At 41.7% G+C, this 103,794-nt stretch overlaps 2 protein-coding genes across 5 annotated transcripts in view; one reads left to right on the top strand and one right to left on the bottom strand.

Moving 5' to 3' along the window:
• The window catches only part of Fbxl13 (F-box and leucine rich repeat protein 13), a 193,337-nt gene extending 152,192 nt beyond the window's left edge, over positions 1-41,145 (top strand). The window contains exons 18-21 of the mRNA XM_051152111.1: positions 19,484-19,567; positions 33,307-33,441; positions 38,620-38,783; positions 40,782-41,145. Of these exons, the coding sequence (XP_051008068.1) occupies positions 19,484-19,567; positions 33,307-33,441; positions 38,620-38,783; positions 40,782-40,983 (585 nt within the window). The 3' untranslated portion in view covers positions 40,984-41,145. The remainder of the gene's footprint in view (positions 1-19,483; positions 19,568-33,306; positions 33,442-38,619; positions 38,784-40,781) is intronic.
• A 4,005-nt stretch (positions 41,146-45,150) lies between these two features.
• On the bottom strand, positions 45,151-99,505 carry Fam185a (family with sequence similarity 185 member A). Of its 4 annotated transcripts, XM_051152105.1 has the most exons (8): positions 99,063-99,505; positions 96,269-96,378; positions 93,784-93,876; positions 88,478-88,616; positions 79,480-79,521; positions 71,568-71,663; positions 67,939-68,073; positions 45,151-45,597 (listed from the first exon to the last, which is right to left on the bottom strand). In XM_051152105.1, exons 1-8 carry the CDS (start codon positions 99,424-99,426, stop codon positions 45,485-45,487), a joined length of 1,092 nt encoding a protein of 363 aa, XP_051008062.1. In that variant the 5' UTR covers positions 99,427-99,505; the 3' UTR covers positions 45,151-45,484. The 4 variants fall into 4 exon arrangements, with proteins under 4 accessions (XP_051008062.1, XP_051008064.1, XP_051008063.1 ...); XM_051152107.1 differs by lacking the exon at positions 67,939-68,073; XM_051152106.1 differs by lacking the exon at positions 79,480-79,521.
• Positions 99,506-103,794: the final 4,289 nt, after the last annotated feature.

Genomic DNA, 103,794 nt, shown 5'->3' with positions numbered 1-103,794 from the left:
CCACAAAGTAGTCTAAATTATTTTCCAGGAATATTCTAATAGTGCCAAAAGACGTGTGGGCTACAGAAAAGTGCATTGAAATGGTTTGCGCCCTCCTGAGAGTTAATCTGTTTTAGTGGTGTTCCTGACTATACTGTGTTTATACACACACTGCATATACATATGCACAACTGCAACTTTCTACCTTGCTATTTAAACCAAAGCACATTGTGCAATATTATTTACACCAGTCCCTTTTGTTTTTGGCAGGGTATTTCAAATATACCACAGCCTCTGCTCTTCTCTTGAGAAATTCACTCATTAATTCTTTATTTTCTTACTCCTCTCTGGTTCCTGCCACAGCTAAGGTCTTCTGGGCTTGATGTGAAAGTGAAGTCAGAATTTCACCCTCAGTTTCCCCTTCTGTTGCGCAAAGCATTTTGTTGTGTTTTGGCTGCCTGTTTTCCAGTGGGTTCACCATGGTTTGAAGTGTTGGAAGCTGTCTAGTGTTGTGGCAGTGCTGAGGTGACTTAACCTGTAACTGTGGCACCTGGTGGGGAGCAGTTTGGTCCTGGGGTCCATCCTCATGAACACGCTAGTGCTGTGTCAGGAGAGGGGCTGCTGCAGAGCAAAACCTCTGCTGGCCCTGACTTCTTCCATGTGCAGGGATTTCTCTGTCTTCTCGCAGTGCCATGGTTCAGCCATGGAGAACGTTACAGGGTGGACCATCCAACCACCGGACTCCTGCAGTAAATGAACTTCTTTCCATATGAAGCCCTTATTTTCTCTCCTGATTTCCAGCTGTGGATGGGGGTCTTTGTTTTAGCATATTTATCTTAAAGTCTGTAGGCTCACTTACCCTGGGTAGAGACCGCTGAAAAATGAATTAAAAGCTGGGCAAATTAAAACCTTAAGTCATCTTATAGTTTTTAAAATCGTGTTATTGAAGTGTATTTTCCAGACAGGCATGGTATCAAACACCGTGGCCTAGCACGCAGGTGGCTGGAATAGGAGGGTCAGGGACTGAGGGCTCCCTGGGTTATATGGTGAGAGCTTGTTTCCAAACAAATAATGACTAAATAAACCTAAAGTGTGTTTCTAAGCTGAAACAAGTCATTAACAAGGATGACTTATAGCAGCGTGGGTGCCAGGGTAGTTACAACACTAGTATTTGCTCTAATAATCATACCCCATAATGCCTTGGCCAGTTTTCTAGGCTTTTTCTAAAAATTAAGTACCCCAGAGGAAAAGCCATACGAGCAGTGAAAAGATAAACTCCATTATTGTAGGGTTAACCTGTCTTGCTAGTGTCCATCCACCTCACTTCCACATGTAAGATGTGGGGTGCTTAGGAAATCACAGTCACGCCCTCATCTGAAAGATCAGCACAACATGAATGCTTTCCTCAAGGACCCGCTTTTATCATCATGGAGCACAATTCCCCCCAGTAAAGACTGGTTTTATTTCATAAATGCTTCTAACAAGAATTTGGGCAAGTTGAGCATGTACTTCTATGAGGCTGGGCGCATAGCTCAGTGGTAAAGCTGTATTCTCAGAATTCCCAAGGCCTAGTGGTCAATCCCCAGTCTATAAATCAATTACTAAGAAATACCAGAAATGACCCTGGACAGTTAGTAGGTGGGTCTGAAAGAGCCTTAATAACTTCAAAGCACCTCCCCCAAATTTTAGCAGAATTAAAGGAGCAGTTCAGTAAGAAAGCAAAAGTTTTAAATAAACAGCAGCTAATAAATCTAAAATCTGATATGCAGGACAGAATTTATTTTTTTAAAGTTATTTATTTTATTTATTGTATATGAGTGCTTTATCTGTAGAAGAGGGCACCAGATCTCATTATAGATGTTCGTGAGTCACCATGTGGTTACTGGGAATTGAACTCAGGACCTCTGGAAGAGCAGGCAGCGCTCTTAACCACTGAGCTATCTCTCCAGCCCTCAGGACAGAATTTAAAAAGCCAAGTTTAATAACTTATTTAGGCAAGGATCATCAAGAAATACTAAAATCATGGACTAGAAGGTTGTTGTCAAACTGTGTCCTGGCCCTCTGAAAGAATCACACCACAGACTTATTGATAAAGGAAAATGTGTCTCTAATGAAGTGATGTAACAGTGAGCCCTAAGTCAAGTGGCCCAGTGGCATCCCCAGGTGTGGAGCAAAAGGCCTGACATAAAGACTCCCCAGGGGACGCGGCAGCATTCAGGTAACATGTTAAAAAACAAAAACAAAAACAAACCAAGGCCAAATCATAAGCAGACAAATACAGATTATGAGACATTCTGCATAACAACTGACATGTGCTCTTCCAAAAGTGTCCTGGGCTGGGGAGAGAGGCCAGCTGTGAGAACCCAGGCTTAATCCTCAGAAGCCCAGGTGGAAAGCCAGGTGTAGTGGGGAGAATGTGTAAAACCCTAGAGGTGGAGAGAGGAGCAGATCCCTAGGAGGCTTGCAGGCCACAATCTTAAGTAATCAGACAGTGCCCTCCCCCAATCAAACAATGAGAACTGAAACACAGTGGATAGCACCTGAGGAAGACGACACCCCAGGTTGTCCTGTGGTCTACACACACACACACACACACACACACACACACACACACACACACACCTGAAGAATTTAAGTAAGGGATATAAAGATATTCCTTCTAATATTCTTTGAACCATTCGTCAGTTTGAATGTTTTCAATATAGACTTGGGAGAAGATGTTTTGTATTTATGTTGGTGGTGGTCCAAGGCAGGGGTAGGATGACTCAGCCGGAGCACCCCCATCCCAGCAGTCAGTAACCAGTTCATTGCTGATGCCTTTCTACATTAGCTAAACAAATCCAGATGTTAAAACTGGGGGAAATGTTCAAGAAATCTCCAACTCTCAAAGGTCTTGTGTGCACGAATCTGTTCCTGGCAGTGTTCTCTCTCCCCTCCCACTAAGCCCAGTGACCCCAAGCTACTTCCAAAGCAACTCACACTTTCCTAATGAAGTCTCTGGTCATACCATTTCCTTGGCCTGAAAGGCTGCCTTCACTCTATTTATTGCTTGTCAAAACAACCTTTAGGCTTAATTCAAAGCTGTCTTCTTTGGAAGCTCTGCCAGACCACCACCTTCGCCTTCTAACTGGACGCAGTCACACCTGCTGAGTCGTCATCACACTTCTCTTAAAACACAAACCCCATTTTTCCTGCAGTTTGGTCACCGTGTACCAGTGTGTTCCCCGCATCAAGAAAGCTCTGTTTATCTCTGTAACAGTGGGTGAGGTACAGATTTTTTTTTTTTTTTTTTTTTTTTTTTTTATGATGTGCAAGGGACTTATGACTTGATGCCTGCTTTCTTTTGAGCCCTGTGTCTTGAGACCACATCCCTCAGTGAGCCTGGCTCCATAACATAAGCCGCCTTTCACCTTGGATTCCTGGGCACCTCGGATCCATGTCCTCCAGTTCTGTGGGCTAAGGAGAAACAAGATGCTTGCCAGACTTGCCGGGAACCTGGAGCCTTGAATTCTCACAGCGCCTGCAGTTCTGCAGATGTTCACCAGGCTATCACTCCAGCTGTTTTCCTCTATGCGCCACCTGGTTAGGCAATTTAGCCTCTTAAATTTTTTTCCTCTTATTGAAAATAGATTCTTTTCTCACATAATATATCCTGATTTCGGTCTCCCTCTCTCTCCTCCTCCCAATCCCTCCCCCTCCTCTGCTCCGATGCAGATCCACTCCCTTTCTGTCTCTCATTAGAAAAACACAGGCAGGGCATGGTGGTGCACACCTTTAATCCCCCCACTCAGAAGGCAGAGGCAGGTGGATCGCTGTGAGTTGGAGGCCAGCCTGGACTACAAAGCAAGTCCAGGAAAGCAAAGGCTACATAGAGAAACCCTGTCTCGAAAAACCAAAATCCAAAAACCAAACCAAACCAAACAAACAAAAGACAAAAACAAACAAACAAACAAAAAACCCATGGACTTCTAAGGGATAAAAATAAAATTTAACAAAATAAAATATAATAAGATTAAACCAAAATTTCACATCAAAATAGGTAGGACAAACAAAAGGAAAAGAGGTCACAAGAAGGCACAGGAATCAGAGACCCTCCTGTTCATACACTCAGGAATCCCATAAAAACAGGAAACTGGAAGTCATATCATATACACAGAGGGCCCGGCGTACACCCGTGCTGGCCCTGTGCATGCTGCCTCAGTCTCTCTGAGTTCATATGAGCTTTGATCATGTTAACTTAGGGGCCTTATTTCCTTGGCGTCCTCCATCCCCTCTGGCTCTTACTCTCCTCCTGCCTCCTCTTCCACAGGGTCCCTGAGTCCTGAGGGCAGAGGTTTGATGGAGATAGCCCACTTCTGGCTGAGTGTTCCAAGGCCTCTTGCTCTGCGTGTTGTCTGCCTGTGGGTCTCTGCATTTGTTACCATCTGCTGCAGGAGGAAATTTCTCTGATGATGAATTTAGCCTCTTTTTATACTTTAGGAAAACAAACTCTGGCCTTTGGCCTGTGTTAGGACTCATGCATTTGGCTGATGTTGGGAGGACAAGGAAGACTTTCATAGCAAAACTCCAGGACTTCGTTACAAGGAGGCACTGAGGCCCAGCAACCCCATTTTACTGGCTTTTCTCCCCTTCCTCCTTATCTTCTCCCCTGCCCCAATCCGCCCCACAGTTAAACCTTGGACCAGCCAGCCCCTCTAGCACTTTTATTCCCTGATATTAAACCAAACCAAGCAGTAACACCAATGAGCCCAGTAGTTTCCTCCTTTGGAGCAATTTGATGCGCAGTGGTTCAGAAAATCTTGTAAACGCCCAGCAACAAATCATTCACTGTACTGCAGTTCTATACCTTGCTGGTCTGTTTCAAGCTGTCGTGGAATGCTGTCTTCTGAATATGGCAGCCACTACCATTCTAGTCAGGGCAGCTGCGCAGGAGACCCGTAAGAGACCTGTGGCATTCCTTCAGAGTAGGAGGTGGTAGAATCATTAGACCCGAGATTCCAGCCACTCGCTCCTTCTAGTGCCCATCTTAGCTGTATGTAACCTGCCCCAGCTATGCGTGGTCCTAGGAGATGCTGAAGGGCTTAGAGGGCGAAGGGCTAAGTGGAGAGAGTAGCAGGGGTTGGGGCCTGGGATTCTATTATGTGGCTATGGGAAAGTTGTCATCTACTATGGGATGGTTTTTTTTTGAGGTGACCAGTGTTCTATCCTACAAGTAACCCTTCACTGATGCTCCTGGAAGCCAAACTGACTTGGGTGGGATTGTTGCTTTAGTCTGTTCTTGGTGCCCTATCTGGGTAAATAGATGTTCATGCCTTCCCAGGAAACTTAATGCAACAAATGCCTTAGAACATTCTGGGTTTGTTTGTTTGTTTGTTTGTTTTTTGTTTGTTTTTGTCTTTGTTTTTTGTTTTTGTTATTTCTGTTAAGAATGACCATCCTTCGAGTTTTCTAGGTGACTCTCTTTATCCCTTTAACACTGTCCAGGTAGTGTTCTCACCTGTTTCTAATGGTCTTTCTTTCTTTCCTCTTTCTTATTCTTGCCACCATTATATCAGTGTCAGTTTTTCTGTTCCTCACTCACACTTTTCTCTCTCTTTTCTTTTTTAAATTAATTAATTTATTTATTCTTTTTACACCCTGATCATAGCCTCCTCCCTCCTCTGTTCCTGGTTCCACCCTTCCTCCCTCTTCCTCCATCCCTCCTCTGCTGGCCCTAGAAAAAAGGAGGAGACTTCCCTACCCATGCACCCCTGCCTGGCGAGGCAGTCCCACCATGGGGGAGTGGTCAAAAATCAGGCAACAGAGCTCATGTTGGAGATAGCCCCTGCTCCCCTCACTAAGGGACCCTTTTCTCTCTTCTTAAAGATAAACATCTTAGTGACTTAGTTGTGGCGTCTCATTATATACCTAAGCAACGGCTAATGGTCTTAATTCAATGTTGAGTGCATGTATTTTCATGAGAAATTATAGTATTAAATATAGCATTCCATTTCATATTTTTATTTCAAAATTATTATTACAATTGTTATTATTATCGGTGTATATGTTGGGGGGTGCATTGTCAAATCTCCTGTGTGGAGGACAACTTCGTGGAGTTTACTTCTCCTTCTCCCATCATATGGGGTCTAAGGACCGAACTCTGGTCATCAGGCTTGCCTGAGAAGCACTTTTACCTGCTGAACCATGGTTCCAGGCCCTGTATCTGAACTTTTAATGACATTTTTTGTGGGTGAAATGGTAAGGAGCACACAGACGGACAAGTGTCTCGTTAGCAAGTGAACCTCTGTAGCTAAGTTTAGAAATTTCTAGCATGGGTACAGAAGTAAAACCTAACTGCTTCAGAGATCCTCTCCTAGAAGAAATCGCAAAGATAACATAGATTTTCTATTTCCAAGTGTAGGGCACAGAAACGAACTCCGCATCTCTGGTACTTTTGTTCAAAGAACTTGGTTTCTATGGGGGGGGGGGATTGCTCAACTCCAGCGCTTCTAGTCTGGATAAAAGAACATCCACATCTGGAGTGCAGGCTGTATGTGACGGCTCCATGCCGCAGTCTTTGCTATGAAAGGAGGAGGCAGAAAAAATAACATTTCCCAGCCAAAGGCTGCATAGTCCCAATGAAACGAAGAGCAAAGTCCCTTCATTTGGGGACAGTACACAGGGCCGGGAGACCCCACAGTGGAACAGTGGCTTGTGGCTAATGCTCGATCCTTTGATCTGGATCTGAAAGTGAAATGAAATCTTTTCGCAATTGAAAGTTATTTAAGGGGGGAAAAACAAGACATAACGTTTGCATAAGCCATTTTCCATTATAGCTCAAACATTGCGCCTAAGAGCAATAGGATACAAATAGCCCTGCACATAAATGCAAAAGACCGGATCCCTAGCAGTTTCTCACACTTCTCTGTCAGGGGCACCGTGGGTGGGGGGCAGCGGTGGGGCGGGAGCTTTGGACTCATTGAATGGGATATAAATCCTGCTCCTGTCAACCCGACCGGAAGCATATCTTACAGAGTCCCCACATGCTCTTTAATACAAAACAAGAGCAATGAGGCTGAGGCTGTGTCTCAGAGCACCCGACATGGCCAAGGCCCTGGGTCCACCCTCAGCACCACCACACAAGCACTCACTCAGCAGGCTAGCAGCTGGAAGCCAGTTACCTTCGGTGCCCATCAGAGGGTCCTGCCAGTCAGTTCTTAGGGAAACTGCTGAGAAGCAGCATGGCCCAGCCGTCTGCCAGTCCAAACGTGGAAGGGCTAGGAGATGCAATCTACAATTTTCTGTTATCTTTAAACCTGAAAAGAAAGTGAGTGACAGGTGGTTGGTTGCTTGTGTCGCTAGATCTTTTAATAAACATCTGTTCCCTTTCTCTTTCAGAAGTTAGGCTTATGAAATGAGCTAAAGGTTTTAAGGTTAGGGATGAATGAGAACCTACCGGCAAGTTCATTAGCTGCATCAAGTGTTTTCAAGTAAGTCAAAACACTCGGTTCGGATAGCATTTATTGGACACAGCTAGAAACGGGTGCTTTATTTTTATTTTTATTTTTTATACTTTATTCACATTATATCCCAATTGTAACCCCCTCTCTCATCTCCTCCTTCTTTCCCCTATCCCCCTTCCATAGCCCTCAGAGATGGGGAGCCCTCCTCTGCTACCCTGTGACCCTAGCCTATCAGGTCTCATTAGGACTGCCTGCATCCTTTTCCTCTGAGGCCCAGCAAGGCCACCCGGCAGGGGAAAGTGATCAAATAGTGGGCACTAGAGTCTATATCAGAGATAGCCCCTGCTCCCCTTACTAGGGGGCCCTCATGGAGACTGAGCTGCCCATCAGCTACATCTGAACAGGGGCCTAGAATCTCACAATGCACCAGTCTCTGCAGGCCCCCAGTGGGTCCAGATTTGTTGGCTTTGTTGGTCTTCTTGTAGCGCTCCTGTCCCTTCTGGGTCCTTCTATCTCCCCATTCTTTCATAAGACCCCCGATGCTCTGCCCAAAGTTTGGCTGTAAATCTTAGTATCTGCTTTGATTCCCTGCTGGATGGAGTCTTCCAGAGGGCCTCTCTGTTAGGCTCCTGTCCTGTTCCTTCTCTTTAACTGTTTCTGGTGTCTATTCTGTTTGCCCTTCTGAATGAGAATTAAGCATCCTCCCTAGGGTCCTCCTTGTTATTTAGCTTTTTTAGGTTTGTGCATTGTAGTGTGGTTATCCTGTATTATATGGTTAATATCCACTTATAAGTGAGTTTATACCATGTGTGTCTGTGTCTGGGTTACCTCACTCAGGATGATCTTTTCCAGATCCATCCATTTGACTTCAAATTTCATGATTTCCTTTATTTTAATAGCAGAATGAAGTTTTTTCATACAAGTCTTTCACTTGTTTGGTTAGAGTTATGTTTTGTTTATTTGTGTGTGTGTGTGTGTGTGTGTGTGTGTGTGTGTGTGTGTGTGTCTATTGTGAAGGGTGTGTTTTCCCTAATTTCTTTCTTAGCCCATTCGTCTTTTGTATATAGGAGGGCTACTGATTTTTTTTAGTTGATTTTGTTTCCAGCCACTTTGCTGAAGGTGTTTATCAGCTGAAGGAGTTCCCTGGTACATTTTTGGGGTCACTTGTGTATATTGTCATATCATCTGTGAATAGTGATACTTCAATTTCTTCCCTTCTAATTTGTAACCCCTTGATCTCTTATTGTTCTGGCTAGGACAAGTACTATATTGAAGAGATATGGGGAGAGTGGGCAGTCTTGTCTTGTCCTTGATTTCGGTGGAATTGATTTAAGTTTCTCTCTGTTTACTTTGATGTTGGCTAAAGGCTTGCTGCATATAGCCTTCACTATGTTTAGGTATATTCCTTGTATCCCTGATCTCTCCAAGACTTAAAACACGAATGAGTGTTGGATTTTGTCAAATTCTGTTTCTGCATTTAAGGAGATGATTATGTAGCATTTTTCTTTGTTTGTTTATATGGTATATTACATTGATGGATTTCTATATATTGAACCAAGATTACATTGATGGATTTCTGTATATTGAACCATCCCTGCATGCCTGGGATGAAGCCTACTTAGTCATGGTGAATGATATCTTTGATATGTTCTAGGATTTTGTTTGTGAATATTTTATATATTTTTACATCAATATTCATAAGAAAAGTTGGTCTGAAATTCTCTTTATTTGTTGGGTCTTTGTGTGGTTTAGGTATCAAGGTTACTGTGGCCTTATAGAATGAGTTTGGTAATGTTCCATCCATTTCTACTCTGTGGAGTAGTTTGAAGAGTATTGGTATTAGCTCTTCTCTGAAGGTCTGGTAGAGTTCTGCACTGAAATCATCTGGCTCTGGGATTCTTTTGGTTGGGAAACTTTTGATGATTGTTTCTATTTCTTAAGGGATATAGGACTATTTAATTTGTTTACCTGATCTTGATTCAACTTTGGAATCTATCAACAAAATGGTCCATTTTATTTAGACTTTCAAAATTTGCGGCATATAGGCATTTGAAGTAAGACCTAATGATTCTTTGGATTTCCTCAATGTTTGTTGCTGTTTCCCTTTTTATTTCTGATTTTGTTGATTTGAATAGTGTCTCTCTACCTTTTAGTTTGTCTATCTTGTTGATTTTCTCAAAGAGCCAGCACTTGGTTTTCAGTCTATGAATTGTTCTCTTTGTTTCTAATTTGTTGATTTCAGCCCCAACTTTGATTATTTCCAGCTGTCTACTCCTCTTGGGGGTGTCTGCTTCTTTTTTTCTAGGACTTTCAGGTGTCCTGTTAAGTTGCTTGTATTAGATGTCTCCAATCTCTTTATGGAGGCATTTAGTGCTATGAACTTTCCTCTTAGCACTACTTTCATGTGTCTTATAAATTTGGGTATGTTGTACCTTCATTTTCATTGAATTTTAGGTAGTCCCTAATTTCTTTATTTCTTCCTTGACCCAGTTGTCATTGAGTAGAGCATTGCTCAGTTTCCATGTGTGTGTAGGCTTTTTGCTGTTTTTGTTGTTGTTGAGATTCAGCCTTAGTCTGATAGCATATAAGGTATTATTTCAAACTTTGTGTATCTGTTGAGGCTTGCTTTGTGACAGACCATATGGTCAATTTTGGAGAAGGTTCCATGAGGTGCTAAGATTTGTGTTTGGGTGAAAGTTTCTGTAAATGTCTGTTAGGTCAATTTGATTCATGACATCTGTTCATGTCATTATTTCTCAGTTTAGTTTCTGTTTTGTTGACCTGTCCTTAAATGAGAATGGGGTATTGAAGTTTCTCACTATTAAAGTGTGCAGATCAATGTGTGGTTTAAGCTTTATTAATGTCTCTTTTTACAAATGTAGGTGTCCTTGTATTTGGGGCATAGATGTTCAGAACTGAGATGTCATCTTGGTTGAATTTTTCTTTGATGAGTATGAGTATCCTTCCTCATTCTTTTGATTAATTTTGGTTCGAAGTCTATTTTATTAGATATTAGAATGGCTGCTCAAGCTTGTTTCTTGGGTCTGTTTGCTTGGAAAACCTCCTTCCTGCCATTTACTCTCAGGTAATGCCTATCCTTGTGGCTGAAGTGTGTTTCTTGTATGCAGCAGAATGTTGGGTCCTGTTTGCACATCTGTTCTGAGTCTTTGCCTTTTTATTGGAGAGTTGAGTCCATTGACGCTGAGAGAGATTAATGATTATTGAATGTTAGTTCCTTTTTTTTATTTTGATGTTGGTTGTGGTAGTGTGTTTGTATGTTTGCCTACTTTGGGTTTTGTTGTAATGATGTTATTTATCCTGTGTTTTCCTCGGTGTAGTTAGCTTCCTTGGAATGGGGTTTTCCTTCTAGTATCTTTTCTAGCGATGGATATCTTGCTCTCTCCATCTATGCTTATTGAAAGTTTTGCTGGCTATAGTAGTCTGGACTGGCATCTGTTGTCTCTTAGGGTTTGCAAGACGTCTGCCTAGGCCCTTCTGGCTGTTATGATCTCTGCTGAAAAGTCAGGTGTGATTCTGATAGGTTGGCCATTATACTTTACTTGCCCCCTTTCCCTTGTAGCTTTTAATATTTTTCTTGGTTATGTACATTTAATATTTTGATTCTTATGTTGTGGGAGGATTTTCTTTTCTGGTCTAATTTATTTGGTGTTGTGTAGGCCTCTTGTATGTTTATAGGCATCTCTTTCTTTAAATTGGGGGATTTTTCTTCTATGATTTTGTGGAGAATATTTTCTTGGAGCCTGGAATTTTCTCTTTCCTCTATTCTTATTTTCTTTAGGTTTCATCTTTTCATGTTGTCCTTGATTTTTTAGATGTTTTATATCAGGAAATTTTTAGATTTATCATTTTCTTTGATGGATGCATCGCGTTCTTCCATTGTATCTTCTACACCTGAGATTCTTTCTCCCATCTCTTGTATTTAGCTGGAGATGCTTACCTCTGAAGTTCCTGTTTTCTTCTCTAAATTCTCTCTTTCCAGGATTTCCTCAGTTTGGGCTTTCTTATTGTTTCCATTTCTATCTTCAGATCTTGAACCATTTTATTGATTTCCTTCATCTGTTTGTGTTTTACTGCATTTCTTTAGATGATTTGTTCAATTCTTTCACCTGTTTTTGTGCTTTCCTCTATTTCTTTGAGTGATTTATTCATTTCCTCTCTACAAGCCTCTCTCAAGGCCTTAATCTGTTTTACTGTATCTTCCTGTATTTCTTTACATATTTTATTCATTTTCCATGTTACCATCTTCTTTTTTATTATTATTAATTTATTCTTGTTACATCTCAATGTTTATCCCATCCCTTGTATCCTCCCATTCCTCAATGTTTATCCCATCCCTTGTATCCTCCCATTCCCCCCCCCCCCCATTTTCCCATTATTCCCCTCCCCTATGTCTGTTCCTGAGGGGGATTACCTCCCCCTGTATATTCTCATAGGGTATCAAGTCTCTTCTCGGCAACCTGCTGTCCTTCCTCTGAGTGCCACCAGGTCTCCCCCTCCGGGGGACATGGTCAAATGTGAGGCACCAGAGTACGTGAGAAAGTCATATCCCACTCTCCACTCAACTGTGGAGAATATTCTGACCATTGGCTAGATCTGGGAAGGGGTTTAAAGTTTACCTCCTGTATTGTCCTTGGCTGGTGCCTTAGTTTGAGTGGGACCCCTGGGCCCAAATCTGCCTATCATATTGTTCTACTTGTAGGTTTCTAGGACCCTCTGTATCCTTTTATTTTGCTATTCTCCCATGCGTCTCTCATTTAGAGTCTCAGTAGGATGCCCTCCCCTCTGTCCCAGTTTCCTGGTAAGTGAAGGCCTTTGTGGGACATGCCCCTTGGGCTAGTATGCAGATATAAGTGAGTATATACCATTTGATTCTTTCTGCTTCTGGGTTAACTCATTCATTATGATCATTTCTAGCTCAATCCATTTATCCACAAATTTCGGGAATTCCTTGTTTTTAATAGCTGAGTAGTATTCCATAGTGTATATGTACCACAGTTTCTTTATCCACTCTTCTACTGAGGGACACTTAGGCTGTTTGCATGTTCTGGCTATTATGAATAAGGCTGCTATGAACATGGTTGAGCAAATTTTCTTGTTGTGTGCTGGAGCATCTTCTGGGTATATTCCAAGGAGTGGAATAGCTGGGTCTTGAGGAAGCCCTATTCCCAGTTTTCTGAGATAGCACCAGATAGATTTCCAAAGTGGCTGTACTAGTTTGCATTCCCACCAGCAATGAAGGAGTGTTCCTCTCTCCCCACATCCTCGCCAGCATGTGGTGTCACTTGAATTTTTGATCTTAGCCATTCTGATGGGTGTAAGATGGAATCTCAGAGTTGTTTTGATTTGCATTTCCCTGATGACTAAGGAGGTTGAGCATTTCTTTAAGTGTTTCTCAGCCATTTGATACTCCTCTGTTGAGAATTCTCTGTTTAGTTCCAAGCCCCATTTCTCAATTGGGTTATTCGGTTTGGTGGTGTTTAATTTCTTGAGTTCTTTATATATTTTGGATATTAGACCTTTGTCAGATGTAGGGTTGGTGAAGATTTTTTCCCAGTCTGTAGGCTGTCGCTTTGTTCTCTTGACAGTGTCTCCTGCCTTACAGAAGCTTCTCAGCCTCATGAGGTCCCATTTATTAATGGTTGACATTAAGGCCTGGGCCGTTGGTGTTCTGTTCAGGAAGTTGTCTCCTGTGCCAATATGTTCCAGGCTCTTCCCCACTTTTTCCTCTAAGTGACTTAGTGTCTCTGGTTTTATGTTGAGGTCTTTAATCCACTTGGATTTGAGTTTTGTGCAAGGTGACAAATATGGGTCCAGTTTCATTTTTTTACACATAGACCTCCAGTTAGACCAGCACCATTTGTTGAAGATGCTATCCTTTTTCCATTGAATGGATTTGGCTTCTTTGTCAAAAATCAAGTGACCATATGTGTGTGGATTCATATCTGGGTCTTCGATTTTATTCCACTGATCAACCAGCCTGTTGCTGTGCCAGTACCATGCTGTTTTAATTACTATTGCTTTATAGTACAGTTTGAGATCAGGTATGGAGATTCCTCCGGAGCACCTTTTATTGTACAAGATTGTTTTAGCTATTCTGGGTTTTTTGTTTTTCCATATGAAGTTCAGAATTGAATTTTCAATGTCTTTAAAAAATTGTGTAGGTATTTTGATAGGGATTGCATTGAATCTGTAGATTACTTTTGGTAGGATGGCCATTTTTACTATGTTAATTCTCCCGATCCATGAGCAAGGAAGATCATTCCATCTTCTCAGGTCATCTTCAATCTCTTTCTTCAGAGTTTTGAAATTTTTTTCAAACAAGTCCTTCACTTGCTTAGTTAGGGTAACTCCTAGATATTTTATATTGCTTGTGGCTAATGTGAAGGGTGTGGTTTTCCTAATTTCTTCCTCTGCAAGCTTGTCATTTGTGTATAGGAAGGCTACAGACTTTTTTGAGTTAATTTTGTATCCAGCGAATTTGTTGAAGGTATTTATCAGCTTTAGGAGTTCTCTGGTGGAATTTTGAGGGTCACTTATGTACACTATCATATCATCTGCAAATAGGGATAATTTGACTTCCTCCTTTCCCATTTGGATACCCTTGATCTCCTTTTGTTGTCTTATTGCTCTGGCTAGAACTTCGAGTACTGTATTGAAGAGATATGGAAAGAGTGGGCAGCCTTGCCTTGTTCTCGATTTTAGAGGAATTTCCTTGAGTATCTCACCATTTACTTTGATTTTGGCTATTGGCTTGCTCTATATAGCCTTTATTATGTTGAGGAAAGTGCCTTGTATTCCCGATCTCTCTAAAACTTTAAACATGAATGGGTGTTGAATTTTATCAAATGCTTTCTCTGCATCCAAAGAGATGATCATGTGGTTTTTTATTTTCAGTTTGTTTATATGGTGGATTACATTGATGGATTTCCGTATATTAAACCATCCCTGCATGCCTGGAATGAAGCCTACTTGGTCATGATGAATGATATCTTTGATGTGTTCCTGTATTCGTTTTGCAAGTATTTTATTTAGTATTTTTGCATTTATGTTCATAAGAGAAATTGGTCTGAAATTCTCTTTCTTTGTTGAGTCTTTGTGAGGTTTAGGTATCAATGAGACTATGGCCTCATAGAATGAATTTGGTAATGTTCCATCCATTTCTATCTTTTGGAGTAGCTTGAAGAGTATCAGTATTAGCTCGCCCTTGAAGGTCTGGTAGAATTCTGCACTGAAACCATCTGGCCCTGGGCTTTTTTTGGTTGGGAGACCATCAATGATTGCTTCTATTTTTGTAGGGGAAATGGGACTATTTAGCTTGTTTATCTGTTCTTCATTCAACTTTGGCAAGTGAAATTGATCAAGAAAATCGTCCATTTCCCTTAGCGTTTCAAATTTTGTGGCATATATGCCTTCAAAGTAGGATCTTATGATTCTTTGAATTTCTTCAGTGTCTGTTGTTATGTCTCCCTTTTCATTTCTAATTTTGTTGATTTTAATACTGTCTCTCTGCCTTTTAGTTAGTTTGGCTAACGGTCTGTCTATCTTGTTGATTTTCTCAAAGAACCAGCTTTTGGTTTTGTTGATTCTTTGGACTGTTTTCTTAGTTTCTAATTTGTTAATTTCAGCCCTGAGTTTGATTATTTCCAGGCGTCTACTCCTCTTGGGTGTTTCTGCTTCTTTTTTTTTTTTTTTTCCCTAGGGCTTCCAGTTGTGTCATTAAGATACTTATGTGCGATGTTTCCAATTTCTTTTTAAAGGCACTTAGTGCTATGAATTTTCCTCTTAGCACTGCTTTCAATGTATCCCACAAATTTGGGTATGTTGTTTCTTCATTTTCATTGAATTTCAGAAACTCCTTGATTTCTTTCTTTATTTCTTCTCTGACCCAGGTGTCATTTAGCAGAGAGTTGTTTAGTTTCCATGTATGTGTAGGCTTTTTGTTATTTCTGTTGTTGTTGAATTGCAGCCTAAGAGCATGGTGATCTGATAGGATACAAGGTATTATTTCAATCCTCTTGTATCTATTGAGGCTTGCTTTGTGACCTACGATGTGATCAGTTTTGGAGAAGGTTCCATGGGGTGCAGAGAAGAAGGTATATTCTTTTTTGTTTGGGTGAAAGGTTCTATAGATATCTGTTAGATCCATTTGACCCATGGCATTGGTTAATGATGTTATTTCTCGGCTTAGTTTCTGTTTCAATGACTTATCCTTCAGTGAGAGTGGGGTGTTGAAGTCTCCCACTATTATTGTGTGGGGATCGATGTGTGGTTTAAGCTTTTTTAGGAGATCTTTTACAAATGTGGGTGCCCTTGTATTGGGAGCATAGATGTTCAGAATTGTGATGTCATCTTGGTTGACTTTACCTTTGATGAGTATGAAGTGTCCTTCCTCATCCCTTTTGATTAATTTTGGTTGAAAGTCTATTTTGTTCGATAATAAAATGGCTATGCCTGCTTGCTTCTTGTGACCATTTGCTTGGAATATTTTTTTCCAACCTTTTACCCTGAGGTAATGCCTTTCATTATGGGTGGGATGTGTTTCTTGAATGCAGAAGAATGTTGGATCTTGTTTATGCACCCATTCAGTTAGTCTGTGTCTTTTTATTGGAGAATTGAGGCCATTGATGTTGAGAGATATTAATGACCAGTGACTGTTAAGAGTCTTAATTTTGATGTTGTTTCCAGTCGAGCGTTTGTGTAGTTGTGTTTTTGCCATGGGATACTTATCTATTTCCTGGGTAGTTTGGTTGTTGCTTGACCCTTTGGGATGGAGTTTTCTTTCTAGTACCTTCTGTAAAGCTGGATTTGTGGATAGGTACTGTTTGAATTTATTTTTGTCCTGGAATATTTTGTTTTCTCCATTAATGGTTATTGATAATTTTGCTGGGTAAAGTAGTCTGGCCTGGCATCTGTGGTCTCTTAGGGTTTGCAGGATCTCTGTCCAGGCCCTTCTGGCTTTTATGGTCTCTTCTGAGAAGTCGGGTGTAATTCTGATAGGTTTACCATTAAATGTTATTTGTCCCTTTTCCCTTGCAGCTTTTAATATTTTTTCTTTGTTCTGCATGTTTTGTGTTTTGATTATTATGTGGCGGGCAGTTTTTCTTTTCTGGTCAATTCTATTTGGTGTTCTGTAGGCCTCTTGTATGTTTATAGGCATCTCTTTTTTTAGATTGGGGAAATTTTCTTCTATGATTTTGTTGAGAATAGTTTCTGGGCCCTGGAATCTGATATCTTCTCTTTCTTCAATGCCTATTATCCTCAAATTTCTTCTTTTCATGGTGTCCTTAATTTCTTGGATGTTTTGTGTCAGGAGTTTTCCAGATTTGGCATTTTTTTTTAATGGTTGATTCAAGATCTGTGATTGTATCTTCTAGACCTGAGATTCATTCTTCCATCTTTTGGATTCTGTTAGAAAAGCTCACCTCTGTGTTGCTCGCCTTCTTCTCTGAGGTCTCACATTCTTCTTCTGTCTGTGTGTTTAATCATTGAATCCATTTTCATTTTCAGATCTTGAACTGATTTTTTGATTTCTTTCATCTGATTTTTTTGTATATTCCTGAGTTTCTTCCATTGCCTCTTTATAGGTCTTCAGAGCTTGAACCGTTTTATTTATTTCTTTCATCTGGTTGTTTGCATTTTCCTGCAAATTTTCCAGTTCCACCCTATGTGCTTCTTTTATGTCTCTCACCTGTTTGTCTGCATCTTCCTGCATTTGATTACGAATTTTATTTGTTTCCTCCATTATCATCCTCATTACTAAGGATTTGAGGTCATTTTCTTGTATTTCCATTGTATTTGAGTTCTCTGGGTTGTTTTCTTTGGGATAGCTGGAAACTGGAGACGCCATGTTGTTTTGGGGTTTTTTTTGCGTTTGCTTTTTCGTTGTCCTTTAGACATCTTGCCGTCTTTGTTTTTGTTGGGTAGCTTCCAGAGTTGGATGGAGGGAGTCTAATGATAGATTCACTTGTTTTCTCACGATTTCCCTAGACTGGGAGCTCAAAGCTTCACTGGTGTGGATGTTAGGAGGTTAGCCCTGTTGTTCTGGTTTCTCATAGCCAGTGATCTTCAGCCCCCCTGTGCTGTGGATCCTGCAATTGTTCTGGGTTTCTGAATGAGTGTTGGGTCAGGCCAAGGTATCCACAGCCTTCTGTGTTCCCTGCCAAGTCCAGCCAGGAACACTGAGCCCGAACCACGGGCTGAACTCAGCTAGATTCTCAGGGCCTAAACCGTCTGCCGAGCTCAGCTAGGGATTCTGGGCCCAAAATGCTCACAGGGTCCAGCCAGAATTTTTGGGCTGGGACTACGCACCAAGGGCCTTTTGGCCCAAAGTGCGTGCTGTGGTCAGTTATTGACTCAGGGCCCGAACTGTCCACCAATCTCAGCCAGGAATTCTGGATTCAAACTGCACACTGTGTCCAACCAGAGTCTTAGAACTGGTGGAACCGAGCGCTCTGTCCAGCCTGCGTCACAGCAGGAGAACTGCGGCTGCACTGAGTCAGCGCCGGTGTTGGAACTGAGCGCTCCGCCCAGGCTGCGTCACAGCAAGAGAACTGCGGCTCCTCTGAGTTAGCGCCAGTGGTGGAACCGAGTGCTCCGCCCAGACTGTGTCACCGCAGGGGAGCTGCTGATGAGCTGAGGTGGTGCCTAGGATGGAACTGAGTGCTCCACCAAGCCTGCGCCACAGCAGAAGAACTGCGGCTGCTCTGAGTTAGCGCCAGTGGTGGACCAAGTGCTCCGCCCAGACTGTGTCACTGCAGGGGAGCTGCCGCTGAGCTGAGGTGGTGCCTAGTGTGGAACTGAGCACTCCACTAAGCCTGCGCCACAGCAGGAGAGCTGTGGCCAAAGCTGAGTTAGTGCCTCGGGCAGAATTGCTTGCTGGGCTGGGCCAGTACCCGGGACTCTGGGGCCGAACTGTCCTCCGAGTCCAGTCTGGGTCCGAAGGCTCCACGCGACCCAAATCCTGCCCTGAGTCCCCTCTCTCGCAGCAACTCCCACCAGCCACCACACCAATCGCCTCCACCGGAAGGCTATGAGCTGCAAACCTCAGCCGCCGCTGCTGGTGCCGCTGGTGCTGCTGCCTCTGCCGCTGCCGCTCCAATCAGAGAAAAATCCACACTCCTCCCGTGTACAGGGGCACGCAGGTCCTCCGCACCCTGGTCCCTCCGAACCGTGGAGCACTCCCGCTGCCGTGATGTTCGGACCTCGGTGTTCCTGGCTCAGAAATCTGTGCAATTCCCTGAGTTGTTCACTGGAGCCTCCAAATGCGGTCCACACTGCTCGCCGCCATCTTGGATCCCCGTTACCATCTTCTTAAGCATAGATTTCAGTGCATTTTCTTGTGATTCAGTTGTGTTGGTGTATACAGGGCTAATTGCCTTGGGATAACTGGGTTTTAGAGATACCATATTGCTTTGGCTTTTGTTGATTGTGTTTTAATGCTGGTCTTTAGCCATCTGGCTGTCTCTGGCACTGGCTGGTAGTTTCTGGTGCCCTTCACTGACCAGTGAGAACAGTGCACAGGCATGTGGCTATATGCTGAAACCGAGCACACCTGTGGAGACCTGGAAAATTTCTGAGGATTAGCTGGGTAACTTGAGGTTGGACCTGCTTGTGTCCCTTACCATGGGGGTCTCCTCTTACCTGGGAAATGAACACATGTGTTTTGGGGACCATATTTCTGTCTGTCAAGTGCTGTGTAGTCACTGCTGTTCTGCTGATCAGACACAATGTGTGATTGGTGCCACCATCTTGGATCAGCAGGAGATTTCTTGGAGTTTTCTAGCTCTGGGACTCTGTAGCAATTTTTCAAAGTATTAGAGACAACTTATTTTTTTAATTTAGTGGTTTAATAGTGTCTGATACTAATGATTTTCTTACAAAATTAAGCCCATGCTTCATTAGATATAAAGAGGTATGACTCAGAAGGCAGTTTTATTTAACCCTCATAAATGATTGTTATTTTATGCTATTAATTTGTACAAATGGCTCTTGGATACATCCCATATGAGATTATAATCATAAAATTATCTTTCTATTTTCAGAGCATGGTGATACTTTCTAGACACAGAAAACTGAGGGAGCTGTCTCTGTCCGAGTGTCCCAAGATCACCGACCTTGGGATTCGGGTAAGATGGTTAGGGGTTTTATTTCTAAATGGCTAAGATTAAAAATTAAGCTCCAGCCTGGTGCTCCAACCTTTCATCCAAGAATTCCGGAGGCAGAAGCAGGGGGATCTCTGTGCTTTTGAGGTCAGCCTGGTCTACAAAGTGAGTCCAGGACAGCCAGAGAAATCCTGTCTTGAAAAAAACAAAACGAAACAAAACAAAACAAAAAACAAAAAACAAAAAATAAGAACCGGGAGCCAACGTTCAAAGTCAACTCTGGGTGTCATGATTTGCAGCTAAAATGCTGCTCATGGCTCCTGTTTGACCATGTGGTCCTCAGCTTGAAGTGCTATTTTGAAGGCTGTGGAGCCTTGAGGAGGTGCTGATTGGGTGGTGGAGTAGACCACTTCACCAGCTCGTGAAGGTTAGATCCAGCCCTAGGTCTGGCCTCTCTTTACTCTATGTGAAGAATGGAGTCTCTGCCATGCCGGGGTCACAATGAACAGTGCCATCACTATGGACCAGTACCTACCACCTACTTCCCTTAAGCAGCTTTTTAAAGGTGTTTTTGTTCCCTGTAACACAAAGGAAAACTGATGTGATTTGAATAGGTGCGGCTCCTATGGATTCACGTGTTTAAATGTTTGACCATAGCAAGTAGCACTACTAGGAGGTGTGGCCTCATTGGAGGAGGTGTGGCCTCACTGGAGGAGGTGTGGCCTTGTTGGAGGAAGTGTGTCACTGCGGAAGTGGGGCTCTGAGGTCTTAACTGCTCAAGATATGCCTTGTGTGAAAGCATGTCCAGTTTCCTCCTGGCTGCCTTCAGGTCAAGATGTAGAGCTCTCAGCTCCTTTGCCAGCACCATGTCTGCCTGTACACTGCTATGCTTCCTGCACAAAGATAGTGGACTAAACCTCTGAAACCGTAAGCCGGCCCAACTAAATGCTCTTCTTTGTAAGAGTTGCCTTGTTCGTGGTGTCTCTTCCCAGCAATGAATCTCTAACTAAGACAGTAACTAACACACTACACTGAGACCTTTATGCAAGTCTCAGTGGCCTGAGGCAGCAAAGACACTTTGTGTTCTCATTCTTTTCCATCTATCTCTCCAGTCTTTGTGTCAGACTCATGGGATACACGGAGGCATTTACTTGGAGAGGGATAAACTTCTATGTGGCCCAAAGTCCTTGTCTATAGAGAACATATTCTATAGAATAGAAAATTAAGATAGTATATAAGCTAACCCAGAAAACTATGGGAGGTTATGTCGGATATTTAACATTATATCAGATATCTAATAGTTTGGAGTTTCTGCTATATAAACATAGTTGTGTACTTCAGTGGGATGGACAGCATGAGGTAAGTGACTGAATAGCCATGTACTAACTCTCTTGATATGATAATTCTTGAGAAGGGTAAGGGTTCAAAGACGTGGCCTGAGTAATATGCATGGGACTGTAAAGTGCATACTGCATGTTAGCCACAATGGACTCTTCTTAGCACCTTAAGCATCTAAATGAGAAAGCAAGAGAGGAGAGGGAGAGAGGGAGGGAGGGAGGAAGAGAGAGAGACAGACAGACAGACAGAGAGAGAGACAGACAGACTGAGACAGAGAGAGACAGACAGACAGAGACAGAGAAAGACAGAGACAGAGAGACAGAGACACACAAACAGAGAAACCACCACCAAAATTTGTGTATTGGTCATGCATTGAACAAGGAAGAAATGAGAATTAAACATGTGGAAACTGCTAACCCACTAGAAACATCACATAAAAAATGTGTTGGGAGTTAAAAGACCTCCAAAATGTAGGAAGACATTAGACTATGTAGAAAGGACAGCATCGAAGGGAAGGAAGGAGGGACACTGTCTCACAGGGATAAGAGTTAACTCCACAGGCGAGCGGATAATACCAACGACAGCTGAGAAGTCCATGGAACGTGAGGGTGTTTCTGAGCACAACACATTTGAAGATGACTTATTAAGCCATTTTAAATGACTAATCAAGCAGAGTTTGAACGATGTCCAGACTGAAGAGCTGCAGAGGCCTCCAGGTCAGCCTGTGCTTAGACCTCAGCCTAGAATTACAGACATGTGGGGCTGAAGGAAGCTCAGAAACAGCTAAACCAGCTTTCTGATTTCACAGACAAGAAAACTAAAGGGTGAGAGGTTCCAACCATTGAGGTTTTTTGTCTTCTCAGTTTAAGGGACAGGAAGGGCAGAAAAGGGGACCTACTCTTCTAAATGGTCGACTGGCAACACCATGATGCTCAGCTCTGCTTTTTTCTTTTTCTGTCTCATTGTGTTTTGACAATGCAGTAGTATAAGAGGAAAGTGTAAAAGTATTGAGAACCTTTAAAAGCTGTGGCGTGCTGGGCGTGGTGGCACATGCCTTTAATCCCAGCACTCCAGAGGCAGAGGCAGGCAGATTGCTGTGAGTTCAAGGCCAACCTGGTCTACACAGAGTCTAGGACAGCCAAGGCTACACAGAGAAACCCTGTCTCAAAAACAAACAAACAAACAAACAAAAAAAAAAGCCGTGGTACAAAGCAATCTTAATTCCTTCTCATTTTACTCCCTGACACCTATTCTGTCTATTATAGTGAGTTATTCAGAGAACCAAATACTGCTTTAAGACAAAGAACCCAGGAAGAATTAAAAACCTCCCTATGAGACAAGATTATAACTCTAAATAAAAGGAATTACAAATGCTTAGGTACACGTAACCTGCTATGAAAAGAAGCCAAAAGATTCCTATAAGTGTAAATTGTGGTTTAGTTGAAAGGTTAAACATATATTACACAAAGCCATATTCATTAGCATGATACAGTGAGACTTTCACAAAAATTTAAAAGGTGACAAATCAAAGATTTTAAGAACAAAACAGCTAACCATCATTGCAAATAAGTATGTCATTATGACTCAGTATTAATGCTACATTTTACCATTATGAATGTTGTCTTACGTTGTTCTTTACAAGTCTTGGTTCCAAATCAGTATACACATGCACACAAACATAAACACACACACACACCACTGTCTATTAATAATAATTTTGTATGTATTTATGAGATACAGTGTGATATTTTAGTATTATTTGTGCAGTGTGAAAACATCTACTTAACTACCCACCTGATCCCTCATTCATCCATTCATCCATGGGCCAGGAGGAAGATTTGTATCATCTAGTGCAGGGCAGAGCCCAAACAACAAAGGACAATTTGTCCTAAATGACAGGAATGCTCTAGCTGGGAAGCCAGACTCAGTGACATGACTCTAGTTTGCTTGAGAGAAAAGACTGTTTATGTGAACTAGTAGGCAGTAGTAGTACTAGTACTAGTGGCAGTAATAGTAGTAGCAGCAGCAGCAGCAGCAGAAGTAGTAGTAATAGCAATAATAGTAGTAATAGTAGTAGTAGTTGTTGTAGTAATAGTAGTGGCAGCAGTAGTGTAGTAGTGTAGTGGTTAGTAGTAGTAGTAGTTAGTAGTAGTAGTTAGTAGTGGTAGTTAGTAGTGGTAGTTAGTAGTGGTAGTTAGTAGTAGTAGTTAGTAGTAGTGGTTAGTAGTAGTAGTAGTTAGTAGTAGTAGTTAGTAGTGGTAGTTAGTAGTGGTAGTTAGTAGTAGTAGTTAGTAGTGGTAGTTAGTAGTGGTAGTTAGTAGTGGTAGTTAGTAGTGGTAGTTAGTAGTGGTAGTTAGTAGTAGTAGTTAGTAGTGGTAGTTAGTAGTGGTAGTTAGTAGTAGTAGTTAGTAGTGGTAGTTAGTAGTAGTAGTTAGTAGTAGTAGTTAGTAGTGGTAGCAGCAGTAGTAGCACCACCACCAGCAGCAGCACCAACACCAGCAGCTAGTAGTAGTGGTTAGTTCAGCTGTGAGTAATTATAAATGTTAAATAAGTATTTATTGAATGAATGACAGCCAAAAATAAAAGCTACAAATATTGACATTTCTAATGTTGAGTTACATTCCTCAGAGAGGAGGCAGTTGTATTTGACCAGTTGTTCCCGACCCGCGGGTTCAGTTATTCGTGGAGTGGCGAGGAGGGTCACGACCTGTGAATAAAGAATGGACGAAAGAAAGGCACGAGCCCAGGAAAACTTTGCTTATCGAGGGCCGTTTATTATAAGGGGGTATCCAAATTTATAATAAGCTTCTGAAAGGGCGGGGGTGAGAAGGAATGCAGTGGAAAGTTACAAAATCTTCTGGGCCAGGCCCAAGGACAACAGGTGTGGAGTGGGGCGACTATACAGAAGTCTCGATACACCGAATGTTCTCTTTCTCAAGGTCAGGCTGGATCTTTGTGGTAGCCAGGCAGAATAATTATCTCAAGTATGCAGACAGCTGTGGCTTTCAGCCAGCAGGGCCTCTCAGCCACTGGGGCAGGTCAGGCAAGGTCCTATGGCTCCTGACAACCAGTGACTGAATCTTTCAAAAGTATTCTAATGCATTGCTGTGATGTTAGCTTCTGAGTATCCATCACTTAAAAAAAAATGCTTGTAGGGATGAGACTGAGGCTGAGAATCAGGAAACCATCCCTTGCTGTCATTTGCTTTTGGTCCTTTGGGCTCCAGGCATCCCCCCAACTCTTCTACGTTACCTAAACTTATACTGTCTTTAGTGCTCGAGAGTCTAGGGGAAAGAGCATGCTCCCATGTTAATTATATGGTCATACAGTGAAATTCTGGCATGCCTTTTACAAAAGTTAAGACTTTCAAAATTGCTCTTTATTTTTCAGTGGTCTAAAGATATCTTTTTAAAGAGGCATGTAATACAGACTTATTTCATTATTAGTTTCACAAGATCAGATGTTCTTCTACTCAGGAAAAAATTATCTTCCTCATCATCTCTTTTTTTCCTTCTCCCTGTTTTTTTTTTGTTTGTTTGTTTTTTGTTTTTTGTTTTTGTAGTGTATGTATTGGCTTTTGAACAGTTCAAGCAACCACCTTGTTTAACAACTGTCCTCTGGCCAGCCTGTTGTAGACGTGTCTGTTTAGAGTTTAAGAAGAATTTAGTCATGGACCCTAACAGCAAAATTGTATCACTCTCCTGTGACTCTTCCCTCATCTTTTTTTTTATGGTTTTTTTGAGACAGGGTTTCTCTGTGTAGCCTTGACTGTCCCGGACTCACTTGTAGACCAGGCTGGCCTCGAACTCACAGCGATCTGCCTGCCTCTGCCTCCCGAGTACTGGGATTAAAGGCGTGCGCCACCTCTTCCCTCATCTTAAATACTCTGATTCTCTAACTTTTAACTAATTCCAAAATATTGTTTATACATTTCATCAATCATTTTTTTGTCCATTGGTAGTTCCACCTTCCAGTGGTAGCCTTTGGTATATCTTGAATTACAATGCCAAAGATGGGCTACGTGAGTCAGCTCCCCTTAGCAACAATTAAAAAAAAATCAACACTGATTTCTATTTAGTTTCCAGGATTAAGTCATGCAATAGTTATCAAAGTATGAGATATTGATAACTACACCTATTCTCCAGGGATGAAATTGTCTTCATGGGTTGAAAGGGAAACAACAGTCAAGATTCATGGTCAAGCTGTCTTTAATCATTGGCCTTTGGTACAGCAGAGGCTCTGAGCTGTCCTGGATAGGGAGGTAGAGAACACCTGCCTCTAGTGCCCAGGGAAGCCTTTGCTGCCATTTCACTCCAGAATGGTGTTGGGAAGTGTTAACTAAAAAGTCTAGGATAAAGAAGTGCCCAGAGGATCTCAGGGTGTTAGACTGTTTAAATGGTCTTAGGAGAGGAACTAAGAAATTTCTTGGTAGACTTAAAGGGGTGGTCATCTGGTACTTGTTAAAAAAAAAAACTGGGACAGTTAACAGCTTCATTTTGGAAATCCCTGGTGCATTGAGCATCCATGCTAAGGACAGTCTTCTGAGCTTTACAATAAAATAGCAAATGCCAGGAGACTTCAGCGATGTGGAGGCCACAGGGACCAGGGTTGTGTTGTTTCTTCATTGGCTGTGACTGAAAGCAAGGAGCTCAGCATTCTGTTAGCATCCTGACGATAATGTGTTTCCAATTGTGAGCAGTCCAACAGGATTTGGAACTTGCCAGGCTTCAAAGGATGTGGGATCCAACAGCTGCTCAGAGTCCCATAGCTTATAAGGTTCCAAGGGATTCTGGAGTTCTGGGTACCATGTTTTCTTGGCAAAGAATCAGGTGAAGTTGAGTAACCCCACACAAGTCCTGGATTCCTTCCCACACCCACTGTGAGAACCAGTGAACAGCTGAAGTTTTGCTGAGCTTCTAAATGACCCATACATCTGTTATTTTCATGTCAGTCTCCACCGAGAAAAACTATAGAACATGTTGAAAGAAAGGTCTTAAGAAGCCTTTCTGCCATGTGTAAAATGAAACCTGCCTAAAGTTTAAAAAAAAAAAAAAACCCTGTCAGATTGCCAGCAGGCAAAAGCAAAAAGAAATGGAAAGTAAATTTTGGGACTCCATTTTTCTATGATACTATGAATTTATCCCTCTATTTTTGATCCTTACGTGACACACCTAGGATTTGTCCATTGTGTCATGTCTGATGTGAACAGGGTGTCTCAGCATGGCTCAGAAGGGCTTTAGGTTTACTGGTTATGATTTCTAATAACTCTGTGGGCCCATTTAGAATTTCCTTTCTATCGGCCTCATGACATTAGAAGTTAAAGGTGGTGTCCCAGGCAGGCAGCTTTGGTCCATGACTCCTGAGAGACAAAAGACAGCATTAGTGATGGGTGCTGTTTCCGCCAAGCACTTCTAGAGAACACATGTTCTTTCTGTCTTCCCAAAGCGCATGAGATGTACATAGATATTTTTATTTCCTTCATACAGATGAGGAAAGTTAAGGTTTAAAATGTGTGTCAGGGTCACATAGACCTGAGGGATTCCAGCTCTGAGCTTTCTGCAAGGCTGGAAGCCTCCCTTGGCCATATCATCTTTGATTCTCCTATATCCTAAAGTAAAGGGCTGAAGCAGTACTGGTGGCCCCTGGGCTTAGTTTATTAGAGATCCTGAGATGTGAGAGGCCATACTTAGTTGGCCATTGGTCTCAGGTGACATTTTCTTGAGAAAATGTAAGAAAAAGGATAAGAGGTGGAGAGAGGACTAGATAGAAACTCAGAAGCACTTCCTAAGAACTATAGCTTACTTATAATTCTCCTGTTCTTCATGTCTACAGTGCCCCAGAGAGGCCAGGCAATTCAACCACTGACCTTGCAGAAGGAAAAGTGTGGGCAGCATGGATCTTCTTTGTCCGGCCTGGCTCATTTTTATTTTGTAGATAAAAATCTAAGGCCAGAAACTGTTCTCAAATGTTTTCAACAAATTCTGCTTACCAAATTTAATTTCCAAATAGAAAGTACCTGGTTTTGCTCATTTCCTGGTCTTCCTTCCTTTGTTTTGTCAGTTTGCATTCTCTCTGTTGCGGCCTCACTTTTTCTGCTCCCCAGGTCTCCATCTGTTGGCTCCTTTTTACACATCTGCCACATTGTATGTTTTGAAAATAATTCCCCTCTTTTAATCTAAATCTATAATAGGATCTGTAACATGAGAAAGCTCTCCAGATTTACTGACAGCCAGAGGGATACTGTTGAGAAAGCATTTACTCAGAAAATGAACAAGACAGTTTATTTTGGGGTTAGGAAAAAGTATTAGATTTTTTTTAGATTTTTAATTGATAGTATTTATTTGCTTACACATATATTTGTAACACGTTTAATCAATTATATATATATATATATATATATATATATATATATATATAATTTATAAAGTATCTTAATGTGCATTTGTTGAGAGTGTATGATCAAAATATTTTTTACTATAGTTTTTCATAATTTAAAAAGTTTGGCAGTGCCAGTGAGAATCTGGTAATAATGATGATACTAGCTACTATTTGCCAACTGTGTACCCAGGAATTGTGCGATCACCTTTGCTCATGCTAACCCACTTGATCCTTTAACAAACCATGAAGCACCAGCGTTGAGCGGCCATATTATCACCATGCTGCAGAGGGGGAACATTAGGACCTAGAGGAGTTGAGTAGTTTATGCTTAAATGCAGAACTTTCAATGGCATAAGCTGAACTCAGGCCAAAGGGTCCTCCAGCCCTGCTCAGGAAGGGCAGAGACTTGGGCTGCCTCTACCTGTAGGAGCTCATTCTCCTCATTGTATTGAGAAGATTCTCCATTCCTCCATTCCTGGTAGACTCTGCCTCATTGAGCTAGCCTTGTCTGAAGGCCAATGGCTGGGTCACAAGGATAAATTGGATGTGAATTCAAAATTCGGAATTCTGAAATGGACAATGCAGAAGATAAGTCAACCACACAAAGAGCTATGTATGATACAAAGAGAACACAGGAAAGAGAAAGCAGTAAGAATTCGGAGTCGTTTCTGCTGCCTGGAGAGATTAATGGGCATTGTAGACCATGGTTAAGCAGGTTAAAGGCCAAACTCCCCCAGATTGCCAGGTAAGAAGGAAGTTCTTGTGTCTGTGTGAAAGCATCACCTGTCAATAAAGAGCTAATGGCCTACAGCTGAGGCAGGAAATAGGAGGTGGGACATCTGGCAGGCAGAAAGGATTCTGGGATAGAGCCAGGTACAGGAGTCACCCAGCAAGATGTGAGGATGACAGACGCATGGTACCTGAGCAGAAGTAACCAGACATGTGGCAGAATATAGATTTGTATAAATGGCTTATTTTAAATTATGAGCTAGTCAGAGAAGAGCCTAGCTATATGGCCTAGGTATTTGTAAATATATTTTGAGTCTCATGCATCTTTATTCCCAGAGCTTGGGGCTGGGAGGGGAAAAAGCTACAACATGAAAAAACTGTGAAATATAAAACTTTCTTTGGGCATACTTGCTTTAGGCCTTAGCTTTGCCCCTTTTCCTTCTATGGGTCCTTTTCATGTTGAAAAGCAAAATGTTCTTCTTAGGCCAGGCCTTGTCTAACCAGGCCCAGCTTCTCAGAAGAGTGGGAAAGCAGGACCATTCTTTCCAGGACAGGGCTCTAGGCTAGAGTGAATGACCTAGCCAGGACCATCCCAACATCCTCTGATACCTGGCAAGGAGGAGGCCATCTTTGAGAAAATGTACCTCCACATCTCATGACTCTATGGGGTCCAAGCATCTCAAGTTCTGTGTTTATCACTTATAATTGTGGGGACTGTATTCTTAGCTTTGAGCCAGCCTAACTAGTCTTCATTAAAGAAGTTAGTTCCTAAATGCACAGTGTTTTTCCAGAATTACCAACAAAGAAACAAAAATAAAACAAAACAAAACCCTCCAACTTTGTAGTGCAACTAACGGGGCCTTAATGAGTCATACTGTCAAGAGATACTGTCATAAGATTGGATAACAGAGGGAGCATTGTTCGGACAAAGGGCTGTCACCTGTTGAGGCTGATTAATCAGGATTTGGGCAAAAGAACATTATTGTAACAATTAACAAATGAGTGAAGCTTGGTCCAGCTGCATACCCAATGTAGGAATGTAGCCATTAGCCCCCAACACTGTGACTCAGCGCAGATGGCACAGGGGATGCTTTATTGAAGGGATATGGAAATTTTCTGTAAAAGTGTTCATTCACAGCAAGATAGGATGATAAGCGGGAAAGGAGACAAACTTAATAATGTCTTCATTTTCTTTCCATCTTCACTGTAAGAGACTTCACCGTAGGAAGAAGCTTAGTGTAGCATTTTCCAAGAAAAAGAAAGCAGTAAGATTGATATGTGAGTGACTGGCAGCTTCAGAGCCAGCAGAGCACATGGCAGTGCTCTCTGGAGGAGAAGAGCAGATTTTGTGAGTGAGTGTGTGGCGACATGCCTGCAGACTTATAGCCTCAGGGTGACTGACAGGGCTCTAAAGGAAAGGGTGAACTGTGGGGTGTTAGCTCTCAAATTTGACACCAGTTTAGCGTAAATGCTACACCAGTCTTTTTGTCTCACATTTTCCATGTCTGTGAATGCAGTTGTGAATGTATCAAGAGACATTTAAATCACTTTTAAAGTTATTGAATTTAAAAAAATTCCAAAAAGTTCAGTTTCAAAGACTAGTAGAGCCTTCAAAGATAGAGGCGAAATAGGGAACTGATTTAAGCAGTCTAAAGACACTGACAGTTGAGGCTGAAGAGATGCCTGCGGCTCCCTTTAAAGTCAGCCAGCTTTCAAGGAACTGTTCTTATAGTTCTAAATTTCTTCTTTTCTTCTTCTTCTTCCTCTTCCTCTTCTTCTTCTTCTTCTTCTTCTTCTTCTTCTTCTTCTTCTTCTTCTTCTTCTTCTTCTTCTTCTTCTTCTTCTTCTTCTTCCTCTGTGTGTGTGTGCATGGGTGTGCCGTGGCATGTGTGTGGAGGTCAGAGGATGACTTTCAGGATCTGTTTTCTCCTTCCACTTGGGTTCTGGGCACTAAGCACTGGTAATCAGGCTGGCACAACAAGCACCTTCACCTGTCGGCTCATCCCACTTTAAATCACAGTTTAAATGCTATTCTTGCTATGGCTTGCCTCTGGTTCTTGCTCTCTATCCAACCTCTAAGGGGAAATGGTATTAGCCCACATGTTACAACATAAAAAAAATTCTCGTATTATTAAAACACAAGACTTGATTTTCTGGAAGACACTCAGGACCAATCCACACCCTCATATTGAATGAGACTGCTATTCTGAATGTGATACTTAGGAAGGCCTTTAAAACTAGCACAGCTCCAGACAGGAACCCCAAGAGACTCTTTGTGTTCTCACTGGCAAATGAGCAGAGAGACAAAGCCATCGGTTCCAGTTAAAGGTGGGCTCCCTCTGTACCACCCTGGGCTTGTCCCTGGGTTTGTTCGTCTCCAGTGACAGTGAGCCTGCTACCCCTGGACAGTGGCCCCTTCCAATGTCTGGCACCACTTAGTTCTAGACATGACAGATTTCCATGTAAAGTTAGTCACAACACAGGGGTGAGTCAAGCGCGGTAAATGCTGAACCCTGTGGAAAACCCAAGTTCTGCATGAGCTCAGAGCAATCCCTCTTGGCTGCTGTGGTCAGAAAAAAGATAATTGCCAAGGTTTCTTTCTCTCTGTAAGTATATATTTATTAGTATTGGTGTCACACACGAAAAACTATCAGCGGCTGACATTTAGTCTTCTTCAATGGCGTTAAAAAGTTTCAACTGTCCAAAACTGTCGTACACCACCATATATGGACATGTGTATATACTGTGGAGTAGCTACGGCAAGCTCATTAGCATGCATCCTCCCATATACTTATTTTGTGGTGAGAAAATTTCAAATCTACTTGTAATTTTCAAGTGTATGACTATGCTGGCTAGGGTTTTTTTTTGTTTTTTTTTTTTTTTCTTTCTTTCTTTTTTTTTTTTGTCAGTTTCACATGAGCTTGGGATCATTTGGGGAGACGGAACCTTAACTGAGAAAACATCTCCATCAGATTGTGAGCCAAATCTGTGGAACATTTTCTTGATTAATGATGGATGTGGGCGGGCCCATCCCACTGTAAGTAGTGCCACCCCTGGGCAGGGGGTCCTAGGCTGTAAGAAAGCAGTCTGAGGGAGCTGTAGAGAACAAGCCAGTGAGCAGCTTTCCTCGAGGACGGACTGAGATCTGGAAGCTGTAAGATGAAGCGAACCCTTTCCTCTGTCAGCTTGGTTTTGTTCAGTGTTTTATCACAGCAACAAAAAAGCAAACTGATTCAGTGACGGCATTAACAAACTATAGTGGTCACCAACAGACATCTCGTCTCCTGAATAAAAAAACTTGGCAGGCCATCCTTGCCTGTAGATCAAGCTAGTCTTGTCTGTGTGTTCCCAGTCTTAGTATGTGTGCAGCCAGAGCAAGCACTGAACTTTATGAAGTACTTACTATGTGCCACACACTAGCAATTCCTATATAGTACCCCGCAGACAATACTGTATGCAGTATGAAACTTCATAGGTAATCAACATTGATAGGTACCATATCACATGTACATATACATATGAATGTACACACACATCTGTATATTATATAATCCGTGTAACCATCCTTTAGGACGGGTCCTATTACCCCTCCCCCATAGAGATTCATGCAGCAGCAAAGCTAGGCTCCTGGCCCTCTGAGTGATGCCACAGTCCCAGTCCTGGGTGCGTTGCTAGACTGTCTCTCCTGTAAATCCTCGCCCTGCCCCCTCATCTGTACAAGTGTGTGGTACTTATTTCTCACCCTTAGCTCTGAAGGAAAAACAAATGGCAGAAGCAGAGGGAGAGAGGCACACTCACGTGAGAGTCAGCCTGGTGGCCGGGAACTGACCTGATGCTGAAGCCCTTCCAATTGGCATGTAGCCCAATGGGAATCTGTTTTCATATAAATGAGAGCTACATCACCAGGAACCCAGGAGAGTCCCCCAGATCTAATGCTCAAAAGTAAAATTAATGGTGACGTGTCATGCATGATGCGAAACCCTGGGAGTGACGGGTGGTTGCCATGGTTACAGTGGTGAGGAAGGACTTTGAATTAGTCATAGCATCTGATTTCTACTTGTCATGATATATTACTTTTAATTTATTTTTATTCCTCCCATGCAGAGTGTGTGTGTGTGTGTGTGTGTGTGTGTGTGTGTGTGTGTGTGTGTGCGCGCGTGCCCACACAGGCCAAAAGGCGGCCTTTAACCTGGGTACTGGAAACCAAGCTCAGGTCCTCTGCACTCTTAGCTGCTGAGCCATCTCTTCAGCCCCTCATTTTGGTCTTATACAGTATCTGCTGAGTTATAAAGTCTTTCTAAAGTAGTAAATTAGCATACACAGCATTAGGTTTCAGTACGGGACTATTAAGAAAAATCTGTTTGAGTTGATTCTTTCCCCTCTCCCCCTTCTTGTATCCTTCTGTCCACCTACGCCAGCCCATAGCCTCCTTTCTGCTTTCCTGTTAACTCCACTTATTTAAATACCGACATTATAAGCTCGGGTCCATAGATGAGATATGTGGGTTTTGTCTTTTTACGTCTGGGTTATCTCACTCAGTATAGTACCTCCCAGCTTCACCCTTTGCTTTGAAAATTTCCTGATGTCAGATTTTCTTTATAGTTCAACAGCATTCCATTGTGTCCATGTTCCTCACTTGTTATCCATCTATCTGCCGGTGGCAGTCGAGGCTGGCTCCACTGCCTTGCCAGTGTGACTCAGGCAGCAGCAGGTAGATATGTACAAGTAGCTCTGTGACAGGTGACCACTCTAGCATTTCAAATGACACAGGCAGGGTATGATTTGTCCTGAATAGAATAGGCAAAGGAGGCTCCAAACAGCCTTGATCACATGCTAAAATTTCAGAGGTTGTACATGAGGGAAACAGAGTAAAACTCAAAGGATGTGCTCTCTCCACTGTCACCCCTGGCATGTTTGCCAGCCACCCTCACACCCACATCCCTTCCTCCACTCATCTGGGTGAATATGATCCTGTTAAAATATGCCAATCAAATTTCATCAGTGGTGATTTCGGAAAAACTGGATTTGGCTAGCAGGAATTTGAATATTAATAGACTGTTAACCTGACATGTACCTTTTGCTATACTGACTTTGGATGCAGTGTTTTTGTTGTTGTCATGTCCATAGAAAAAATTATTTAAGGGACCCAAATGTATACTAAGTAAGCCAATGCAGGTAAGGTGGTTTCAAATGGACACAGTGTTGGTCAAAGACTAAGGGAAGGTAAAGGAAAACGAACAAACAAACAACAATAAAACCTTTAAAGAAGGGAACAAAAAAGAATTCCCTCAAACCTTTAACCTTGGAATCTCTTCCAGATATACTGTAAAACCTCACTGAACTTGGAACACTTGGACGTCTCCTACTGCCCCCAGCTGACAGATGATGTTATAAAGACAGTGGCCATTTTCTGCACTCGAATCACGTCTCTCAACATCGCAGGATGCCCAAAGGTATGCATGGCAGCTGCAGTTTACGCATGTCAAAGGGCAGTGTTGACAGGATCCAGGCAGGGCAGCCATTAGGAGCTCAACATGACCTAGAACTGCCTTTGTGTCTGCCATGTCTGGTGGGGTCATTGGATGCTTCGTCCCATCTCCAAATTGAAAATAGATCTAGGATTGTGTTTGTGCCAAAGCAGAATTTATAAACATTCAAAATATTATTCTTATGAAAATGTAAGTGTTTGGGTTTTGTTTTTCAACACAGGGTTTCTCTGTATAGTCTTGGCTATCTGAAACTCACTCTGTAGACTAGGCTGACCTCAAACTCTGCCTGCCTCTGCCTCCGCCTCCTGTGCTGGGATTAAAGGTGTGTGCCACACCTAGCATTTCATGCAAATATCCAGAGATCCATTAAGTTCAAAAGGAGAGACTCGGCATTAGAAAGAACTAGGTAGGACCTGAAGGAAGAGTGTCGGATTATGGGTCTCAGGTTAGATCTAAAATTGGTTAATATCCTAGAGGGCACCCGAGCCAGAACCTTGGGTTAGAGGTTTCCAGGTAGGAATAGTTTGCAGATCTTCTGGAAAAAACAAAACAAAACCTAAGTGTTAACATAATTTCACTGACTTTGGGTCCTAGTAAATAATAAACAGCACATGAAGCAAAGGTTTAACACTCTAGGCATTTCCTCAGTGGGGTAGTTAGACAGTGTCCCATTGGAAGGTCATTTAGTCATCTTTGGCCTTAATTCCAAGTTCCTGACAACTTTCCTGACACTTATGCGTAAAGAAATAATGCTTATTATAAACCTTGACTATATAAATGCTTATGGGGAAAAGTACAACATCCACTGTCACACCATCACAAAACCCAAATTTCTGGCACTTAACAGATTTTTTTTCTGCATACAAAAAGGCCAGAAGTGGAGAAGGTTTGTGGTTTGTTGTTTTAAAGGATGGAATAATACATTCAAAGTACAATACAACCTATCTTCTTTTGTCTTCAGAAGCCCTGAGTCGGGGTTAATAAGGCAGATCAAATATACACATATATTTCCTGTGAAACCCTGTCATGATTGCAGTGCAATAGTGAGGGCCCAATTTGGATGGGAAAAACAGGAAAGGAAACGAGAGCAATGAAACTGTGGGAACGTGAACTTTTAGGTGACTGAGGTGACCGAGCCAGCCCTGAAGCCCATGGCACAGCAGAGAAAGCCGAGAACATCTGACCCATACAATGGGCTTTAAGCTTGGCAGGACCATGGACTTCTGGACTTTCTTAGAAGGGGACTAAAGTCCTAGGTCAGCACTTGAGAGGAGCACAGAGACCCCCGACCTCCTTGGCTCTACATCTCTTGGCAGCTCCCCACCCAAACCAGAGGCATGGGCATCCATTTGCTCAAACCAGCCTCCTCAACCCTGACAGTTCTGAAGTTCCAGACAAGGGAGGGCCATCTTGTCACCATGGGATATCTACTATCACCCCAGCCCTCTGGGCACTGGGTCTCTAGCATCTGGCCCCTGTATTCCCCATCTTGAAAACCAAGACTGTCTCCAGATACTGCCAATCGTACTTTGGGGAGCAAAACTGCCACTGTCTAGAGATAGTAAAGCAGAGGGTTTCTGTGCAGGGAAAGGCCATGTTTAACTGTGAGTTTCGGTACAAAAGTGATAGGGGGACTGAGGCCCCTGAATGTGGAGAGGAGACACGTTAGCACTTTTTCTTCTCACTCAGCATACAGCACGTGGCTGCCAGAACTTTTCTTCAGACAGGAGATTAGAAACCTCTTCTCTAGAGGCCATGTCAGCCCATGATATAAGATTGAAAACTCCTGACAGGAGAGTGTTCCCAACACACCCTCTGAGATCACCCCTCACTCAGGTTTGTAGGGAGATCCACACTGTTGTACACTCAGCTTCCACTCAGGCTAGTCCTCCGCTGATAACCACGAATAGACAGGCAAGCATTATCAGATCAGCAGGGAAGTCTCTAAACTGAAGGTTAAAAATCCAAACATATTATCAGGGAGAACTTGGGAGTTGGCAAAAGGAAATATAAACCTTCAAATGTGCTCAGAAATTGCAAGGTCAGCTATGCATAACCACTGGCTTTAATTTGAACAGCATTGCCCCAGTTCTTAGGGGCTGTGCTCCCTTGCTGGGCTATGACTTCAGCTGCTTTACTGTTGGCTTAAGTGGGTTGAGAGTGATTCTGGAACCGCCCAAATCTTCCACACTAATGTATCAGACAAAGAGGAGGCAGAAGATGAAAAGATGTGGTAAGCCAGATGTGGTAAGCCAGAACAAGCTAAAGCCGGAAAGTTTCCAGTAAAAAAAAAAATTTTTTTTTGAGAAGGGTCTTACTTTTAGCCTAGGCTAACCTGGGACTTATCAGTAAGTAGACCAGGCTGGCCCTGAACTAGACACCATTCTTCTCCTACCTCAGCCTTCCAAGTGCTGGGATTACAAGTGTGTACCTCCCATGCCTAGCTACAAGATTTCCTTTAATACTGTATTTGGTTAGAACAAAGGAAACTATGTTTTTCGGGTGCATGTCACGTGGTTCTGGAGCTCGCACATTAGCTGCAGTGGCCGTCTGACTCTGCCATGCTGACATGAAAAACTCAGAACCTCTTGCTTGCACAGCTCACTGGGACTACTCTGGCCATAGCACAAGGCGGATGGAAGATGGGGACAGGCTTTCTAGTGGCTCTGCTAACAAAGGAAGACAGTTAGAGGTCTTATAAAGAAATGATCGATGGATTCTTTAAAACCCTATGTCAGCACGTGATACCTGACATGTTGGCTAATGTATATAATCTATTACTATGCAACCAATCACCCCTAAAATTGATGGCACAGACAACTCACTTTTTTTTTTAACATTAAAAAAGATTTTATTTTATTTTAAATTCTGTATGTTTATGTGTGTCAGTGTGCAGTTGTGTACACATGGGTGCAGTGCCTGCAGAGGCCAATGGTGTTGGATTCCCACTGGAGTGTGAGCAGCCTTGGGTACTTCTACTAGTAGCTGAGCCAGGGTTGTCCATGCAGCTGCTACCGAGCTACACCTATGGCTGCCTGGTCCTCATGGGTTCTCAGCTGAGAAAGAGTTCTTTAATTGGACATGGTGTTGCCCTCCCATGGGCTGAGTTGCTTGTAGACCAGCAACACATTCCAAGAAAGCAAGAGTCAAACAGACGATGGCTGTGTTGTTGGGCATGTTGAAACCCTTTTCACATTTCCCAGAACTTAATTAAGAAGCAGTTCTGCTTTAAGGTGACACATTTCTAATTGCTTCTCCTTTGCTAATTTTTTAGAGTAGTATGCTTGTATTTCTTCCAAGATAGGAAACAACTCCATTTAAAGAAACCAAGACTTTCCCAGAGACTCAAAAGGAGCCGTGTTGGGAAGAACAATCTGTCCAATGAGCCGAGGCCAGGATCTTGTGTCTCAGTCAGGAGCTTAGCCAGCTCATCCCCATATCCGGTTTCCAGCCCTTGAGTCATAACCCCCGCCTGGACATCATCTTCTCATTGAACACCCTGAGCTTCGAACCACAGAAGAAGGCCCCTTTTCAGATTCGTGTCAAACCCTCCTACTCTGAGCTCCACCCGCCCAGACTGTCCCTTCATCTCATTGTTGTCCTACAAAGCTGAAGGATTCCCTTTTCGGTGACACCAGATCCTCAGAGACTCATATAGCATGTCTAAGGAAGTTTTGTGAGAAGCAGTCACAAGTCTGAGCCTTGTCCAAGCATGCTCTGGAAACAGGGAATGCCTAGACAATGACAGCATCTATTTTCCCATACTTAGAAAGTATACATTCCAAACCAGAGGGCTTTTCTGCATAATTCTCTTAACTTTATGATAAAAAACAATGAGCTAAGCCTCATAGTGTATGTTCTTTTTTAATGCTCGTATATATAAAGTAGGAAATTAAATCCAGTTGGAAAAAAATTCCTTTGGGGAGAGTAATCTAGCTTACTCTGCAGCAAGTTTTAGTTCAGCTATAAATCAAAAGCCAGACCCCCAAGTCAGTGAAGTAAACTAGAAATGGAGTTAAATTAACTCTGCAGGACAGCTGGATAGATCTGGATGGTGGAACCTTGGCCAAGACTTGTCCGAGTGGGACTTGCACTATCTGTGGCTTTTGCCCATCTCCCCCTTGCCTCACACCTACCACTTTCCTTCCAGAACTGGGCACTCATCCTTGTAGTATGACCTTTCAGACAAGCCCAAACTTTTCTCCTGGGATCCTATATGGAGATGAACATCAGGGGATATACATTTTAGCTCTGTAGCATATGTTTTTAGGCATACTTTTCCAAATGGGTAAAGCTTTGCAGAGGATTCCAGGCATAGATAGACCCATTGCTGTAGCGTTTCCTAAATTCCTCATAAGAAAATTTAAGTGTTTCTCATCTAGACCAGAGGATGCTTAAGAAAAGAAGAATAAAAAAAATCACAGATCCTCTTGGTGTCACTTGGGGCAGGTATTTTGCTCTTTTGATCTTATTTGGAAGTAGTTAAACCCAAAACTTTGCTTATCAATGAACAAACTCACTGAAAAAAAATCTGCCAGGGTCTGGATACGTTTGCTTTGGCCTTTGTGCCAACACCCCGTCACCCCCCACCACCTATGTTTAAACCCTAACTGTCAAGTAACAGTGTCATGAAGTGAGGCCTTTGGGAGGTAAATAGGGTTAGAAGAGTTCATGGAAGGGAAGCTGCTATTATAGGGCCATGTCTTTATAAGAACATAGCTTGGATTGCCGGGCATGGTGGCGCACGCCTTTAATCCCAGCACTCAGGAGACAGAGGCAGGCGGATCGCTGCCTGGTCTACAAAGTGAGTCTAGCACAGCCAAGACTACACAGAGAAACCCTGTCTTAAAAAACAAACAAACATACAAACAAACAAACAAAAAGAACAGAGCCTGGAGTTCTCTGTGCCATTAAGACTATGATACAAGGCAGAGATCTGCAAGCCTGTATCTCACCAGACACCGTATGTGCCGCCATCTTGACCTTGGTCTTAGATTTCCTAGGCTTCAGAACTGTAAGAAACCAATGATGTTTGAGTCACCTAGTCTATCATATTTTATTACAGCACCCTAAATTAAGACACTGCCCTCCTGTGGGATAGAGTTGTTCAGTGACTGCTACTTATTTTGGTCGTGTGTCCAGATTACTGATGGAGGGCTGGAGATCTTATCTGCAAAGTGCCATTATCTGCACATTTTGGATATCTCTGGCTGTATTCTACTTACAGACCAGGTCCTTCAGGACCTTTCCTTGGGCTGCAAACAACTCCGGATCCTCAAGATGCGATTCTGCAGGTCCATCTCTGGGTAAGCAGGCAGCTGGGTATGAAAAGGCTTGGGAACGCCAGGATAGCTCGGCATGTGGCTGTGCTATTCATAATATACAATTTATATTTTGACTAATGAAGCCAACATTCTGAGTTGAGCTAAATGATTCCCTTCTAAAATTAACTTCATGGTTGTATGTTTCTTTCACAGAGGCCTTTTACTTTCTACTACCAAGCAGGTGACCAAAGTTAATTCTGCCCCCTATCATGTCACTCTACTGCTGAAAGGCAGTGCGCTTGGCTCATCTCCCCAAGGCTTAAGAAAACATGAGTAAACAGTTCCCTCACCCCAGACTGGAAGGACTTGCGGCTCGGGGATGGTGGGCTTCCTTCTAGTCTGGAAACCTTGCTGCTTGCTCTTGGGCCACAGACCCGCTAAGGTGTATTTTCACTGAAGCTGTCTTTACCTGAAATGGAGAAAGAGCTGGGATGAAGGACCAAATGCCAAAAATCCCGAGCAAATACATGTCCCACCACACTTCCTGTGGTTGTGGATAAGTGCTCGGCTTTCTCCTATGACGCTGCATTCCACAAGTGACCATACCTAGTCCATTTCCCTTCTCTACAGAGTCAGCAGCAACTTCCTGCTTGTGACTGTTCTAACACACACACACACACACACACACACACACACACACACACACACACACACACCACACACATAATCCCCCCAACACGTGTTTTTTCAGTTATCGTGGATGAGATTATTCCCTGACTTCTTTCTCTACCATGTTATTGGTATATACAGAAGCCACTGGGTTTTAGGTGTTGACTTTTCTGTAACTGTCTAACAGATTTAAGAGTTCTCAGTCTTTAGTGTCTTTTAGTCCATGATCATACTGTCTACAGATAATCTGAATTCTGCTTTTCACTTCATATTCCTTTCATATCTCTCTCTCGCACGGTTTTGTTTTTTTTTTTGTTGTTGTTGTTTTTTGCCTTTTTGCATTGGCGAAGGATATAAGCATGATATTGAATGAGAGTGAGGAGAGTGAGCATTCTTGTCTCACGTCTGACTGTAGAGGAAATGCTTTCTCTCAATTACTGTGTTTGCTATAGGTTGTCACATGTAGTCTTATAAATATTGATATGCTCCTTCTATCCTTTTTTTTTTGAGCCTTTATCAAAATGGGTATTTAATGTTGTCAAAGGCCATTTCTGCATGTACTAAAATAATCATGTTTTCTGAGTCTTTTTATGCCCTGTATTACATTACATTTATTGGTTTGCATGCTATACCATCTTTCTGTCACTGCAAGGAAACCAATTTGATCATAGTATATATGATCTCTTTTAATGTATTGCTGCATTTGACTGTAAAGTATTGTGCTGAGAATTTTTGCATCTCTGTCAAAGAGAAAATAAGTGTGAATATCTGTTTTGTGCACATGCATGTGTGTGTGTGTGCATGTGTTTTTTGCTTCCTTATTCCTGAGGAAGACTAAAAAATTTTTTAATCATTTGGTCATGGACCTCTTTTGAGTCACAACCTTCCAAGAAAAATATATACTGCAGCCAAACTACACAGACTCTTAGGAAGCTCATGGACCTCCCTGGAGTCCACCACATCACAGGGGTCTGTGAACTCTGGTGAGGAGCTCCATTCTGACATGTCAGCCTTCACAAGGTGGGTGGGTCAGGCTATTCCTTCATCAAAGAGGCTGCAAACCCACCAGGTGAGCACTTACTCAAAAGCACTGAAGACGACTTCCATGTTCCTGTTCCTCGGGTGCGCAGTCCCCTCACCCACTCACTCACTGCCTGGTAAGGTCTGAATTGGCTGACCTACAGGTACTTGTGCCTTGGGGAGGGGGATTATCAGCACAAGTCCCAAACCTCCCTTCACAGCAAGTGAAGCTCTGCGTTCTGCATTGAATGTGACTAGTGACGGTTACATTTTTAATTCCAAAGCTAGTCCAGTTTGAAAACTGCAGGGGATTACTTCTGCACTGACTAACGCTAAGCACTGTTGTTGCAGGGTGGCCGCTGAGAAAATGTCCTTTCAGGTCCAGTATCAGGAATACAGCTCTGAAAACCCTCCAGCGTGGTTTGGCTATGACTCGGAAGGCAATCCTCTTGCACAGACTCATAGCAGAACGCATATTAGGGGTCACTCAGAACTGCTAGCCAAAGAGTCATTCAGCAGTGATGAGGAGAGTTCAGACTCCAAATCCAAATAGAAAACAGAACATCTAGAACTGACAACTTTTCTTCATTTGGTGTAAATATTGTTACTAGTTCTCAATAACAATGCAAAAGAGTAGCACACCTCTGTTTTTTATTTCAACTGCAAATGTCATGTTCAAGGTTGTAAAGGTAACCTGCTCAAGTCACCTTTAAAGATCTATGTATTTCATGTACATGTGCCTGTGTGTGCATGTGTGTGTGTGTGTGTGTATGTGTGCGCGTGCACGCATGCACACCCCACAAAAGCCAGAAGAGGGTATCAGATGCCCTGGAGCTGGTGTTACAGATGACTATGAGCTGCTGTGTGGGTACTGGGATGTGAATGTGGCTCTTCAAGCCAGTAAGGACTTTTAACCATGAAGCCACCTCTCCAGATCCAAACAAACTAATAGTTTAGATGAGATGGCTAGATCCAAGGTCACAGTGTAGGAGCAGCTCCATTTTTTTTTTTTTTTTTAAGAAGTAGAAATTGCTCTCCAGACAGGAAGAGAAAGCAGAGATAGCCACAGAATCAGCCAAATTTCCAGCCAAGGCGATAACTCTGAGGATCTGTAAAGCTTTATTATAAATGACAGACATACATTTTCAAAGGCAAAGGCAGCTTTCTTGTAATTTCTAGCCATCTGATGATAAAAGAGAGCTAAAAACAGCTCTCAACTCAACAGAAGTCAAGTGAGGAGACACTGGAACAGGCTTCTTATCAAGTTTGGACAACACAGGAATCTTAACCATGAAATACCAAAAAGACAAAAACAGAGTACCTTTCAATTTTCTTCTAGGAAGAACTGCCCTTCAATTTCATGTTTCAAAACTAATTTAATATGCATTTATCATGGGTCTTACCATTATTCGGTAAAGGATCTTTACCAGTACAGGAGCTGATGTTGACAGGACAGGAGGCAGCACAGCTGTTTTCTGGCTGCCACACACAAGCTGTGCCAGCAACAGTAGATCAGTCTTTTTTGCCTATTTCCTGAGCTGCTTATCTCTTAAATGAGGTTAACTTCTTTGCCAACAAATTTAAAATAAAGTTAAAAAATGTAAGGGATATTTGTATGTGTTAAAGGGCCTCTGCAGCATGTTACTGGGTATTCTCAACGAGTCAGATGCTTTTCAATCATTTCCCTCCTCCTTGCTGGCTGTTTCTGAAACACTCTCCAGCACTGGGTAGAGAAGCTCCTGGGAGTGGACAGCAAGAGAGTCTGTTAAACAGCAAGTTGTGTAAGATCCGAGCCAAAGACGTGAGATGACTGTGGGGAGAGTGAGACTTGTAAGTAAACGTGGAGCTTTGTGGCAGCTGCAGGGAAGGCGGCTCCAGAAGCCTGACCCCTGAGTGTTTCATGTACACAGCCAGGGCGACATAAAAGGGGCAGCTGGCTTCAAAAGGCGTGGCATCTGCATGGGAAGAAAAGGCCAAGGGAAAACAGAGCCCGCTATACTAGGAGACACTCAGCAGGTGGCTTCATGCCTGTTCATTCCCCCTGAGGAGATAAACTCAGAGCTACAGAAATGCAGCAGGAGGGGTTGGAATCAGAAAAGCCAGCAAGGAGCCCATTATGTACACTCTAATAATTTCAGACATTCTTAGCTGAGTTCTAATCATGACCTTTTGTGCTATTTTAGCTACTTTTATCAACTTTATTTTTAGTCATGAAAGTGTTTTTTTTTAATTGCCTGAGATTGAAAAAAAATATAAAAATTGCCTTACTGCCTCACTGTTTCCTTTGCTTAACAGCTTAACAGGCAAACATCACATCAAACTATGCCAGCATGTGAGACATTCAGTCTTATATAAATTCTGATTTTACTAAGAGTGAATTCTAAGAGGACAGTGACAAATCACACAAGGCTGACTTTTTACTTCAAATATAAGAGCTTAGAAAGAATATACAGAAATGGGATAATAAAATGGAGACTGTTATAAATAATATTTAGAAAAGTTTATTTAAAATCAGTGTCTAATCACTGACTTATCCAAATCAATAGGCACAATCCAAACAACTGACTTGCTCAATATAGTATAGTTTTTAATGGTATAGTTGACATTTCTAAAGAAATGGAAGTCAGAGTGGCATGGTGGCACACACCTTTATCAGGCAGGCAGAGGCAGGAGGATTGCTGTGAATTTGAGGCCAGCCTGGTATACAAAACGAATCCAGGACAGCCAAGGCCACACAGAGAAAAAAAGGATGCTAAGTAACTCTGTAAAGCACACTGTTATAAAAGTGTGGCTGTGTCTTCATCCATCAGATGGGACAGTAACAGTTCTTTCCCATGGTGAGGCCAGCCTAACCTACACCAGACACACTAACAATCAGTAACATGTGCTTCACCGACATACGTTATTCACAATTTGAAGACAGTGATGCTTTAGGAGGTACTAAGAGAATCTGTCACATGGGAGTACAATACCAAGACTTGTAAGGTGACTCCAACGGCTGGCGCCTTTGCATAGTCATCTCTTGAGTGGGAGCTGTGACTCGATGTGGTATTCCCTTCATCATCTTAAATACCTTAGCCAAGCAAGAAGAGATGTCTCCAGCTCCCAGGAAAGCCTGCCATCCAGAGCATGAGGAGGAGGACTCGGTGTGCTCCGCTTCAGGAGGGGCCACACAAGGAAGGAGAGGAGCAAGTGGTGGGCTTTAGGAGACGAGAGTGATTAGCAGCGGGAACCAGCAAGAGAACAGCACCATACGGGCGTGAGAAAGCGGATTCTCCTCTGTGTGAGTGAGCCTGGAAGCCTTCTCCCCACAGACCCCAGAGCACAGCTTGAGCCTGGCCAACTTTTATTCCAGCCATGTGACACACTGAGCAAAACCCACAGCACTACCAACTATAATCTGGTAAGTGAGCATTAGCTAAAGTTATTAAGTCTGTGGGTTGACAGATCTCCCCTCCCCCCCAAGATTTTGCTTTTTATTTCTTCAGTAACTGTAGTGGATATAAACATGTTTTTTGTTTTGACCCCAAGTGTAGGATGTGAAACAGACTTGTATAAGGTAAGGGTGTGAGCTGTTTGTCCACTGGAAACAGATTTGTGAGAGAACATGTGGTGTTTGTCCACTAGAAAGGGAACTGCCTCTTGCCGGGGCATAGTCTTCGCCAGCTGATAAACATCTTAGTACAGACTCTGAGAGGAGATTATATATCTATATCTATCCATCTATATCTATATCTATCTATATCTATCTATCCATCTATCTATCCATCTATCTATCCATCTATATCCATCTATATCTATCTATCTATCCATCTATATCTATCTATCTATCTATCCATCTATATCTATCTATCTATCTATCCATCTATATCTATCTATCTATCCATCTATATCTATCTATCTATCCATCTATATCTATCTATCTATCCATCTATATCTATCTATCTATCCATCTATATCTATCTATCTATCTATCCATCTATATCTATCTATCTATCTATCTATCTATCTATCTGGTTGTGGCTGCTGCTCTGGGTTTTGGCGGCTGCAGTTGCAGTAACTTCTGCTGAATTGCTGGTTTGCTGTTTAACGGGGCTGCTGGAATCCTGACTATGCCAATGGAATCACTCCTAGGAACTGAGTCAAAAAAGGTCTACTTCTGTTCACATTAACCTCTTTTCTCTCCTATCTAGGGTAGGTGGCTTGGAAGGGAGGTATTAACATTAAAGGACCCCAAATAAAGTAGGTTTGAAAAAGTTCAAAGCCTACAAGTAACCTGCAGCTGATAAGTTCCAGAACTAAGCAATGCATGTTTTATTGTGTGTCACTTGAAGCAGCATGAGGGACTCTCACACCGTCCCATTCCAGCTGCGAGGCCCTCCTTTCCCCAGCATAAGCATGCTGTATGTGTGCACCGTTAGCACACAGTGGCCACCTCGGCCATCCAGTCGTCACAGCAGCATTATAGTACCAGTGGTCAAGAAGCCTTTATCTTAGGAATGGCTCTAAAGCATAATGACAGTGACATTTGCAACTGGGGCTGACAAAGAGAAGCCACAAAGTACTTTAAGAAAAAAAGGTAATAAAAGCTCTCAATTTAGTTAAATTTTTTATTTGCTGAGGCTGCTAGGCTGTACAGTCAGGGTGGATGCACTGTTCACAAAATTGTAAAAAAGAAAAAAGAACGGCATCTACTTTTGGTATTGGAACTAACGTGTTTAGTTGGATAGAAAAGGCATTCAGGTGGCATATGTGTTTATTAAACAAACAAACAAAAGACCCACACAGTATACAGGGGTTGATACTATCGGTGATTTCAGGTATCACTGGAGGTCTTAGGACATATCTTGGGGACTTCTGTAAATTGGAGCAAAACAATAGAAAAAGAATACTATGGCTAAGCACACATTTGGCACAAGTCCCCCTGAAACCATTCACCAGCATCCACTGCCAGGGCCGCTGTCTTGACATTTATATGAACACTGGTGTCTGCATTTTTATACTCACAGTCTGGAAGTCCACATTAAAAATCATAAATACAACCGAAACCATTCTTAGTCCTGCAGCTTCAGTGACTGGAACCAGCTCTGATGTTTAAAAGTTACAGTGCCTTTGGGGGCAATGGCATTTATCCACCTTTCATGTTTGCTTGCTTGATTCATGAGTCCTGAAATACAAAATTGCACTAAGTTCAGTCCACTGGCCAAGAACAATATTTAACCACACTGATATTACTAGCATATCTCAAAAAGTCAGAGATGCCTAAGAAAGAGCATCTTGGTGAAAAAGGTTTGAGTCAGTTAGGCTGCACAAAGGTTATGTAGTTTTCTTCTTCTTCTTTTGCTTGAGATGAAGCTATAATATTTGTGTTGTTTTTAATGTAGTTTTAAAAAGAGACTTCTACTGGTGTGTAACTAGGCTACATGTCTCTGAAGTACACAGCGGTCCGTTCGACAAGTATAGACGTCTGCAAAGTCCACTCCCCAGGCAAGATAGTGAGCACTTCCACACTTCCTTACACACTGTGATCTCTCGTTTGTCCTGTCCCACAGAGGTCTATGTGCTATGGTTTTATGACCTGCTGCACTATGGGAAGGGTGAAACCTTTCTGAAGTGGGTCCAGTGGCAGGTCTTTTGGGTACTGGGAGTACACCCTTGAGGCGGGTGATGAGGTCCCAGGCCCTCTGCAACCTCTTCTGGTTTTGCAGCCCTGAGGTGAGCAGCTCTACTGTCTCAGCACAAGCCAAAGGTAAAGGGGCCTGTTCATCAGAGACTGGCGCTCTCAAAACTGTGCGTTCCAGTGCTCTCACTGTAAGTTGGTTAGCTCAGATATCTACTACAGTTAACAGAAAGCCAACTAACACATTTCCGATGCCTACCGTCCCTCCTCACCCCACTACCCAGCAGGCATTGATCTGCTTTGCCATTGTGTACCATGTGTTTCCTAAAACTTCACAGAAATGGAATTGCACTTTTTTAAATGTCTTTTTTCTACATAATTATTTTGAGGCTGCCTCATTTTCCACATTGTACCAGGTAGTTTCCCACAAGCAGACTAATCTTGTTGAGTGTTCACAGATGGCACTCACAGACCTTCTGGAACAGCTCCTCCCACTAGCCTCCACTCTCCCTGGTGCCTGGGCTTAGTCTCTCACTCTGTCGGGGCCTGTCTGTGTTGCTCTCCCTGTCCTGACCTGCCACGGTGTGTGGCGGCTGCAGGGCTGATGCTGTTTCTCATCTCAGGCTGTTCTGGTCGTTCTGCTTTATCTCTGCTATTAAGACACCCAGAGGAGTCTCTCCAAAGATGCACTGCAGTCTGAACCTAAAACAGCAGTCGCAAGGGTGGGGGTTGTGAACAGAAGTGACTCATGAACACGTTCCCATAAGCCACCAGGAACATTTTTCTTTGTTCAACCCAAGTACACAAGCCAGAGAGCATTTTCCTTTTTCTATAGTTGTTACTGTTAGTATGACTATGAGATAGTCTCAGCTGAGGAAATCCTTCTGTTTAATATGTGATCTTTATGTCATATGGCAAACTTTCTGTACTTTTGTTCCTCTTCCCTCCCCCTGAGCTACAATGCTGAGTCTGTCCCCGAACCCTCTGCACCTGTTCCTGATTGCAGCTGCGTATTCGGCCACTTCCTTTGTAGTTTTCCCGTGTGCTTGTCTTGCCGTGTTCAATACAAGCAGGCCTCCACCTTGGCTGCCCTGGTGTAAGTACCTCTCACTGCATTTGGTGAACCTTTGCTAGAAGCTTCCTCCTTCCCCTCCAACGCTTCAAGGAGGTTCAGCTTCAATTTTAAACTGTTATTTTTTGTGCTTGTGCTGCATTTGATAGGTACGTTGAGGTACTCTACACCCTACACCCAATGGTTTTTCTACAACACATAATTTCTTTTTCTAGTGATTCAAATACACATAGAAGAAAGGCTGGAAATCCATCATTTAGCACCAATAATAAAGCATCAACAATAGGAAGACTTTCCTGAGTAGCTGGACCTTCTCCTTAATGTATCGTCCTCATCACCGCCTCAAGTAATGGAGAAGCTGATCTACCACGGCCTCCTGCAGTGCTGAGGCCAAGGACATGGCTGCTGCTGGTGACACACAGGTGAGTGACTTCAGCTTAGCCACCATACTCAAAGGTGAGACAGTTTACAAACTTCCATTACCTTGTAACCAGACTATGTCGTCAATAGGTACTTCACTGAAAACTCTCGGTTACTTTGGCCTCAATCTGTGCAGAAGCTGCTCTCACCTGTACAGTTTGCTGATCCTTCAGATGAGAGTCTTGCAAGACACTGAAACCTGGGGTTTCAAAACCTTTTTGTCTCTTTGCCTAAAAAAGGAGATAATATTCCTGTGGCTAAAAAATGGGAAAATGACCACCCTATTTTTAGGTTGGGGAGATCAGTTTTCTACAATAGGTTTAACTCTGCCATCTCTCTAGAATCACGCTCCAGATCTTTCCCAATATGTAATTTCTAAGTTCTTTCTAGTTAACCCAGGACATTCCTGATTTAACCAGCACAGGCTAACAGACAAAGACAAAGCTCTGGGAAGTAGCCCGCCCTTGTTTGTTTATGGTTGCTCTCCTACCTTCTACAGCAGGATAAGCTGCAGTGCAGTAGCGCCAGAGGACCCTGCTTCCATATTAGCAGTGCCACTGAGCACTACTGGCACATGCACACTGCCACTGTGTTAGGGGTGCGCTGAGATGGGAAATGACAATTAGCTCCCTCACTTACTAGCTGGCTAGGAAATAAATGTCACATCTACGAAGCAATGCACCAATCTTTATTCTGACCTTTTATCACTTTGAACATACACATTTCATACACAAAACCTAACAAGACATAGATTCTACTCCAAAGTACAAAGTTTTAATTCTGTCATGAGTATTCGAATCTTCTCTCAATAAAAGGGCAACCAAAGATGTTTTAAAAGTAAGTCATTACAACAGAAAATGTTTTCTGAGCTAGTGCAAATGGTACTCCATCCATTCCTTGGAGTAACAAAGTCTAGACAAAGTAGGAAATACTTTTATGGTGACTCTGCCTACTGTACTTTTCATCTCAGAAACTGTAGCTTATGTTTCTAAAAATGCAATTCTGGTCTTTTTTTTTTTTAAATTTTTTATTTAACAGGTCTTAACCTTTTAAGCATGAGGAATACAGCTATGGTTTTATTTCTTTTTCTGCTAATTCTACTGTATGTGTTGATTCTTCGTTACTGGCCACATTTCCCCTCTTGTCTCTGCCTCCCTATTGCACGGACCCTTTCCTCTGAGTGTCTGAGAATCTCTGAGCAGGTATAGACATGGCTGTGAGCTGCCAAGTGCCGAGTGCTTGCTTCTGTAACTCTAGAACTTAGTTTCAGGAAGTAGTTAGACTGTTTGAAATTGTTTATCTCTGACCCCGCTCTTATACTGTTAGGCTCTACAGCAGTGCTCAGTCTAAGACCGACTTGCTGCCCACTGCTAAGTTCCTCACTTACCCACAGCTCCCTGTTAAGATTTTTCTTTCCAGTCTGGTGGGTAAGATAGGCATTATTATTAGACAGTGTGGTAGCACTGGGCGTAGATAGGCTACCTGCACTCTCCCTCCTTTCCTCCTGTATTCCACTGTTTGCCCTGGTCCAGTGGCTGTTTGGCAGGGAAAGCTCCTCCCTCTCTGCCCTCTCTCCTTCCTTGAGTCTCATCTGATCCTAGCCCTGCTTGCTACCCGAGACCTTGTACTCAATGCACTTGGTGTACCAGTGCTCTTCCATCTCCTCCTCCAGTGTCTCACATCCCTGGCCCTCCCCTCAGCCTGTCTCTTCCTTTTGGGTCTCACCTGATCCTAGTACTGTTTGCTACCAGGGATCTTATAGCCAGCACATGTGGCTTGGACCCAGAGAGGCTGCCTACCTTCTCCTCTCCTACCTTCTATTCTGGCAGCCCTAGCCCAGTGGCTGCTTGCCATGGATAGCCTCTTCCTGTCTCCCTCCCTCCCTTTGGGTTCACCTAATCTCACATGCTACTAGGAACCTAGTAGCCACTATTGTAATACAGACCCAGGCAAGCTTCCTCTGGTCTCTCCCCTTTTTCCAACTCCAGCTGCCTATCATAGCTACCCTGCAGCTACTGCCTGGTTTCCTATATCTTGTGCCCAGGGCCAGTCTGGTATGTTCCCTGAAGCCTAGGATATCTGCACCCTTCTTCAGGGTGTGCCAGCCTATTCTGACCAGTCCCGCCTATGCTATTGCCAACCCCAAGACTTGGCACTGGTCATACAGCTTGTGGGCCAAGCCATCGTGGCGCATTCCCAGGACTTCAGCTCATCTGCATTATAGCCAGCCTCCGGGCCTTGCCTTGGTGGCACATTTTATGCAGATCTAGTCTGGTGAGTCCTTGTAACCTCATCTACTCAAGCCATGTCCATTCCTCAGTCCTTGCCTCAGCTGCACAACTTACAGGCCTTCCTAGCGGAGGAAGCCTGGAATCTCACATCCGCATGCCGGGTCCTAACATACCAACACAAATGAAGAGACGCAGGCAGGCTAGTGCAGAGCTTCACTTCTCCTTCAGCAGCTCCAAAACCAATTCCCCAGTCATAGCCCCAGCTCTGCAGTGTGGCCGCTCCTCACTCTGCCTTCACCCCCAGGGGGCTAAGCAGGTCCTGGGGAACACCCTGCTTTACTCCCTCCTGTGGGCTCCCTCAGTTCCCCACCTCCTAGCTCACCCCCATTCCTTACCCAAACTAACTATAAAAAACAGAAAGAATATCCAAATTAACAAAAAGGGTGAAACAACGAGAGATACTGAGGAAACCTAGAGAAGTGAAACCTAGAGAAGCATATGGTTATTCTTTAAAAACCTGTACTCTACAAAATTGGAAAATCTGAAAGAAATGGACAGTTTCTTGATATATCACTTAGCAAAGTTAAATCCAGATCAGACAAGCCATTGGAATAGGCATAATTCCTAGTGAAGTAGCAGCAGCCATTAAAAGTCCCCCGAGCAAAGAAGCCCAAAGCCAGGTAGTTTTAGCACAGAAATCTATCAGACTTTCAAAAATAGAGTTAATGCCAATACTCCTCCAGTTATTCTACAAAATAGAAATAGAAATACTATTGCTCAATTCATTTTATGAGACCACACTTATCCAACAAAGAGAGAGAATTACAGGTTGAGTGGTGGTGGCTCAGACCTTTAATCCCAGCACTTGGGAGGGGGTCTTTGTGAGTTCAAGGGCAGCTCTGGTCTACAAAGCTAGTTCCAGTACAGCCAGGGCTACACAAAGAGGCAAAAACTACACTAAAACAAAATAAGGGAGAATTAAAAACCAAATTCCCTTATTGATACAGATGCAAAAATTCTCAACAAAATTCTTGCAAACAGAATCTAACAACATCAAAACGATCATCCACCATGATTAGGTAAGCTTCATCCCAGAGATGCAGGGACAGTTCAATAAATGTAGTCCACTATATAAAGAAACTGAAAGACAAAAACTACCTGATCATCTCATTAGATGCAGAAAAGGCCTTCGATAAAAATCCAACATCCCTTCATGATAAAAGTCATGGAGAGATTAGGGATACATAATAAAGACATAATTAAGGTAAAAACCAACATAATAAAAGAAGTTTACAGCAAGCCTGTAGCCAATATTAACTTAAATGGGGAAAAACTTAAAGCAATCCCACTAAAATCAGGAACAAGACAAGGTTGTCCACTTCTCTATACCTATTCAATGTAGTATTTAAAGTCTTAGCTAGAGTTAAGACTGAAGGAGATCAAGGGATAAATATCAGAATGAATAAGTCAAAGTATTTTTATTTGCAGACAATAACATAGTAAAATGATGCTAAAAATTGCACCAGGAAATTTTCTGCAAAGTAGCTGGATACAAATTAACAAAAATCAGTAGCCCTCCTATAACAAATGGATTGAGAATGAAATCAGGCTAGCTCAGAGAGAGCGGCGCGCAGCCGGCAGGGGCCAAACCGGACCCACATTGGAACAGAGCACAGGGGAGCGCAGGGGACAGAGCCTGCAGATCCAAGCAGTTACAACCCAGCTGGGACACTACACACAGCCCCAGCAGGATCTCCCACCCTCTCGGGAAAGGCTGGACACCCCAGAGGTGTCTATACACTGGTATAAAAGGTGCACATAGCTCAGTGGGTCTGAGCCAGGCGAGGTCTGGACTACAGGTCCGCGGGAAGTGCAGGCAACTGGGAACATCTTGCCCAGCCAGAGCTTGCCAGCCTCGAGCTGAGACCCCATAACAGCGGGCCTGAGTCACAACACTAACGTGAAAGGAACCAGTCAGAAGCTACTTCTGCTGACCCAGCCCAGAGCCTAAGGTGTAGAGCAAAGTCTCCAGGAGTGGAAACTAGGTCACCTGCCTGTGTCAGGGAGAAACTCCCTGATCCCCACAGGCAAGAGCACGTGACCTATAAACATTCACCAAGTACTCACTCTCAACAACCAGTGAAGGAAACCAGAGGCCACATCCCATTAACAGAAACAGCAAAATGTCTAAAGGACAGTGTAAGAACACAAACAACAAAAACCAAAACAGCTCAGCACCTCCAGATCCAAGATATCCCAAAGAAAACAACCCAGAGAACCCAAACACAATCGAAATACAAGAAGATGACCTCAAGTCCTTAGTAAAGAAGATGATAATGGAAGAAATGAATGAAATCTGTAAATAACTGCAGGAGGATGCAACCAAGTGGGTGGAGGACATAAAAGAGTCATATAGAGAGGTACTGGAAGAATTTCAGGAAAATACAGACAGATGAAGGTAATCAATAAAACACTTCAAGATCTGAAGACAAAAATGGAATCTATGATAAAGGAACACACAGAAGAAAAATGTGACCTTGAGACCATAGAGAAGAAAGCAACCAACAGAGAGGTGGCCTTCTCAAACAGAATCCAGGAAATGGAGGAATAAATTTTGGGACTTGAAGATACAATCGTAGAACTCGAAACAACCATCAAAAATGCTAAATCAGAAAAGTTCCTGACACAGAACATCCAAGAAATCAAGGACACCATGAAAAGAAGAAACCTGGGAATAATAGGCATTGAGGAAAGAGAAGACGCCCGACTCCATGGCCCAGAAAATATCTTCAACAAAATCATAGAAGAGAATTTTCCCAATCTGAAGGAGATGCATATGAATATACGAGAGGCCTACAGAACACCAAATAGAACAGACCAGAAAAGAAAATCTTCCTGCCACATAATAATTAAAAACACAAAATATACAGAACAAAGAAAAAGTATTAAAAGCTGCAAAAGGAAAAGGCAGAATAACATACAATGGCAAACCTATCAGAATTACACCCGACTTCTCAGCTAAGACCATGATAGCCAGAAGGGCCTGGACAGAGGTCCTGCAAACCCTAAGAGACCACAGATGCCAGGCTAGACTACTGTACCCAGCAAACCTATCAAAAACCACTGATGGAGAAAACAAAATATTCCATGACAGGAACAAATTCAAACAGTACCTATCCACAAATCCAGAATTACAGAAGTTACTAGAAGGAAAACTCCACCACACAGGGATGAGTTACAACCAAAACTACACAGGAAATTGATAACTACACCATCGCAAAACCACAACCTCACAAACTCTTGACTGTAACAAACATCAAAATGAAGGGGCCTAACAGTCACTGGTTATTAATATCTCTGAACATCAATGGTCTCAATTCTCCAATAAAAAGACATAGACTAACAGCATGGATGCATGAACAAGACCCAACATTCTGCATCCGAGAAACACATTTCACCCACAAGGATGACATTACTTCAAGGTAAAAGGCTGGGAAAAATATTGCAAGTTAATGGTCACAAGAAGCAAGCTGGTATAGCCATCCTAATATCTAATAAAATAGACTTTCAACCAAAATTAATCAAAAGGGATGAGGAAGGACACTTCATACTCATCAAGGGTAAAATCAACCAAGATGACATTACAATTCTGAACATCTATGCTCCAAATACAAGGGCACCCACATTTGTAAAAGAACTATTGACAAAGCTTAAACCACTCATCGATCACAACACATTAATAGTGACAGACTTCAACACCCCACTTTCACTGAAGGATAGGTCATTGAAACAGAAACTAAGCCAAGAAATAACATTACTAACCAATGCCATGAATCAAATGGATCTAACAGATGTTTACAGAACCTTCCACACAAACACAAAAGACTATACTTTCTTCTCAGCACTCCATGGAACCTTCTCCAAAATTAATCACATAATAGGTCACAAAGCAAGCCTCAACAGATACAAGAAGATTGAAATAATACCTTGTATCTTATCAGATCACTATGGTCTAAGGCTGGACTTCAACAACAACAGAAATAACAAAAAGCCTACTTATGTGTAGAAACTAAACAACTTTTCTACTTAATGACACGTGGGTCATAGAAGAAATAAAGGAAGAAATAAAAGACTTCCTGAAATTCAATGAAAATGATGGAACAACATACCCAAATTTGTGGGACACATTGAAAGCAGTGCTAAGAGGAAAATTCATAACACTTAAGTGCCTTTAAAAAGAAACTGGAAACATCCCACATAAGCAACTTAACAACATATCTGGAAGCCCTAGAAAAAAATGAAGCAGAAACACCCAAGAGGAGTAGACGTCTGGAAATAATCAAACTCAGGGCTGAAATCAAAAAATTAGAAACAAAAAGAACAATTCAAAGAATCAACAAAACCAGGAGCTGGTTTTTTGAGAAAATCAACAAGATAGACAAACCGTTAGCCAAACTAACTAAAAGGCAGAGAGACACTATCCAAATCAACAAAATCAGAAAGAAAAGGGAGACATAACAACAGACACGGAAGAAATACAAAGAATCATAAGATCCTACTTTAAAGGCATATATGCCACAAAATTTGAAAATCTAAGGGAAACGGACAATTTTCTTGATCGATTCCACTTGTCAAAATTGAATCAAGATCAGATAAACAAATTAAATAGGCCTATTTCTCCTGTATAAATAGAAGCAATCATTGATAGTCTCCCAACCAAAAAAAAAAAAAAAAAAAAAAAAGCCACGGCCAGATGGTTTCAGCACAGAATACCGATACTATTCAAGCTACTCCAAAAGATAGAAATGGATGAAACATTACCAAATTCTTTCTATGAGGCCACAGTCACGTTGATACCTAAACCTTACAAAGACCCAACAAAAAAGGAGAACTTCAGACCAATTTCTCTTATGAACATAAATGCAAAGATACTCAATAAAATACTCGCAAAATGAATACAAGAACATATCAAAGATATCATTCACCATGACCAGGTAGGCTTCATTCCAGGCATGCAGGGATGGTTTAATATATGGAGATCCATCAATGTAATCCACCATATAAACAAACTAAAAGAAAAAAAAAAAACATATGATCATCTCCTTAGATGCAGAAAAAGCATTTGACACAATCCAACACCCATTCATGTTTAAAGTGTTGGAGAGATCGGGGATACAAGGCACATACCTAAACATAATAAAGGCTATATACAGCAAGCCACTAGCCAACATCAAATTAAATGGAGAGATACTCAAGGAAATTCCTCTAAAATCGGGGACCAGACAAGGCTGCCCACTATCTCCATATCTCTTCAATATAGTTCTTGAAGTTCTAGCCAGAGCACTAAAACAACACAAGGAGATCAAGGGGATCCAAATGGGAAAGGAAGAAGTCAAATTATCCCTATTTGCAGATGATATGATAGTGTACATAAGTGACCCCCCAAAATTCCACCAGAGAACTCCTTCAGCTGATAAACACGTTCAGCAAACTGGCTGGATAAAAAATTAACTCAAAAAAATCAGTAGCCTTCCTATATACAAATGACAGTCATACAGAGGAAGAAATTAGGAAATCTACACCCTTCACATTAGCCACAAGCAATTTAAAATATCTAGGAGTAACTCTAACCAAGCAAGTGAAGGACTTGTTTGAAAAAAAATTTTAAGTCCCTGAAGAAAGAGAATGAAGATAACTTGAGAAGATGGAGGGATCTCCCTTGTTCGTGGATCGGGTGAATTAACATAGTAAAAAAGGCCATCTTACCAAAAGCAATTTACAGATTCAATGCAATTCTTATCAAAATATCTATGCAATTTTTTAAAGACATTGAAATGTCAATTCTCAACTTTATATGGAAAGACAAAAAACTCATAATAGCTAAAACAGTCTTATACAATAAAAGATCCTCAGGAGGAATCTCCATACCTGATCTCAAGCTGTACTATAGAGCAATAGTAATTAAAACAGCATGGTACTGGCACAGCAATAGGCTGGTTGATCAGTGGAATAGAATTGAAGACCCAGATATGAATCCACACACATATAGTCACCTGATTTTTGACAAAGAAGCCAAATCTATTCAATGGAAAAAGAATAGCATCTTCAACAAATGGTGCTGGTCTAACTGGATTTCTACATGTAGAAAAATGCAATTAGACCCATACTTGTCACCATGCACAAAACTCAAGTCCAAGTGGATTAAAGACCTCAACATAAAACCAGAAACACTATAAGTCAGAAGGAAAAGTGGGGAAGAGCCTGGAACACATTGGCATAGGAGACAACTTCCTGAACAGAACACCAACAGCCCAGGCTTTAAGGTCAACAATTAATAAATGGGACCTCATGAGGCTGAGAAGCTTCTGTTAGGCAGGAGACACTGTCAGAAGAACAAAGTGACAGCCTACAGACTGGGAAAAGATCTTTACCAACCCTGCATCTGACAAAGGTCTAATATCCAAACTATATAAAGAACTCAAGAAATTAAACACCACCAAACCAAATAATCCAATTGAGAAATGGGGCTCAGAATTAAACAGAGAATTCTCAATAGAGGAATATCAAATGGCTGAGAAACACTTAAAGAAATGCTCAATGTCTTTAGTCATCAGAGAAATGCAAATCAAAACAACTCTGAGATTCCATCTTACACCCATCAGAATGGCTAAAATCAAAATTTCAAGCGACACCACATGCTGGCAAGGATGTGGAGAGAGAGGAACACTCCTTCATTGCTGGTGGGAACGCAGACTAGTGCAGGCACTTTGGAAATCTGTCTGGCGCTATCTCAGAAAACTGGGAATAGGGCTTCCTCAAGACCCAGCTATTCCACTCCTTGGAATATACCCAGAAGATGCTCCAGCATACAACAGGGACATATGCTCAACCATGTTCATAGTGGCCTTATCCAGAACATGGAAACAGCCTAAGTGTCCCTCAGTAGAAGAATAGATAAAGAAACTGTGGTACATTTACACTATAGACTACTACTCAGCTATTAAAAATAAGGAATTCCTGAAATTTGTGGACAAATGGATTGAACTAGAAATGATCATAATGAGTGAGCTAACCCAGAAGCAGAAAGACTCAAATGGTATATACTCACTTATAACTGGACACTAGCCCAAGGGGCATGTCTCATGAAAGTCTTCACTTACCAGGAAAGTGGGATAGAGGTGAGGACATCCTACTGGGACTCTGGATGTGAGAAATATAGGAGATAGGCAAATAGATGGATCCAGAGGGTCCTAGAAACCTACAAGAAGAACACTATGATGGGCAGATCTGGGCCCAGGGGTTCTGCTCGATCTATGGCACCAACCAAGGACAATATGTGCAGTCATCATTAAACCCCTACCCAGATCTAGCCATGGGACAGAACATTCTCCACAGTTAGGTGGAGACTGGGGAGTGACTTTCACATGAACTCTGGTGCCCCATATTTGGCCATGTCCCCTTGATGGGGAGGCCGATAGCACTTGGAGGAAGGATAGCAGACTACCAAGAAGAGACTTGATACCCTAGCATCATATTCAGGGGGAGGAGGTCCCCCTCAATCACAGTCATAGGGAAGGGGAATGGAGTAAAAGCGGGAGTGAGGGAGGAATGGGAGGATGCATGGGATGGGATAGCAAATGTGATGTAATATGAATGATTTCATTTTTCAATTAAAAAAAAAAAGAAATCAGGGAAACAACACCTTTCACAATAGCCTCAAATAATAGAAAATACCTTGGGGGGTAACTCTAACCAAGCAAGTGAAAGACTTGTATGATATAAACTTTAACATACTGAAGAAGATATCAGAAGATGGAAAGATCTCTCCCAGGCCCACGGAGCCATAGGATTTAATATAGTAAAAATCACCATCCTGCCAAAAGCCATCTACAGATTCAATGCGATCATTAACACAATTCTTCACAGATCTTGAAAGGTCATTTTCAGCTTTATATGGAAACACAAAACCCCCCAGGATAGCTAAACAATTTTTATTAATGAAAGAAATTCAAGAGGTATCACTATTTTTGATTCCAAGTTGTACTACAGAGGCATAATAATAAAAAAAGCATGATATTGGCACAAAAAAAGATTATGTTGACAAGTGGAATCAAACTAAGTACCCAGACATAAATCTACACATCTATGGACACTTGACTTTTGATTAAGAAGCCAGAAGTATACACTGGGGAAATGACCACATCTTCAGCAAATGGTCCTGGTCAAACTGAATGGCTTCCTATAGAAGAATCCAAATGGATCCATACTAAGCACCCTACACAAAACTCAACTCCAAATGGATCACAGGCCTCAACATAAAACCAGATACACTGAACCTTACAGAAGAGAATTAGGGGACATCCTTGAATTCATTATCACAGGAGTCGACTTTCTGAATAGAACAGTTAGCACAGGCACTAAGATCAACAGTTAATAAATGGGACCTCATGAAACTGAAAAGCAGCTGCACAGCAAAGGACACTGTCATTTGGACAGTGCAGCAGCTCACAGAACAGGAAAATATTTTTTACCAACTACACATTCAATAGAGGACTAATATCCAAAATATTAACAAAAAACTAATTAGACTAGATATCAAGAAAACAAAAAACCCAATTAAGTAAATTGGTACAGATCTACATAGGATTCTTGAAAGAAGAAACTCAAATGGCTGAGAAACACTTTAAGAAACATTCAACATCCTTAGTGATCAGGAAATGCAAATAAAAACTACATTGAGATTTCATCTTACAGTTGTCAGAATGCCTAAGATCAATAACACAAGCGACAGCTCATGCTGGAGAAGATGAAGAGTAAGAGAAATACCTACCTATTGCTGGTAGGAGTACAAATCAGTGTGGTGGTTCCTCAGGAAGGTCCATCTATACCACTCTTTATACCCAATGGACACTTCATCCTACGACAAAAACACTTGCTCAACTCTGCTCTATTTTTAATAGCCACAAATTGGAAACAACTTAGATGTCCATCAACAAAGAATGGATAAAGTAAACGTAGTACATTTACACAATAGAGTATTACTCAACTGTTGGAAGGAAGGAAGGAAAGAAGGAAATCACAGGTAAAGGGATGGAAGTAGAAACAAAGTCCTCCCAACTGAGATAGACCAGACACAGAAAGAAAAATATGATATATGTACATATGTGCTTATATGTGGATATCTGCTATTAAGTCAATGATATCCAAGCTATGATCCATAGAACCACAGAGTTTCGTTATTAAAGAAAGGTAGATCTCATTAGGAATAGGAAAAAAATAGATAGGGAGAGGGGCTGGAACCAGAAGGATCCAGTAGGAAGTGAAGGTAAGGGAGATGAGAGGATACAGAGAGAGACAGGTAAAATTAAAGTCCATATGAGAGGTAATAAAGAAACAATATAGTAGAAACTTCATAGAACATACACACAATTGAAGGCCATTTAAATGGAATTACCAAAAAATGGCAAAGACAGGTCCCCAACTAGAGAACTCTTATTACCAAATGAAGCTTCCAATATCCGAATTACATCTAAGGGAGTTGTTGGCCCACGGGGGTCCTATGGGAATGCTCGAACAACCCAGGCTGTTGCCAAGGCTATAGGTTGTTCTCCACAAACTGACAGCAAGGGCCCATTGCTGAAGACAACACTTACACAAATGAATGAACACAGAGAAGTTGAGCTGCTGACTATACAGAGCCTTTACCCCTGTTCTAGAGTCTCTGGCACAGGAAGGTACTCCGCACACTACCAAAGGAGAAATGTAAACACTAAACCCAACCACAAACCCTTTGATCCACATGGTGTCCTAAGGGAGCAACTAACCAGTATCTGATTTGACTTATGGCCCCAGTCTGTGAGATGGAACCCACACCGGACATTGCTTGTGTAACTAAGAACCTGAAACTTGATAGCCCAGGGATCTGGAGAAAACCAAATACGATGAATTAAAAAAAAAAGTAATAAAGTGGCTCCTAATGACATGCTGCTATGCTCGTAGATCAGTGCCTTGCTCAGCCATCATCAGAAAAGCTTCTTCCTGTAGCATACGGGAACAAATACAGACTCACTGCCAGGCATTATGAAGAGAATGAACGACTTTGGAACACTCAGCACTAAACTGGGTATCTCTATCAAATTCTCAGGGCTCCAGGAATCCATGGAGGAGGAGGCACAAAGAGTGTAAGGGCCAGAAGGGAACAGGTAAGCAAGGCTTCTAAATCAACATGACCAAAGGACATATGAAATCAGAGGTTGAGGCTACATGCACAGAGCCGCATGGGTCTGCACAAGGTTCTCTGTGTATGTTACGGCTTCCAGTTTTGTGTTTTTATGGGATCGTGAATGTGCGAATGGCGCGTCTCTGACCCTTCTGGCTTCTCATGGCTCTTTGCCTTCAGTTTGTTTTGTCCAATGCTGATGTGTTAGTTTCTGTTTTATCTTTTTATATTTCATTTTATTATTGTCCTTTAGAAGCCTGTTTGCTTTCTGAGAGATAGGGAGTGGATCTGGATGGGGGTTGTTGGGAAGGATCTGGGGGTATGTAACCAGGATATATTATGTGAGGGAAAAAAGGTAAAACAAACAAACAAATCCCACAAATAACATGAAAGGTTAAGACAGGGTATTCTCCCAAATCCATTACTCATATGGAGATATTCTCTAGTGAAAACTATCTATATGAACACAACTTAAAAGAATGATCATAAACGTCAAGAATTCAAGGAATTTAAGATTCCCCTCTTTGAAAACGTTAACGGGCTTAAGGAAAATAGCAATAAATGCCTGAGTGATGCCCACGAAAACACAAATATACTTCATGAAATAAAGAAGAAAATGTAGGATTTGAAAACTGAATTCAGGAAAGAAGCACTCGAAGACAAATGCAAGGCAAAATGAAGATGAACTGAAAACCTCATTAACCCAAGTGGGGAACTCAGGGGAAACCTTACAAATAGAGTGGATGGAGCAGAACAAAGAATATCAGGACTTGAAGATAAAGTCGAGGAATTAGGCCACACAGGCACATGAAAAGTAAAAATAAAAGCATACAAAGAACATGCAGGGACCATGGAATGTCGTGTCTTTGAATTATGGGCATAGATGAAAGAGAAGATTCCTCAGTCAATGTCATGGACCTTCAGTAAGACCACAGAGGGAAACTTCCCCAAGTTAAGGAACAACAGCCCCATACAGACACCAGCAGCACACAGCACACCAAGCAGAGTCAGAACAGAAACTCCTCATGGCATAGTATAGTAAAAACACATAGTACACAGAGTGAGGGGTACTGAAAGCTGCAAAATGCCCAAATCACACACCAGAGGCTGATTTCTCAATGGACCTACCACATGCTCCAAGTTCTAAGAGACCATGGTTCTCAACCTACATGACTCTGCTCAGGAAAACTATCTGCCATAGTCAAGGAGAAAGAAAAACTTTCCATAATAAGCTGAAAGAATTCACATCCACCAGACCATCCCTATTTTCAGAATATTGGAACTAGTATTACTTTGTACTAAAGAGAGAAATAAGTATAGACAAGAGACTACAGAAAGAAACTAAATGAAGCTGTGATTACCAGAACACAAAGTAGGGCTAAGAACACAAACAGAAAACAAAACAGTAAAATAAATGTAATCAACACATACCTTTCAATAATAACTTAAACATTAATGGCCTAAAATTCTCCAAATCAAAAGACACAGGTTGACTGCAAGAAACAAAATTCATCTTTCTGTTGTCTACAAGAAATCCTGCTTTTAAAGATAGCTACTTAGAATGAAAGGATGGAAAAATATTGTAGCGAATGGAACCAGGAAGCAAACCAGTGTCACTATCCTAAGTCTGATAAAAGACTTCAAACCAAAGCTAATCAGAAGAGATAAAGAAAGCCACTTCATTCTAATCAAGGGAACAGTTAGCTAAGAAGCCATTACAACTCCAAATATATATGCACCCAATTGTGGTGCACCCAATTTCATAAAAAGTATACTGTACAGGCTAACTAACTTAAACTCAGTACATGATTTCAATGCCCTATTTTTACCAATAAGTAGGTCATATAAACAAAAAAATAAACAGAATGTCAGAATTGAATGGCAGTGGACAGCAAGTAGAACTAACAGATCTACAGAAAATTCCACTCATGCCAAGGTATATGCGTTCTACACAGCAGCCCATGGAAGCTTAAAACATCCTGGGACAAAACCAAATCTTACTAAAATCAGGATAACCACAATAATTCCATATATTTTATCTGGCCACAGTGGAAAAATGTTTAAAATTAACAATAAACAATTTTCTAATAATTACATAAATTTGGGGAGATTAAACAACACATTACTGAATGATGAATGAATTAAAGTAATTAAGAAAGAAAAACATATCTGTAACTAAGTAAAAATGAAAACACAGCACAATAAAATTTCTGGGAAAACATTAAAAGCAATCCTAAAAGAAGAAATTTGTAATTTTCACCTCCAACATTTAAAAAAAATCAGAAAGAACACAAACAAATGAGTTAATGGTACAATTCAAGAATTTGGAAAAACAAGAACAAACCAAAATAAAATCCAACAGATGCCAGGAAACAATAAAAATCAGGGTCGATATTAACAAGATGGGATCAAACAGTACAAAGAATCTAAGAGCTGGTTCTTTGAAAAAGTCAGATTGGCTGACATTTGGCTAAACTAACCAACCAAAAGAAAAAGATAAGCCAAATTAACAATCAGAAACAAACAGGCAAACATTACAACAGATACAAAGAAATTCAGAATTCTATAAAGTAATACTTTGATAACCTATACTCCATTAAGTTAGAAAACTTGAAAGAAATGGACAAATGTCTGTATTTATCCAAACATTCAAAGTTAAACCAAGGAGCATTTATCAAGGCAGACCCATGACGTCCTCAACGGAAAGAACCTCAAGCCCAAATGGATTCATAGCAGAACCAGAAATTCAAAGAACTACAACCAGTATTTCTTAAATTATTTAAAGAAACCGAAACAAAGGACACTCCTGAACCCCTTCTATGAAGCCGGCGTTACTTTACTACCTAAACTAGACAAAGCTCAACAAAGAAAGAAAAGTTCAGGTCAACATCCTTGAGGAACAGACACAAAAATTCCCTAAGCAACACCTGCAAGCTTAACACAGGCAGTTGTATCCTGGGAATACAGGGATGGGTTTAATGTATTTATGTCAATAAGTGTAGTAAATCACATAAATAGACTGAAAGGCAAAACCACATGATCATCTTTATAGATGCAGAAAAAGTTTTGACAAAATCCTATACCTATGTGAGCACCTGGCTCCATTCCCTCTGGAACTGTAAACTAAGAACTCTAACTTTGTGGTCTTTGGAGTCTGTCTGATCCCCTCAGCTCAGAGGTGGCCAGGCTTCGCAGCAGCTCCCCTCCCAATTGTATTGTAATCTGATGGCTTCATCAAAGCCATAGTCAGCACTCTTCTCACTTATTTCTATCACTTAGGGACCACTTTTGTTAAGTGCCTGATGTCAGTGTCTTGACAATTGTAAAAAATGTATTTTATTTTGCTTTGTGTGTGAAAAGAAACAATGAAGATGACGATTATAAGGATCGTGAAAATTCCTTCACATCACTTAGTTTAGGAATCAAGAGGAGGGGACTGTCATTTAATAAAACAAATCCCTTCTCAGTGCCAGTTAGTAAGGGTAAGAGAATAAATGGAGAAATTCCAGGTTGACAATTATTGTGGGTCAAAAGGAAGCCTTTGCTTGCAAAGTGTGTTGGGTAGGGTGCTGTGGACAGTCACTGACCCTGCTCTCCAGTGACAATGCTGCTGGTCATTCACAAAGACGACCTATTGCTTTGGGTGAAGCTCTGGCAGTTATTATGTAACCGAATGATGCCGTGAAGAAAGACATTGACTCGCCAGACTTTGGACTCTGCCATAGGAATCAATACAACTACTGTGTTACTGTTCTTGCTGTTTGAATCTACTTTTCTATGTAGTAATTAAAGTATGTCAGTTACTTCAAACAAACAAACAAAAAATGTACTTTACTATTCCTCTGTCATTGTTTCAGGCAAAAGGTAACTTAATCCCCAGAACTGCATCATGCCTGGGAGACTGGTCTTTTCAAAGCTTTATGACAAAGCTACGACAAACAGCAGTAAAGTCTGATCCTCCTGGTAGACATTAACAATGGCGATGTGGTATTGCCTGTGGTATTCCCCAAATCTCACTTTGTCAAGGAAACAAAATGAAAGAGGACCAGCGACTGAAAACAACTCCTACGTTAACTCTCCACCAGCATACTGTATGCTTTAAAAAGCCTTACATGCATAAACCGATATTTGATTATCTGATGTTTCGAGTTACTGTTCCCCCATGTGGTCCTAAACATACCCATGGCACTAACAAATGCCCTCTGTGTGTCCTAACAGCAGTAGTTATCTCTAAATGTCACGTCAAGAACTACAGTTTTTCTCTTATTTGGAGAGTAAGAACATCTATCCTTAATTTAAAAACTATAACCTAAGTATTTATATCACACTTCTGCTTCTTTTTCAGCCGAGGGCCCAATTTTCTGGTGTGTGTGGAGGTCAGAGGGCAGGCTCTGGTACTGTTCCTCGGGTGCTAGCCACCCTGTCTTTTCAAACACGTTTTCTCAAATGGCCTGGAACTCACTGAGTCCGCTAGACTGGCTGGCCAGCGAGGCCAGGATCTGCCCGTCTCTGCCTCCCCAGTGCTACAGTCATAAGCAGACTGCCACTGACCCTGGTGGTGGTGTTTTAATATGTGGTTGTGGGTTTGGGATCAAACTTCAGTCCTCCTGCATCTAGGGAAGGACTGGATTGGCTGAGCCTCTTCTACAGCCTCAGTTTTCCATTCTAAAAGTCCTACCATTACACCTTAACATATATTGAGAACTCGAGCTTGATGGTTTACTTTGGTTACAAATGAATCTATTTTTTTTTTTTAATTTATTTCACTCTGTAGTTTGACTACAGTGAAGCTGAGCAGTAGTGCTGGCTTCTGTACAAGGCAAGCAGGGCAAGCGTCAGACTTGCATTCAGCAGCACGTTTCCCCTCTAACACTCTGTAGATACAGACTTTGTACCACAGGCGTTCCAGGCTTTAGAGGGTGGATACACTGCATTCAATTTCATATCTGACGTGATGACACTGAATTCTAAAACGATAGAGAAATCAGCTTAGGGAGGTAAACACCTGAACCCCTAGGCTTCCTCTGACCTCAGAACAGCACGTGGTATTTAGAAATCACTACAGTAATGATACAATCTAGACCTATTTTTCAGTAATAGCTGGAGCAAGGGAAACCAGAGAACAGGAACTCAAAATTACAGGCACCACATGAAAACCCTGGGCAAAACTCGATCCTGAGGGGTTGGATTTGATTGGAAGGGCTTCATAGAGAAATTACCCAGAAGTCAGGCTGCAGATATGATCCGGCGCTCTTGGGAATAAGGGTACTGTTCCTGTTTCTCTGCCTCCTAGACCATACGGAAGGCCCAGATGAGCTCTCATCTGCTTGTAACAATAAATTACATGGAAAGCTGCTTATTACTTCTAAAATTAGACATTGGTGCAGAAAAGAATAACATGATCTGATCTTTTTGAGTCAGTCTGTATCTTTTATACACTTGATATATAAGGTCTCTGGCCTTGGGAAACTGTTTAAGAAACAAAGCATAGTGTAAGATATTTTTTTAACCCTCAAATCCATCACACAGCTTTGGGAGAGGCCGCTCCTCTTCAGCTGAGGCCCTCTGTCCTGTCACTCTAGTGGATTTGGCAGAGGCAGCATGAGGATAACGGGGGCTCAGCCTCCTAGAATACCCTGTGCAGCACTCTGGAAGGACTCTGCTGACCCTGTGTCTGGTAGTGAGCAAGAAAGGACTCTTTCTTCTGCAATTTGACCTTTTCTGGTTCAGGAAGTGGAGCCAGAGTTTAAGAGCTAAACACTTGAAAAAGACTAAAGAGGCCAAGAGGCTTTCACCCCAGTAAATACTATGCACCCTCACGGCATTTTCTGGCCTTTTCCTTCCATTTGTGTCATCGGAGTTAGACAGCCTCTGCCTAGCTTTGCTTTCACCCAGCACTGTTCTCTCCAAACCTTCCCCACAAGAGTATAAAGTGATCACGCTAATATACAAGTCCAATTACGTGAATCCCAGGTCAAAGGCTTTCAATACTCTCAATATAAAATCCCAAATCAGCCAACTTCACCCAAATTCTCAGCCACTTTTGTTTTTGTTTTGTTTTTTGTTTTTGTTTTGTTTTTTTGAGACAGGGTCTCTCTGTGTAGCCTTGGCTGTCCTGGCCTCACTTTGTAGACCAAACTGGCCTCAAACTCACAGCGATCCACTTGCCTCTGCCTCCCAAATGCTGGGATTAAAGGCGTGAGCCGCCACGCTCGGCTCTCAGCCACCTTTTAATCCACTTTCCTCTCTTGTAGTCTAGCCATATTTGGCTTCCATTTTCTCAAACTCATGTTAATCTAACTTAAAAACAGTGCCTCCATGCTGCACAGGGCCACACATCACACACACCTGTACAGCATATGCATGGCAGGCACTGGCTGGTCTTTCCCCAATAGAATGTAAGCTCTCTGGGACCTTTGTATTATTGCTCCTGCGTTCCTATCTTCTAGCAGGATCTGACTCCAGAAACGTTTGTTAAGTGACTGTCTAGATAAAAACAGGAAAGGACAGAAAGAAAACAATCTAGGCTAGAGAAAGATAAATAGTTTGATAAATAGGTAGCTTATTGGGATGGATATGAGCAAGAATAATGAACTCATGCACTAATTTGAAGTTATGCACACAAAAATAATGACTGAAACCATAAAAATAGGGGTTTTAATTAAGTTCCAGAATGGCATATGACTTCATGAGTATCGAAATAAAAATATACTGAAGCAGCTTCATTTACAATTCAAACATGCTTACACACACAAATCATTTTTTCTGTTCAGATTCAGAACACTGCTAAATTTTTATTATGGAATAGAAATAGATAACTATTGGCTATTTATAAACTCAAGAAGTTAGGCACCTGATGGCACATGATTATGTATAAGCCCAGTACTTGGTGGGCTAAAGCAGAAAGATTATAAATTCTGGCAAGCCTGAACTACTCAGGGAGACCTTCCCTAATACTGTAGTGAGGATTTTTGAGTTTTGGTTTCTTAAAAAAAAAAAACCACAGAAATGTATGAATGTTTTAATTTTAATCCCAGGTGTGGGATATGTGGCTGTTTCAGTTTGTTTGCAGCAGCTGACTATGATTTGCCTCGTGCTCTAGCAGAGGCATGGTTTTGCCAGCTGCAGATAGTTTCTGCCATTGTGTGATGTTTGGAATTCTGGAGTCTTTTCAGAGGGTATATAAATGCCAGGTCCCGGAGAGGCAGGGTGTGGGTTATTGGTAGCTGTTGGTTGTGGTTTGTTAAGTAGTTGTGAGCAAAGAAGAAACAACAAGAAGAAATTAGATATCCTGACCGCGAAGATCAAACTTTCCCTAAAGAGCTCAACACCCTAATTGGCAGGAAGTAGTCTAAAGATAATGATGCCCCTTTCCTCTCTATTTTTACTCTCCCACCCAGCGTTAGGGGATTGAAAGGGAGATGAATAGGGGTGGAGACACGTGGAAGAAGGAACCCACAAAGTAGCATGCACTGGCTACATAACAAAAACAAAGAAAATTAACCCATCCCAAGTCTCAGGTTGATTCTTAACTCTGACATTCAGCACATTTTTATCTTGTAGTTACAATTCTGCCCAGTAGGCACTGAGTCAGACTGGGGAATGTACAGATGTTTTTATTCTTATCATACTTTTGTTAATACCTTTTTTTTTCAGATTGCGGTTAATTTTCAAATCCAAGAGTTCAACTCACTCCACCCCACCATCCCGCGCCCCTCCCTGGAAAAAGATTTAAGTACATTTTATCTAACACAGGAGCACCGAGTGATCGGAAATGACTGAAGTAGGCCTTCAACAGTGTCTGCATGATGTTACTGACAATCACTGAAGAACAGTGTCGAACACCAGGAAACGAGAATGGCAAAGAATAAACCTGCAGTTAACACACAGAGCCACTTATGCATGGGCTATGACCATGCATCCATGGCAATATGCAGTCTCCTTACCTGTAACCGTCACACCATCACCTTTATGATCTTTGGCCATTTCCTGAACACGAGCTTCTGCATCCACAACTACCTCCTGCCCTGATAACTTTAAATAAGCTTGTAGAGATGACGGGGCCTTGACAGTAATAGAACCTGTGGCAAATTTAGAGTGAAACAAAATAAATAAGCCAAATTGTACATTTAATTGAAAATACTGTTCACCTGCTCTATTTTCCCTCCTCTGCACACTGATTTAAACTGCCATGGATTTTCTCTCTCCCAGGCAGTCCAAGTATCCCTTAAGGCATTTGCCATGACTGCAGACAAGAGTATGGCCATCAGAACATCATGGACTACTAGCTCTTCCATTTGACATCCCAACCCAGCACACACACACACACACACGGGGGTGGGGGTAGGGAAGAGAGAGAGAGAGAAAGAGAGAAAGAGAGAGAGAGAGAGAAAGAGAGAAAGAGAGAGAGGAGAGAGAGAGAGAGAGAGAGAGAGAGGAGAGGAGAGGAGAGAGGGGAGAGGAGAGAGAGGAGAGAGACCGGGGGTGGGGTGAGCGATTGATTTAGTAATTTACCACACATGTGGCATAGACAGGATATGCTATCAGTGAACATTTGCAAAGAGCTAAATAATCGCCATTCCAACTTCCTGAAGTACCATTATGACCTCAACTTTGCCCATGACGATTTGTTCAAGTCCCCACAGCAGCTGCAGGCCTAGTACAAAGTCCACAAAGCCTGTGCTGTCAGTCCCTCTGCTGTGTCACACACAGCTACCTCAATGTCCTGCAGGACTCATGATCTCACTGATCACTACATCATGTGAACCACAGGATCCTGTATGTTTAGTTATGCCTGAAGTGTAAGGCAAAAATAAGATTATTTGGATTCCTTTAGAGTCAGATACAGGCTTTTAAGGACTGGCAGCAAAACCTTCAGCTTTGTTTTCAGTATAGGCTGGCAGTTATTAAAGGAAGACTAAAAGAATAAGATTCTAAAGGAGTAAATCAGAAAAAGCACTCCAGTAGCTGTGGAATCCCCTGTCAAAACAGCCGTGGGGGTCTCAGTGCAAATTTACCAGCAAATTCCTAATTCATCAGCTTCATTCTGCTTCTTAGCAAACGCAGAGCCTTATGCCATAAGGGACAAAGAGAGTCAGCATGACACAGAGAACTCACTCATATATGGGTCATATCCTCTTAGTCAGCTTACCATCAGTTTATTGACTTAAGTAATCTCACACCCTCTTAGTCTTCCTAATGGCAGCAGGAAGTCTGGGTTAAGATAAACTCCTGCGGCTGAAGAGATGGCTCAGTGGGTAAGGGTCCTCTGTGTACAGGCATGAGGTTGAAATCTCAGAACTCACTTAAGAAGCAGGGAATACCCATGTGTGCTGTAGCTCACTACCGGGGGTCGGGGAGGGCGGAGGCAGGAGGACTGCTGAGCCTCTGGCTGGCTGCTAGCTTAGCTTTAGATTCAGTGAGAGACCAGGTCTCAAAGGGTTAAGGTAGAGAGCAATAGGGCAGGACCCCCATATCCTGCCCTGGCCTCCACTCACAATCATGTGCACATACACCACACACTCAAGACTTATTCATACAAAGTGAGAGGAAAGGCACCAGGTAGATAAACCTCTGTATGGCCACCAGCTGGTAGTATCCTCTCAAAAATTCAAACGTGAGTAATAGGACAGTGCCACACACTGATGGCACACTATGTGAGGCCTCTTCACCTTTCCTAGGATGGAAATGTCAGCTCTGAGGTACAGCTGGCTCCCAGGCAGCTCCCAGACTTCCTGAGTGAAAGCATTAGGCCATCCAACATGTTCACTTTATAGGACAGAACAAATAAGCCCTCTTACATTTCTCCTCAGTTCCCAGGGCTAAATGGTGAAGACCAAAGAGACTCAAATAGCTGGCTCTGAACTCCGCAGCAAGACAGTGGCAAAGCTGCGACAGACTGCTAAGGGCCTCACCTAACCCCTATGCAAAAGAACCCTGAATAAGAAGGTAGAAATCTTCATTTCTAGTTATCTCGAAGCTGCCAGGAACTTGGTTTGCAGCAGGAAAATACAGAATTTTAATTCTGTACTACTTCAATACGCTGCTGGAACAATGCTATAACTAATACTCAAAAAATTTTAAGTGGATGAAGAGGGATCATCTTCAAAGTTAAAAAAAAAATAGTTTGCTTTGATTTTTTTTATCCATTGCACAATGTAAGAAATAACTTTCACAGGGAAGCTATTTATTCAAAGCTCCCCTGCCCCTGACTCCATTCTGTTACTAGTTCCATTCATGGTTAATAGCTGTTGCCTTCTTGGGTTTTCATAGTAAAATTCTATGGTTAAGACTTAAATGAGAATGCCCCCCACCAGCTCCTATGTTTGAACACTTGGTCCTCAGCTGGTGGAACCATGGGAAGGATTTGGATGTGTGGCCTTGTTGGAGAAGGTGTGTCACTTCAGGCAGCCTTTGAGGTTTCAAAGCCCACACCATTCTCCGTTAGATGAGGCGCAGAGTGTGATGAAGACGTGGAGTCTAGCTACTGCTCCAGGGCCACGCCTGCCCGACTGTTGCCATGTTCCCCACCATGATGATCATGGGCTGTAACCTTGAGACTGTGAGCCCCAAATAAATGGTTTTTTTTAATAAGCTGCCTTGGTCATGGTATCTTATCCCATCAAGAGAAAAGTAACTAAGACAAAGTTAGCAGTTTCATGAGGACAAGATCATATCCCATTTTATAGAAAACAAGGCAGGGTCATGAGAAACCCTTAAGTGTCAGCACCTGTTTCAGGTCTACCCCCTCTGGGCTCAGAAGGTCTCCTTTGGCTCTGGGGAAGCACTCTGACTGGATAGAAGACTTATGTGACAAGGAAACTAACACTGGCAGGAACTAGTTTCTGCAAGGAAACAATATTATTATTATAATACACCATGCCGTCCTAGCCAAAGTGCACGGATCCTATATATTGTTCTTAATCTTTCCAAGGCTTTTCTAGGGAAGCACAGTTCCTAATTTCCTGTACCCCAGTCACTCCTTGTCACTTGTGCACATGTGTATGCCTACATAGATAATTTTCAGAGGAAAAAAGCATATTTAAGATGACTATTTAGACACAACTTATATTCACCTTTCCAGTGCATAAGAAATACGCAATTTTAAATAAATATGTGAACTCTGAATAAGCTGCCTATATGAGAAGTTATACAGACAGACACATCAGCAATCTGCTTTAGAGAACCTTTATGGAGACACTTCGGGGCCACACTCTGAGGGCTACTGTCCTGCAGGAACAGCAGGGAGGCTTTCTACAGGCTGGCAGGAAAACGTATACTCTATCTCCTGCATGGCAAAACTGAGAGATCCACATGGGAACATTAAAAATTCTACAGGAACAGTCAAACTAGAACAGCATTTTTATTTGCCTACAAAAAGGAAGTCTGTCTTCATGGCCATCTGTCCTAAATGATTTCTGATTGGCTTAGAAAGCTCAATAAGCAGTGTTTAAATCAGATTTAACAGAGAACATTTCTTGAAGGCGCTGTAGATAACCCGGCCACCTGTTTCCCAAATAGCCCATCATTCTTTCCTCACACTGCACACCATGCTGTGACACTCCGGTTGGCTCACCTTCCTGTGAGGTCAGTGCCACTTCCCCCAGCTGACTGACATAAACATCTATGGCACCCCGATGACTGCAGGCTTTCAGACATCCAGAGGACGAATCTGAGAGAAAGAAAACCAAAACCATGATTGCTCTTAATGGAGTAAGTGCAATTAAAACCTTGAAATAAAAGGCCGTGCGCGGCATTTGGGGAGAACCTACAAACCTTGAAAGGCTTTGGTTTTCCCACTAACAATGCCATAAATTTAGCTAGGCACAGCGCATGCCTGAAATGTCAGCACTCAGGGAGGCAGAGGCAAGCCGATCTCTGTGAGTTCAAGACCAGCCTGGTCTATAAATTGAGCTCAGGCCAACCAGGACTGCAGAGAAACCCTGTCTTAAAAAACCAAAACAAACAATGAACAACAACAAACCAACCCATGTCATTATTTTCATCAAAATGTAAACAAGTATTAGACATTTAGGAACCTACACACAGACAACTAACAACACTATATAATCAGCAGAACTCTGAATATGCATCTTTTTAAGTTTAATGTTCTTATGTGTATGGTTCTTTTGCCAACATGTATGACTACACAGCACTTGCATGCCTGGTACCCAGAGAAGCCAGAAAAGGACATGCAGACCCTGAGCTGGAGTTACAGATAGTTGTGAGGCACCATGTGGGTGCTGGGAATCCAGCCAGTGCTCTTAAGCATCTCTCCTGGCCCGTAGGTCACCTTCTAAAGCCTGACTGTAGGAAGGATGGTATGTAGCAATGAACTGGCAGCCAGGGTGAAGACTGGAAAGCATCACCAAGTATTTCATCTAGCCTCATACTGACAAAGTTCGCACACTTCCAGTATTTACCAAAGCGGTTTACCTTGTGTTCAGTCTATAAGCAGCAGTGAAGTTGGGGATAAATCAAAGAATTTCTTATTTTCTCTTTCAGCAAAGCTGCTGCACTGAGAGTCTCAGGTTATCCACATAGACTTTGCTGCATTTCTAGAGGGGCAGCAAGCGTATGGAGTGTCCCTGGAAGAGGGAAGACTGTTGCCACCTAGCACTTCTTTACAACTTTCTGACTTGACAGGTGTCTTTAAGATGGAATAAGAAATCATAACTAAGCTGGTCCTTATATGGACTCAAACTTCCCAATATGATCTGTGGCCCCTGTATTCAGGGGACCAACAGTTTATGGTCAAGGGGAAACAGTGAGAGACAAGGACACTGGAGAGTGACTTGAAGTGTCAGTGCTAAGGGTCTTCTTCCCTTTCCCCACAGCCACCAAAACTCTCATGTAGTATCTGCCTGTCTTGAGAAGGGCAGAGAACATTCTTTTCAGCAGCCTCTCTAAAAAGCACATTCTATCAAGAGCTTTTACTACTTCACCTGAGAAGCAAGATAGGAACTGTGGTTAAGACTGTGTGAGAAATAATACATATCCACAAAGGCAATATTTATCTTTATTTTTTTTTTTAAAGATTTTATTTATTTTGTATACAGTGTTTTGTCTGAACGTACACCTGCAAGCCAGAAGAGGGCACAAGATCTCATTATAGATGGTTGCAAACCACCATGCGGTTGCTGGGAATTGAACTCAGGACCTTTGGAAGAGCAGTCAGTGCTCTTAACCTCTGAGCCATCTCTCCAGCCCAATATTTATCTTTAAATTTTTAAATAATTTCGATAAAATTTTGAAGTGGATTATTCAAGATCTGGCACAAAGATCACTTAAAATGATTTGTCTCCAATCTATACCAAAATGTCCTTTATCAGACCCTAATTATTAGTTTTCAAGTGTCAAAAGTAAATACCAATGCTAGGAAATGAAAACATTAGGTAAACTACGAAAGAGAGAGCTGGCTACAGCACTGCTAGGTGAGTACCTACAGAAACCTCATTTAAAAGCCTCTTACTAAACCCCCAAAGAAGCCATGTAAAAATATATTATGGTAACAACAAACATGTAGGCTACCGAATGTGTACATTTATCATTCCAGGTTGAACAAAGTAACGTGTTTTGTGTTTCTCTGGTGAAAGGGACTCCACAAGAATGTTGTGAGCTACAAACAATACTTTCATTCTCTTCACCACGGGGCAATTAAATAATTATAAGGTACGAAGTAATAATATTTAAATATTACCAGTCTTGAGCTTTGTTAATGGTTCATTTTCCAAAGCTGTCAATAAACTCAAGAAGCATTTTATAAAGAGAAAACAGACATGTGACATTTAAGACCTATGGAGCAAATATGAAGTCTCAAAAAAAATATGGTTATTATGTAAGACCTGCACAATAACATCACCAGTTGAGATTCCAATGTGTGGGGGGAAATCTCATAAGGTCCCACCCCTACAAGAAGAGCTGTAGGCAATACATGGCTGCTTAGAAGAGTCTAAGTCTTCCCCAGGAAAGAGCCCATAATAGATCATCTAATCCCAGTCAGCCATAAATACATACACACAAATACATACATATACGTGTGTGTGTGTCTGAGTGTGAGGGGGTCATTGGAGGAGTTGGTAGGGGAAGCGAAAGGGGTGGAAATGATGTAAATAAATAAAGTTCTCAAGTATGAAACTCTCAAAAAGTTTTAAATTAAAAAAAAACAATATTTTTCATTTTAACAAGTTACACAGCAAAATAAACTTTCTCTAATATGAATTACTGAAATGAACATTAATGATCAGCTGAGCGCAGTGGCGCACACCTTTCATCCCAGCACTTGGGGAGGCAGAGGCAGGAGGATCTCTGTGAGTTTGAGGCCAGCCTGGTCTATAAAGTGAGTCCAGGGCAGGCAAGGCAACACAGAGAAACCCTGTCTCATAAAACAAAAAACAAAAACAACAAAACAAAGCATCATCAAGAGTAAAATTATGGCTTTATTCACAAGAATTCCATACTTTAAAGATTAACATTGTGAAGAAATTCTACAGATTGTGGAGAAGTCTTAAGGGAGCAGGCAAGAGTACAGAAACTATAGAGCAGATGGACAGGTATGTAGACTGCCACAGAGAATTATCTATTGTTAGAGTTCTGGACAAAGATCTTGCTGTCTGACAGAGACCACTGAGTTGCTCTATTTTTAACTGATCAAAAGAGAAATACTGATATCAACCACCAGCTTAACACCATCCTCAAGCAAAGAAACATGTTTAGAACATGTACTTTGTTAGCAGGAGAAAAACAACTAACTCTAAAAAGCTAACATCTTAAATGTGTTGTTTTCCTTTAGGTAAATGGCACACTTCCTCAAAATTGGTCCAGCATGTTCAAAGCTAATTTGTAATATTTTAAAATCTCAACTGTCAAAGTATAAAGAAAAACAAGTTGTTTGCTGACTACCACAGCCTGGGTCATATGCTCGTAAAGCTATACAAACTCCAAGGGCAGGCAGGCAGATTTTATACACAGGACATAATGGTTTGAAAAGGTAGAACTTAGGGCTGGAGAGATGGCTCAGAGGTTAAGAGCACTGACTGCTCTTCCAGTGGTCCTGAGTTCAATTCCCAGCAACCACATGGTGGTTCACAACCATCTATGATGTGATCTGATGCCCTCTTCTGGCCTGCAGATGCACATGCAGGCAGAGCATTGTATACATAATAATAAATAAATAAATCTTTAAAAAAAAAAGAAAGAAAGAAAAGGTAGAACTTGAAGGCAACTTCAAGTTTTCTATGAGGTCCCTTCTCAGTATTCCATAAGTAAAAAGGGGTAAACAGGCCTCTGGGAGATGCGTGAGGCAAGCCACACTCATCCTTTTAAAGGATGGAACACAGCTTTGGCAATGCCTTGAGGAGGCAGCTCGGAGTAGACAGAGCAGAGCTGGGCAAGCAATTCTGCCGGCACTCCTGCCCACTCAGCGCCTGCAGTCACTTCATTTCAGGATGGTCTTAGGTCCTGGAAAGAGCAGTACTACAAGCTGAGCATCTTGAGTTGGAACATATGATATTCAACATCCGAATCTTATGACTAAGAAGTTCTAAGATCTAGTATCACTTCATCTCTCATTGCATCCTCCACAGACCTTCCTTCTACACCTCAAAAATGCTAAACCAGATCCATTTTTATAACAAGCTATAATAACACCAAACATATACCATCACATCAAGGCTGGACAAGGCAAACCCAGTACAGCAGGAGGAAAAAGGCACCACAAGTAGGCAAAAGAGTCAAAGGCAGCTCCTGCTCCCACTGCCAGGAGTCCCACAAGAACACCCAGCTACACAATCATAACATATATGGAGAGGACCTAGCTCAGACCCTTACAGGCTCCCTCATCTCTGTGAGCCCCCAAAATTTCCAGTAAATTGATTCTGTGGGTGCTTTTATTGTGGTGTCTGTTACAATAAATTTGTATCAGTTCGGCTTAAGAAGGCTAAATAACGTCCTGGGCAGAATCTAACTGAAACAACTCTACCTATAAAATAAACAAACTACTCAAAACCTCGTAACATACCTATACCCCAAGCACTTATCACTATGATGGCGCTAGGCAATTCCTCCCCTCGCCCTTGTCCTCCTCAAAGCTCACCACTGTCAAACTTTTCTTCCCCTCCCAGGCAGTCCCACCTTCCACTGTCCTTGACTCTTCTGGCTCCTACAATCCTTCCTCCCCCTCCTCCACAGGGCTCCCCAAGCTCTGCCTAATGTTTAGCTGTGGGACTCTGCATCTCCTCCCATTAGGTGCTGGATGAAGTCTCTTTGATGATGATTATGCTATGCTCTGGTCCCAGAATACTCTGGAGGCAGGACAAACTATAGGTCAAAGGCTTTGTAGCTAGGTTGGTATCCCAATCCCTCCACTTGAGGCTTGCCTGGCTACAGAAGCTGGCTGGTTCAGGATCCATGGACTCTCACAGATTCCATGGAGTTTCAATTGCACTAGGCTTTTACCTTGACTCTAAAATGCCCAATTCTAGTCTTTTCTCCCAGTATTCTCTGAACCCACCAACCACCTGACTCTTCCTGTTCCCAACCCCACCCACCCCGCCAGAACACCTGTAAAATCTATTTCTCCTTTCCAGGGAGATCCTTGTGTCCCCTCTTAGGCCCTCCTTGTTACTTAGCCTTGCTGGGCCTGTGGATTGTACCATGAAAGGCCTGTGTGATAAAAACTTCATGTCTTTGAAGAAGGAAATTGAAGAAGATATCAGAGGATGGAAAGATCTCCATGCTCACAGACTGACAGGATTAACTTAGTAAAAATCACCATCCTACCAAAAGCAATCTACAGACTCAATGCAATCTCCATCAAAATGCCAACACAAACCTTCACAGATCTTGAAAGAACAATATTCAACTTCATATGGAAAACAAAAATCCCATGATATCTAAAACAATTCTGTATAGTAAAAAAACTTCCAGAAGTATCACCATTACTGATATTGAGCTGTACTACAGAACTGTAGTAATAGAAATCATATGATATTAGCATAAAACAGACAGGTTGATCCATAGAATCTAATCAAAGGCCCAGACATAAATCCACACACCTATGAACATTTGTTTTATTTATAAAAAAGCCAGAATTATACAATGGAAAAAAGAAAGCATCTTCAACAAATGGTGCTGGTCTAACTGGATGTCTACATGTAGAAGAATACAAATAAATCCATATTTATTACCCTGCACAAAACTCAAGTCCAAGTGGATCAAAGACCTTAACATAAAACCACATACATCTGGGCGTAGTGGCGCACGCCTTTAATCCCAGCACTTGGGAGGCAGAGGCATGCGGATCTCTGAGTTCAAGGTCAGCCTGGCCTACAAAGTGAATCTAGGACAGCCAGGGCTACAAGAGAAACCCTGTCTCAAAAAACTAAAACTACATACAATGAACCTGATAGAAGAGAAAGCAGGCAATGGCCTTGAAAGCACTGGCACAGAAGTCAACTTCCTAACAGAACGCAAATAGTGCAGGCACTAAGATCAACAATTAATATATGGGACCTCATGAAACTAATAGGTCAAAACTGCAGCCTACAGAAGGGAAAAGATCTTCACCAGTTCCGCATGTGATAGAGAGCAAATACACATTATTTATTATATATATAGGAATCAAGAAACTAGACATCAACAAACCAAATAATCCAATTTAAAAAATGAGGTACAGATTTAAACAGAATTCCCAAAAGAGGAATCTCAAATGGCCAAGAAACACTTAAAGAAATATTCAACATCCTTAGCCATCAGGGAAATGCAAATCAAAACTAATTTGAGATTCCAGCTTACAACTGTCAGAATGGCTAAGATCAAAAACACTAGTGACAGCTCTTGCTGGCGATAATGTGGAGCAAGGAGAACACTTCTCCATTGCTGGTAGGAGTGCAAACTTTACAGCTACTTTGGAAATCAATGTGGCGGTTTCTCAGAAAATTGGGAATTGATCTACCTCAAGACCCAGCTATACCACTCCAGGGCATATAGCCAAGATTCTCCATTATACCACAAGGACACTTGTTCAACTATGTTTGCTGTAGCTTTATTCATAATAGCTAGAAGTTAGAAAGCCAGAATGTCCCTCAAATGAAGAATGGATAAAGAAAATGTTGTACATTTACAGAATGGAGTATTACTCAGCTGGCAAAAACAATGACATCATGAAATTTGCATGCAAATGGATGGCACTAGAATCATCCTGAGTGAGACTCAGAAAGACACACGCGGTATGTACTCACTTATAAGTGGATACTACCTGCAAAGTAAAAGATAAGCATGCTACAACCCATTCCATTTTTAAAAACTTTTTTTATTAATTTATTCATATTACATCTCAATTGTTATCCTATCCCATTGTATCCTCCCATTCCTCCCTCCCTCCCACTTTCACCCTATTCCCCTCCCCTATGTTTGTGACTGATCATAGGGTATCAAGGCTCTTGTTGATAACCTGTTATCCTTCCTCTAGGGGACATGGTCAAATATGGGGCACCAGAGTTCGTGTGAAAGTCAGTCCTCGCTCTCCACTCAACTGTGGAGAATGTCCTGTCCATTGGCTAGATCTGGGTAGGGGTTTGAAGTTTACTGCACGTATTGTCCTTTGTTGGTGTCATAGTTTGAGCAGAACCCGTGGGCCCAGATCTGCCTGTCATAATGTTTTTCTTATAGGTTTCAGGGCCCTCTGGATCCTTCTATTTCCCCATTCTCCCATACTTCTCTCATTCTATTCCATTTTCAAGGCTTATTCTTGCCATTGCCCTGTATAAGAGCTCTGTATGCATAATTTTATAAGCCTTTTAGTCATTATTTGGAAACCTTAGTTAAAATGTTCCTTTTCTTCCTTGATTACCCATGGAAAAAGTTACTTCAGTTAAGCAGTCTCTATCTCATTAGCCTTTTATTCCTTCACTGCACTTATGGTGATCTGAAATCACCTTTTGTTAATTATTTGTTGATTCTATTTTCTTCCTGGCACTTAGAGGTGACAGCTCCTATATAAAATGAACAGTCTTGTTAACCAACATACTCCTTAGTACTAAAAGTATTCCTGACATATAACAGACACTCACAAATACAGATGAAAAGGTACTGGCAAACTAATAGTTAACTTCAAATGACAACAGTTTTGGAAATAATTTATATATACACAGACACATATACATACATACACACATATGTGTACACACACACACACACACACACACAGAGAGAGAGAGAGAGAGAGAGAGAGAGAGAGAGAGAGAGAGAGAGAGAGAGAAACCTTTTTTTGAAAGAGTTAATGTAGTTATTTAAAGAGAACAAGAAATTTATAAGGCTTTTGTTTCTTAACACAAGGTTCAGGGCATTTTCTCTGAGTATACATATTGATGCTGGTCTGTCTATAAATGACATATCAAGTGAGGCTTGTGAGATAAACTACAGCCTTTAGTAAAGCACCACAACTATAGCTGCTGTAAGCCATTACCAACCAGCATCTGGACACATACCCACTGTAATGTTACCCATCTTGCTTTGTAGTGTGATATTTCCTGCAAAAGAGAGAAAACAAGATCAAATTCCCAGGGATATTACAGAAGGAACTGCACTATAGAGAACCCTAGTGCACAACTGTATATCCAAATGTCATCTAATAGTACTATTACTGCTGTGGTCATTTTTGTCACTATCAGAAATCTGGTCAGAGATTTCGTTGCAGTTCTGAAACAAATGGCTGTAGGCATATCACCTTCACCTCTCTCCTTAAACCTGAAGATTTTATAGCACAACTACAAAACAGTCATTCTTATACAAAGAAGAAAGACAACGGCACCTGAAAAGAAGCCTGTCAAGAAAACTACTTGAAATGCACTCCCTACACATTTTCAACCTACACATCAGTTCACTAATTAGACCACACACAGCCAAGTTTTAAGCAAGAAACACAAATAGTTCATGCAAATGTCTATCTTTTCTTGTTTTCAGGCCAGTTGCCACATCTGTTGAATTAAAGTCGTTTCTGAGCCAAGAGTTAACGTGGTTTTGGATAAGAATAATGAGTACACAGATGTTCAACTAACAAAGAAAAGGGCTTCAAAGCTTTCCACTATGCAATGAAATTTATCTTCCAGAGTGATGATAAGGCACTGTAGCCATTCCTCTCAGCCCACTTAGCTTAAAAACAGGACTGTTCTTCACACATGAGTTTGTGGGTATCAGGACTTCTAGATTCAGAAATCCAGTGTCCTCACTAAAAATGTATGTGATAAGCTCATCTCTCATAATATAATCCAAAAATATACAAACAATCACTTAAATTCAAAATTAATCTAGAGTAATTTTATTTCATGTATTTTGTAAATAATTATGTCAAATTTGGGAGAAAGTAAAAAGAAAAAAGAAAAACACAATTCATTTGCCTAAAAGTCAGACATGCGTGATGGCGAAATCCTTGTAGAGGTCTACCATTCCATCACACTTCATATGAGTACAAGAACAAGGGGAACATTTGTGTGGGGTAAGAGTATGGTTTTAATGGAGAAGCTTGTAAATGTATTTTTATGTCTTAGGACGTTACAAGGCTTTAAATATCTTGTTAAATGTGTTGGGTAAGTATTACTTCATCGGTGTGCTCTATATACTCTCTTCCAATTTTCTAACCCAGTAAATATAGTCCCACCATCACACGCAAACAGTGGCCAAAAGCACACAGCTTCTAAAATGGCTTCCACTATACTTTCTCCTGGCATCCATACTCTTTGTATGATCTTCCATCATGTGTAGGCCAGACCTTAGTGACTTGCTTTCAAGAAAGAGAACATGAAAGGTGGTGGCCTGTCAATTCCATGATTGGGCTATAAAAAGATTATGATTCTGTATTTCTAGTCTTCTGCAATTCTCAGGGAAGTCAGAGGACAAGTTATCAGCTGGATATTGAAATAGGCCATTTGACAAGGAAACCACGAGGCCTCTGGCTAACAGGATTAGCTGGACTCTGACAAGAGCCATGAGTAGGCATGGAGCCGTAGTCACCCTCACCGAACACTGACAAGAGCTCACAGCCCACGATGACAGCATGATTATAATCCTGGGAGAGATCATGGGTCAGAGACCCAGCCAGGCCTCTCTAGGACTAAGACATAGTTTTATAGCCACTTAACCAGTGAGTCCAGTCACCCACACACAAGAAAATTGAGCCCATGTGCTTAAGAGAGCCTTAAATTCATATAGTAAAACATTATTTTTAAATGAAAATATGATCTTCTCAAACTAGCCACTAGTGGTTGTGATATGAAGCCTTGAGAAAAAATGATTCTTACAGCTGTAAGACAAAAGTTGAAGATGTACACAGAAGGAAGACGACTTCTCATTGTAGCCACACGGATCCAATAACATCCTTCTTGAATACCAGAGTTCTACTCTATAGTAAAGAGCAGAATGAAACAAAAGCTCTGTGACTCTAAATGGCTGTAATAAATATTTCAGAAATTTTTTCAGTAATCAATAAACAACAAAAATGTGCACATATGCAACAATAATAATCAAAGAAAAAGAGGCCATCAACTTGATCGGGGGGCATGAGAGGGGCTGAAGGAAGGTAAAGTTATGGGAAAGTGATACAACTATGTATTAGTTAAAATGTATTAAAAGACACAGAATGTATTTTCAATTTACACCACAATATTTAGAAAATCTCTATCTTAAACAGAAATATACCAAAGCCTTCAAAATGTACCAAATGAATTTCTGCCTTAGCTATTTTGGCAGAATATATAAAAGTATATCAATCAACAATGGGTATTATTTTAGTTTCATCTATTCATATTGATCACTGGAATAATAAATGCATCAACTATTCGAGTCAAACTTCATAAAAGATTTTTATTCCCAAGGAATCAGAACCCTGTGGCCCATGGTAACTATGTATTTTCCAATGCACCCCAGTTGTACAACTTTCCCACAAATTCCAGTACTTAAGAAGACATTTAGTTTTTCTGATCTCACAAACTTCATTTTAGCATGGTTGGAAAAACAAATGATTCAACCAAAGGCAAAAACACTACTTTTCTTCAGCAGAAGAATATGATTATGGTTGAACAACACATACATGTGCATGCTGTAGACGGTAGAGCCCTTCGGATTATCTTGAGGAGGCGGAGCATGGGATGGGAAGGAAAGCCCTTGCTATCTGCAAACCATAAGGCTAAACGCTAAGAATTGGGAGACAAAACATGATCCCTTTTCTTGAGGGGTTTATAACTAAGCAACAATTTATAGACAATGGAAAGACAGAGACAAGGGGGCAATATTTTAGCCAAGTACTGAAAAACTATAAAAAAAAAAAAAAAAAAGCAGCTGGGCAAAACATTTCACATGGAATATAAAAGGCAGGGCCATTATGACACAGGTCTCAGAGATATAAAATAGTTTAAGAGCCATAAACAAGAAAATTTGAGAATACAGGTAATTTTGGAAGACAATGCAGTTTCAAGAAGAAAGTTATAAGGGTCTTAGAAGAAAAGTGTGTTCACTGTGACTTTCTATGAACACCATTGCTACCTGATGGGGAGGGGTTTGAAGAAGGCAGGGCTACTGAAAGAACTATTGCTCCAAAGTGACAGTCTGCAGAAAGACTAGAAGTCTGAAGGAAACGGGAGGAAACATTTAGGTGATTATAAAACTTAAATTTAGTTACTAAGTAGGAGAAGACGAGAGAAGAATTAAAAATAAGCCATGGATTTATAGCAGTGAGGTACATGGTAACATCTGTCGCCAACATGGCATTGGTTGCCTGCTTTTTGATCACTTTCCCCTGGCTGCCTCACCAGGCCACAGGGGAAGAGGATGTGCTTAGTCCTGATAAAACTTGATGTGCTGGTTGGGGGGAGGGGAATAGGAGAAAGGAGGGGGGAAGGTGGGACCAAGAGGAGAGGAGAGAGTGGGCTACAATTGGGATATAAAGTGAATAAATTTTCTTAAAAAAAGAAATGTGTGAGTGTATGTGTGTGCGCGCGCGCATGTTGTTAATGTACATGTGGAAACCAGAGGACAACATCAAGTGCCTCTCCTCCTCAGGCACTATCCACTAACCCCTTGGTTTTTGAGACAGGGCCTCTCACTGGCATGGGTTTCACTTGATTAGGCAAGGCCAGCTGGCAGGGACCCATCTGTCTCCATTTCCCCGCAGCTGAGACAAGAGAGTTGTCACAGTGACCAGCTTTTTCATGTGGTTCTGGAGGGCCCAAATTCCAGTCCTAATGCTGTGGCAAGCATTTTTACTAACCGAGTTATTTGCCTAGCCCAACCTTCCTTCTATTATGACAAAATGGCGGCAACACTCAACTCCTGTGAAGGAGGGCTCCCAGACCAAGGCTGAACCTCCACTGCACCTCCTCCAAGCTGGTTAACTGCCTAAAACCTCAGTGGCCGTGGCGAGACTGGAGTGTGTCGCGGATCTGCAGCCTACGAGTTATCCTGGGGTATCTTTAGTCACGGAACCAGCCATTCCCTGCGACCTCTGCATTTGATTCACCATCACGTGAGTAACAGGGCAAGCCTTTTAGAATACCCTAGGTTCCACCAACCCAAAGGTGAAGCTGGCATCGGACAGCACTGGGGCCTCGAGCCGAGCTGTAACCTGCCTACTTAATGTCGCCTCCCACTCCCGGGGTACTTGAGAGGTGCCTTGATCTTATCATCTCTTTTTTCCTGTCACCATAAAACAACTCTTCAAACTGCTTCCACGTTGGAATATGTTATTTGGGATAACCTAACCACGTATCCTTAGGCCATGGTCACTCAGATTTGCTTCATCCTCAAAAACAGAAACAAACAACAACATCAACAAAAAACCCTTGCAAGTGTAAATAAAGGGCGATATTATGGATGAGGCCAGGAAGCTGGGGAAGGGGTGGGGAAGATGTTGGAAAGGCTGAATTTGAGATGTCCGTGGAAATCCAGTGGCTATGTGTATTGGGTGATAGGATGTATGCGTTGGAGGTCAGGAAAAAGATACATACTAAACCATCAAGACACAGGAGTAGTTAAGACTCTGAAGTATACAACTGCCCCGTGGGACAGACATACATACTACCGGAGAACAGTGTATAGATGTTTATGAAATGGCTGTTAGAAGACATGACAGACTGCCAGTGTCCCCTGGTGCCTGTGCTTCTGTCCCTCCCTTCGTGGAACATCCATACCACCTCTGCAATAGACAACATCTGTACACACTCCGACTAGGGGCAGACGGGAAGGAGTAATATACACACAGCTACCCCAATTTACCAAAAAGGCAGTTTCTACTCAGAGTTGTGTAGAAAGGCTTTTTAGAACTACATGTTGGATTTTTTTTTTCAGTCTCTAACTAAAAGGAAAAAATTAGTTTAAACATAAAAAAAAAAAAAAAAGGAAAAGCCAAACTAAATAAATCCTGAATAGGCAGGTCTTAGATTAGAGTCCCAAAGTTTACTGTCTATTTTTAAAAGAGTCTCAGAAATAGCAACATATTTTCTCATAAAAACAAGCTTTAGGGAGGAATCCAGCCAGGGCGGGCGCCACTGCAGGAAGAGAATATGGTGAGAGAGATGGGAATGACAGAGGAGCAGGGCAGGAAGTACGCTGTGAAGAGGGGACCCCCAACAAGCTCCGGGCAACAACGGAGGCACAATGAGGAACGGTCCACTTTCTACACTGGACCTCCTCGAAGGACCTCTGTCTCCCATGATACTGTTGAGGGCCATGTGTGGGTCAGTGGCCTAGATGTGACATGGTCCCAGTTGATGTCTGTGGGCTGTGCTGCCCCCAGAGACCAGACTGATGTGAGTGGCCCACGCTGCCACCTGAGACTGTAGTATGACCAGGTCCGGGTCTCTGCCAAGGGCCATGCCTGGGTTCTAGGTCCTGCTACAGCTGGAGTCTGAGTTGATGTCTGTGGCTGTGTTCCCTGGCCGGCTCTGCTGCCTGAAGCCATGTTGATGTCTGTGGACTGTGCTGTCACTGAAGGCCATAGGGATCTGAGTGGCCTGCACTGCCACTGATGTGTGGGTCTGTGCTGCCACGGACAGCCATATCTGAGTCTGTGGTCTTACTTCAGCTAGGTCTGTGTTGATGTCTGTGGCTTGTGCTATGGATGTCCACGGCCTGAGGTCATGTTGTTCCCGTGGGTAATGGTGGCCTTATTTGGTTCGTGGTCCTACAGCAACTGGGAGCCCTGTTTGTGGTCTGTGCTGACACCAGAAATCACGTGGAAGCCCATCATCCACGCTCCTTTGGCCCGTAAAGAGCATATAAGCTACTTCTGTAGTGATATCAGTAACTGCAGATGAACAGTTGAGAAAGAGGGACATGGAAGACTTCTGTGACACCCCCATACCTCCACCCCACCGCTCTCCCCAAAACAGTAACAGCCTAGACAGGAAATCATCTGAGAGAACAAGTTTAAAACTGTGATAAGAGAGCCAGGCGTGGTGGTTCACACCTTTAACCCCAGCACTCGCGAGGCAGAGGCAGGGGGATTGCTGTGAGTCCAAAGCCAGCCTGGTCTACAAAGCAAGTCCAGGATGGCCAAGATAACACAGAGAAACCCTGTCTTGAAAAGCAAAACCAAAAAACAACAAAACAAAACAACTGTGATAAGATGCTCCCGGGGGGGGGGGGGGGGGGGGGGGGGGGGGGGCGGTGTTGCTCTCCACAGTGGATAACTTCCAGCAGGGATGCAAGAGTGGCTTTTTTTTTCTGAGGGGCGGGGACAAGAAGAGGGTCAGGGAAGGACGGAGAAGCAAATGTAAGAGGGGTATACAACCATCTGATGTCATGGTTAGAACAAAGAAATCACTGGAATATGTTTAGGGTCTTACTAGGATGAGGACCCTCCCCTCCCCTCCATCTCTATCCTGCCTCCGTATCCCCAGCCTCAACAGCACATTCCTACAAGCTCTGGGAACAAAGATGGAGGCCAGGTAAACACAGGAGAGGGACCAAGAAGCATAGGCTTACCTAAGTCATTTAATTTAAGCAAAGCACTGCGTGTAGGGAAAAAAGGAAGGGTTCCTTTCTAACTCCTCCTTTGTCTGTACTGAAAACAAAACCACAGCAGAGTAAATATCAAAGAGCAGAGGGGAATGGGCTGACTAACTTGGAAGCAGCTGAATCAAATTCTCCCTCCCCTACTCCTGCTTCCTGAGGCACAAAAGAGCTGTGAGAAAGTTGCTCTGACACAAGGTGACACTAGACAGCAACTGGAGGTAGGTAGGAGGGGGACTAAGGCAGTGAGATGGCGGCCTTCCCACTCCACTGTGTGCTCTTGAAAGATGGGTACCATTGACGCCCACTTCTGCACTCCTGACACCCAGTAGCAGTCGATGAGTGTGCTGAATGAATGGCTTTAACTGTGGCAGAGGCTATGAGTCATCACGCAGAGCCCCTGCACACCTGAAGGGCTTCTTGTCTTAGATGCTGAGAACTGCTGGCAGACAGCCCTCTGTGGAAAGTGCTTCAGCTAAAGACAGCCATCTTGGCCCAAGATCACACTCCTTCCTGCAGCAGCCGGGATCTAATAACCAGGGATATAAAGGTCCAGTTTCCCTCACTACGACTCAAGACAGCTCTGAGGAACCACGCCAGTGTCAGAGCTGCACTTGGGATTGCTGAAAGCCTCTCCACAGAGACTGGGCTTCCTTCCTTGACATGGCACGGGGCCCAGGAAGTCTTCTCATTTCCATCTCAATGCTCTACTTTTCAGGGAGATCCTACCAGAGGCAATAGTGCAGAAGAGGCCTACTTGACCGCAGATTAAAGTCAATATTCAAAGGCCTTACAAAAACAAAAGACCAAGCTCTTATGCCTAGCAACATTTATTTCAGTTGCTTTAATCATCAGATCTAGAAATGTGCTCAGTGACAAGTTTCCCCAAATTCCATTCTGCCTATCTTAAAATCAAAGAAATAAAATATTAATTAACCTTTAATGCATTGACTATAAACATGGTATAAGGCAGAATAGAAAACAGCTCTTTTGGGGGCTGGAGAGATGGCTCAGAGGTTAAGAGCATTGGATGCTCTTCCAAAGGTCCTGAGTTCATGGTGACTCACAACCATCTGTAATGAGTTCTGGTGCCCTCTTCTGGCTGGCAGGTGTACATGCAGGCTGTATACATAATAAATAAAGGATATAATAATGAATAAATGAATAAATAAATGTATTCCTTTTTAAAGGAAAGAGCTGTTTTTCCTGTAGTGTTTGTCAATCAATATCTGTCTTTGTAAGGAATTGTTTTACACTGAAACCTACTTGGTGTATTAAGTATGATACCTTAATTATGATTGCCATAGAAACGTAATGCTTGTTAATTCATTTAAAATATGAAATTGTAAATTATTACTGCTTCACTACTATACTACTACTTAGAACTAAATATATAGCTCTACTCTATTTTAGGTTCAAGTAATGTTACCAACATAGGGACCGTTGAGGCTTAGTCATTAAGTTGAGGTGCAGATTATTCTAATTACCCAGAACTCTCTCTCTCTTTTTTTTTTTTTAACAAAAGGCTAGTTGCCAGTTTGTTATGTGCTAGCATGACTAGCGCTACCCACATTCCAACACAACTTAACAATTTGTGCTCACTACCAAGATGTGGAAGTGCCGCCAAAGTGTATTAACACCAATATTCAGAAGTAAAATGAGTGGACCATATATGGAAAAACTTTCAAGCACATATTCCTGCATGATGGCCCAACAGACACTTGGTGGATATGCACATACTGAACTGCTTTCAGGTTTTAAGTGGGTCTTAATACTATCCATATGTATTTCAGAATACACACCTGGATTTGAACCGTCTGCTCTAAGGAAAAGTGAAAAGGCAGAATAACACTGAGCACCAGCAGGCCTTTGGCCATATTAGCTCATCATTCTATGGTCTCTCTTTTTCATTAAGTAATGCTGCTCTCTGTGGATATGTTTTGGAAATCACAAGCGAACACTTCAAGACAGGTGAAATAGAACATTGCTAAGAGGACCTGTGCCAGCAGAGACACACAGTAATGTATGTACACAAAATTAGTATCAGTTTCTATAACCTGACCTACCCAAATGTTTAATTCATTTAACTGTTACCGCTCCTATCATGGAGAATAACCACTAAGAGTCCTGCTTTGATTTCATCTCGTGGATACTGTTTCTTCTTATAAAAATATGTTTAAATATCAAGTAGTGGGGCTGGAGAAATGGTATTCTCTCTGTCTCTCTGTCGCTCGCTAAAATAATAAAACTCTTTCTCAAAAACCAGAATTACTATTAGCTTCATATATAACAGTATAATTTTCAAATTCTTGACAAAATTAAATCAGCTCATGAGACATGTTACTTTCCTAGATTTTTAAAAAGAAGACCTCTTCAGTGAATTATGCAGAAGGCCAGTTCCCTGCCCCTTCTTGAACTAGAGTCATCTCTTGAAGTGCATGCCGGGTGGGAAGTCTGGGCCCCACTCGGCCTTTGTCCACTTACCATGCACATGTCCTAGTGAAATATCCCCAGCGGCAGAGGACAGAAAGGAAGACTCTGCGTACAGACACTTGGCGTGAAGCAGACCATCCTCCGTGGATACATTAACACAACCGCCCTGAAGTTTATCTATGGTCACAGTCTGATAAAAGAGAGATCACAATCAGGTTACCATAAAGCAAACTGTGAACAACCGAAACCGTTTGTGAGCTACGGCCACCCTACAGCGGCTGCATATCACACGTTTACATTGCCATTCATAACAGTAGCAAAATCACAGTCACTGGAATAACCTACAGAAGTTACAGTCACACAAGATCATGTTATGAACTGTACTAAGGACGACAGTGTTCCGAAGTTGAGAACCACTGCTCTGGAAAGATGACCAGCTTCATGCGAGGTACACAATCACCTGATGGCTGCTCCCTAGCTGTAGCTGCAAGGCTGTGCACAGCACCCATTCTCCTCTCTGCAGGATGGAAAACAGAGCAATACCCTACGCCCCCACTCACGCCTTCTTCAGTTTCTCTGCACAATGTTTTATGCTTTGTGTAGAATTTATCTTATTAGTTTATTCTTGGTATTTTTAAAGTGCTGATAGACAGTATCTCTTAAAAGCTCATGTTATCTTGACTTTTATAATTGACCTTCGTCTAACACCCACAATAAACTCGCTAATTCAAATAATTTATTTGTATGAGAAGAAATACCACCTGCGTATCTCCAAATGATCACTCATTTTCCTCTTTTACAGTTATATCATGTATTCTTACATTAGTTATATTCCCTGTGTTTTTTCATTCTTTTTCTTACAGTTGGCTCCACCTTTCCATTCAACAGTGACTAGCGGGAACTGCAGGAAGAGCAGCCTACCTTTATCTGACTGTTCTTCTCAAAGGGAAAGTACAGTAGTTCAGCAGGGAACATGATTCCGGCTGAACAATCAAATGTATTGTTATTTCTATATAAATTCATGAGTGTATTTTGAGTTTCACATACTTTAATTCTGCTGAGCTACATGACTTCTCTTACATGTTAATGTACCGTAGTTTTCAAACTATAAGGTGTACTTTTTTCCCAAAAAAGTGGTGGTGGGAAATTAGAGTGCACCTTGTGGCCTGATTGATGTTTTTGCTGTTTTTCTTGGTTTACTGCTCTAAAAACTGGGTGTATCTTATGGTCAGGTATGTCTTACAGTCCAAAAAATACTGCAGTAACTATAAACTTCTACAACTTTCCCACTTTATACTTTATAAGGCGGTAACCTTCCAGTGAATGAGAGGAATTTCATATTTATCCTTAAGTTTCCCTAACAAAATTCGGTATGTATTTATGTTTCAAATATTGCTCACTATGTAAAACAAACAAAGCTGAGAGTTCCACATCATCTTTACCATGTTATAAACAAATATGTGTTCATAAGAAAGGGTTGCCATGACATACTCAAATATTAGGATGGCTTGCCACAATTCTGCCCAGGGGCAATTTCAAGTTGTACACTGCTGGGAGTTTAAACCAATAGTATCACCATTTTTAACACACCAACATGAGCGTCATCCCTTCTCACATGTTTCCCAAAAAACGTTCAGAATGTTAACAACTGTTATCAACAAGACTGAGTTTCAAGAATGAAATATTAAGGACACCAGTAAAAAGTGAGAAAGAAGAGTACTGGGGGGAGGGGGTTATGAGGCATAAATTACATCTTTTACAAAGTATATAGTAATATTGCTTTTTAACTACTTGTTTATTTTTAGTTAATTATGGACAGATAGAAACTTTTACTTTAAATCTAGTTTCAACAAATCTGTTTAAAAAAAGGGGGGAGGGGTATTTTACTTATAAATGGACTTACCAGAATATAAATGTTTTATATATTCCACAGGCTTACAGTAAAACTCCTGACAAAAAAATCTTTACCTACAAAGTCTATTCATGAAAACTTGCTTAGTGTTGCATCTGGTTTTACACTCTCCAAGAATTTCTATAAAACAGGCAAAAAAAATGGCATATTCTGGCCTTTCAATAGAGAATGGGGCTGTCTTAGGGAACACCAAAAGATGAACATTTTAAAAAAATGTTTGAAACATACTAAATTTGCTAAGGAGCGCTTCTATTCAGATTCTGCCCACCACTGCCTTTAAAAAGCTGGGTTTCAAGATACTCTTTATGCCAAGAATCTGCACTGTTCATTAGAAACTAAATACATCCCTAGGAAGCCAGGAGACACGCTGCACTACCAAAGCAAACTAAAGCAAGTCAACCCCAGCACACACACCAACAGAATATAGTTGCCAATCATTCTGTACAACATCCAAGAAATGCCACATTCCCAAGGGCCACATATCCTGAACTGCTTCAGATACTAACTCAGTCTTAGGTTAGCACAGTTGACAGCAGAATATTGATAAAATCTTATTTATACTCATAAGATTAGTAGATAAAAGTGTCACATGTGGACTCTGTAGATTAAACTCTGATTTTTAACAAGTTATTTAAAGAGAGAGCAAAAGGTGCTTCAAAAACCAAATACCTTCCTGACAGGTATTGCTAAAATTAACTTTTATATAAGGAGAGAGTTTTTTCCCTTCACTTAGTTGTTATATATGTAATATACAGTCCTTTTTAAAAAATGTATGTACGTCCACATATAAGTACTCTATCTGCATATAGAGTCTACATGCCAGAAAAGAGCACTGAATCCCATTATAGACAGTTGTGAGCCACCATGTGGGTGCTGGTAATTGAACTCAGATCTTCTGGAAGAGCAGTCAGTGCTCCTAACTGCTGAGCCATCTCTCCAGCCCCAATATGCAGTTCTTACAAGTAACAAAAATTAAATCTTCAGGAAGTACCATGACTCCGTAGTACAGACAGAAAGAAAAAGTGACAGCTGTGTCGTCAATTCAACCTACAGTCCTATGAAATGGATGTCTATATTCTCTGCTAAGCTGTGGAGATTGGTTCTGGATTCAAAACAGTCACACAACCGACAATGCTATTGTTAAGATATCCATTTCACTGTCAGTATCGTGTTTGTTGAGCAAGCAAGGCAATACTCCCATCCATTTCTCCAAAGGGAGTGGCAGGCTCAGGGAAGCGGGGCGCTAGCTGTCTTTCCTGTGGTTCTTTTACATTTGGCCTCACTACGGACAAGCCCTGTACCAGAGTCAGCCTCACGCAAGACCCCATCGTGACGCTGCATCCTCCCAACAACGTCCTGCGTTACATCTACTACCATCACCCCATTTGCTAGAACCACAACGTACAGAAGCACAAATGTTCAGTACTTTGTCTAAAGTCACAAAACTTAGTAAGTGGTTGAGTCAGAAGTTTAAATCTCAGTGTGTGCTCTTAACCAGTAAGTATTTTTTAAAACAAACTTTCAAATATGTTTGTAAAGTTAATACTATGTGAGAAAAAAAATAGAAAAATATCTATACTGAGTCTTTTGTACACCACCAAACTCAAGCAAGAAACAAAATAGTTTAACAGGAAGTAGGAATAAAGAAATATTCAAACGCCCATAACAGCTGGAACAAATTAATAACCAATGTGGTCAAACTACTCATAATAGCATGATTTAAATTTCTGATACTCATCTCTGAGTGAAAGCATGTAATAGTGGGGCGGGGGCCATGGTTCCATTAGTACAGCATTTTCCAGTCAACCATGGTAGCTGAGTTTGGATTCCAGCAGCCATATAAAAACCTAGTGGCACACGTCCTATGCTGGGAAGATGCAGCTCATTGGCTGGCTAGCCCAGCCAAAATCCACAGAAGCACTGTCTCAGAAAACAAGGTCACTGGATGTGGTGGTACCCAGCATAAGACATGTAGGTCTCTGAGTTTGAAGCCAGCCTGGTCTGCAGTGTGAATTCCAGGACAGCCAGGGCTACGCAAAAGTCCTGTCTCAAAAAACAGAACACACACACACACACACACACACACACACACACACACACACACAAAACAAAACTAACTGGCCAACCAACCAAACAAGCTGCAAAACATTTGAGAAAGATACCCCATGCCTACATTGACCTTTGGCCTACATGCACTCCCCCCACACACATAGAAACATGTAACTTTATAGCAACATTACACATTATCATTTCAAATGACATTTGTCATTAATTCAAGAGTTGAATGGAAGGAACCGTAAAGTTGTTCAATTTGCCTGTTGTTCCTCTAAGGAGATAGGTAATCTGACAGGCAAAGCTGAAGGTCATCTTCAAGGGCAGTGACCTAAGGCTACAAGATCTTGAAACACTTTGCTAGTTTAACTTAAAAGGTTTATTATGTATTTTAATATTTGGTTTAAACAACTTCCCACAGACTCTAAGAAAAAAGTGATGGGCAATCAATAACAGTAGAAACTATGCTACAACCCTCCTTGCTTGCCTGTGCCAACAAAGTGCCAGGAGACGGCTCAGTGGGTAAGGACAGCTGCTGCCAAGCCTGGCGACCGCAGCTTAATCAGTAGGACTCACATGAAAGAAGGGGAGAACTGACTCCTACAAGTTCTCCTCTGACTTTTACATGTGTGTGCACGCATGCGCGCACGCACATACACACACAGACCACTAAAATGTAATATATTTTTTTTAAGTTGTGTCAGCAATACTTTAAGATATGTTCATTACCTTCACCATCTGATTTAGATTTGTTTTCTTATAAGATTTAAAACACCATTCATTACAGTAACAATTTAGAGGGCAGTAGCTTTATCTCACAGTGCCACCTTGTGGAAATGCTGAAGAAGAGGACTTTCAAATGGTTTTTAAATTTTTATATTAATTCTCTGAATATATAATGTATCCTGAGCACATGAACAGCTCACCCTGCCTCTAATTCATCCCAGAGCACCCCTGCTGCCTTGTTTCCTCTCCCAACACCATTTCCCCTTTTCAAAACCCGTGAGTCAAATCAGTGATGTCCACAAGTGCACAGGCACTTCCGAACTGACCCTCCAGTTAGCCATGGAGGAGCAATCTGGGAGAACACAGCAAACCCAGCACCTAAGGAAAACCCAATTCTCTTTCTGGTGGGATCACTTATTGAGGAGCTTTAACTCAGAACTAACAAAATAAAAGCCTCTGTAGACAAGTCAGAATGAAATATTAAGTGTTCACTGATTCCAATAAACTAAATTAACTACCAAAAGTATTTTATTACCCTAAAAATTCATTTCCAAACTTATTAAAGAACTAAATGCACTAAAAAGAAAATATTACGCCACAAATTCTGTAGAAGCCACCATTCGTGGGACTCAAAAGCAAGGCTAAAGCTAAAGAGCTTCCATCTTACACTTTTATCTGATGCGTGAATGTCTATATTTCCAAAAACCGTTCCAAGACAGGTCACATTGCCTCCTTTTGTTTGGACATGTAATTTTCTACTCTGAAAAGTAAAAACACACAGAGAGTAGGAAGAGTAAGCTTGCATGAAAACAAGGAAACATTTTCTTCTGTACATGTTCATAAAATAATCCAGGAATCAGTTTTGAGGAAAGTATTTAAAAGAGCAAAACAAACTGTTCTCAAAGGGAGTTGGTTAACCTCATCTTGACCATATGTGAATCTAAACACCAAGTTATTAGTGAATTTCTAGAAAGACATATGTCCAAATTAACCCTGTTTTCACATCTAAAGATTCTAGCTGAAGTTAAGTGAGTTTCTGGGCATCTCTGAAATTATGAAGCTGTAAGCAAACTTTCATATATATGTTCATGCTTTATTTTCTTAAGAGAGAAAAAAATCATTGAGGTTTTTCAAAGAAGCCTAAGGTTCAAAGACGGTGAGCTACTGTTGTAATTTGAAGCTCACCTAATTCCCACACAACATGAAAAATTTTAAAACATGAAAATAAATCAGAAATTATTGTGGTAAATTATTGTGCTACATTTTTAAAGAATGCAAATGTGTGACACTCAGTTACTTTAATTCTTAAAGATCTGGATAAACATAGCATCGCCATTCATCTTCTCTAATGAACAAAGGAAGCTGGCAAGCTGGCAAGCCTCTGGAAACCACAAACTTAAGGTCAAATCCCAGCTCAACTACTTTAGCTTTGAGACTTTGAGTGAGTTCTTGGTCTTCTGGTGCCTCTTAGTTTCCATTCTTGATAAGTGAAGATGCTCCAAGGATTAACAAGGCTTGACTGAGGTTCTCAGTATGTACTTACAATTCATTAACAGTAATTATTGCTATTAAAATGCTATTTTATACATATATATAACCCTATATATGATGTTAAATATTTAATATAGACATAGAAATGATGATCACTAATTCAAGATAATACTGTACCATATTTTTAAAAACCTAAGCCAGATAACTTGCATTTATGAATGTTAGTTAGGTAAAGCTAACATTACGAAAATAATTCTCTTAGCACAAGACTAGTGTCTTACTTTGTTTCTCTGCTGCTGTGATAAAACAGTGACCCAAACCAACGCTGGGGAGGAAAGGGTTTACTTGGATTGCAGATGATAGGCCACCATTGAGGAAAGCTGAGCAAGAACCTGCAGGATCTGGGCAGAGACCACGGAGGAGTGCTGCTTGTTGGCTTCCTCAGCATGCTTTCCGATATAGCCTAGGACAACCTGCCTAGGGGTGGCACTGCCCACGGTGCACTGGGCCCTCCCACATCAATCAGTAATCAAGAAAATGCCCCCACAGACTTGCCTACAGGCCAGTCTGACAGTCAATTCCTCAGTTAAGGCTCCCTCTTCACAGAGGGCTTTAATTTGTGTCAAGTTGCCATAAAGTAACCAGAAGAACTAGTATCAGCTTTAGTTCTCCTAATTCTTTTTTGAGCTATTTTATCTGTAAAGACTACTAGTTCGCAGCTTTATTTTTGCTTAACAAGTCTTTCACAGAACAAATACAAAATATACTTTAAAAATAGAATTAAACTCTATCTTGGAATTATTGAAATTAATTAATCAAAACTGAAGCATCATTGAGCACATAAATATTTCTAAGGAAGAAAAGAAATTATAGTATTCCTATCCAGTTAGTCATTCAAGATGAAGATTTTATTGCATAATAGTTTAATAAGAACCTGAACAAAATTATATGCTAAAAATTCTATCTGGGGTAGTCTTAATCTTTTAAAATGTTTGTACACCTAAATTCTTTTAAGCTGCCTCATGACCAAGTTTGACAAAATGTGTTTCGACCCTGCAAATGCCATAAGAATTAGAAATAAGAGCAACCTCCCTTATAGAGTATATTTTAAAACATTTATAGCTAAGACGAACCTCATTAAGATAGAATGTCAAAATGTTAATTATAAAATAAGATGAATCATCTGTTGCCTACTCCTCCAGTAAAAAGCTTCTGGTGTATTAAAAACATCAGCAAAACAGCCATATATTTTACATACAGTTACAGTGCATAAAAGCTTTCTTTATTCTTCAACAAGTAGAAGAAAATGTTGCAAAAACTAATTTTTTTTTTTAGTTTTATATTTATAGTATCTCAAAAATCCTAAGAATATACTTTGGAATTTCACTGCACTTTGAAATGAGGTTGTTGTTGTTGTTGTTATTATTATTGCTATTATTATCACTATAATATGTGATATTATATATTATATTACAAAGTAATATGTATATTATTATTGTATAAAACTTTCAAAGTTGTCACAACATTTGTGCTTTCAAAGACTGTATAAAAGTTGAAAGATAATAACCTAAATAACAAATTAAGCCTTTTGCAGTTTGATACTGGACTTTGTAGTTTACCGTATTTCTGCAACTGGAACAAAGTCAGAGAAACACTAGTACCTTCACAGACTGCAAGATGCTGCTCCCCCGCTCAGTGGCAATTTCACAGCTATCACATTCAATATTCTGCACTTTCACACAGCCAGACCCTGATGACTCGATATTCAGAGCTAGAAGCAGAAGCAGAGAGGAGGGAAGAGTCAGTGCCTGGCCTCAGAGCATCTCAATAGCCCCTGATACCCAGACCCGCAGGGATTCACTGCAGAACTGCTGAGAGGGTGCAGCATGGTTTCTCGCTGAAAGCAAGAGGTCTTTACCAAGGCGGCAGGATAAACGCAGGACCCTTCTGACAGTTTTAGAAATGGTTTTTCCTGGTTTGTATCATCTAAAGAGAGGATATACCACACATGGGAATAAAGATGGCTGAGATGGCCATTCATTCCTACAGGTGCGTGTCATTTTCTCATGTGGGATATCTCAGAAGGCCCTACCCACCACAAGAACACACACAAACGAGTATGGATACAACAGTGAATTAACAAGTCGGCAAGTGCCAGGCAAGTCAATGAGCCTTGTGGTATATTCCAGGAGATTTGAAACACCCTAATTAAAAGCATACTACAAACGCATGTGATTATGACCTAGGTTTTCCCCCAATATGGGACTATTACTGTACAGCTAAATCATAAAGTACTTGAAGGAACTTTTAATAACCAGAGCCACTTTTAAAAACCCAGTGATAGGAAGAATTTGAGCTACACTATTGTGGATAAATAAGAGTGCGTTTAAAGAAAATTTGAGAAACGGGCCATGACAGGTGGCAGGCATTCTCAGCTGTTTTAAATTTAAAGTGTTACCTTCGGTATCTCTTTATAAAAACAAAATAATCGTAGTGCACACCTTTAATCCCAGCATTTGGGAGGCAGAGGCAGGTAGGTCACTAAGCCAGCCTGGTCTACAGTGAGTTCCAGGGCTAGGGTTCTGTAGAGAGATTCTGTCTCAAACGGAACAAAACAAAACAGACAATTAAAAACAGGGAGAATAAATATGCAATTGCATTAATGATTTCCCTTAAGCTGGAGTACAGAAATGAACGGTATTGTCCTAGTTACTGCTGGTGTGATAAAACGCTGGCCAAAACCACTTGGTGAGGAAAGGGGTTTATGTCATATCTCCTAGTCCATCATGAAGGAAGTCAGAACAAAGTCAGGGCAGGAACTGAAGACAGGGCATAGAGGAACACTGCCTTGCTCTTAATGCAAAGTCTCTCGGCTTGCTTTTTTTTTTTTTTATAAAACTTGACATCATCCCCAGTGCGTTAGGTCTTCCCCCATCAATCAGTATCAAGGGATGCTTCACACACTTGCCTACGGGCCAATCTGATGGAGGCATTTTCTCAACTGTGGACCCCTCTTCCAGGTGGCTCTAGCTTGTATCAAGCTGACAAAAAAAAAAAAAAAAAAAAAAAAAAAAAAATTAACCAGCATAATTCTGATCCCCAATGCAAGTTACTGGGACCTACACACAGTGGCACACTTTTAAACAGCTACAGTATGAATTTCCTCAGTTGCATGGCGATGGTTTAAATTAGCAACAACACACTGGGTGAGAAAAAGTGAGACTACAGGAACAGCCGAACACTGACACAAACAGAACCGCCCAATTGAGTCTTGTCATATAGCCAGAGACAAGGCAGACTGGACAACCGCGCAGATAAGGAATGGGATTCCAAACACGCTCTGCTCTTTGGGAAGACGGAAGAGGAATTAAGGTAGAGGCAGAGGTGGTAATGCTACGTCCACTGAGTCAGTCTTTCATAAGTCGGAGAAACAAGTATCTATAAAACTATGTAGATTTGAGGGGCCTATGGAACAGGGGTCTGGGGACAGCACACTGGAAATGGGCTTCTGGCTCTGAAAGAAGCAACGATGAGATTTGGGGTGTCAAGCTCCAGCAGAGGTAGTATCCATCTTCAGAGGTGCTGTCTGAAGCCCTGCTTAGCTCTCCTTATCCTGCGCTGCGATAAAGCCCCACAGCACCTTCAGATGATTGCGTGGGTCCCGAAGGCTCTGTATTTTATGATAGTTGCTTTATCTCGATCTCTTCATCTGAAATGATGACAAGAGCATCTATCTATGGAGCAAAATATTCTTGTAAGAGGTGTATAATTGTTATTATGCCCAACAGCACATCCTCCTTCAGTTGCAGGGAAGAATGGAAGGGTCTAGAGAACCCTTTCTAGGAAAGAATGTGTGCACAGTGGACCCGAATACCTAAGAAATCTGGTTTGCAGGTACTGTCACGTATTTCCCCAGGCAGCCTTAACAATGTGTCTTGGTTCAAAGCTTGCTACACCCAGAGAATTTACTTATGCCTAAGAGAATGGACACCTACCAGCCTGGGTATCTGCCGGTAAGGAAGGTGTTTGGTTTTTTTCTTTGGGGGGGGGGGGTGTTCTTGTTTTTTGTTTTTTTCTGGGTTGGTTATGAAGCATACACAGCGCTGACTAGGGACAGAGCCCCAACATGTAAACAATGTGGACCACCAAACCATTGGATTTATCAGGAAGCCTCAAGCCTGAACAATGAACCGTTTTGCTAGTGACTGTAAGGAACATCACAGGGCCTCCGCGATGTACTTTTAGGCCTTAGATTAATCCAATTCATGCTTCCAGCCCGTTTACATTTTTCTCTTTAACTGGGAACCTAACGCTTAAATACTATTCAGGAACCCGACAGTGTTGCTTTAGAAAAGAGGGTTCCGGAAAGGGCCAATTAGTTGGTTAAGTAGGGTGGAAAGAAACCCAATCTAAGACAGCAGTTTTGCAACCCAATCCCGTTTTCACTTCACTTGCCAAACTTGAGGGGTGCGTTCACCTCCACCGACGCTTCGGGGTCGATGTCATCTGACAGAATGGCCATCTCCTGCCGAGCAGCGTCATACTTGACCAGCAAGCTGTCCAGGCCCCGCGTCGCGCCAAACACTGCCACCTGCACGCGGTCGCCATCTAGATGCGCGAGCGGATCCAGGGGCCTCACGGCCAGGTGGCATGGGAGCTGCGCCCTCAGCCGCCCAAACGGGCTCACCTGCAGCGTCCATTCCCTCAGAGCCCGGGGCGCCAGGTGGGCCCCTCGGGAGCCGCACGTCCCGGCCCCGAGAGCTCCCAACAAGGAGACCGCCCGCACTCGGAACGTGCAAGGTGGGAGGCGGACGAACATGCCCTTACTTGGAACCCCTCAGCCTCGGCTCGCCGGCCCCCAGGACCGCCCGAACCACAAGGCTTCCACGACTCAATCACGAAGGTGACACCTGCGCGGCTCCGTTGAGAAAGAACCAGCAGGGCTCCAGCACAGTACAGAACGATTTAAATCTCAGCGGCAAAACAAGCCCGGTAAGAAATTAGAACTTCAAAATGCCTTGCAGAAACCTTGACTTGAACTCTTCGTCTATTTCCGCCCCTTTTGCGGAGGCCGCCGGGATATGTAGTTCTAAATTAGCCAAAACAGCAAAGTGCTCTAGTAGCATTGAAACTACATATCCCAGGAAGCAGTGCGTTGAACAGACATAGTGACAAGAGTCGATTGGTTGAGGAGCGTCTTCGTTGCTTCAAGCCCATTGGCCAAGGAAGCAGAGAGGAAAAAAAACTTAATCCAACTGACCAATGGAAAGAGTGAAAGGTGCAGGATCTACTCAGCTGTATGGTTACTTTGGATACCAAGGACGCGACTTGGTTGGAGACGGTGGAGTTTTGGAGTGAGACCCAAGAGTCCAAAAGCCACAGAGAAAAATAAGAGTCTAACTAAGGAACAGGACAAAGAGAAAGGGTAAGAAACTGCATGTTTACAGATGGAAATTAGATGCAAAGTTAAGAATACCCTCTTTAGGTGGTTAGAACAAAATTTCACCAAACTAATGCTGGGGGCCACTGGGAATAGGGAATCCCTTAGCAAAAGACCTTACGTCCCAAGAGAGAGCAGACCCATTCTGTTGCTTCTCTCCTTATCCTCCTGCCTAAGGGATTCCCCTCCCAGACCCCTCCTCTTAGGTAGAAAATATTAGATAGAAAACGTTTGAATCTTGGCTGTTTCCTAACTTTAAGTAACCTTAGGCCAGTCTTTGGGTTTTACTATTTGCTTGTAAAACGACAATATCTTCCTAGCTTTGCGTTGAAGGGTTTTTACAAATATCAAATAAAACAACGGACGGCAAAGCTGTGCCCAGTTTACAAAACAATTATAGCAGTATTTACGAACGACGTTGCTTCTAAGTTGCCAAGAGATTTTGAGACATTTGACCAGGTTTGGAGAGCAGTCTAGATCTCTTACCCTGCAAATGATCCTTGGCCTTAATGATAAAATAAAATCTCTCTCTCTATTTTTTTTTAAGATCATAAGACTTGTTAAGAGGTGTCAGATTATTTTCCTGTCCCTGTTGGATTATCTATATCCCCAGGACCCGTTTCTTCAGTTTTGATAGGAAGATAGATAGGAAGATAGACTATATCAAATAACTATATAAGGCTTCTTTCCTTTTTTTTTTTTTTTTTTGTTATTAGGTAGGCAGTAAAAAAAAAAAATGGAAATTATGAGGGCGTGGGCATTATTTCAGCCTTACTTGCTCACTTTCTCCTCTTTTCTCCACTTTCTACAAATAATTCCCTAAATTCCATATGTACAGATAGATGGATTTAGTTGAATGCAAGTCCTAGGTGGTGGCCTTCCCTTGGGAACTGAATGCAAGTCCTCTGTGGTGGCCTTCCCTTGGGAATTGAGTGCAAGTCCTAGGTGGTGGCCTTCCCTTGGGAATTGAATGCAAGTCCTAGGTGGCGGCCTTCCCTTGGGATCTTCCAGCATTTGGGAAGCTGAAGCAGGAACGTCTCACACCTGAGCTCCACCTGGGCTGCAAAGTGAGAATTCCTGTCTCAAAATAAAATAAGCAAAATACGATGGTACCTTTAAAGATTGTAGCTCTCAACCAAACATGATGACCCCAACTCATAGAGAGACAGGTAGACTAGGATAAAGTCCTCGCCAGTGTCCATATTATTCTTTTAATGAAGACTGTGGCAGTGGCAGGGCAGCAGCCCAGACCTGCTGTCAGCGGCCTGAGACCTTGGGAACTTCTACTTGAGGTAGTGCCTATCTGTGACTTTGCTGCGGAAAAAAAATGTTGGGATCGGCTAGTAGGGAAGAGGGTTGATTAAAAAGAGTTTTTACACACAGCTTTAAGCAGCACAGGGTTGATAGAGGTGATCAAGCACGTGGGGAAAGAGCACAGGTGTAGACCTCTCAAAGGAGAATGTGCCCTTACGGCTCTTAGAGTAGCCTTGTAGATTCACTTTTGATGCCTCTCAGCCAAAAAGGATTTCTAAGAAACTTCTTTAAAAATCTTTTCTCTCTTTTTTTCAAAAAGTGAGATTATAGGATGGCTTTAGAGGTGTCTTGGATTGGATTACAGTCCCAAAATAAAACCATGTGTCAAAAGAATTGTAGAAGGGCATTAAGACATGTCCTTTACTACAAATAGGGTTTCTGGTGAGATTCCTAGAAAATCGCTGATTTATAGCTGAGAAAGGACAAAGACCACATATTTTTAGGTCTTAAGCATGATTCACTGCTACATCAACATTCATGGACAGCAGAGGGCATAAGAGCTTTCAGAAAAAAAAATATATATATATAATCAGATAAAGAACTAAGTAATTTAGTTAAAGGGAGGGAGGCCATGAGACTGCATTCACTTTCTGAATTATAAATTATTTTAAAGCAACATCTCCTGTGGCTTCTGTTATTCTTCTGAGATATTAATACACTCAAAAACTAATAACTCTCACTTCTGAGAAGTATTCGGTGGGCATGTAGGTAAAGTCATTTGAAATCTCCATGTGAAACTACAAGTCGAAACACTTTGCTTCCTTCCTTGTAATCTTTTTTTGTGCTGCTGTGCTGGCTAAACACCCCTGTTATATAGCCCTGAGTGGTGACGTGAGCTCGCTGTCTAATTTGAAACCTTAGGGTATCTTACGGGCAACCTCAAAGTTTGCTGCAGAGTTTTCAGATGCCCGTTTGAAGATATTTATTTCCTCATTTACTTCATATTTGAGTGCTTGCAGAGGTGTCAGATCCCCTGAACCTGGAATTATAGAGGGTTGTGAGCTGTCATCTGGGGCATGGGACTCTACCCCAGGTCCTCCACAAAAGCAGCAAGGCTCTTAACTGCCAGCCATTTCTCTGGACCCACGTTTTCTTCCTGGCAGCTACGTCTTCATCTGTAGGGGGTCAATTTGGTTCTTCTACAAATCTGCGTTCTCTTTAAAACTGGCCTGTGCATAGTAGTGTTTTTTTTAGCATCAATTTTGCTTCTTTAAACTGTTGTGAAATTTAGTTTTTATATCTCATGCTGTCTGCAGAGTGCTGTTTCTCTTGTTGGTCCCCCTCTCACGGGGCTTTATTTCCTGTCATGATCTCTAATTTTTATTTATTTATTTATTTATTATTTTTACTGATCTCTTATCTCCAGCGGAAGTTCTCTGTTGTGAAAATCCTTTCAAGTCTAGGTTATGATGTTCCCTCCAGGATGGTGGATACCAGCTTCATTCAGAGCTTTTCAGTTTTCGTGGTCAAGGGAAGTTTTTAATTTTTAATCATTTCATTTGTCTTTAAGTTGTATCTTTTCAAAAAATGAAATAGCTCATTCATATAGAATATGAATTGTAAAGTATAAAGCACAAAGAATCATTAGATAAAAATGAACATATTTTTGCCAAATATCAATTTAAGAATTAAGAAACTTCTGGGTTTTTTTTTTTTTCCTTATTTATCTTGTGACTTTCACATTGAGGTGGCTGAACTGAGAGCTATGAGGAAGAAAAGAGGCCTCTTAAATGCAGAGCATGTAGGGAAATCCCTGTTGGGTCTTGTTCTGTCAGTGCTGCCCCAAGTCCAGCTCCATTCAAGTTTGCTTTAGCATTGTCAGGTCATGTGGACACACAAGAATAAGTCATTGAGCCTTTAATAGATAAAGGGGACTGGAGTGATGGTGCAGGGAACACCCATGCCCTTTGCTTTTTTCTTGCTGCATAACCTTGTGGGCAGCCTGAATTATGTGGTACTAAATGACAGCATAAGGTAAGATTATAAGAAAACTCAGTCTCTCAGGCCATAACAAAGGGGCCCATAAAAAGTTAGGACATACAAGGAAAACTCATATGAGACAAAGCTCACGAAAATCATTCTTGATTTTCCATTTTGAGCTCTACGAAAAACCAACATGAGTTACACTCCAGTGTAGAGAGTGGAAGAGAGCCAAAAAAATTAATTAAGACTTAAAGAAATTGACAGCAATAGGACATCAGGCTCTCAAGACAATTTTGAAAGTTTCATTTATATAAAGACTCATATAACAGAACAAAGAAAACATTGCAATCATTATTCACAGAATGCAGATAATTGTGGTCTGAATATAACTAGACTGCTTGCCTATGAAAAGCAAACAAACAGATAAAATTAATAGATCTTAAGGAGAGCTAGAGCTTTACAGAACAATATTTTAAACGTCCAGCATCCAAGCAAAAATTACTCAATATC

Source organism: Acomys russatus, chromosome 10 (assembly GCF_903995435.1).
Source record: "Acomys russatus chromosome 10, mAcoRus1.1, whole genome shotgun sequence".
NCBI lineage: Eukaryota > Metazoa > Chordata > Mammalia > Rodentia > Muridae > Acomys > Acomys russatus.
Note: the sequence above shows the minus strand (reverse complement) of the source record. Positions and strands in the feature narration are given on the sequence as shown.

Bases quoted from the DNA above. Each gene is read 5' to 3' on its own strand.
- Fam185a (XM_051152105.1), bottom strand. From the start codon at position 99,426: ATGTTCGTCCGCCTCCCACCTTGCACGTTCCGAGTGCGGGCGGTCTCC. The intron at 88,617-93,783 runs GTAAGATGGAAG...CTCTTTTATCAG, and splicing joins TTCACGCATCAGATAAAAGT to ACTGTGACCATAGATAAACT. The intron at 68,074-71,567 runs GTGAGCCAACCG...AATTTGCCACAG, and splicing joins GGCACTGACCTCACAGGAAG to GTTCTATTACTGTCAAGGCC.